The sequence below is a fragment of the Podarcis bocagei genome, assembly GCF_964188305.1.
Source record: "Podarcis bocagei genome assembly, chromosome: 13".
NCBI classification, from domain to species: domain Eukaryota; kingdom Metazoa; phylum Chordata; class Lepidosauria; order Squamata; family Lacertidae; genus Podarcis; species Podarcis bocagei.
The window spans coordinates 52,442,257-52,583,569 of NC_138138.1; the positions used below are offsets into that span (position 1 = coordinate 52,442,257).

The 141,313-nt window shown below is 47.5% G+C and overlaps 6 protein-coding genes and 2 pseudogenes across 18 annotated transcripts in view; 2 read left to right on the forward strand and 6 right to left on the reverse strand.

The window, feature by feature from the left end:
- Positions 1–25,599: 25,599 nt before the first annotated feature.
- Positions 25,600–29,932, reverse strand: LOC308572279 (histone H4; the record flags this gene model as incomplete). Of its 3 annotated transcripts, none has more annotated exons than XM_081168278.1 (2): positions 25,600–27,518; positions 29,506–29,932. In XM_081168278.1, the coding sequence occupies one exon, from the start codon at positions 29,930–29,932 to the stop codon at positions 29,621–29,623; it is 312 nt and encodes a 103-aa protein (XP_081024404.1). In that variant the 3' UTR covers positions 25,600–27,518; positions 29,506–29,620. The 3 variants fall into 3 exon arrangements, with proteins under 3 accessions (XP_081024404.1, XP_081024403.1, XP_081024402.1); XM_081168277.1 differs by having other exon boundaries at positions 25,600–27,106; positions 29,016–29,932; XM_081168276.1 differs by having other exon boundaries at positions 28,573–29,932.
- Positions 29,933–30,602: 670 nt separating this feature from the next.
- Positions 30,603–32,009, forward strand: LOC308572278 (histone H2A pseudogene; annotated as a pseudogene). The gene has a single exon. The product of its transcript is annotated as a histone H2A pseudogene (transcript).
- A 112-nt stretch (positions 32,010–32,121) lies between these two features.
- LOC308572280 (histone H4) lies at positions 32,122–104,144 on the reverse strand. The gene is made up of 2 exons (XM_081168279.1): positions 104,140–104,144; positions 32,122–32,538 (listed from the first exon to the last, which is right to left on the reverse strand). Exon 2 carries the CDS (start codon positions 32,522–32,524, stop codon positions 32,213–32,215), a length of 312 nt encoding a protein of 103 aa, XP_081024405.1. The 5' UTR covers positions 32,525–32,538; positions 104,140–104,144; the 3' UTR covers positions 32,122–32,212.
- On the forward strand, positions 32,901–33,433 carry LOC308572264 (histone H3.2). Its single transcript, XM_081168262.1, has one exon. It carries the CDS (start codon positions 32,925–32,927, stop codon positions 33,333–33,335), a length of 411 nt encoding a protein of 136 aa, XP_081024388.1. The 5' UTR covers positions 32,901–32,924; the 3' UTR covers positions 33,336–33,433.
- LOC308571614 (histone H1.2 pseudogene) lies at positions 33,773–35,572 on the reverse strand (annotated as a pseudogene). The gene has a single exon. The product of its transcript is annotated as a histone H1.2 pseudogene (transcript).
- On the reverse strand, positions 40,336–76,607 carry PER1 (period circadian regulator 1). Of its 5 annotated transcripts, none has more exons than XM_081167702.1 (24): positions 76,498–76,559; positions 65,127–65,318; positions 60,839–61,308; positions 60,582–60,680; positions 59,985–60,139; positions 59,264–59,385; positions 58,482–58,683; positions 58,089–58,140; positions 56,353–56,495; positions 55,370–55,448; positions 54,871–54,977; positions 54,530–54,683; positions 54,015–54,123; positions 53,756–53,887; positions 53,066–53,174; positions 52,610–52,766; positions 51,695–51,822; positions 51,000–51,203; positions 48,212–48,463; positions 47,357–48,093; positions 46,134–46,311; positions 45,025–45,217; positions 44,439–44,589; positions 40,336–44,093 (listed from the first exon to the last, which is right to left on the reverse strand). In XM_081167702.1, exons 3-24 carry the CDS (start codon positions 61,102–61,104, stop codon positions 43,827–43,829), a joined length of 3,996 nt encoding a protein of 1,331 aa, XP_081023828.1. In that variant the 5' UTR covers positions 61,105–61,308; positions 65,127–65,318; positions 76,498–76,559; the 3' UTR covers positions 40,336–43,826. The 5 variants fall into 5 exon arrangements, with proteins under 5 accessions (XP_081023828.1, XP_081023829.1, XP_081023830.1 ...); XM_081167703.1 differs by lacking the exon at positions 76,498–76,559 and adding an exon at positions 70,117–70,253; XM_081167704.1 differs by lacking the exon at positions 65,127–65,318 and having other exon boundaries at positions 76,498–76,607.
- On the reverse strand, positions 86,168–121,271 carry VAMP2 (vesicle associated membrane protein 2). Of its 2 annotated transcripts, XM_081168267.1 has the most exons (5): positions 121,102–121,271; positions 97,981–98,101; positions 92,612–92,770; positions 90,138–90,189; positions 86,168–88,953 (listed from the first exon to the last, which is right to left on the reverse strand). In XM_081168267.1, coding segments are annotated over exons 1-5 (351 nt in total). In that variant the 5' UTR covers positions 121,104–121,271; the 3' UTR covers positions 86,168–88,936. The 2 variants fall into 2 exon arrangements, with proteins under 2 accessions (XP_081024393.1, XP_081024392.1); XM_081168266.1 differs by lacking the exon at positions 121,102–121,271 and having other exon boundaries at positions 97,981–98,166.
- A 7,310-nt stretch (positions 121,272–128,581) lies between these two features.
- The window catches only part of AURKB (aurora kinase B), a 14,577-nt gene continuing 1,845 nt past the window's right edge, over positions 128,582–141,313 (reverse strand). For 2 of the 4 annotated variants that reach the window (XM_081168056.1, XM_081168057.1), the window contains exons 2-10: positions 141,046–141,086; positions 139,260–139,447; positions 138,122–138,275; positions 137,875–137,938; positions 136,609–136,800; positions 135,835–135,973; positions 133,698–133,846; positions 133,397–133,571; positions 128,582–129,179 (exon numbers count right to left, since the gene is read on the reverse strand). In XM_081168056.1, coding sequence (XP_081024182.1) covers positions 129,003–129,179; positions 133,397–133,571; positions 133,698–133,846; positions 135,835–135,973; positions 136,609–136,800; positions 137,875–137,938; positions 138,122–138,275; positions 139,260–139,304 — 1,095 coding nt within the window. In that variant the 5' untranslated portion in view covers positions 139,305–139,447; positions 141,046–141,086 and the 3' untranslated portion in view covers positions 128,582–129,002. Of the gene's footprint in view, positions 129,180–133,396; positions 133,572–133,697; positions 133,847–135,834; positions 135,974–136,608; positions 136,801–137,874; positions 137,939–138,121; positions 138,361–139,259; positions 139,448–141,045; positions 141,087–141,313 lie in introns of all 4 variants that reach the window. The other 2 variants (XM_081168059.1, XM_081168058.1) reach the window with 2 other exon arrangements.

Sequence of the window (141,313 nt, forward strand, 5' to 3'; positions counted from 1 at the left end):
GCTCTTGGTCTAATTTTGTTTAGTTTCTAGGTTGCTGGCTTTTTCCACACACCCCCCACCTACCCCCCGCAGTACCATCTCAGTTGCCTCCTCCTGCAGTTTTGCATCTTGCCCAAACACCCCGGCTGCCGCCTCTTTCGTTCGGATTACGGCAAAGCGGCCTCAGTGACGTCAGTCGCACCCAGCGGGCCTGGTGCCCAGTGGCGTAGCGTGGGTTGTCAGCACCCGGGGCAAGGCAAGTAATTTGCGCCCCCTAATCCATGGATTTGCGCCCCTAACCCGTGGATTTGCGCCCCCTAACCCTAACCCCCAGATGTTGCGCCCGGTGCGGCCGGCCCCCCCTGCACCCCCCACGCTACGCCACTGCTGGTGCCTGAAGTCAGCTCCCCGTAGAGCCACGTCCTTGGGTGGGATCCTGCCCTCTTCCGTTCTGTGGACCTCACCGAGCCAGCGCAGAAGTCTCCGAAACAGGAATGTGAACATGCTTAGGAGAGCACATCTTTCCTTGCCCTCCCATGTGACGCCCCAAGTCCTCCTGGCAGGCTGCATGCACACCAAACCTATAAAATAATAATAATAATAATAATAATAATAATAATAATAATAATAATAATAATAATAATTTATTTATACCCCGCCCATCTGGCTGGGTTTCCCCAACCACTCTGGGCAGCTTCCAACAGAATATTAAAATACAATAATCTATTAAACATTAAGAGCTTCCCTGAACAGGGCTGCCTTCAGATGTCTTCTAAAAGTCTGGTGGTTGTTTTTCTCTTTGACTTCTGGTGGGAGGGTGTTCCACAGGGTGGGCGCCACCACCCAGAAGGCCCTCTGCCTGGTTCCCTGTAACTTGTTTTCACACAGCAAGGGAACCAGCCAGAAGGCCCTCAGCACTGGACCTCAGTGTCCGGGCAGAACTCTTTAAGGTACATGACACCCCCCCCAGAGGATCCTGGGAACTCTCCTTTACCCCTTCCCCAGAACTACAATTCCCAGTGTCATTGGCATATCACCATTCCCAGGATTCTTGGGCAGGAAAACACTGGGCTTTAAACATGTGGCAGCCCCCAAAAAAGGCCCTCATAGCTGCTCTTGGTCTAATTTTGTTTAGTTTCTCGGGTGCTGGCTTTTTCCACCCACCCACCTACCCCCCGCAGTACCATCTCAGTTGCCTCCTTCTGCTGTTTTACATCTTGCCCAAACACCCCGGCTGCCGCCTCTTTCGTTCGGCTTACGGCAAAGCGGCCACAGTGACGTCTGCCGCACCCTGTCTGGTTTCCTTTCTTTAAAAATAAAAATAAGAGCGTCGGCATCCTATGCGCGGCAAGGGGTGATGGAGCCACGTGAGCCTGTTCAGGGGATTTTCTGTGCAAAAGGGTTAGGAGGAGAATGACTCATACGCTCCATCAAGAAAATTGGCACTTTTGTCAGAGTCAGGCCACGCAACTTTTGCATGCTGTGGGGGTGGGGGAAGTTTGCTCAGGCAACCTTTGAACACTGGCAAACGGTACACAAGTTGGAGAGAAAAACCCGAAAGGAGGGGGCTTTGTATTTGTTACGGCTAAAATCTGGGTGCGGGGTTACTCTGCCACCCAGCTCATCGGACTAAGTCCGTGGGTCCCTGCGGAAGAAAATGAGCTCAGCCGGACGCAGGAGCAAACTGCAGAAGATCCAAGTTTATTGCGCAACAGGTTCAAGGCGAGATTGAACCCAGAGAAAGGGGTGACATGAACTTTTGAAATTTCCCTCCATATCCCAGAATACAGTGCATGAAACGTCACGAATACATTATGGGAAGGTTGGGTTTCACAAGTTACATCATGAATATACTTTACACGTCATGAATACATTATGAAAAGGTGGGATTACATTAATTAGCATTTTCGGATGAGGGAGGGGGAATATGCGGAGCGGGAAATATACATAGATACACATTTATTGAGTACCGGTGGTGGCAAGACAATGGGTCAGAGATATGCATTGTCTGCCACCTAATATTGCCTAGAGGGAAGGTTTGGCAAATTAAGAAGTTCCTGCGTACGTGACCTGCCGCTTCGGGGATTATGGAAGTAGGGATAGCATCATGGAGTCCACGGGGAACTGAGTTGAATGACACTGAGAGCGAAGAAATTGGAGTTACGGTTGATTTTATATCAATTTCTAAAGATTTCAATGATTTCAAACCCATTCTGTACTATAGGGCAAAAGCAGAAGCAGAATGGATACATTGTAACAGGAGGTCCCTGGTTTCGGATCCATTGTTCTCGCCGTGGGGGGCCGTCAGCAGCTTGCCAGGGGTGAAATGAGGCGTGCAGGAGCTCCCTGAGCTAGCTTCTGCAGGACGAATGCATGGCTGTGATTGGCTAAAGCGGGGCCATAGGAATAAGCGGGGCCTCAGATGTTCCTAGAAGGAAGGGGGAAAGGAGCCCCCCCCTTCCGTTCCGTATCAGTCCCCCATTCGGAGATAGATTTGCATTAAAGTTCTGTAAGAACTTGCAAATCTTTTCTCCGCATCCTAAATCTCGGTGAATGGGATGTGTGGCTTTATGCAAACCTGAAAGGGACTTGCAAGCCATGCCTCTAACGGTCATTTGCAAGTATAGCAGTGCAGGTAGCTGCATATAGGGTATTATATAAAGAACACCTCTTGTATTTTGTTGCTAAATTACTTGTGGCATTCTCAATAGTGTTTTATGCTTTACACCTAGCAGGAAGGTCCACTAATGACTGAAAAATGCAGTTGGTGTTTTGTCCTTCGCCATTTTTGTGTATTTCTCAGGTGTCAAGCTAGCTCTTCTGTGGTCTCACACTGACATAGTGCTACAGCAACACATCCTGTCTGCTGAATCCCCTCGGGGCTTTCATTTAACCATGTTGCCTGGCATTCACCATAGCTGGCACAGGCTGGACATCTCGTGAGGGAGATGCCTTGGCCTTGGCCTTCCTATGGGATTCTATCATAGGCTGTGGTTTTGCACGCATGGGGGTTGCTCACTTGCACTTAAAGGACCAAAAGGCTAATTGCAGCCTGGATACACTTGCCCAATTCAAACTGAGTCCAATTTGAATTTATCTTGCCCCATGGTTCTCAACTCTTCAAACCAATCTGTTAAAAGAAAACCATTCTTAACAAGGGCAGTTGTCCAAATAAGTCAATTTAACTCTATAAGGGATCATTCCTGCTAAACCAAAGCATATGCACCTTCATGTACCTGGTGTTTTATGGATCCAGAAGCTTGTCCTTGGCAAAACGAGGTTTAACACATTTTAAAATGGATAGGGAAAGTTGGCGGTGGAACAATTAAATGTGGTTACAAGTTGATCTAAACATTGGACTACACAATAGTGTGAGCTATTAGAAAGTATAAAATGCATGAGAATTCTCCATTGGTGTGTAAGCAATAAGACATTAAACATAAAAACAATTACACACAAAAATTGCCCCCCTTTGTGGAAATCACACTGTCAGACACATTTCAACATTCTTACATAATAACACATAATACAAAACAAACTAATTAAATATCAGTTACATATCTTGACACAATTGTGATCTTTTATGCATGTATCTTTTGAATCCTGGAGCACAGTCTTAAGGTTCAAAAGTGAGAAAATGTCCTTGCAATTCAACTCCTCCCCTTAGCCATGAGGGGTTGTTGCTGCTTTTCATCATTGCATCTGTAGAAGTGATATCCTGTAAGGGGCAGGGTTTTGGGGCTTAAAGACAGTTAGAAAAGGGAGGGGGCAAAAGGCGAAAAGGATGTGATGTCCTTCGGTTTCTGTTGGAAGTTGCAAATAATAAAATCTTAGCGAATTAAGCGTTTCATTCATTCCAATATTATTATCACATTTTCCTATAACTACTGTTATTATCTGCTAAGTTTGTTTGCTTTTCTTTACTTAGTTTTTGTTGTTGTTGTTCTTTTCATATTATAAAATAAAAAATTACTCCACATGTATAGAAAGAGAACTGTAAAAAATACAAAGGTTAAAAAATAAAAGGAAGCAAAAAAATTAGATTACCAGTTAGATGAAAATGGACTTGACACAAAGACATCAGATTCAGAAAATAACTATTATTAAATAGTACAAAGATATTATCAAAACCACACATATTACTACTGGACTGAAAAAAAAGGGAAAACAATGGGGAAAACTTAAAATTCACCATGTGCTATCCAATAAAAGAACTTCATGAGACTGACTTTCAACATGTGATGAACATGTCCCCAAAGTAAAACACAAACACACAAAATGAGCTATGAGGAACCAAAAATAAATAAATGCTAAGACACACAATTAATAATGAATGGCAATTTAAAGTTGTGTAAGTACCTTGCACTAGCCAAAATGACAGAATTAATAAGAGATGCTCAGGCCGAAGGTAAACAAGTACCATTCCACAAACAATGTTTGGTTGTGCTTCGATTAACTTCATAGACATCATGGAGAAACGTATTAAATAAATGAAAACAGATTATTTGTAACTTGAAAAAAGTGTCAAAGCCACAAAGAGATGGAAGTCACTAATATAGCAGGGATTCAGACGTGTTTCACAAAACAGAAAGAAAGTTGCTGTGGGAGGAAAAAGGGACAAACACTTTGTTATCGGGGTTCACATATCCTGTTAAAAGGGAAAATTATTTCATGTGAGAAGCCTGTCAGGAAATGCTGTTCCTAAAATTCCCATTGAGGGGGGAATGCTTTGATATTTACCTGTGAAAAGAATTTGGCATGTTAAGATTTGGAACCTGGAAAACTCTTGACTTTTGATGGGCTAGTTTTTTTGTTGTTGTTTTTTTAGCCTTTTGTCTTAAGTAGCCCCTGGAGCAAAGACAGATTAAGGGTGATTTCCTTCAATGGTTCCGACTTTTCTTTTACATTTGGAAGAAACCTCCTCTCCCTCCTTACAGTCCCCCCCCCCCGTCCTCTCTCTCTCTCTCTCTCTTCTTTAGCTGATCTAGCCTCTGTGCATGTGCAGAGTTCATGTCTCAGCAAACCTTTTGTACTATTGAAAATGTTGCATCCTTTGGCTAAATTAACATTTGAATAAGGGAAGGGAAGGGTATGGAGTAGATTTTGAGAACAGGGTTTGATTCTTTTAAAAAACAAAGAGCCAACCTGGGCTGAATTTCAACTCATCAGCCACAAATTGGGAAAGTTGAAAGGGACCTGGGGTCATCTAGTCCAACCCTAAAATACAGGGTTCGTAGCAAGATTTGTACTACCAGAAACACACACATACCTATAGAAATTATCTTTAAAGGAAGATTGAACTTAACATTTTTCCTAAGATAGGGAGAGGATCTTTTATAAAGCAAAGTTAATTCAATTGATATAACCACTCACAAATAATTACAACAGCCATAGATTTGACATTTTTGTTGAACTTGCAGAGCAATAGTAAGCCTAATCTATGCCCCCCCCTTGCAGTTTCCTTTAAAGGAAGCTTACTCAGGAGTAAATTTACCTGGCACAGAATAAGAAGGAGAAGGGAAAAAAACCCTGAAAGAGACAGAATGAAACAAGGGGGGGCATTTTCTAAGAAAAGAGGCCAGGAAGTCTTATAGAGACTGATATCAGGAGCCTTACAATAACTCTTCTGTCGAACCAAATCAAAGTTAAACCTGGACTCAGATATTTTCTTAGAAGGAACACCATACTTTCATAGGCATATGCTTAATGAAATACATACACTGCATTTTAGCTTGAGAGCAGTTGGCTCAACTAGGCTTTTGCAGCAGAAACATTAGGTTATCAGCACCTTCCAAAATAAGACTGTAGACTCACAATCTCAAAAGTTGGGGCAAAGCAAGAGGTGGGGTAAACATTTGCACACTTCATTCTCATTTTCTCTTATTTAGGACTGCTAAGATCCAGCATGGCTTCCTTAGATTTAAATTTTGAAGCAAGCTTGCAGTTTAAACTATGCACACTTAAGAAAGGCAGTCTGCCAGAGACAGAAGGAACAGACAACACACATAACGGACAACATGTAAACATACATATTCTCATATATGTATTAACAGACAACACACATAACAGACAACATGTAAACATATATATTCTCATCCTTTAGTTGGTTATTGCAAGGAGATGGGCCACTACCTTTGGCTTCATTAAGTGAAATTAGTAGGAAGGTCCCACATGGTTTTATGAGCCTCCTTGCCTCTTCAAACACACCACCAGGTAATCAGACTGGTAGGGCTCACAACGCTTGGTTGACTGGGTACCCCTTTATAGATGCATGCGTTGCTGTTGTTGCTCTTTTGCTTTTTCCTTTTTTTGGGGGGGGGGTCTGGGATAGAGAAGGGGAAAAAGAGGGGTTGATTAGGATTGGTATGTCTAGGGGTTTGGTATGCTTAGTACAGGGACGTATAGTAAAGAGGAGAAGGGGCTTCTAGTTGCCTGGCAACTTCCTTAGTGGGTTTTAGAGAGCTCTAGCTATCCGGTTCCTTGCGTTCCCTTTCCTATTTCCTATTTCCTTATTTCCTTATTTCCTATTTCCTTATTTCCTATAACCTGGGGTCTCTTTCCACTCTGCCGGTCCTGCCCAATTCCTCATGGGCTATCCCTCCTGGCAACCTCCTACCTATCGTCACATCTCAGGAAAAGGGGCCCTACTGGACGCCCGCGCCATGCGGTGCCAGATCGGGTGGTCCCTGGATAGAATTTCGAACTGAAAATCCCCCTTGCTTTTGGAAGCGGGCTCACGCACGGTTACGTGGCACCGACCAGTGCGGCTGGGATTGGGATAGAAAGCAAGACCACTTCCCGCCCCCTTGCCGGGCGCTAGAGAAGTTCGGAAAGAGAGCTCCAACCCCTTGCTTTCAACTGGGATGCCCGTTGCGGAAAGTCGGCTGTCTTTCCAAGCCGGGTCTCACCGTCTTACTTTCGGACTCCCAATTGGTGCGGCTGGCTGGAGATTTTAAGGAAAAGAGATAGAGCTCAGAACCCCCCTTTCGGGTTGAGCAGCGGTCCACGGTCTCTCTCACTAACCGGACCAAGAGAAAGGCGAGAAGGAGCGATAGAGAGGAGGGCAGAGAATTCAGTTGCCAGGAGATTCCACCCCCTTCCCACCAGTGCACTGGATTTTCCTTTTTCCTTATACTCACGCGTCTTCTATGATGATCCCGGGATCGATGAATAATAAGCCGGCTGGATCCCTCTTTTGCTCCCCGGCTGAACTCCTAGGGCTTTCGATTACCGCCCGGAAGATGGCTGGGGGTCCAAAAGGATCTTCCCAGGCAAAATGGCCCGGAGCCGGCTGAAGATTTCGGGGCCCCCAGTCAGCAGCTCGGGAGAACCACAAGCCCCACGTTGGGCAGCCAACTGTTACGGCTAAAATCTGGGTGCGGGGTTACTCTGCCACCCAGCTCATCGGACTAAGTCCGTGGGTCCCTGCGGAAGAAAATGAGCTCAGCCGGACGCAGGAGCAAACTGCAGAAGATCCAAGTTTATTGCGCAACAGGTTCAAGGCGAGATTGAACCCAGAGAAAGGGGTGACATGAACTTTTGAAATTTCCCTCCATATCCCAGAATACAGTGCATGAAACGTCACGAATACATTATGGGAAGGTTGGGTTTCACAAGTTACATCATGAATATACTTTACACGTCATGAATACATTATGAAAAGGTGGGATTACATTAATTAGCATTTTCGGATGAGGGAGGGGGAATATGCGGAGCGGGAAATATACATAGATACACATTTATTGAGTACCGGTGGTGGCAAGACAATGGGTCAGAGATATGCATTGTCTGCCACCTAATATTGCCTAGAGGGAAGGTTTGGCAAATTAAGAAGTTCCTGCGTACGTGACCTGCCGCTTCGGGGATTATGGAAGTAGGGATAGCATCATGGAGTCCACGGGGAACTGAGTTGAATGACACTGAGAGCGAAGAAATTGGAGTTACGGTTGATTTTATATCAATTTCTAAAGATTTCAATGATTTCAAACCCATTCTGTACTATAGGGCAAAAGCAGAAGCAGAATGGATACATTGTAACAGGAGGTCCCTGGTTTCGGATCCATTGTTCTCGCCGTGGGGGGCCGTCAGCAGCTTGCCAGGGGTGAAATGAGGCGTGCAGGAGCTCCCTGAGCTAGCTTCTGCAGGACGAATGCATGGCTGTGATTGGCTAAAGCGGGGCCATAGGAATAAGCGGGGCCTCAGATGTTCCTAGAAGGAAGGGGGAAAGGAGCCCCCCCCCTTCCGTTCCGTATCAGTATTCAACTTATTCTTCTTATTAATGCACGCCACCCCAATATCCGAGCAAGGAGAGAATCCAGGGGTTCCCGTTTCCCATCTCTGTCAGCGGAGACGGTGGTGTCATTTAGGACGTAGGTAAAGGTAAAAATCAAGGCTTTATTTACACATGCGTACAACCTGAGCGTAAAATGGATAGGCTCACAACATTGGTAAAGGTAAAGGGACCCCTGACCATTAGGTCCAGTCGTGACCAACTCTGGGGTTGCGGCGCTCATCTCGCTTTACTGGCCGAGGGAGCCAGCATACAGCTTCCGGGTCATGTGGCCGGCATGACTAAGCCGCTTCTGGCGAACCAGAGCAGCGCACGGAAACGCCGTTTACCTTCCCGCCGGAGCGGTACCTATTTATCTACTTGCACTTTGACGTACTTTCGAACTGCTAGGTTGGCAGGAGCTGGGACTGAGCAACGGGAGCTCACCCCGTCGCGGGCATTCGAACCGCTGACCTTCCGATTGGCAAGTCCTAGGCTCTATGGTTTAACCCACTGACCCACAGTGTTCTCGAAGCTACCAGCATGAGTTTGACCAAACTGCGGGAGGCAGTGGAAGACAGGAGTGCCTGGCGTGCTCTGGTCCAGGGGGTCACGAAGAGGCGGACACGACTAAACGACTAAACAACAACATGAGCCAGACCTCAAGGCATGTTTAGGGAAGCTTTTAATATATGAAGGACTATTGTATTATAATATTTTGTTGGAACCCGCCCAGAGTGGCTGGGGAAACCCAACCAGATGGGTGGGGTATAAATTATTATTATTATTATTATTATTATTATTATTAATCTTTCACAAATCTATGTATGGTGTTCATGGCTTCAGGACAGATATTCTTCAGTATTTTGTAGAGGAATCAAACTTCCAACCCCTTCCTTGGTCAGGGGCACAGTTACCTGGTTCAGACATCCTCAAAGGGCCAACAAGATCTTTATTTAAATTTATTTTTATTTAAATTTGTACACCGCCCTTCATCCAAAGATGCGAGGGTGGTTCACAGTATAAAAATACAAAATAGAAACACACAATACATAATAAAAACAAGGTAAAAAAACCCCAAACCCTTAACCCCCCCCTCCCACAAACACATTTCACCGGCCAAATAATGTTGATCAGACATTAGAAATGATTAGAAATGCTTAAGATTGTGGTTTGTTTGTTAGTTTGTTTCATTTCTACCTCACCTTTTTCTCCTAAGTGTTCCAGGTGTGGTGTACGTGGTTTCCCCTATTCTTGTTTAATCACCACAATAACCTTGTGAGGTAGGGCTAGGCTGAGAGAGGCAGGGACCGATGTCAAAGGTCAAATCCAGGGAGCTTCATGACTGAGTGAGAGATTCGAACCCTGATCTCTGGTCCAGTGCTCTAACCACTGCACCACCGCTGCCTGCACTAACACAAACAGCCACAAAACACACATTCAGATGACAGCAATGTCAGGTAGAGAATATATGACGTGCAGAGTGCAAAACAAGCCAGCGCTTTTGTGAGAGATATATATGTTAGCAGTGGCTGAATTAAGTCATCTTCGCCACGGGGGCCATGATTTTTCAGCAGCGAACATCCTGCCTTTTAACCTGAAAGGGTTTTTGGGAGGCGGCAAAAAGTTATCATTCAGAGAAGATGGACCAAACTGGCAACACAGCCTGAAGCAGCTGTCGCAAGCGGCAGGCTGGCTGAGAGGGGGCGAAATTCCTGCCAATCTAAAAAACCCTAAGGAAATAAAGAATTGTTGCGCCAAAGACTTCATTCCATGTCATGACATGACTCTCTTTCCGGATTGGTCGTTGAGCTCCGTCAATATATACATGTCATTCTAGTTAAACTGTGGAACTCCATGCCTAGATGACTTTTGATTTTTATGTGTGTGTTTTTTGGGAGATTTTACTCATCTCCCAAAAATAAAATAAAATAAAATAAAATAAAATAAAATAACAACAATGCATAAAGACAACAACAATGTATATATATTAAAAAACCATGAACACATTTTTAAACCACAATTTTAGTTGACTTCCCTCCACTCCCCCTCTTTGGTTTCATCATTTAGTACTTATTCATGCTTGTCCATAAAACCTTATATTCTTTTAAAGGTTATACCAATGTAGAAATCTATACGCAAAGCTTCAAAAAAAATGCATTCAATAATTGTCCTCTTTTTTTTTAGGTTTCAAGTTATCTAATATGTCCTGCATAGTTCATTGATTTGTTTTGCCAGTCTTCTTTAATCTTCTTTGGCGATGGCTTCTTGCTTCTATAGAGATGGGCGGAACCTGGCCTGGGATTCATTCTCAAATACTGGAATCAAGTCTTTCTCTTGATAAGTCCATCAAATCCTGTACATCTCAGTATCATAACTTCAGGGGTTTTTTTTAACAACAGCCATTTCCCACATTTTCTTCAAATCTTTATATGTCTTTTCCCAGGCCTTTTTAAACTATTTTACATTGCCACCACATATGGTAGCCTCTTATACTCATTGCCCTCCCTTCCTGCTAACCGAGATGGCTTTAAAATAAGACTGGACAAATTATAGAGACTATTGATGGCTCCTAGCCGTAATATCTATGTTCAGTTGCTGAAAAACACAGGCACTTGGATATTGGGGGTTGGATCCTGCCTGCAGGTTTCTTAGAGGTCAGCCATAGCCAACGCTGTGGTCTCCAGAAATGGTTGGAGTACATCTCCCATCGTGCCTGATCATTGACTGTTTTGGCTCAGAATGATGGGAGCTGGGAGTCTAACAACACTTGGAGCTACTAACCCACAGGACAGCTCTCCTTAAATCCTTTGAAGACAGAGGTCCTTTGGCTGGGTCGGGACACTATGGGATTGGGGGGGCCAACTCCCGTCTCTTTCCGGGGCGCAATTAGTGCCAGCGCCGTACGTTAAGAGTTTGGGTGTAATCTCCGACACCTCCCTTTCTATGGAGGCGCAGGTTGCAGCCATAACAGAGGCAGGGCTGTCTTTTCCATTGGGCTTATGGGAGCGTTGCGCCAGGGCACCGGCCTCTCAGGGTCGCCCCCAGCGAGTGGGGGAGCTGTGCGCGCCCGCCAGCTGCGCCCCGTCAAACATATGGCTGGTGGGATTGCAGCTTCCTTCCCAAGCCTTCACAGGAGGAGAGCAATCCCAGTAGAGGTTTGGGGAAAGGTCAACAACGCTGGGAAAGGGGGTTCTTTGCACATGGCGCCGGATATGCTTAAGATGAACAAAGGCGACATTTTTTCACATCCGCCAAGCTAAGCAGTTGGCTCCTTATCTCTCTCGCCCTGACCTAGCCACTGTGATCCACGAAACGGTCACCTCCAGACTGGATTATTGTAACTCGCTCTACGTGGGGCTGCCCTTGAGACTGAGCCAGAAACTCCAGCGGGTGCAGAATGTCGCGGCGAGACTCCTTATGGGGTCCTCACATTCACCCGGTGCTATACCAGCTGCACTGGCTCCAGGTGGAGTACAAGATCAGGTTTAAGGTGCTGGTTTTGACCTTTAAAGCCCTTCACGGCCTAGGACCCTCGTACCTACGGGACCGCCTCTCCTGGTAAGTCTCACAGACGACCTTACGGTCTTCAAATAAAAACATCTTGGAGATCCCGGGCCACAGGGAGGTTAGGCTGGCCTCGACCAGAGCCAGGGCTTTTTCGGTCGTGGCCCCAATCTGGTGGAACACTCTGTCACAAGAGACTAGGCCCTGCGGGACCTGACATCTTTCCGCAGGGCCTGCAAGACAGAGCTGTTCCACCAGGCCTTTGGCCAGGGCACAGTCTGACCCCCTCCTTCTGTAATCCTCATAGAACTGTAGCCCAATGGTTGCCATTAATTTGATTCTGAATTGATTTTAGAATGTATTTTAGTTAATTGACTGTGTGATTTTATGTACACTGTGCTATTTTTACTTGTTGTTAGCCGCTCTGAGCCCAGCTTTGGCCGGAGAGGTCAGGATATAAATAAAAATTTATTATCATCATTATTATTATTATTCCACGGCGGCTAAATTTAGTTGGCCACAAGGGACTTTGTCAGAAACATTTTGGAACATGAACTATATACACAGTATCCACCAGGTCCATCTTTATCAGCATGTCTATTGGCACTCCCATTAAAAAAAAAATCCAGAAGTTTGGCGAGGCAAGATTCCCCTTTACAGAATCCTTCCTCAGCAAGACTTGTTCTTGTGTATGCTTACTCCCTGTGGGCTTTATTCAATTTAGCTTTTTCTGCAAGGAGACCCAACAAAACCAATGGACCGAAGTTAGACGTGGCCATTGATTTCAATGGGTCCGAGTCAAAATGAATGGAATGCAGCCCTTTTACTCCCCCCCCCAACCCTTTCCACCAATTCACTCCTGGGACCGCAATTGTCCAGTTCCCACCCACCCACAGTTACAGACCAGGAGAAGCACGCAGACACCTGCATGGACATTGGGTGGAAACTGACTGAAAGACAATTGTTCTCCAGCTCTGAGCTTTGGTGAGGTCGAGAGAGTTTGTCTGCACAGTGTCTGAGGTTAAGAGTCCGGCGTCAGCTTGCAAGAGAACGGCAGGGGCTTTGGCCTTGTGCCTGAGCCACACGAGGCCTAATTCCACCCAGGGTAGCTTGGGTAGCTCTTGCAGATGAGGTCCTTCAGAATACCTTCCAGGCTGCTCCTATTCTCAGCTGAGAACTGCTGCCTCATGCCATCTATCTGTATTTGAACGCCAATCACATGCCTTTCATTGCAGAACCACTGGAGTTGAATGGATCTGTTGAGGTGCCAAGTGGCATGGGCAGCCTGGTGCCAGGGGCTGACGCCTCCGCCAAGCCTCAAATAGCCTCTGGAGGACCTGTTGAGATAGCGGGCCAACGCTTTGCCAGAGGGACTTGCACGCAAGTTCTGCTCCTCCGCAACAGTGTTGGCAAAGGAGCCTTGCGCCACCGATCTCATGGTGGGGTCCGGGTTGGTCAGCAGAAGGAAGACATGGGTGATGGCTGCAACATCAGCCAGGTGTCCCATTTCCAGAATCCCATGTCCTCCACACTGCCTGGGGGCCCGGAGGGTGTTATGGGCCACCCCGAGCCACCTGTTCGCCATGTTGACGACGACGGCGTCAGCTTCCTCAAGGCATTTCCTGGCGGCCGGTGGTCCTTTCAGGAAGGACGAGAATTTGGGCAGCAGGACAGTCTTGAGAGCATCCATCTTTTGCCCGGGGGTCAACAGCGAACCGTCGATCTCTCCCAGTTCTTCAAGCCACTCTTTGTAGAAGGTTTTGGAGGACGGCTGTTCGGGGAAGCTCAGGAGAACCCCCAAATACTTGAATGTTTCTCCTCTCTGAAGGCGGGTCATCGCTTCTCCCTGGATGGTGAACTCGGTTGGCAGGACCTGGCATTGTCGGACGTGGAGAGACGCACACTTGGCGGTGTTGAAGCGCAAACCCACCCGGCGGGTGGCCTCAGTGGCGGCGTCCAGCGCGTCCTGCAACCCTTTCCTGCTGCTGGCCACAAGCACCAGATCATCAACGTAAGCCAGGATGTCGATCTTCCGGCCGTGCAGAACGAATCCAGTGGATCGAGCGGCGATGTATCGGACAACCGGCTCCATTGCCAGCTTGAACATGGTGTAGCTCAGAGGGCACCCTTGCTTCAGCCCCTTCTGGATTGGGATATCCGGGCAACCCAGCCTGGACAGGGTGGTGGTGCACCCATTATACAGATCGCGGACCACGCTGAGGAAGCCTTCGGGCATGCCCAGCTCCGACAGCACGTTGAAGACGTGCTGGTGAGGGACGGAGCTGAAGGAACTGGAGAGGTCCAACTTGGCGAGGGCAAACTCCTGCCCCGAACGCCGGCACTCGTCCAACAAAGCCTGCAAGATGAAGACGCACCCCGTGCTGTATTTCTGTTGCGGGCAGATGGCGCCACCCTCAATGACCCAGGTGTTGATGCGGCGGTTCAGACACCGGGCGTACATCTTGTAAAGGGTGTCGCACAGGGCGATGGGCCTCCAGCTCTTCAGCTCCTTGGCGTCGCCGCCTTTGAAGATGAGGATGGTCTCTGATCTTTTCCACTCAGAGGGGATGCGACGCAGCCGCTTGCACCGGTTGAAAACGGCGGTCAGCACTAGGCACCCGGGGTCTTGCTGGCTCAGAAAGGCGGGCGTCAGCTTATCCTTCCCCACGTTCTTCTTCTTGATGTGGTGGAGCATCTCCTTAACCTCTCTGGGGGCGAAGTCTCTCTCCAGGCCGGCGGAGCCTCTCATGGCGGGAAGGCGAGGCCAGCCATGCGGACGCGGGAAAAGGCCCCAGCCCTCGCTAGCGAACGCTTCGGAGAAGTGTTTGTGGATCTCCGACGCGGGGATCTCGCAAGGAGGAGGGGGAGGCTCAAGGATCTTTCTCAGAGCTTCGGCCTTGTTGACTTCGTACAAGTACTGGATGTTCCTCGTGGCCGTGGCGCTGTGGTACTGCAGGGGGCCTCTCCATCTGCCCTGGGCTGCCCTCCTGCCTCTTGTGGAGAGGTCCTTTGTGAGCTCTTGGATGGCTTCCTCAAAATCAGAGGCCCGCTGGAGCTCAGCAAGCCATTTTTCTTGCCACTGAGTGGTCAGCCTCGGGTATGATACCATCTCCAGCTGAGATCTCAGGTGCCAAGGTTGATGTCAATGTGTTCCTTTCTCTCTCTCTCCCTGCCACCCCCTTCTTGGCCTGGGCTTCCTTGAAGGCGACGTTGGCCGGTCTTCAAGTCAGTCTGATGTGGGGTGAGGAGGAGGGCTTCTGGGTCAAGGTCACCTCTTGAAATGAGTCCTGCAGGGATGCTCTCTCTCTTTCTTGTGCAGAAAGCTCTTCAGCAGTAGAAATCCCCACACACAGCCCTCACTCTGTGCCGAGATCTCAGCCTCGGCGGAAGTGGAGGCAGGCCACAAAGGCAGGCAGCCCCGTCTGGCCCGGGCCCCTTGGTTTCTGAGGAAGTGGGTTTTCTTCTCTCTTCCAAGAATCCTCGTCTCCTGCAGAAGATCAGAAAAGCAGGCAGGCCGTTAAACCTTCTAACCAAAGCAGCTGGGAGTTCCGCAGAGACCTCACACAAAATCATAACAAGAATTAAACAAAGGTTTCCATAGAAAGAAAGAAAAAGTTCAGCTGAACACAGTTGCAGCCGAGACCAGCCTCCAGGAGACAGAGGGATTTGAATAATAATAATAATAATAATAATAATAATAATAATAATAATAATAATAATAATAATATAATAATAATAATAATAATAATAATAATAATAATAATAATAATAATAATAATAATAATAATAATTTATTATTTATACCCCGCCCATCTGCCTGGGTCCCCCCAGCCACTCTGGGCGGCTTCCAACAAAACACTAAAATACAATAACCTATTAAACGTTAAAAGCTTCCCTAAACAGGGCTGCCTTCAGATGTCTTCTAATAGTCTGGTAGTTATTTTTCTCTTTGACATCTGGTGGGAGGGCGTTCCACAGGGCGGGTGCCACCACCGAGAAGGCCCTCTGCCTAGTTCCCTGTAATTTCACTTCTCGCAGTGAGAGAACCACCAGAAGGCCCTCGGTGCTGGACCTCAGTGTCCAGGCAGAATGATGGAGGTGGAGACGCTCCTTCAGGTATACTGGACCGAGGCCGATTTGAACGATTGGTATCAATAATTGCATTATAAATTGGCGTTGTTATCATGAGGCTATTATTGGATTTTAATTGAAAACTAATAAAAAATATTATTAAAAAAAGGAGACAGAGGGATGAACCTTCACAATAGGAGGATGTTCCAAAGAATCAGAGGGGCAGAATCCCGCTGGGTGGAAAGGCAGCGAGGAGCAGTGGTTAGAGCACTGGTTTCCCAAATTGGGTGTTGGTTTCCTAGGGGGTGCAAGTGGGTGGTGGTGTGTGTGTGTGCTAGAGGGGCACTTGGTTTTTAGGCTTTGGAAAGCTCACCAGTTTGTCGAATTGGTTCAACTAATGGTTTCAACTGAATTTTGAATAAAATGTGCAGTCAGTTGCTACTCTTTTTTTTAATTTTACTGTGCTTTTATCTTCCTTAGTGGGTTGTGCAAATCTGAATCGTGCTTCTAATGGGGTCGGGTCAGGGAGATGAGTTTATGGAGCTGGTAAAAGGGGTGGACTAGGCTGAAAAGGTTTGGAAACTGCTGGTTTGGGGGGGGGCAATAGTCCCTTGCCTGAAATCGAAAGTGGAATTTTACAGTTGCAATCAGAAGAGTTGAGAACAAAGAGAGAACCGTCTCCAGGGTAACTTCAAGCCGTAAGCCACACAGGGATCAGGAATAACTAATATGGGCATAATATTTGATAAAGAATTAAAGGAACAAATTAAAACCTCACACAGGAAGAAGAAAGGAGAACTTCGCTTGTGAATTTGCAAATTATTATATGTGTTTATGCGAAGTGAAGTTAATTACTGTCGCTGCAGTATAAGGGATTTTATCAAGAGTGGATTGTATTTGGTTTGAGCAAAAGTCTGGAGGCAGAACTGAAGGGAATCGGGCCTTGGAAGTACAGCACGTGGGAGGCCAAACAAAATTTATAATTGCCTATGCAGTTGATTTGTATTTGAATTGGCATTGCTGTTTGGTGTTAATAGAATATGGCGCGTATTGGATTTTTGTAACCGAAAATTAATAAGAATTATTCAACCACAAAAAAAGAAAGTTTGGGGCAAAGCCTGGCAGAGACCAAGGTTCAAATCCCCTCCCCGAGTCAGTCATTTTTTTATTTGTTTGTTTTATTTATTTCGTAACAGTTATACACTGCTTGGTTGTATGATTGTGAAAAAACAAACAAACCTAAGAGGCTTACAAAATAATAAAAATAATAAAATAATACGTTAAAGCATACCAAAAAGCCAGAAAGTTCCCACAGAAAGATCCCTCAGGGGCTCCCAGCCCTAACATACCGCACAGGAATGGAGAGAAGGGAGGGGAAGTATGTACACTGAGGGGGGGGGGAGTATTTGATCCCCTGCTAAATTTGCCCCGTTTGCCCTCTGACAAAGAAATGACCAGTCCATAATTTTCATAGTAGGTTTACTGTAGCCTTGAGAGACGGAATAACAACAGGAAAACCCCCGGAAACCACCTTCAAGATCGAATCCTAGGGGTCCCAAGGGTCATCCAGCCCACCCCATGGAATCCGGGAATCTTTTGCCCAATGTGGGGCTGGAACCCACAACCCTGAGATAAAATAATAATAATAATAATAATAATAATAATAATAATAATAATAATAATAATAATAATAATTTATTATTTGTACCCCGCCCATCTGGCTGGGTTTCCCCAGCCACTCTGGGCGGCTTCCAACAAAGATGAAAAACACACTAAGATGTCACACATTAAAAACTTCCCTGAACAGGGCTGCCTTCAGATGTCTTCTGAATGTCAGGTAGTTGTTTATCGCTTTGACATCTGATGGGAGGGCGTTCCACAGGGCGGGTGCCACTACCGAGAAGGCCCTCTGCCTGGTTCCCTGTAACTTGGCTTCTCACAGCGAGGGAACCGCCAGAAGACCCTCGGCGCTGGACCTCAGTGTCCGGGCAGAACAATGGGGGTGGAGATGCTCCTTCAGGGATACTGGGCCTTTGAGGCCGTTTAGGGCTTTCAAGGTCAGCACCAACACTTTGAATTGTGCTCGGAAACGTACTGGGAGCCAATGTAGGTCTTTCAAGATTAAGAGTCTCATGCTCTACTGACTGAGCTATTCCTCAAGAGCTTTGATTTCCTTGGCAGAGAAGGTGGCCTAGAAATGCAATTAAATAGATATATAACCTTAAGAGGTGCAGCCTCCCTGAACCTGGTGCTCTCCAGAGATTTTTGGACCTGGGCTGCAGTCAGAAACATTTGGGGAGGGCAGGATGTTGGGGCAGCAGGCTGCCTCGGGGTATAGAAAGCTTTTCCGCACTAAAGGGCAAGTCCTGGTTCCAGTGGGCACCGTATTTTTCGCTCCATAAGACGCATCAGACCACAAGACGCACCTAGTTTTTGGAGGAGGAAAACAAGGAAAAAAATATTCTGAATCTCAGAAGCCAGAACAGCAAGAGGGATCGCTGCACAGCGAAAGCAGCAATCCCTCTTGCTGTTCTGGCTTCTGGGATAGCTGCGCAGCCTGCATTCGCTCCATAAGATGCACACACATTTCCCCTTACTTTTTAGGAGGGAAAAAGTGAGTCTTATAGAGCAAAAAATACGGTATTTTTTTTTCTCCCCTGCTCCCCACCCGCACCTATCAACGGGGACGGGGGCCGCAAAAGTGGGACCTGCCCATAGAAAAGGCAGGAGGGAGCCAGGATTTTAGCATAATTATGGCTTGGAAGCACCAGCGCCCTTATACCCAAGCACAAAAAGGTGTTGGCAAACGAAAATGCGGGCAGCATTAAGACAAATTCAGCCGTGTAAATAAGTTTTGATGGATGCAGCAATGAAATACAGAATGGTATAGTTTTTGTATAGTTTTACTTTCTTGGGCTCCCTGGTCACTGCAGATGGTGACAGCAGTCACGAAATTAAAAGACGCCTGCTTCTTGGGAGAAAAGCAATGACAAACCTAGACAGCATCTTAAAAAGCAGAGACATCACCTTGCCAACAAAGGTCCGTATAGTGAAAGCCATGGTTTTCCCAGTAGTGATGTATGGAAGTGAGAGCTGGACCATAAAGAAGGCTGATCGCCGAAAAATGGATGCTTTTGAATTCTAGTGGTCCAGGAATCAGTGTGTTTTTACATGAGTAGAATGAGTCCTTGTATTTAAAATGCATCTCTGGGTTTTTTGTGGGGCATAGGAATTCGCTCATTATAATTTTTTCAAAATACAGTCCGCCCCCCCCCACAAGGTTTGAGGGACAGTGGACCGGCCCCCTGCTGAAAAAGTTTGCTGACCCCTGCTTTAAGGAATTTGAGTCACTGGACAAAACTCTAGCTGCTTTGGCTAACTTCGGAGATGGCCTGCAGAAACGAAAATGAAAACAGCTACAGAGAGTCTAACAGGAACTCAAACGGAATTGGCTGGAGGTGACGGGACTCAAAAAGAGTTTAAAAACCCATGTCTGAGATCAGACAGGCAGAAACCGTAGGGTGAATTGAATACCTACCCCTTCAGCCTTCGCTAACCTTAATATTATACTGGCCATTGTGATGATTTTATTCAAGGTTGGATTTACGTTTGCTGAGGCCCTAAGCTACTGAAGGTAATGGGGCCTTTTATCTTTCCAGCTGTCCTTTGTCAACAACAATTTGTCGCTGCTTTTTGTGTTGAATATATGCTATGTGGTAATTTATGGACCTAACAAGTATCTAAAGCCATTTGCACATAACAAAATACTTATTTTATCAAAGTAATTGTCAAACTGAAACACAATTAAGAAGAAGTATATTAATAGTGAAATAAATATTAAGCTCAACTTTAAAATGATTTTTTTATTCATAACAAACTTAATCATGCAAACACATTGGCATTTGGCAATAACAAAGGTTCCTTTAGAAACACATTTTACAAAGATTTATAATCTAGTCTCTAGAAACTTGCTATAACATGAAATAATAATAGCAAACCAGTGATGTTTTAGGGAGCAGGCTAGCAAGCGGGGCCCATGACTTACATCACAGGAGCGTACACAACACCAAACACTGTTGCTGAATGTCAGTTTTATTTTATTTATTTTTTTTATCTTATATTTTGGAAATGTACATCCAGGGTTTTTTTCCCTTTAATTTTTTGGGGGTCCCCAAGAGAGTGGGGCCCTAAGCTGTAGCTTGTTTAGTTTATATGTAAATCCAGCATTGGGTAAAAATCAGGGGAAAGGAGATGGGAGGCAATGGCGGAGAGCAAAATGCCCATATTGACAGCGGGATGCTATGGATTTTGGCGACACAGAGATCCGGGGGGGGGGGGCATGATAACTGAGGAGGAAGAGAGCATCCCCTCCCCAAGAAAGAAGGACCGGGCTCGGCAGAAAAACGACAATGGGGGAAGAAGCTTTCTGCCAGCACCTTGGATTGAGAAAGAGTTTAATACAGCAAACTTTTCCTCAGACCTTGTGGTGGGCCGGACTGTATTGGGGGGGGGGGGAATGAACGAATTCCTATGCCCCACAAATAACCCAGAGATGCATTTTAAATAAAAGCACACATTCTACTCATGTAAAAACGCCAGGCAGGCCCCACAAATAACCCAGAGATGCATTTTAAATAAAAGCACACATTCTACTCATGTAAAAACACGCTGATTCCTGGACCATCTGCAGGCAGGATTTAGAAGGCAATTTGGCCAGATCCGGCCTTAGTTTGCCAACCCATGGCTTAATACCTTTCCTTTCTTGGGGGTTTGCTGGGCTGGAGACATGGGGGCCTTTTCAGCAACAATGGGGATAGGGAGTACCAAGATATGGGGGGGGGGGGGCAAAATCAGCATGCAAGTCCCTGGGCAGAGAAGGGGATTTCTTGGACATCTAAAGTAAGCTAAGCTAAGGTAGAGCTTGAAAATTCACCGCCAAAGAACAAAGACTTGCAAAACATTGCCTTCCCTGGCTGCGGATGAGTGCTGAAAGTTTTTAGTGCCAGCCAGGAAGAGTTTATGTCTACAGAACAGCTTCTAAGAAATCCATCTTATTTGAACTAGCCTTATATTTTGGGGAGACTCCAAACCACCGGAATGTGGTGAGTCACTGTGAACAGGAGAGACGGTTGGTTCCCTTTGGATCAGCTCCTTCAGATTTCTCCCGGGAGAGGAGTCACCAAGATTTACGCATCAATATATCAAGTCCCAGTAGCCCACTTGATTGCCGAAGGAAGAGACACAGAATCATCAACACATATCAGAATAAAATAAGACCGTAGCTGCATCTGACAGCAAACATTCATCTTTTTTTGTCAGAGGACAGTATGGGAAGAGACCCAAGACAGACTACAGACCCAAACTTTTGAGACCCAAGCAATATTCAACCTCAGCAACTTTTCAATTTTCTGACTTAGATTTAATGCCATGCAAAGGGAGTCTGCCTTTCATTCCGGCTCCGAAACATCGCTCCTTTCGCACCATAGCAACCCGAATAGCAAAATCAGGAAAATTAGATTGAAAATTTGATTTACCTGAAAAGGCAGGTCTCGGGTGAAAATCTGCTCTTAATCCCTCTTCCAGCAACCCATCAATGAGGGGGCTTACAGGATCAAGTCACCCAAGCAGAGGCAGCAACTGTACAATGATAAGCCACGCCTGTTTGCCTTAACTTGAACCTCTGAGGGAAATTTGACCTTGCAGAAGCTGAAAAATAGGGAGGATGTTCTTAGCAAGCCATCAGATAAAGGGGAACTGCTTAGTTCTCCGGGAGAGGAAGGGATGGGTTCAGGAAGCATCTAGACAACAAGGCCAGGTGGCCTGCAGTGTATTCCTTGCGAAAATATCCCCAGCTGTACAGTTTATAAAGACGTAGCGTGTTTAATGGGCGAAGCATTTGTCCAGGGGCGTATCTCAAAACCCAAACGTGAAGGGCTCTTTTTCGTAAAAACTGACACGGAAGAGAGAATTCTCTGGTTTTAGTTACTTAGAGTCAACTTGGAAGGGACCCCCCAAGATCATCCAGTCCCACCTTCTGCAATGTATGAATCTCGGCAAAAGATGACCAGCACCAATAAGGTTCATTTTGTTGTTGTTTAGTTGTTTAGTCGTGTCCGACTCTTTGTAACCCCCTGGACCAGAGCACACCAGGCACTCCTGTCTTCCACTGCCTGCTGCAATTTGGTCAAACTCATGTTAGGTAAAGGGACCCCTGACCATTAGGTCCAGTCGTGGCTGACTCTGGGGTTGCGGCGCTCATCTCGCTTTACTGGCCGAGGGAGCCGGCGTACAGCTTCCGGGTCATGTAGCCAGCATGACCGAGTCACTTCTGGAGAACCAAAGCAGCGCATGGAAATGCCGTTGACCTTCCTGCCGGAGCGGTACCTATTGATCTACTTGCACTTTGACGTGCTTTCAAACTGCTAGGTTGGCAGGAGCAGGGACCGAGCAACAGGAGCTCACCCCGTCGCAGGATTCGGACTGCCAACCTTCTGATCTGTAAGTCCTAAACTTTGTGGTTTAACCCACAGCGCCACAACTTGGATTACTGTGATGTTAAAAGGTCTGGCTTGGATTCGTATCAAGATCATTCTATCATTTTTGAGATTGCATCCCAGTACAGCTTTCGCCACTCTTTTGTTGACTATGAGGGCTACTCCATTTCTTCTATGGGATTCTTGCCCACAGTAGTAGATATGATGGTCATCTGAACTGAATTCGCCCATTCCCGTCCATTTTAGTTCACTGATGCCCAGGATGTCAATATTTATTCTTGCCATCTCATTTTTGACCACATCCAACTTACCAAGGTTCATGGTTCTTACATTCCAGGTTCCTATGCAATATTTTTCTTTACAGCATTGGACTTTCCTTTCGCTTCCAGGCATATCCGCAACTCAGCGTCCTTTCGGCTTTGGCCCAGCCGCTTCATCAGCTCTGAATCTACTTGTACTTGTCCTCTGCTCTTCCTCAGTAGTATGTTGGACGCCTGCAACCTGAGGGGCTCATCTTCCAGCGTCATAACTTTTATATGCCTGTTGTCTTTGTCCAAAGAGTTTTCTTGGCAGGGATACTGGAGTGGCTGCCGGTTCCTGCTCCAGGTGGATCACGTTTGGTCAAAACTCTCCCCTATGACCTGTCCATCTTGGGTGGCCCTGCACGGCATGGCTCATAGCTTCTCTGAGTTAATCAAGCCCCTTCGCCACAAAAAGACAGTGATCTATGAAAGAGTCAACTAATATCCGGCTTTTAACTTGGGGCTTTAAAAGCCAACATTCTGTGCGATGACGGAGGATATTTTAACCAAAATGAAAGCATTACACACACCAGCTTCATTTGTGCTTTAGCTGAACTAGCACTAAAGAAATGAGCAAACTCAGTTTCAGGAAAGATTGCTATTGCAAATTTCTGATAAAGTCACAGGCTGCAGATTTGCATTTGACTTAGACTATCTTTATATAGGCAAATTTGAATGAACATTCCTATTGAATGGGAAAGAAATTGCATGGGGTGGTATATCGCTACAGAATAAATGTCTGGACGATCTATTTATTATATGCCTGGGGACTGAGGACAGACTCCCAAGAATTAGGAAGATTTGTTAACAATGTACATCCCAGTAATAAATTTGTTCTGATGTATCACAATCAACAGGTTCATGTTCTGTGTATGTTGTTGTTGTTTAGTCGTTTAGTCGTGTCCGACTCTTCGTGACCCCCTGGACCAGAGCACGCCAGGCACTCCTGTCTTCCACTGCCTCCCGCAGTTTGGTCAAACTCATGCTGGTAGCTTCGAGAACACTGTCCCACCATCTCGTCCTCCGTCGTCCCCTTCTCCTTGTGCCCTCCATCTTTCCCAACATCAGGGTCTTTTCCAGGGAGTCTTCTCTTCTCATGAGGGGGCCAAAGTCTTGGAGCCTCAGCTTCAGGATCTGTCCTTCCAGTGAGCACTCAGGGCTGATTTCCTTCAGAATGGAGAGGTTGGATCTTCTTGCAGTCCATGGGACTCTCAAGAGTTCTGTGTATACAAATTATTATTTTTTTAAAGTAATCTGAAGGCCGCTCCCTACAGAAAACTTGCTGATGTGTTGCTATTGTTGTTTTGGTACAATATGACAGTTATCATGCTGGGTATTTAAGAAGAAACTATACATGCAAACAAACGCTCAGAAATGGTGTTACAGTCTGTGTCACCAACCCACTAGTGTGTGCAAGCACTCGTGCATTCATACACACGCCGCTAAGAAGTTTTTGATATTTTACTGGAGTTAAGACATGTGCTTTTTATGAATATGTGTGTTTAGCCTTAACCTTTGCCCACAATAAGTTCTCACATCAAAGGAATAAAGAAAGCTGGGCTTCTTGTATGCAACAAAAGTAACAGGGGGAAAATCACAGAAGCAAAATTCCAATTATCAGACAGCAAAATCATACAAAGCAAGCAGACAACAACCCACTCAATATGTACACATCTTGATCTAAGGCATGGGTAGGCAAACTAAGGCCCGGGGGCTGGATCCGGCCCAATCGCCTTCTCAATCCGGCCCTCAGACGGTCCAGGAATCAGTGTGTTTTTACATGAGTAGAATGTGTCCTTTTATTGAAAATGCATCTCTGTGTTATTTGTGGGGCATAGGAATTCGTTCATTTTTTTTTCTTTTCAAAATATATTCCAGCCCCCCACAAGGTCTGAGGGACAGTGGACCGGCCCCCTGCTGAAAAAGTTTGCTGACTCCTGATCTAAGAAGTAAAAGAAATACCTGACCATTTTCAAACGGGGAGCTTGGCCATTTTGCCACAAAAACCCACACTAAACAGCAAGGCGGAAATGGAAAAGGAAGAATATACCTTTCCTTGAGAGAGCTAGAGAAGTTCTGTTGAGGCATCTGCCTGCTGGGAATCTGGGTTTTCTAAATAAATATTTAGCTAATGCCTCCTAATAGGGAAAGGGGGGACTTTGAAACAAGCAGGTCTCAAGAGCATTTCTCACTTTGCCCATCCTAGTGAGGAAATGACTAAAATCTCGCCATCCTGAGAGTGTTTTGGGCCACCACAGCCATAAGATTTTGTGTAAATAGACTTATTATAAAGCTAATTGAATCTTCTTGCTCTGGACTTTTTAAATTTTACATTGTTGCTTAATTAGTCGGGGATCATTTCCCCCTCTTTTAGTTTGAGACATGTAGGTAATCATAATATATTTGGCTGAGCACTTATCGAAGGAGTCTGGTGCCTTTTTGCCTTTGCTTTCAATTTAAAAAGAAGGAATGTCAGGCGTTTACAGTGGGAGGCAGACAGTAAATATTCTAGGTGCTGTTGGAACAGCTCCTTGGAAAAATATTCTCCTGGCTTCACTGCAGTCTCTAGCGGCCTCTAGAGGCCAAAAGCAAACCTACCTTCTCAGCTAATGTAGCAAAATCTGAATTTTCTTGTGTCTCTTAACTGTGCATATCTGTTTTAAACTTAAGGTAGACGACATTGTTGGGCTGTTGCAGTCGCTTCTGTTTCAGCCAAACCTTCCACAATATTTTGGGGTGGGAGTGGGGGTGTTGTGGCTAAAACACAGGGAGGCTACAACAGCTGCTACTTTTTCTGAACAAGGGACAGACTTCTTTCGAATTACACCTAATTTAAATACAGGATTCATGCAACGCCTGCAGCTCAGACAGGGGTGGAAGGAAGAAGAAGTCCCGACAATAACAGATTGGCATAACAAGCTACAAGAATTTGCTGAAATGGCGCAGTTGACAAATACACCTGAGAAGCAATTCAAAACAAAAAATTATGGAAAAGTGGGATAGATATGAGATATATGTTCAAAAATACAGTAAAGGTTCGCTATCTATGCTAGCATTCGATTGACGTTGGAGAGAGACTGAGTTGAGAAATAAGACCATGAGTACATATTGGTATAGGAATGTATTAGATAAAATGGAAAGAAATATACAATAATAAGAGTACATTCATTTGTTAAAAAAGGAATATACAACGGGATAGACAGGAAATCCAAAGTGTTGGTACATACAGTGGTACCTCGGGTTACATATGCTTCAGGTTACAGACTCCACTAACCCAGAAATAGTGCTTCAGGTTAAGAACTTTGCTTCAGGATGAGAACAGAAATTGTGCTCCAGTGGCGTCGCAGCAGCAGGAGGCCCCATTAGCTAAAGTGGTGCTTCAGGTTAAGAACAGTTTCAGGTTAAGTACGGACCTCCGGAACGAATTAAGTACTTAACCTGAGGTACCACTGTATATGATTTTGAAATAGATTTTTGTCCTTGTTTCTTTTCTTTAGGTATATAAAGGTAAAGGTAAAGGGACCCCTGACCATCAGGTCCAGTCGTGACCGACTCTGGGGTTGCGCGCTCATCTTGCTCTATAGGCCGGGAACCGGCGTTTGTCCGCAGACAGCTTCCGGGTCATGTGGCCAGCAGGACTAAGCCGCTTCTGGCGAACCAGAGCAGCGTACGGAAACGCCGTTTACCTTCCCGCCGGGGAGCAGTCCCTATTTATCTACTTGCACTTTGCGGTGCTTTCGAACTGCTAGTTTGACAGGAGCTGGGACCAAACAACAGGTATATAAACTTTGTATATAAACTTTGTATACATGCTGAAAATTATATTATAATAAGCCTTGTGATGTAATATGACAATGTTTACCGATGTAACATAAGAACGTTAATAAATAAATAAAACTATTTTAAAAATACAGGATTCAACACCATCCCCTGTAGGCTATGGGCAGCTGTTGCTTATGGCCCTGGGGTGGGGGTAGCTTGGGGGTGGAGGGGTTGGCAAAAATGGAATTAAAAATAAACGCAAGGATTTGAAATGGGTCATCTTTATTTGTTTACTTATTTAGAGCATTTGTCCCCTGCTCTTCAGCCAAAAAAGGCTCCCAGACTGGCTTATATGAATCAAAACAAGACATTTGCTACCAGCATGCTTACATTCTAATAAATAAGCAAACAGACCCATTTTTTAAAAAAATCACACAACACACAAGAAAAAAGGAACAAGGAGGGAAGAGGAGAATAAACTCAGGCACCAATTTCTAGATAGTTGTTCCCATATTGGCCTGTTGCTGGCATCCGTCTATCTTGGGAGACGATGGAGGAGAGCACTATTGCTGGTGAAATCGAACTGTTTGAAGGTTGCAGTGCCTGCTGTGGCTGTAGGGACAATAGGGGAGAGACATGTTTTGTTGCTGCTGGGGCAGATGAAGGAATCCAGTTTTGCTGCTGCTGATGTGCAATGGCATTTCTTCTCTCTGCAGTCATTCCTAATAATAATAATAATAATAATAATAATAATAATAATAATTTATTATTTATACCCCGCCCATCTGGCTGGGTTTCCCCAGCCACTCTGGGCGGCTTCCAACAAAACACTAAAATACAATAACCTATTAAACATTAAAAGCATCGCTAAACATTCCTTCTGTGGTCACTGCTATGGATGCACAACAAGACTATCTCCAGACCCAGCGGTTGTCTGCAAGGGATTCCCACACGGTGGGGTTGATATCGCCAAACTTCATGTCAACCTTGCAGACATCTTTGTAACGCAGAGTTGGTCTGCCAATGGACTTGGTGCCTGAAGCCAGCTCCCCACAGAGCACGTTCTTGGGGATCCTGCACTCTTCAGTTCTGTGGACATCACCAAGCCAGCATAGAAGTCGCCGAGACATTAAACTAAAAATAAAATAAATAAAAGTCGCTGAGACAGGAGTGCGAACATGCTGGGATTGTGGGCTTGGGAGACCATATATTTGAGACTCTCTTCTCCCATGCAATGGCCAAAATCCTCCTGACCAGCAGGCAAAGTTCAGAGGCAATAGCTGGGGCCTTAGGCTAAGTGGATGTAATGATCTCTGCTTCCTATCTCTGCCACTGAGGTAAAGGGGGTAAAGGGGACCCCTGACCATTGGGTCCAGTCGTGGCCGACTCTGGGGTGTGGCGCTCATCTCGCTTTATTGGCCGAGGGAGCCGGCGTACAGCTTCCAGGTCATGTGGCCAGCATGAATAAGCTGCTTCTGGTGAACCAGAGCAGCGCACGGAAACGCCGTTTACCTTCCCGCTGGAGCGGTACCTATTTATCTACTTGTACTTTGACGTGCTTTCGAACTGCTAGGTGGGCAGGAGCAGGGACCGAGCAACGGGAGCTCACCCCGTCGCGGGGATTTGAACCGCCGACCTTCTGATCATCAAGTCCTAGGCTGTGGTTTAACCCTTAATGACATTTGAGGGAGAGGAGGCCTGATGCAGCTGGCCTGTCGCTGCAGAGCCATTCAAGTGAGCTCTGCTCCTCCGTTTCCCCAGTGCTGGAATGGCAGCCTTCATTATTCCGTTTCCAGGAGCTAAGCTAGCCATTTCACAGAATCACAGAATTGTAGATTTGGAAGAAATAAATAATAATAATAATAATAATAATAATAATAATAATAATAATAATAATAATTTATTATTTATACCCCGCCAATCTGGCTGGGTTTCCCCGGCTGCTCTGGGCGGCTTCCAACAGAATATTAAAATTCAATAATCTATTAAACATTAAAACTTCCCTAAACAGGGCTGCCTTCAGATGTTTCTAAAAGTCTGGTAGTTCTTTTTCTCTTTGACATCTGGAACCCTCGAGGGTCATCTAGTCTGACCCCCTGCAATGCTGGAATCTCAGCTAGATCATTCCTGACATATGGTCATCCAACCTCTGCTTAAAAACCTCCATAGAGGTTTTTTTAGGGGGAACCTTATTGGTTATTTCCGGAATCAGCATTCTGATTGGCTAGGGCGATAAAGCCACGTCTTCATTCGTGAGCGAGTTCCATTCTCATCCAATCAGCGCCGGCTCTCGGAAGCTAAAGGTGAGTACAGTATATAGAAAGCAACATTTGGCTGCAAGCATCTCGTTTTCCTTTGAGCAGCGAAACCCCCCCGCCCCTCCGCAGGCTCTTTTATGAATCACCAATTTCCCGAAAGAGTTTGCTGCGCTTCCAAGGCTGCCTTTAAGAAATGCACGTTCTTGCACCCGAAACGGGTAGTAAGGCAAGGGGTTTCTTTTCACCAGCAACGTTGCGGAGTAAAGCTCTGGAAACAGGAGCTGGCTGCCGCAGTGCAGCTTTGGAGCGGGGTGGGGTGTTAATAGCAGAGGAAGCTAAACCCCGGGCAATAAATTGCATGGAGATTGCTCACCCCAAAAAGCTGATCCCGGAATAGTGGAGCCGGCAGCTACGTAGGTCGGAAAGTGTAGAAATCACCTGTTTCCCCATCCTTCATCCCTAGCAACACTTTGTATCTTTTAGACACGCTATTGGCTTCTAAAGTTTGGGGAAAGAGACTGAAAGTTGTTAATATCAATATAAAGGCAAGGCAGTCAGTCTTGTAGTCTCGGTATTTTTGCTGCCCTCCTAGCCCGTTTTTAGGTTAGCGCTCTCTCCCAGAACACCATTTTTCTACATTTCCAGTGTCTACCTATCAGTATCGCTGCTGCTATTAATGACAATTATCCTTCGTTGCTTCCACTGCATATACCAAAATGCGTTTTTTACACGACTTCCCAGCATTTATTTAAATCGCCTCACTTCATTACTGGGCACGTCTGGTACAATCCCACGCGTTTAGATGTGATATTGCGCTTTCCAAAGCGGCTCATATATACATTATTTCAGATAACCAAGGTTACCTAAGCAAAAAACGCTTTTAGCAACCCAAACTGTGTCAGCTCTTTTCATGAAAAGGTGGGCGGCCCTTAAAAGGGCCTTTGAGTTCGTTTGTAATATACAGCCTTGATATCCTGATTAGCCGCCGAAGCCGTACAGAGTGCGGCCCTGGCGCTTCAGAGCGTACACGACATCCATGGCGGTCACAGTCTTTCTCTTGGCATGCTCAGTGTAAGTCACGGCATCTCGGATTACATTTTCCAGAAAGACCTTCAGGACGCCGCGGGTCTCCTCGTAGATCAAGCCCGAGATACGCTTGACTCCGCCACGGCGAGCCAGGCGGCGGATTGCAGGCTTCGTGATGCCCTGGATGTTATCACGAAGCACCTTACGATGCCTCTTGGCGCCTCCCTTGCCCAAACCTTTCCCGCCTTTTCCACGACCAGACATGGTAACGAAGACAACACTTTGTGCTCTTCAAGAAAGAAGTAAGTGAAGAGTAGCGCAGCTGCTTCTTTTATACAGCAAGATCCGACCAGAGGGAAGACTGAAGAGGGACGTTAGCCTTTGACTGAGCCACGCCCTCTTTCCAAACTCCATCACGCTATAGGCTATACTTTCACCAATCAGCTTCTGGTCATTTTAAAATCTCCAATCAAAAGCGAACTATCTCCTCAAACAGATATGTGCCTTTGATTTGGAGAGGATAGTGCAGCCGGGAGAGTTATAGACACGTTTCATAATTTACAAAATTATGATTCTGTCCGGTGATACTAAGTACTGGTACAGTACTGTAATCTGGAAATGGTGCAGAACAGAATGGAAAAACAAAATAGTAGCGTAGAGGCGGGGAAAAGAGTAAAACAGAACCTGAAAACTCTTATCCTAACATTTGCAAAATTGTGAGGAGCAGGAATTAGAAAAGCATACTGTAAATTTCAGAGGTTTATGTCGCATTAGAATTATAAAATTGTAGAGTTGGAAGGGATCCCAATAGTTATCTGATCCATCTGGCGTCTTTCATTGCATGGTTCTTGTAAACCACTCCCTTGGCCCACAATTAAATGAGGATAACGATCAGCCTGAGTCTATACATTAAAAAAAAATAACAATATGGCATTTGGTGTTGCCTCGATGAAGGACGTTCTGGTCTCCTTTTACGCTACTAGCTTTCGCTTCCGTGGCAGAAGTACAAGAACACATACCTTTCGCAATACATTACTTACACGCGTGCAGAGACAAAAGAGAATGTAGTTTGCTTGTTTGACTTTAATTTTATATTGTGCTCTGAATGTAAGTACTGGTCATAGTTTGCCACGTTAAGAAAAAAACACCAATCAAAGGTATTCCTTTTCGTTTTTTAACACGATCTAATATGGTCACCATCGTTTATTTCTCAGACGAAAGAGCAATGACGTAACACCCCTTTTTTTTAAAGCAGAACATGCAAATATAAACTCGCCCCATGTGACATTTCTATTGGCTCGCGCGAGCAATACGTAATTTAAATGTAACTTTCTGGTTGGTTGCAAGAAGACACATTCTCATTGGGTGCCAAGCACGTCCTATGTCTCTTTCATCCAATCAGATTTGACAGAATGAATCCATCAGGAGTAAATAAATAGGCGGCTTGCAAAATTGTGTTTCTCATTCTGCTCTTCGTTGTTGTAGTTCCTGGTGGATTTAGCTGTACGATGTCTGACCGTGGAAAGCAGGGCGGCAAAGCCAAGGGCAAGGCGAAGTCTCGCTCGTCCAGGGCGGGCTTGCAGTTCCCTGTGGGTCGAGTGCACCGCCTGCTTCGCAAAGGGCACTACGCGAAGCGCGTGGGAGCCGGAGCCCCTGTCTACACGGCGGCGGTGCTGGAGTACCTGACTGCCGAGATCCTGGAGCTGGCCGGCAACGCGGCGCGGGACAACATGAAGGCGCGTATCATCCCTCGGCACCTGCAGCTGGCCATCCGCAACGACGAGGAGCTGAACAAGCTGCTGGCCAAAGGCACCGTCCCCCAGGGCGGCGTCCTGCCCAAGATCACAAAGTGAAGGCCCAGTAAAAATCAGACCGCGGCGTCTGGTGTTCACAAAGGCTCTTTTCAGAGCCGTCCACCCTGTCATAAGAGAGCTGAGCTTATATTGCTGAAAGTTTCAGACTGGACTTCTGAGAACGCTATATTGTGAATTTATAAGCACTGCACTCGCTGCTGCCATTTTAAAAGCCAGCACGCCCCCAAAACAAAAATTCTGGCAAAGCCCATGCGCTCGGTCTGCCTTTCTTCCTGTTCCCATTCATTCTACCAAGGATCTGAAGGTTGGCGTCTCCACCCTTCGCCCAAATAACACATACATGTACGTGCCTATGTTTAAATACAGGCGCTTTTGTAAGGCAGTGGTTCTCAAATGGTGTACTAGTATGGCTAGAGATTGGGAACGTAGCGGGAAGATCGAAGAAACGAACCTTTATAAATATTTCAGCGTAGTATAGTATACCACACAGAAAAAATGTTTCTGGAATATGTAATTTCCTACCAAAATTTTTCTTTATTATTTTTAAACAAAAAGTAAATATTCTGAAAGTGTGGCCCAGATTACCGGTAGTTTCAAAAACCACTGTCTAAAGTTTTGGATTAAGTATATCAATAAAGAAAATAAGGGAAAGTATATAACTCTTTTCATGAAAAGGTGGGCGGCCCTTAAAAGGGCCTTTGGCTTTAAGCTGCAGCCTTGATATCTAGAATTAGCCACCAAAGCCGTACAGAGTACGACCCTGGCGTTTCAGAGCGTACACGACATCCATGGCGGTTACAGTCTTCCTCTTTGCATGCTCGGTGTAAGTCACGGCGTCGCGGATGACATTTTCCAGAAAGACCTTCAGGACGCCACGGGTCTCCTCGTAGATCAAGCCCGAGATACGCTTGACTCCGCCACGGCGAGCCAGGCGGCGGATTGCAGGCTTCGTGATGCCCTGGATGTTGTCACGAAGCACCTTGCGATGCCTCTTGGCGCCTCCCTTGCCCAAACCTTTCCCGCCTTTCCCACGACCAGACATGCTTGCTGAATAACCTTCAAACAGCGACAGAAGAAACAAAATACAGCGAAAAGGAGGGCTCCCTCTCCTTATATAGAGAAAAGTCCGACCAGAATGAAAACCTAGACATACTTTTGTGCGTTGCAGAACTCTGTCTCAATTTCGTCCAATCAAATGCACTCCTTTTGCAGCTGCTCAATGAGAGTCCTGGCGGGAAAAAAACACCAGGCTGTGGCCCCGCCCCACTTAGTCTTCTTGCGTGATCTTGTCTAACCAATTGCTGTTCAGCCCAGGAAATTCAAACTTTCCAACTGACAATGCTCAGTCTTCAGCCAATCAAGACTGCGAGAGGGGTCTATAAATAACCAGCAAGCGGGCTTTTTGTCTCATTTGCCGAAGAGAGTCCTTTGCTCCGTTTGTCATGGCTCGTACTAAGCAGACCGCTCGCAAGTCCACCGGCGGGAAGGCGCCTCGGAAGCAGCTGGCGACCAAAGCCGCCCGGAAGAGCGCCCCGGCCACCGGGGGCGTGAAGAAGCCTCACCGCTACCGCCCTGGGACTGTCGCCCTGCGAGAGATCCGTCGCTACCAGAAGTCGACGGAGCTGCTGATTCGCAAGCTGCCCTTCCAGCGTCTGGTGCGAGAGATCGCGCAAGATTTCAAGACTGACCTGCGCTTCCAGAGCTCTGCGGTGATGGCCCTTCAGGAGGCGAGCGAGGCTTACCTGGTGGGCCTTTTCGAAGATACCAACCTGTGCGCCATCCACGCCAAGCGGGTCACTATCATGCCCAAAGACATCCAGCTGGCTCGCCGCATCCGCGGAGAAAGGGCTTAAGATACTCGTTGTCAAAGTAGGGGCCTCCTACGTTCAAAAACCCAAAGGCTCTTTTAAGAGCCACCACATAATCTTAAAAAGCTGTTAATTACTGCAATATTTTGCATTAAGCACCAGTTGCTGGGAATGTTAAAGTGGACACGGCGGTGTGGTACTTCAGTGCAGTTTACAGGCGTCTCACATGGATCTTGCCCCTTCGACTTGTATCTTCCTTCAGCGACATTTCCCCCGTTTTGCAGGCCCTGGGGTAGCTAGCATTCTTTCGGTAAGGGAAAGCAAATCCAATTTTACCCTCCCCCTCCAGGCTAAAAACAGTATCATGGAAGGAGCCACTTGCTTTCTCCACGCCCACCCCATTTGCCACGTGGTGTCTCCCCCTCCCCCCCCCAAAAAAAGTTGCAGAAACTAATGTCAAGTGACTTGGCACAGACAAAAGCCGGCGGGGGGAAATGAGCAACAGGCTACCCGATTAAAAGGAAAGCCTAGAATTGCAGCAATAACCTTACTACTAGCACACAATTGCTCAGCGGGGTCTGGTATGGTTTCGAATTAGGAGGGGAGGGACTGTGCAAGGGATTGGACCCACTACGATTCTACCAACTGCGGCACTTGCATCACATGATCGAAACACCTCACATGGCAAGGGAAATTCAGCACTTTCTTTGAATTTGTGGGTGGCTCTTAAAAGAGCCTTTGGGGTTAACGAGGAGCGCTGCTGCCTCTCGCGGAAGCCGAGCGGGTCCTTCCTACTTCTTTTTCGGCGCCGCCTTCTTGGGCTTGGCGACTTTCGCCTTGGGGGTCTTGGGCTTCGCTTTGGGCTTGGCTGCCTTCGCCTTGGCGGGGCTCTTGGCAGCCTTCTTGCTTTTGGCCGCCGCCTTGGGCTTCTTGGGGCTCTTGGCGGCCTTCCGGGCGCCTGCCGCGGGCTTCTTGGCCGGCTTCTTGACGGCCTTCTTGGTGGCGGCTGCCTTCTTCACCTTCTTGGCGGCGCTGGCGGGCTTCTTGGCCGCGGGCTTTTTACTTTTCGCGGCCGCCGCCGCCGGCTTCTTCTTGGGCGCCTTGTCCTTGCTGTCCGCCTGCTTCTTGTTGAGCTTAAAGGAGCCCGAGGCGCCCGTGCCTTTGGTCTGCAGCAGGATCCCCCGGGTCACCAAGCTCTTCAGGCCCAGCTTGATGCGGCTGTTGTTCCGCTCCACGTCGTAGCCGGCGGCCGCCAGCGACTTCTTCAGCGCGGCCAGGGAGACGCCGCCGCGCTCCTTGGACGCCGTCACCGCCTGGGTCAGCAGCTCCGTCACGCTGGGGCCCGAGGCCTTGCGGGACTTCGGGGCGGCGGCCGCCGCCTTCTTGGCCTTCTTCGCGGGAGCCTTGACAGCCGGCAGCGCGGCGACGGGCGCGGCGGGAACCTCTTCAGTCATCCTGATCCGAAACTATACCGCCCCGAGCACACCGTCGAGTCACCAAAGCAGAAGCTGAATGGACGCGGCGGCGGCGCTGCCTCCTATTTATAGGGGAGGAGCTGCGCGCTGATTGGTGCGTTCCGAGCACGGCGCTTTGACAGCCAGACCTGGGCTCCTGGTCCGGGCAACTTTTGTGTTTCTTAACCCGCACAAAAGAGTCGATTACTCCGAGTCCCGTCCGCGGATCCCTCCCGTTCCAGGCTGGATCGATGGAGAGGATGCGGGCTTTCGATCACCTGGTTTTCACGCTCCGGGGTGGCAGGGCTCCTCCGGAAAAGAGCGGGGAACTCAGCCTCTGCTTGCTCTCCCGGCCTGAAAATTTGCAAACTTTTGCTTTTCGACGAAAATAGCAAATGCTGCTTTTAAGAAGCGGGCGCGGGAGGTCCGGCATAAGGTAGCCCGGGGGGTCTGCACCCGGGCGGTGAAGAAAGGAAGGCTTTTCGGCCGGGAACTTGGCGGCAACCGCTTCTTTCATCGAGTCAAGTAACACATCTGACAACGAGCTTCGGGTTAAATTGCTATAAGGCATGATTGCAATGCCAGCCCCAGAAAATGAGCGACAGAGTGATGGGAAGGAATTGGGATTATTCGAAGAGGGCCGGTTTGGACGGATGAGTAAAAAAAAAAATGCACTTGGGTTTTTAAAAAATGAGGCTTTATTTAACACCTTTCTGAAAGTCATCCGCATTTGACTCTCCTAGGCAAAGAGATCGGGGGATGTCAGCCTATGGAGCTTATCATTTCTGTCTTCAAATTAATTTCAGCAAATAAATCTAGATGTCGCCGAAAGTTCAACACGGGGGTCTCTTTTGGGGAATAGGCGAGGGGTAGAGTACCATTGGGAGTTGGTTGTAGTTAAGCTCTGCTTGTGTGTTTACCAGTAATGCAACTCTCTATTGGCTATACAAAGCAGAGTCTTCTAGCAACTTGAAAACTTAACCGATTTGTGCTGTGACATAATTCTTAGCAGATCTGTTCACGCAAATATTGTAATCGGGCCATGGAGTGCAAGTAGTGCCTGTGTGTGATACTTCTGTGCCAAGTTCAGAAGTGTGCAAGTTCAGAGCAGCTGCGGCAGCCCAGGACTGCAGTAATTTACCAAGTAACTGAAAGAAGAGATTAGCTTCACGCAACCGATGAAGAAGACTGCGGCAGGTGCCACAATGAATCTATCAGTTGTTGAAGGTGCCACAGGAATGGATGCATTTGTGTGTTTGCTGTCACAGGAAGTTCACACACAAAAATCCCCGTGGAATATGTTGCCTAACTGGCGTGTGAGGAAAAGCCACCACTCATACGTGTATACTCAGTAGTGAATCTTAATCAGAATTGGGACTTCCAAGTAAATCCGTATAAGATTTCCTTCTCAGTCAGTTTTGTTTGCTTAAAAAACACACCAAAAAAACAAAGATAATAGCAAAAAAGGGGGGGGAACCGGGTTAGGATTTCACAAACAAACTCCAGATTCATAATACGTACAAATGAATTTTGGGGTTTTCTTGTTTTTAAAAGATTTTAACAGGATGCCTCTAGAGTCTATTCAGAGTGGTGGACTTAGCAAGGTCGCTTGCTCTCTTTTTTTCCCAGCAAAGAAAGCTGTCTTACAGATCATGTATTTTATCAGTATTTTATCTGCTAGCAAATCAATAATCCTGACAGGATCTGTTATTCCAGAGAGATTTCTAAGTAGTACTATCATAAATAAATCTCTTTTAGGGTCCTTATTTAACGGGCAGTATAAGAAGAATGCCCATTATAATCCACAGAGTTTTGCTTGCGTACATTGTTGATTTATTTGATGTTCCTAATCTACCTTCTGCAGGGTTTGGGAACTGGGTTTAGTAAATTACCTTCTCAGAGGAGCAAAGGTAAGTTAATCAAAATACACCTGGGACTCTAGGATGCTTTTTATTAACACAATATTGTGATGGAACAGAAGTCTGCTGGATGATTCACCTATTCTTCTCTTAGTGCCTCTCAAATCAGCCTCTGATTTCTTGGTAGCCTCAAATTCTTCAGCAACAAAAGGTTGTTGTTATTATTATTATTTCTAGTGAACGTTCACAGGCATGAAGGCAAACCACTCCATATCGCAACTGTGTCCAAACTGGTTGTCTGGCAACTCTTCTTAAAATAGCTGTTATGTGAAACACTTTGGACCTGATTAAATGTAGCCTCACTTCAGCACATAGCATAGTGCTTGATGACGTGGTAAAACGTTGGGTCAAAAAGGATTCAGGATTATTCCCAGATCTTCAAATATCTACGCTTCGGAGACATACATTTTGCCAGCATGATGTTTCTTTTTTTATTCATCAGACCAGGACCATGGATGATGGGCAGTTTCAAATCTCAGCCTTGAAGTTCCCTGCATGACCTTAGGCCAGGGGTCAGCAAACGTTTTCAGCAGGGGCCGGTCCACTGTCCCTCAGACCTTGTGGGGGGCCGGACTACATTTTTTTTGGGGAGGGAATGAACGAATTCCTATGCCCCACAAATAACCCAGAGGTGCATTTTAAATAAAAGGACACATTGTACTCATGTGAAAACACGCTGATTCCCAGACCATCTGTGGACTGGATTTAGAAGGCAATTGGGCTGGATCTGGCCCCCGGGGCCTTAGTTTGCCTACCCATGCCTTAGGCCAATCACTCTCTGGCCCATTTTACAGGGCTGGTATAAGGATAAATGGGGGGGGGGAGAGAATGATGGACGAGAGATCATTTATGCTACACTGGGATGGTTTAAAAAGGTAGTAAAAAGGAATAATATAGGGCATTTTAAGTTGGAACTTCCAAAGTCCCTTCCTTGCCCCAGACAAGTTTTAAGATCAGATGTGCTGATCTTGAAGCTGTTGTGGAACAATATACTAAGAAATCAATCAAAAACTTTTCACTTGTTCTACGGCAAAGCCATCCATGGCAACACAGGCGGCATTAAGGACTCGACAAACAGGCGCACCTGAAGCTTCAAGGTGTGGGGTTCCCTTTGCGCATGAAGTCCCAGGTTGTTTCTTCAGTCTATGACTCTGAGCCACATGTGTGAGAAAAGCATGCAGCTAATACTATCGGCATATATCAGTTTTGTTATCTTCAAGAGAAGATGGGAGGGCAGGAATGAAAGCCCTTTTTGATTATGTGATTTGTGTGGAGACAGAAAAGGCATTCCTACCTCCTCCAAGCTCTTCAGATTTTGTTAGTCAGTTCCCAACTGCATGCACATGCACACAGGTACACCTCTTACTCTGGAGCTTTCTGACCTGTGTGTTGCGACATGTTAGTGCATGGGTAGGCAAACTAAGGCCCGGGGGCCAGATCCGACCCAATCGCCTTCTAAATCCGGCCCGCGGACGGTTCAGGAATCAGCGTGTTTTTCCATGAGTAGAATATGTCCTTTTATTTAAAATGCATCTCTACGTTATTTGTGGGGCATAGGAATTTGTTCATTTCCCCCCAAAAAATATAGTCCGGCCCCCCCACAAGGTCTGTGGGACAGTGGACTGGCCCCCTGCTGGAAAAGTTTGCTGACCCCTGCGTTAGTGTGTCGGCTGCAGTTTGTAGATGTGTCAGAAGAACGCTCTCTGCATTCCATCAGGGGCTGGAAAGGAGTTACGGTTTTGAATTCTGGTGCTGGAGGAGACTCTTGAGAGTCCCATGGACTACAAGAAGATCAAACCTCTCCATTCTGAAGGAAATCAGCCCTGAGTGCTCACTGGAAGGACAGATCCTGAGGCTGAGGCTCCAAGACTTTGGCCACCTCATGAGAAGAGAAGACTCCCTGGAAAAGACCCTGATGTTGGGATGGATGGAGGGCACAAGGAGAAGGGGACGACGGAGGACGAGATGGTGGGACAGTGTTCTGGAAGCTACCAGGATGAGTCTGACCAAACTGCAGGAGGCAGTGGAAGACAGGAGTGCCTGGCGTGCTCTGGTCCAGGGGGCCACGAAGAGTCGGACAAGACTAAACGACTAAACAACCACCACAACCTCTGGATTGCTAGTAAAACTGAATTACTGTGTTGCGAAATGATGCACGTCTGAAAAGTGTGTCACCAGCATGAAAAGTTTGGAAAGCTCTGCCCTACTCTTTCAGCAGCCTTTACCAAACAGTTTTGGACTACAAGTCCCATCAGCCCCAGCCAGTGGGACCATATGATGGGATGGGAGCTGTAGTCCAACACATCAGGAGGATTAGACAAATTCCTGGAGGCACAAGGGCTATTGATGGCTGCTAGTCAAAATGGCTATGCTGTGCCTTCTATGTTTCTGAATACCAGTTGCTGGAAACTACAGGACAGGAGAGGGCTCTTGGGGTCAAATCCTGCTTGCAGGTTTCCCGTAGGCATCTGGTTGGGTGCTGGACTCGCTGGGCCACTGGCCTGATCCAGTAGGCCCTTCTCATCTTCTTCAGGAAAGGAACAGGTTGGTTTCTGCTCTACGGGAAAACAATACAGTGGTGCCCTGCAAGACAAATGCCTCGCAAGACGAAAAACCCGCTAGACGAAAGAGTTTTCCGTTTTTGAGCTGCTTCGCAAGACGAATTTCCCTATGGGCTTGCTTCGCAAGACGAAAACGTCTTGCGAGTCTTGAGATTTTTTTCGCTTTCCCCCCCTTTTTCTAAGCCGCTAAGCTGCTAATAGCCTTTAAGCCACTAAGCCTTTAATAGCCGCTAAACAGCTAATAGCGCTAAGCCGCTAATAGGGTTGCTTCGCAAGACGAAAAAACCGCTAGACAAAGAGACTCGCAGAACGGATTATTTTCGTCTTGCGAGGCACCACTGTAGTTTGAGACCACCTAGGAGCTGGTCTCATGTCTAAGTTGGATACTGACAGAGCATGTGCAAGTGTATTGCAAAGGAAGACCCTGTTCACTAGGCCAAAAGCAGAGCTCAGGTTGATTGATACGCATAGTTTTCTTGTCCTTGGCAAACCAGCTTGTTCATTATAATAATAATAATAATATACCTCACCCATCTGGCTGGGTTTCCCCAGCCACTCTGGGTGGCTCCCAGCAGAATATTAAAAATGCGATAAAACATCAAACCTTAAAGACCTCCCTAAACAGGGCTGCCTTCAGATATCTTCTAAAAGTCAGATAGTTGTTTATTTCCTTGACATCTGATGGGAGGGCATTCCAAAGGGCGGGCGCCACCACCGAGAAGGCCCTCTGCCTGGTTCCCTGTAGCTTCACTTCTCTCAGGGAGGGAACTGCCAGAAGGCCCTCGGAGCTGGACCTCAGTGTCCAGGCTGAACAATGGGGGTGGAGATTTTTGTTACGTTTTAAGGTATTGCAAAACTATGTCCCCAAATTCCCAATCCTATTCTCTCAGTATTACGGTGGTAAGAGACACAGCAATATGAAACGTGGAATGCTAGTATTAACATTCACAGGCCAACAGCTGAGAAGGGATAATTCTCCAGATGTCAGGAGAGGCACTCCTTGTGAGTAAATAATCTTATCACAGTGATACACAATCCACCGACCCAGTCTACACCACCACTCAGTTAGGCAAACATTCCCTTCTCCAAAACATGCCTGGGACACTCTGCGTGAAAAAACAAAAGTGCCTTTATTTGGGTACAGACTCAAGATTCACAGATATTGCACCACAAACCAATGGTAGAGATACGCCGTTGTTCTTTGGGGGTCACAGTAGGGGACAGAGGAGCTGATACTTTTATGTCCCCGTCCCCACCCGTGTCACAGCTTTGTGCAAAATGCCCTTCCCCTTGATAATGTACAGTTCATAGTGTTCAAAGCCAGAATCTCCCTGGGGTAGAATTCTCCCAGTTCTCCAGAGAGTAGGAAATATTAATATGGAGGTCCCATTCCAAAAGAGAAAGCTTTAAAAACAATATTCTCTTAGCAGCATGCTCCAATATACCCCTTCCCCACAAAAGGTGGTAAATATTAAAGCTTACGAGTCCCCAGATTTAGGAGGGTTTTCCATTGACCATGCAACGAAGAAACGCATTGAGCAAAAGAGGTTTCTTCTCTGGGCAGTCGTGGGGGAAATAGTTAATTCTAAGCAAGGAAAGTTGGAGACTTTGAGGCTCCGGCCTTTTGGCTTGGTCAGAGGGAGATTTGCAGAAGGGAAAATGGGATATAAGCGGTGAATAAGTGTTCGTCATTCAAGTAAATGTCTGCAACCTCGAAAAAGCGATGTGATTAAAATACTTCCATAATCGGTGCACTTCCAACCAGTTCTGTATTTTGAAGAGCTTTAAAGGGAGAAGTTCACATCTCAAGGGATGAAATGTCCAAAGGCCAATGCAGTCGGGAGTCACAGGCCCACTCCCAGCCCTTTGCAAGGCACTAACTGGTATCCGCCTGGTCTTACCAAGTTATTCACACTGAAGAGATTTTGTGGAAAGCAAAAGGACACGTTCTGCTGACCTCTGAAAGCTCAGCAACACCAGAAAATGCTAGTTTTCTACAATAGCCACTTTTGGTTGTGTGTGTTGCATTTATAGATATTGGCTCTCTGGAAATGCAATTTTCTCTTGCAGTAAGAAAAGGCTGCAAAATGGCTCATAGCATTCATTCACCCATCACGAACCACACAAATTGCTTTCGGGTGTCCAAAGATGATCAGAGCCAGGAGGATTTTACAACTAGAGATATTGAAAGTGGATTCAGGCAAGCTGTTCTGACTCGGGGTCACAGGTGACTCGTAAAGGGTTACCCCCGTCTCTGGAAATCCAGCACACAGGTCACCTCCAGAGATTCACACAGCCCAGAAGCTGCAAAGCCAACGCTTGTTGGGCAAATAGCAGAAAGGGGTGATGTGGTTTGTTCTTCAAAGCCAACAAAGGAGCATTATTGTTGGTCCCTTTGGGGCAAAGATAATCACTTTTCCAGTTCCACCCTGAGTGATCCTAAAACACACAGTAACATTCATTAAGGTCGAGGTGGGAGAGAGAATAATTGTCTTTTTAGAGGATTTCTGAAAGGACTGCTGGTGTGGAATACTTGCTGGTACAATAGCTTAGTTTACAGCACACGTCTACTGAGAAATAAACCCCAATGAGCTCAGTAGGATTAAATCCTACATATGTAAATAGAGGATTGCAACTTAAAAGTCACTCTGGCTACCCTAACAAGAATCCAATTACCGTATTTTCCCCTCTTTAAGACACCCCCATGTATAAGACGCCCCCTATTTTGGGGGACTCCGATTTAAGAAAATGGGAGATGTATCCATGTATAAGACGCCCCCAAATTTTTGACATTATTTTTTAGGGGGGAAACCTAGTCTTATACATGGAAAAATACAGTAAGTTTCCTGGACTGGGGCATGGGAGGGGGGTGCGGTTGAAGACAGAGACTCTCTTTTCATGCAGCAATTAAAATCAAATGACGATGCCCACCCATTTGTGGGATTGTCAAGGAGAGGCACAACCCAAAACTCTTGCTTGTTAAGGCTGGCTTGGCTTGCTGCCCTCCAATTAATAAAAAGGGTAGGATGTTTTTGTCACCAGGCACTAAGTTTAGGGGCGAGACCCTTCCTCTCTTTGGAAACCTGGAAACCTTAGCAAGGCTTTGCCATATGCACAATTCATTCTAAGTCATTGGCTGGTTCAAAAAGGCAGACAAGGAAACTGAAAATTGCTTCATTTTTTTTTTTTTTTTTTTTTGCTTCAGACATGGATGCGGGCAAAGAGCAGCAGCATGGAATCGTGTGCTAAAGGTGGAACTTCTCTGCTCTGTAAGGGCTCTCGCCCTGCCTCTGAAACGCAACACGGCCGCTGAAGCACATTAGGAGCTGAAAACAAGAAAACGAATGGTAGGGAGGGGAGAATCAAGTGTTGTCCCCGCGCTCCAAAAAACCCCCACAAAAACCCCCAAAGAGGCCGGTTTTCCATCCAGAGGCACAACCCAAAATGGCTTGCTAGTTCACTCCAATTTCCATGGGACAGTCCACAGAAAATCCCCGGACTTTTCCTGTTTTACTCTGGAAACAGGAGCAGGATATATAAGTAGTTCAATAAATAGGATGTGGAGAAGGAAGGGGAGGCAGGAAGGGGACTCTCTGCACAGGTAGATCCAGGCTGTCTTTGGAAACACAAGAAGGGGTGTGCTCTTTATGTAGCTGAAATAACACGTCCCCCTCACTCACTCACAGGCCGCTGGGTGGCAAGGCTGCCAAAGATCAGTCAAAAGGGGGGGGGGTATATGTGTAGCACAACGCTCTTTGGCCAATTAATTTCTTCCAGTTGACAAAACTGAGCTGTGCGAATGTGGGAGATGACCTTGGCAAAGAGGCACCAGCAGGAGAGGAGCGTTGGCAGTTCGGCGGCGGCAGTGGGTAGATGGTGGTGACATTTTAGGGCCCTCTCTCTTGCTTCCACCCTGGGCTTTTGCTGAGGGGAGCTCTTGAAGGATATTCAGAAGAAACCTCCACTTTCTGGCCAGATCCCAACAAGGAGGCAACTGAATGTGGGGCACAGGGTGTGCATCAACGATAATTCTCCCCAGGCCACCAACCTCTTTCTCTTTCCTTTTCTCGTTTTTTTTATTATTATCATTGGTACTGCACGAAGGCCCATTCAAGAGCACAGCAGCAGATCAGTAAAAAAAGAAACACTGAACAACACCAACAGACAATTCTGCAAAAATAAATACATAAAAACCCGGTCCCTCCCAGGCCCAACGTTGTGGGCTGTCTGTGTCCAAATCCTTAGTAAGGCAGCAAGGATTGGGGGCGGCTGGTCCGGCGGATAAAGGTCCAGAGGAATGTCTCATATCCCTGGAAGCAGGCCAGGCCAGGCGGCGCTTCCACACCTGAAGCAGCTGGTGCCTGGGCTCACAGTCCTGCAGCGTCTTCTCCTGTGGGCCACGCAGCCGTCCCACGGTCCCGGAAACACCCACAATGTGAGCTTCCTCTCCCTGTTGCCAGGGAGGTGGGGCTGCAGCGGCAGATCCTACAGGGACCTGCGGCCAGCACCTGCCTCTGAGCCCTGCTGTCCAGCAGCACTCTGCTCAGGGCAAGTACGAGCGGCTCCCGATTTGGGGGAGAAAGGAGTCTGCGGCTTGCCAGCTTAGCCTGAGTCCTGCACCACTTCCACGGCTGGAGTTGGCAGCTGCTGTTGTTGTTGTTGTTGCTGCTGCTGCTGCTGTCCTCTCTCTGCCCCAGCCTCCTCTTCGTCCATGGCCATTTCGGGGGGCAAGGAGGGCAGGCACATCTGTCCTGCGCTGCTGCCCTCCTCCATGGGCTCCAACATGCCGTTCAAGTCCATGTCTTGAATCTCGACGTCGTAAAGAGGGGCCACTTTGGAGGAAGGGTTGCTCCCGCAGTCCATGCAAGCCTGGGGTTCAAAGGGAGGGAGAAGAAAGACAGTGAGCAGCTGGCCCACACTCGATGATCTGGGAGAGCCCCCCTCATCTCACACGCAAAGTCTAGAGACTTGTTCTCACTGCCCAGCAGACATTCCCTTAAGGGTTGCCGAGGCTGTCAACCGCTATGGACACAATTATGAGGAATCTAGGCTGCTGTAGGAACAGAACCACTCCATCTCATCATTAGATGCACACACAAAGTTTGAGAACTCTCCTGCCGTCAGAAAAGCACCCATGCTCGCTAAACGGCACACAGACACCGTTCTGGTTTCTGCGCTGTTCACTCCAAACACACCGCCTGTCACACTCCTTACCGTGATGTTGATAGCCTTGGGCAAGTTCCCCTTCTGGACCCAGGAGTGAACTTCGGCCAGCTCCTTCTTCTGCTCCTCGGTGAACCGCGGCTGCCGCTTCTGCATCTGTTTCAACTTTTCCCTGTCCTCCTTCAGAACAGTTTCCAGGTCCCTGGCAAAGGGCAAGCGGACAAATGGGTCAGGAAAGAGGCGCATTGGGCAGCGAGAGGGAGGGAAATGGAGCCCAAATCCTCCTGGATATGAGGCCAGAATGAATGGAAGTGGCCCCAGCGACTTTTTTTTTTTTAAAAGAGACAGAGCAAGCTAAAATCTTCCCCTTAAAGCTTTAAGTCTCTTCTCCCACTGCTTCGGGTATTAAACTACCCATGAAAACAAAACACAAAAGCCAGCTCTCTTTCATTGGCACTCGCAACAACCCTGCCCCACTGAGTACCCTCCTCTGCTGGGGTGAAGGGATTCTGGGTCAAGAGACAACCAGCAGCACAAGGCCTGGAAGGGAAGTGCCCACTATCGGCAGTGGCAGCCTGGCAACCTCCATGGCGAGACGGGAAAGGGGATCTGCCTGGGAGCAGCTCAGCCTCCTCACCTGGCAGGGAGCTGGTAGGTCATCATGACCTTGTCGTCGGTGTTGGCCATCAGCAGCCAGATGGGGTCCTGCAGGACGTACTTGATGAAGTGCTCGTTGTCTTCCACCTCCGCCCGCTTCTTGCCCCGCAGGTCGTTCTCGGAGGAGTCAATGCTTCCAAAGTACTTGCTGGTGCTGCTGCTCTTGCTGCACGCTGGGAGAGAAGAAAAGCCGGTCAAGACACAATCAGGAACCCCAAAAGGAGCGTCAACACCTGTGACCAATTGGGCCGCCATGCCACTCGGGAGCTCTCAAACCCTCACATTGGGGACGTGCTAAGAATATCGCCATGCAAGGTGGAGGAGGCACCATTTTCTCCTTCGAGGACAAGTGTAGGGACCCAGAGAACCTTCTGCCTTCATGCTCAGCTCAACAGCCCTGCTCCTCCCATCCACCAGCACTGAAGGGCTGGCGCTCAGTGTCTGCTCTACTTGCAAGATGTCCCAAGTTCAAGCCCTGGCATCTCCAGGGCTGGGAGAGACTCCCTGCCTGAAACCCTGGACAGCCAATGGTCAGGGGAAGCAGCAGTCAGCTAGACAGACCAATGGCCAGACATGGTATAAGGCAAGTTCCTGTGCTGAGGACTTCCCAATAGCATATAACTGGCCTGGGTAAACAGGGATGTTCTTTGATTCCTCCTGGAAGTTGGTAGTGAGAGAGGACGAACTACCATAATCAGAGGCAAGTGTGCCTCCAAATACCAGTCTCTGCGGATCACAAGTGTGAGAAGGCCACTGTGCTCATCCTGCTCAGTGGCAGAGCTTGTGCCTGGTGCGCAGGGGATCCTGGGTTAAATGGTATCGCCAGGTAATACCCCACCCGAAACCCCACAGAGCCACCCACCGCCGTCAGGTGTTGTGTAGACCGTTTCCCAAGCCAGCTGTTTAGGACTACAATCCTCACCATCCCTAACCACTGGGTCCTACTAGCTAGGGATGATGGGAAGTATAGTCTAACAACAGCAGGAGACCCCAATTTGGGAAATCTTGGTGGAGACAATACTGAGCCAGTTCACAGAGAAAGCCTCACTCCATCACACCCACACCACACGCCGGAGGAGTGAGACTTACTGGTGCCGCTGGCGGAGGTGCTGCCTCTGTTGGAGCCGGATCCCATGGAGCCGGAGGCCGAGCCACTTCCGGAGGCAGCCGACCCCGTGCCGGAGCGGGAGTCCTCCTGCAGGAGCAGGTCCAGGAGGTCGCTGGAGCTGGAGAGCGCATCGTTGTTGGAGGAGTCGTGCGCTTCTGCCTGCAAGGGGCGGAAGAGGCAGGGGAGCAGGAGAGTTAGGTCAGAGGCCCAAAGCAGGAAGGTCCTTGCCTCAACAGCTCTCACACCCTTTCCAACCTCACTATTCCATTAGCCACCACAGGAGAGAGAGCGTGCACAGCACAGCCAGATAAGACTTTTAGAGGCCCAAAGCACTTAAAACATATCTAATTCAAAATGTAAGCAATGGGGTGGAAAGAAAGGAGGCTGCCTGATCCAATCAGCCCATTCATCCATTTAACTCAGTACTGACTACACTGACCAGCAGCCGCTCTCCAGGGCTTCAGGCAGGAAATGTTCCCAACCTGAGCTGGAGATGCTGCTGGGGGTTGAACCCGGGTCCTTCTGCTTGGAGATTCCCAAGAGGAACCAAGCTGCCCCTCTGATCCTCCAGTTTGTGTGAAGCCCCTGGTGGGTAGTGAAGAAGAGGTGAGGTTGCGAGGAATGAGCCCCGCAGCCATGGGGGAAAGGGCAGGAGAGATCCAGGAATTTGTGGCGTCGTTCTCTGACCTCAGTTGCAAGGAGAAAGTTTGTTGTTCTTATTGAACGCATTCCAGGGCTCCCAGATTTCAATGCTTTGTGGGAGAGGAACCTCTGCTCCTTCATCTGAAGACCCCCCCTCTGACTTTCTCTCTCAAAAAAATCCCAACCCCAGCAGTTTCCTCAGTTCTCTCAAGTGGAAAGATGATGAACACCTGGATTTTGCGGTGTGGAGAGCCAGCGTGGCGCAGTGTCGGAATAAGACCTGGGAGACCAGGGTCCAAACCCCCACTTGTCCAATAAAGGTCACTGGGTGACCTTGGGAGTCAGTGCCACTGCCTCCAAGCCTAGCCTGCCTCACAGGGTAATTGTGAAGATGAAAGGGGGAGAATTATGGGAGTCACACCTTGAGCTCCTTAGAGGAAAGGTGGGATGTAAGTGAAATAACATAAATTAAAAATCAATAAATGTTGGGTCGTTTGCCCTTCCCAAAGGGCCCGACAGTGCCCCAGGGGAGAAAGCCAGCCCCCAGTCCCTTGGGACTCACCATGCACGCTTCTTTCTGAGTGCTGAGTTCCTTCGCCAGGCTCTGCCCGCCCGTCACCACAGCCCAGTCGGTGGTGGCCCCAGCTGGCCCTGTTTGGTTTCCACCAGCGGCCTCCTGACGGTCGCAGAGCTTGGGCATCTCCTCCATCTGAAGCAAGTTGAGCTGCAGCGGGGAGCTGCAGCGCGACTCAAAGAGAGGCGACTCAGGCCGCTCGGGCTGACTCAGTGAGTGTGGGGTGGAGGAGCGTGACGGGGCCTGCGTGCCCGTCTCAGGGACGACGACGGGCATGCTCCCTGGCTGAGGGGCGAAGGGGAACACAGGGGGTGCGGCGAAGTAGGGCTGCGGGGGCATGGGGCCGTGCATCTGGGGGAAGACGTAGTTGGGCAGCACGAGCGCCATCATGGGGGTGACCAGCGGGGCGGGAAACTGGGGGGCAGCCAGGGTGCTCTGGGAGGGCTCAGTGACTGGGGGCGCGGCCGGCCGCGGGGGGAAGACGGGGATGGGGTAGGTGGGCATGACAGCTGGGTACGGCATGGCGGAAAGGCTGGCTTGGGAGTTGCCAGAGGGGGGCCAGGAGGAGGAGCTGGGGGCGCAGGGCAGCTGGGGAGGGGAGATGGAGCTCTGCGGGGAGCTGGTACTTTCCGCCAGCCTGTTCTGCTTGACACGCTTGGCTTTCGACTTCCGGCTCCGACCGCGGCAGCCTGGGCCTCGGGACGCCTGGCGGGGACCTTTGTGCCCTGCGGAACAAGGAAAAGGCAGGGTGAGGACAAGGGGACACCATTTCTCTTTCTTTCCCCCCCTTTTCTACCGCTTCCTCCTCCACCTCCTCCTCCCAGTCCTGCCCACCAGGCTTACCTCGCTCGTTGGCATGGGGTCCCGCCTGGCGCAGCTCCTGCCAGCTCAGCCCCGAGTGCGAGTTGAAGACGTGCAGCTGGCTGAGGTCCTTGAAGTGGGTGAGGAAGGCCTGCTCCTCCTTCTGGGTGTGGATGGACAGGACTTCTTTAGTCAGCCCCACTTTGCGGTACTGCGCCTCCCGGTCAGGGGTGACGCTGGGCACGGGGGCAGGGGGGGTCGCGCTGGGCGCTGCCTCCTCCATCATCACGATATCTGCAAGAGGAGAACAAAAAAAAAGGGGGGGGGAGAACCAGGTTAGCCCATCACAACTGCCTTCTCCCCGTGTGAGGTTTTTCTTTTCCCCAGCACATATCTGTATTTATGTGTTCTCATTATTCCTATCTCCCATTTCTTTAGACCAACCCCTCCAAACACACACACACTAACAGACACAAGTCATCTTTTTCTACCATCACCTCAGGGCATGCTGGGAATAAGTCCCTCTGCTTTTGCATTTTAATCTGCAACAAAAAGCTTGGGTCCTAATTTTACCCTGCCCAGCCCCAGCTGAGCTCTAGGTCACAGGGGCTGCTGCATTATTACTAAGCTTTCATATGAATTTGCCACATATTAAGGAAATAAATTGTGGGGAAAGGAGGTTAGAATCTTCTTTGATGTAAGAGGGCTATAAATCCAGCTGCCAGCCACTCTCTGTGGCTTCTAAACAGGTTAAGCGGGGGGAGAAAAGCTGCAACTTTTGCGTTGGTTTTTTGGGGAGGCAGGGCGACTAATTTCTATAGAGAATTTGACAAGTTGGAGAAAAGTGCATCAAAGGAGGAGAAAGGATGGTTAAGACACTGTCCCTACTTAAACCTTCCTTGGTTTAAACACTATAAAGGTTTGCCAGCTGAACACCAGCTGGAGTGGGCAACATCTACCTAGATATCTATCCACACAGAAGCACATGTTGAATCATGCACAGAATTATTACTATAATATACACACACATACACACACTGTCTGAACATTTATGCCTGCAGGAGAGTCCTGTATAACCTGGAAGCTTGGATGCACTGAAGACAAGATGGCCTCAGAAACAGGGTTCTGCCTGACAGCCCTGCATTTCCTATTCCAAGATTCTTGTGTGGTTTCCAGGAATGAATTGCCGCCTTGCTGTTTAGGAGGTGAAAGCATTTGCCTCTGAAATGCTCATCCAGGGACAGTTTCTAGAGATCCCATGAAAGGATCCCTGCAAGACATGCTCCTCCTGGGGATTATGTCAGAAAGCCCAGATGTTGATTGAATTAGTAGAATCCTGAGTTGGAAGGGGCCACAAGGTTCTGGAGCACCCTTCTTGCAATGCAGGAATCTTTTTGTCCAATGTGGGGCTTGAACCCACGACCATGAGATCAAGGATCTCGTGCTCCACCGACTGAGCTGTCCCAGCTAGTGAAAAGGAATCAACTGGCCTCAGAAGGAGGGGTGCACCGTCATGGGTAATGTGCCCCCCCTTCCACAGGGGAGTGAAACCTGAGGTCTCATGGAGTGGCCCCTTCCTGCCTGACCCTAAAGCCTCACCTGTCGTGCAAGGTAAAAAAGCAGACTGGACCACTACAATGATGTGAGGTGACTGGTGGGTCAGATGTGAGCAAAAGGCGGGGAGGGATCTGTGCAATGACAATGCCAAGCACAAGTCCTATCCACATGCTGCAAATTTTGCAGGAAAGCTGGCAAGGAAACTGCCTGAACCCTACTAGAAAGAGACATGTTTGGAGGGTGGGGAGGGAATGCTCTCCCTTCCTGAGGCTAGCTTAGATGAAACTTGCAAAGGCCTTGCCTGCCTCTCTCGTCTCTTCAGCTGCCCCCCAAGCGCAAAGAACAAGCCATCTTGCGCAAGACTGACAGGAGAGCCAGCAGTGGGGTGTGAGGTGCCTGACAAGATGGACACCAAACTACGGAAGTGAAAGGAGCCTGGGATTTCTCCAGAGGTTGTCTTGCCAAATGGTGGCTGCTTGCAAGAGCAGAAATCTAAATGTAGGAGCGTTAAGAGGCTGCCTTCTACTGAGTCAGACTACTGGGTCCAGCTAGCTTTGTACTGTCCACGCTGACTGGAAGTGCTCTTTCTCAACTCTACTTGGATAATCCACTGGAGAGTGAACCTGGGGCCTTGGGCTTCCGAGGCAGATGGCCCTTTGGGGGTCACCCAGATAAAGCCTTTCTGCTGCTCTCCTGGTAATGTTGCAGGCTCCTGCGCAAGCAAAAATGAAGGCTGGCTGCAGAAAAAGAAGAAAGAGCAGCCGACTAAAGCAGAGGAAGGCAAGAACCAGCACCAGCACCATCAAGTTTGTGGCCAGCAAAAGTCAGCAGAAGGCGGCACTCGTTGCTTGATTTTGCAATCCAGCTGCCGACTCTCTAGCTCTAAATGGAAGGTTAGCCTTCCTGTCTCGAATCTGCACCAGGCCAGCTAATCAAGCCCTCTCATCGTTGCTGCCGACTGGCCAGAAGCTCCCAAGCAGGGGGAGAAGAAGAGGAAGAAGCGGGGACGTGGTCCTGCTTTTTTTAACACATGGGGTCTAGGCTGGCCTTCTTTTACACAGCTGCATTTGCAAAACGGCTGCCGGAGGGACCCCAATAGCCTACTACGCACCATGTGAAGACAACCCTCCTTCGAACCTGCTTGCCAGCCCCGCGGAAGCAGAGTCAAGCTGTAAGCAAAGGAACAGCACACCTCCAGTTCCAGCCCCCCGCCCCCCAGCAACCCTCCACCGCCGCCCCCCCCCAAGAAAAACACGGTGTCCACCTCCCATACCCGACTCGGGGGGCTTCTTGTCTCCCACGTGGACGATGGTACTGCTGAAGCTACACTGACTGGTCACAGAGACCACGCTCTCGGCTTTGCTAGGCAAGGCCAGCGGAGTGAGTGGGCCTCCCACCACAGCAGCTGCTGCCGTCCCAGGTTCCTCTAGGCTCTTGGACTGGCTCTCCGGGGTCGGCAGTATTTCCTCCGGCGCATCTGTTCAAAGAGACAACGGTGGGTTAGCATGGTGGTGGGGCGGCAGCATGGAGTGAGGGGGCAGGGAGGGGGCAGGGAGGGGGCCGGGGGGTCCAAGACTGCCGACCGGCATGACCACAAGAGGACGTCAAGATGCCGAAGGGCTCATCAGCCCGGCTGGGGTCTCGCCACGAACGGAGAGAGGGGGGGAAAAAGAGATCACGAGGGATCTGGAACGCCAAGGCCAGCATCCAACAAGGGGGGTGGGAAGTTTCAAGCTTCCTGGAGGACAGACCTGCAGACCCTGCAATTGCTACACACACACACAGACACACACACACCCCTCCACCCCCTGTACCTCACACAGTATCCATGATTCCATACAAACATGAACTTGGTACAGGAAGAGGAGGAGGGGCATCAACCTGTACACTTGGCAAGCAGGGTGGAAACTGATACCTCAGGAAAACAGGGGAGGGGGAAGTAGAGGAAAGAAAGGAGGGGAGAATCACCTTTGCTTAGAGAGGCCAGCTCCTTGCCTGCCTTCTGCTTGTCGTCATCGGAATTTGAGGATGTGGTGTAAGAGGAAGAGCCGCATTTTCGCTTCACGCGGCTTGGAATGTTGCAACTCTCCAGATACCTGTTGAGGGAGAAGAGAAAGGCAGGAAACTAAGATTAACAGAGATGAAAAACCCATTATCATTATTGTAATTATTACTAGGGGGGTAAGGAAGAGAAAACTCGGGAAAGGACTCCACACCACTAGGAGTGGCGATCTGAAAACACAGTGCTTTGTTGGTCTCAAACTACAGGAGGAGACACAAAGTAAGGAGCTTCAGAGAACACTTAAACAGATAGCACTTAAAAAATGAATCTGTGACGAGTTCTATGAAATCTATGAAAGGTTGCATGAGCACCAATGAGGGGAGAAATCCGTAACATCATTTCACCTACTCTGCATCTCAACCTAATGCAGTGCAATCTTCCTAGTCATGTCTATTCAGAAGTAAGACCCGCTACATTCAACGGGGCTTACTCTCAGGTAAGTGGTAGTTGAGGCTGCAGTCTAAGAAGCAGTGTTGCCCTTTCTTAAATAACCAAAGAGCAAAATACTCCTCCCAGGAAACACATTCCCGTTCTGGTGGTGAACTGACTCTGAAGGGCTCAGCTATTTCCATTTCATTTGCTTTTTAGGATTTTTTAAGCAAGTTATCCTGCTCTTCAGCCACTAAGGTGCCCCAAGCACCCTACAGATCCCTGTTCTCAGGCTCACAATCTAAAAAATAAATGTACACACACAAAAGGAAAATAAACAGAGAGGGAGGAGGAAATAAGCAAACTCATGTAAAAGTCCTTTGTTCTGGGAACATTCGCTGCCTTGTACATTGCTCTTTCATGGTTGTGGCTCCCCAGCAGACCTCGCTCACCTTATGATGCCATCCAGGCAGTTGATCTGCTGGTATGAATAGTTGGAAGGCTCCTTCCTGACTGATTCCTCAGAGGTGGCTGCCTTTGCTGGCCTCCTCTCCAAGTCCCTCAGGGTCTCCAGAGGCTGCCTGCTGCAGCTGACTGGTGCTTTGAGAGCTAGAAAGGGGTGGAGGAGAGACACAGAGCAGGTTACAACCCACAGAAGGAGAGCAAACTTTGTTCCCAAGCCACACCAGAACATGCTTGTCCCAGCGCGGAGAGGCCCTGCCAATGGAAACTGCCCCTCCCTCAATTCACACCCCCTCCCCGCTAGAAATGGGCCAAGACAGAGGGAAGAAACCTCAAAAGTCCTTTGGCCAAATCCACAACAATGAGGCCAGGTGAGTGAGGTCAGCAGGCCTCCAGGTGGGAACGATGAGCAGGAAGAAGGGGCAGGGGCCAGTCAACCATCTCACCTGGCCGGGAATGCTTGGCAGGCTGGGGCTTGACTCGGGATTCAATGAAGACCTGCTGGCCCTGGTTCTTCACCATATGCACATCCTTGCAGATCTCCTGGAAGGTCATCTGGGATCAAGAGGGAAGCAGAGTCAGCCCCAAAGCTCTCCTCTCCAAGGGAGAAGCCTCTACAGAACCCTTCCTAGAGCAGCTTTCTCCAACCTGATGCCCTCCAAGTGTTTTGGATGCTAACTCTCATCAGCCCCAGCTGAAGCCCAAAGTACCAGGAGGGCACGAGGCTACGGAAGTCTGACCTAGGGCAGTGTTTCTCAGCAGCCAGAGGCGCATGCCCAAACCGCAACCTCACCCAGTAAAAAAGCCAAAGGATTTCAATCCAGTTGAAAGAGAGCCAGGTTTGAAGGGGTGTGTGGGATCTCTACATTAGCTAAAAGGCAGCGTGGGTTTTTAAAGGCTGAGAAACACTGGCCTAAAGAGTAGATTTCTCTCTCTGTGAGACTTTCAAACTCTCTGAGAGGGTATGTAAAAATCTGCCACCAGGTAAGCCATTATGAAGATGCCCATTTTACAGGTGGGAGCAGAGAGGGAGATTTGCCAGGTGGACGTGGAAATGGAAGCATTGCATGAATTTTAAGACAACCTCCATCAGTGGACACTCCCCCCCCCTAAAAAAAATGCATTTCTAAACTCACCGGCCGAGCAGCTTGCGCCTCCTCATTGGGGATGCCGTTGCTGTCGCTGGAGGAGGCGATGCTCAGGAACTGCTCGTGGGAAGCGTTGCTGCCCATGCTGCAGAGGCCCATGGAGCCATTGCTATGGACGGGCTGCAGAGCGGAGGAAAGAGAGGAGGGTTGGAATATGAGAGGAAGAGGAGGCAGAGTTCACAAGGAAGGTAGGAAGGAAGGAAGGAAGGAGGGGGGGCAAGTGGGGTGAGAAGAGGGAGCTCTTTACCTGCAGCAGGAGTCGGTGGATCTGCTCTGAGAGCTCCTGGATGTCTAGCTCCACAGGCTTCGCCTTCTGAGCTTTGGGGGCTGTGAAGACGTCCTCGTTGAGGGGGCCCCTGGAGAGAGCATGGGAGGCGAGAACAGAGTTAGTGAGATGTATGCTTCCCTCAAGAGGTGGGAGCTTCCAGGCCATTTCCCTCCTCCCCAGAATCCGCCTCTTTTCCTGTCTTATCCTCTGATTACGAGCCATCGCCTCTTCCAGACCCATCACTCTGCTTCCCACTCCTCCCCACTGGAGGTTCTCCTGCGGTGCCTTCTGCCTTCGCCCCCTTTCCCCCCGTGTTCCTGTGGCCAGCGGAGTCTCCCCCATTTCGGTCAACTGCACCCCACTCCTCCTGCTCCTCTCATTTCTCCTGGAATGATTAAGCCTCTGCTATTTTTATTTTATTTTATGAAAATGAACAGAGAAATAAGCAAACAGACCCTGCCCATCCATACAGGCTGAGAGCTCTGGCTACTTACGTCCGCACTTTATGCCTGCCCATGATGAAAGAGACTTTGCGGCTCCAGGGGTTGACGAAGCTGGACCAGCTGGTGTCGATGGTGACGTACTCCCCATTGCGGGTGCAGAAGCGTATGGGTGAGTGGTCAAAGGGCTGGCCGCCATACTGGAGAACTGGGAAGGAAGGAGGGGAGGATGAGAGGCGGGAGAGCAACCACAGCCCCCTATAGGCTAGCAAGACACTACGCACACAGGCTTTTAATTGGATCTGAAAGCTTCAATTGGCTTGAAACTTCCAATCAGGTTTTTTTAAAAAAGAAAAACCTCCCCCTGCCATTCTCTCCTTTATTTTGGTACTCACTCTTCTTGTGTATCGCCAGCATAAGAGGCCGGTCCTCTGGGTGCAGGTAGAAGAGGACAGGGGACCCAATGAGGTCCTGGGGGAGGTAGCCTAGAAGAGGGGCAGCTCTGAAAACAAAGAAAGCAAGGAGGGGTCACGAGGGGTCAGTGGGAAAAGGCTGAACATTGCAGAGGTTATAGGCATCATCCAACTCTGAAGAACTGGTACTGTTCTTGTAACCCCAGAGAAAAATAAAACCAAAGGTGCAGAGTGCATAGCTAAGCTGACGAGATGGACGGCCAAGTCAAATCCTCCTCCTCCTGGCCTGTGAAGGCGCCACCCACACAGATGATGGAAGTTTTGGGTCCATGCTCAGCACTGCAGGCACATGCTCACAGAGGACAAGTCTCACTCACAGGAGGGAAGGCCTGGCACCTCTTTCCAGGGACTCGTCTTCCTCCCCACACACCCCTCCGCAAAATACCACCCCATCTCCATTTTTTAAATCCCAGTTCCTTACCGCTCATCCACATCCTGAAATAAGCAGCTGGGGGTATGTCTAGTAGTGAAGATTCTCTTATCAGGAGGGATTCTGGGAGCTTGAAGAGAAAAGCATAGGATAATTCAGATGAGCTTTTTGGAAGATGAGTGGCATTCCCTGTCCTATGGGTACGCAAAACCTGCCTCTTTTAAATTCCAAAATGAAATTCTCCACTTTGCATTTCCATACTCCATGGAAAATGTGCTGCTTGGGTATCCTGGCTTTTCTAAACAATTTAAGTGGCTTCAGGGGGGAAACTGACATGCAACCTTCTAGGTCACGGGCAGGTTAACGACAGCTTGGCATTTTGCACGCACAACACAATTGCTTTTCTCCCGCTGTCCTGGTATTGGTGATAACAGGAGCATATGCACTGTTTGAGAAGAGGAGGAAACTGGACCTGTATGCTCATGCAATCCTAGGAAGAGGCTTGTTTGGCATTTTCTATGTTTCACATAGAACAGAGCAGCTAGGCCATTCGCACAGCTACATGCCCTATTTTACTCTCCAACCCACTTCTTCACACAGCTGAGGAAGATCTGGATTTAAGCACACAGTTCTGCTGCCCAAACTGGGAGGAGCAGAATTTAAAGCTTGCATGCATACAAAACTTGTGTGCCATGATATGCACCTCTCTTCAAACAGGTTTTCAAAGGGGGTAAACTAAATTTTGCTCAGGATGCTGAGAGTTTAAGCAGCAGGCGAGAGATGCTCATTCCCAGCGTGGAGGAAAAGCACAAGGAAGGCCCATGTGACTAGATGCTAAGAGGGTCCCTGCTTCCCAAGCACCTTCAGCCCAACCTCTGTTGCCATCGTGTGGCCAGACACGGTAGCGCATGGTGCAATTTAATTTGTGGGATGGATTCCTAACACCACCAGCAAAATGGGGCACAGAGACATGGCATGGGCGCTGCAGAGGCTGCCTGCAGGCCCTGCTCTCTCCCGCCTGGACACCCCCTTACCTTCGTAGCCCGAGTGGATGCGCTCGGCAATGAGCAGGCAGCAGGGCTGTCCCTCGGCGCTGTCCGAGTCCTGCACTTTGGTCAAGTAAGGCGTGAGCCGGAAGGGGTAGTAGTGCAGCCCGCGACCACTCTCGTAGCCTCCGCTGAGAAACAAATGCCTGCAATAAGACCAGAGGCCAGAGGAGACCAGGACGACCAGGAGGGAGCAGAACAGCGGCAGCCGTGACGGGGCCAGAGGTGGGGAACCTTGCAGGTGCCACCATGTCCCTCCTGCCCACCTGTCACCCATGTCACACCTGGGGGAGGGGGGTCCCCCCTTCTCTCACCAGCTGACTAGAGGAGGGATTTTTTCCCTCTCTCCTCAGGTGGGGCATATTCTTTCTGCACTTTATTTTCTAAATCGATTTTTTTCCCCCTGGAAAAGTTTAAGCATCCAGTAAAATCCATAGCCCCGTAGCCACCTTGCGGTGGAAGTGGCAAAGCCATTTCACAGATGGGAAAACACAGGCAGGGAAAAGGACTTGCCCAAGGCTGCCCTGCAAAGCCCATATGCAGCTGAAAACTGACCAGCACTGTTTAAATTTCTAGGTTGCCCCAAGTGATGCTCAAGATGGCTTAGCAAGTAATAAAGTAGTGCAATCAAGAGGAAAGGGTTTAAAAAGATATAGTGAACTGGCCACCCTAGAATCCTGCTTGGCACTCCGGTCCCAGAATGCACTGAACCCAGCACAACACACAGCTAGCCATCCAGACATTTTAAAAGGTGTTGCTGTCAAAACATATTGGCATATACATACAAATAAATACAAACAGTGACACAGGCTTTCCTGCTGCACAACACACTCCTTGCTTGTGGCTCACTGGTTTGGGTCTAACTCTGAAAGCGTGTGCGGAGCAAGGGACTGGAGTGGGTAGATGCAAAATTCTCTCCCCCCCCCCACCCATCCAAAGCAAACTGCATCCTTCTCCCTTTGAAAGGGGGATATAGGCCAGCCCACGAGCACATTAAATGAGTTGAAACCTGCCAAGGAACACAGTCATTCTTCAGGCTAAGCAAGGAGACACAGACATGTGAGGCCAACCACGTGATTCACACACGTCAAATTGTAGGGAGAACACCACTTGGGGTGGAGGGTAAAAACACAGACACACATAGAGGATGAAATGGGAGCCCTGAGCCTTGCTCCACATGGCTGAAAAGGGCACTGTTCTCTTGCTCTCCTATTTGGTGAGATTTTAAAAAGCCACCCTTTCTGTCCCCTCAGCCCTCAGGAAAGCCTGGGGATTAAAATGATTGGGGGGGGGCAGTGTTCTCTCTCCAACTTTGAAAAATTCAAATGCTGCGATCTTCAAAACACAAGAGGCACAGGTCCTGGTTCTTTTGGGCACACCTGAAGGTTGGTTTGTTGCCACATCAGATTTGTGCCACTAGTACAAGCAACCTCTGCCAATTTAAATACACCTCAGGACCCAGATTGCCTACACTTTCAAGGGGGACTATAAGAAGGCAACACTGCTCAAACTAGAAACTGTTTACCCTGGGGAAAAGACAGCAAGGACTTTGGTCTACAGGGGTCAGGCAGGATCATTTCAGTATGGAGCCTCCTGCTAAACAGCCCATACAGAAGCCAGGAACCCTCATTTAGGAGCCACTTCCCGGAATCGGTCTCCACCATTCCTTCCACTTAGCCCAGCTCCCTTCCCCTCCCTCAAAATCTGATGAAGACAAAACTCACCTGATACGACAAAAGACCGATTTCTCTTTGGTGTAATCCATGGCAGCTGCAGCTGCAAAGAGGGAAGGAGGGAGAAAGGGGCAGATGAAGGATTAGCTAAGAACTGCAGCAAGCTGGAATCTGGCCCTTTGCTCAGTTCCTTACATGAGCCAAGTTCTTAGCTTCAGAAACCGGCAAGCTTCTTTTTAAAACCTGAGGCGAGATGCAAGAGGATTTCTCAGCCACCCCAAAGGGCGTAAAGGTACCATTTGGGGGGTGGGAGGAACTATAAAAAACGAACACCCCTGCTACTTCGGATTAGCCCAATTCTCTAAAGATGCCTGTGCCAATCAGGGGCCCTCTGGGTGTTCTGGACTACAAATCCCATCAGCCCCAGACAGCCAGAACACTTACTGGCAGAGGTGCAGGCGCTCCAGGAGGGCAAGTGGTATGGCGCTGTGGACCCATAGAAGATGCTGACATCTTGCGGCGCCAGGAACTCTGCAAACTTGGCCCCCTTGAAGACATCCTTCTTGCAGCGCAGGATGAAGGCTGCCTGATCTGAGATGTAGACGATCTTCCCCGTGGTGAAAGAGACGGCCACTGAGAATGTGTCCTTTGAGAGCAAAAGCAGCAGGGTTAAGGTTGGGGAATGGCAGCTGTTATGGGTGTGGTTTCCCCACTCAAGGAGGAGGTGAAGGCATTGTTGGTATCCGTCAAAGGCACAATAGCTGGGGAGAAGGGAGAGCTTGTTCTCAAGGTGGGTTCTAGTCTTGACAGCTGCTTTCAAAAGGGTTAGGCCAATAGGGAGTGGGCCAGGCCTACAAGAGGCTGCCAGCCATGGCAGCTCAAAGGCTGCTGATCTGGAATTACCAAATGCTGCGAACACAGAACAGGGAGAGGCTACTGCCTTTGCGCCCTGCTCAAGAGGTGCCTGGAAGCTTTAGGCTGGCCTCTGCTAAGGAAGACAGGGTGCTGGGTTCAGCTTGGTCCTTAAATACGCATGGAGATACTGAAGCTAGCAGCACCCAGCTGGATTGCAGTGTCCATGCTGAAAGCACTAGGGAAGCAGGTGTGCACACTGGAAAGCCAGTCAAGAGCACTTCTTTAACGAGAGGCAAGATTTCTCTGGCAGCGGCAAAATGAACAGCGAGAAGGAAAGGCCTGGGATGTGACGAACAAGGCAGAATACTCACTGGGTTCTTGAGAGTGTATTCTGAGGTGATGCTTTCCAGCTCCTCAATAGTGTAGGTGGACATGTCCAGATTGCAGGGCTGGTTGTCATCAATGGTCCACTGCTGGTAGTAATCCTGGCTGGCTGGAAAGGGGGAAGGAAGAGGAGGAGCATGTTAATGAGAGATCTACCATCAATTTGATTTAATTAATTTTTATAATGAAATATTTTTAGATTGTGTGATTATTTGACTGATTATTTGATTGTTGTTAGCCGCCCTGAGCCCGGCTTTGGCTGGGGAGGGCGGGATATAAATAAAATTTATCATTATTATTATTATTATTATTACAGAGCTCTGGAAGGCAAAAGGCCCTCGCTTTACGTGTGACCAGCTGGGCGCTTTTATTCTACAGGATCGCACCTGGACCCACACTTTTGTGGGAGAGAAAAACAGGTGCATCACCCTTACACAAAAGCCCACAGGCACTGTGCAAACCACATGGAAATTACTGTGCTCATCATGCCAAAAAGGACACATAAAAGAAGCGCCTGCCCACGGCCCTTTGTGCCTCAATAACCCGACTCCTGGCAGGGGTTTCTGGCTCAAATAAGGGGAAGAATTTGAGGGGATGGGTGAGAATGGGACCTTTATTGAGGCAGCTGGCAAATATGTCTGTGCTGCTGTGGTTTACAGCAAAGTCAGGAAAACATAAACACACACACACACAGGTCACAGAACGTACCTTGCACCTGTTTCACACAGGACAGTGCATACTGCAGGGTGGCCAGAGTCCCTGACTTCCCCTTGCTGCGCTTCTCGGAGGGCAGCCGGATCTTCATCTCCTTCAGGGCCTTCATGAGCTCCTTCTGCGTCTTCACACGGGCAGACTGTTCACTGCTGCAGTGGCACAAGGAACACACAAAGAGGGGTCAAGTCAGCTGCAAAAAGCAATCAGAGCTCCTTTGGGGAGGGAGTTGCACTGAATGGTTGAACTGACTGCGCATCTTTTTCCAAGTGCCCAGTGGAAATGGAACCAACTCAAAATAACTTGGCCAGTTGTTGTATTTTTAAAGGAAGTAAAATATATCGATTCTGACTAAAAGCCACATACAAAATGGCTCCCCCCCCCCTTTCCCCAACTGATTTTATGGCTCTTGTGTGACAGAATTCCCACTCTTCATTATGTGTTATCCCAGGAAAGAGCTCTCAGAAACGGCCATGGGTTTTCAGAAAAAGTGGGGTTTTCTTCAGTCACCTCCCCACCCATTCAGCTTTTTACTGGACTTTTGTTCCCCACGTGCCAACCCAAGTATGTTCCTCCTGCCCAGTCCTTGCTTACCTGCAGCCGCTGGTCGATGGATTGTCTTGCTCAGAGCTTGCGCTGAGAAGGCTGTAGGCCACAGAGCTGCTGGGAGGAGATGGGCTTTGGGAGTTGGAGCTGCAAAGAGATGCAGAGCACAGATGAGTTTAGCTTGCTTGGGCAGCAAACAAAAACATTCTATGAAATTCAAAAGTTTGCATCAGAATGGACGAGCCCAAGTCGGTCCCACAAGAGACGACTTTACCACACCTTTGCAACCCTAATCCCTTCCTTACCTCTTGTTGCTTTCGGTGGTTTCCAGGAGGGCTGAGTCTTTGCCGTTGCCACTGCTGTGGGAGCTACTGTGGGAGTCACCATGCGACTCATTGCCACTGGAGCCATTGCTGTTGACATCCATGTCATCGCTGGTCTGGCCCTGGGCTTCGCTCCCACGCTGGGCTCGGGCTCTCCGTGGGGCTCCAGCCCCACCACCTCCGCTGCCACCGCCACTACTACCACCACCCTCAAAAGGGCTCTGCCCTGGCTCACAGCCAGCACTCATTACTGATTCTGGGACATGGACACCTCCTTGGGAAACTGGGGGCAGCGGTGAGAAAAAGGTTGGGACTTCCACAGCTGCTAAGGCAACAACAAAGCTTTTGTTTTTCTTCAAAAGAAAGGAGAAGCACTGGTCAAAGAGGATTCCTCTATGGCCTGTGTCTTGCTGGATGGATCTGATCAGAGTTGAAAGAGTCTTAGGGGACACCTATTGGAGGGGGGGGAGAGAGAGAAAATAAAGTGTTATAAAAACTGATTCAACAAGAAATCTGGATTCAGAGCTATGTCAAATATAAAGCAACCCTCTAAGGCCTATGTTAGGGAAAGTGAGTGGGATCACTTCTCTATATTATTAATTAATTTTTATAATGAATGATTTTAGAATGTTGTTTATGTTGTACTTTTGTACTGTTTTATTGTTGTTAGCCGCCCTGAGCCCGGCTTCGGCTGGGGAGGGCGGGATATAAATAAAATTTATTATTATTATTATACTGAACCAAATATACTAGACTGCCCTTGGAAAAGCTACACATGGATTGCCTCCTCTGCCACGTAGATTCCCCCTCTTTGCCATGATACTGAGTAAGTGTCAAATGGCAGCTGTTTGAGCCTGAAACCAAAACACAGTATTAAGTAATAGGGCTTACATCAGATTATCTGGTTCAGTATCAGAAGCCCTCCTCTGCTTTTATATAAACTAGGCAGCTCTGCCTCTCGGGTGCTTGGATACGTGAACATCTGGTGGCTGAATGAGCACCATGGTCCTTCTTGTAGGGGGGGCGGGAGGAAGGTGTTCTAGAGCATTACAGACCCCTTATTCAGGTTACGTGCTCCTGGATAATTAAGAAATGGCAAGGAGTTCCTCAAAGCGCTTTCATTCACCCTTCTTAGTTCTGACCCCTCTCTCTTCAATCTGGAAATCCCAAGCCTTGTGTGTTCTGCACAGCCCCAACCCATTGCTGTGGTCTCATCAATCACAAAGTTCACGATATCCAAACGCGGGAGTGGGGTGGCTTTCCAGGCTTCCAGGGAAATTAAGGCTTATGTGACCTTGTGCCAACATTGCTGCCTTCGGGAAATAAAGTTTAGAGGAGAAAGGAAAAGAAGAAAATGCAGTCAAGACGAAAGCCCAGGCCGAAAGGGAAGCGCAGCCAAGGCCCAGAACACCCTTCCTTCCCTACAGAATCAAGAGTGGCAAGCCTCTACCAAGCATAAAATGCCAAGGATTAGTTTTCAGGCATTTAAAATATAATAATTCATACAAGAGGCTTTGAAGGGCTACTGGGAAGTAGTACTCATGGGCAGGGAAGAAGCTGGGACTGGTTCTAAGTGGAGATACAAGTTCTAAATCCTTCCTCATTCATGAAGCTCACTGAGTGGCCTCAGAGAAAGCATCACTAGATGTAAAGCTCTTTGGGGCAGGGACTGCTTCGCTTTTACATATTTGTTGGTTTTGCTTCTGTTCCCTGTAAGACATGAATATACATCAATGGTGCTACATCACCATCAACCACAGTGGTAGGGGATAATGAATGTGTACAAGGGTTCGTCTGCCTTAACCAATTTTGGTTACAGTGGCATTTTGTTTAAGCTTAGTGGCAAAGGAGAAAGGATGCTTTAACTGTTTTGTAAAATTATTCCAGAATCAAATGTTTCCCCTTTATCTGGGAATGGAAACCATAAACAGAGTCTGGAAACTGTATCCTCTGTTTGACTCCCACCTTCACCAGTCCTTGCCTCCCAAAAAGGGAGCAGCATGGTGGGGACGGGGACTGAGAAGAATTATGAACACTGACATGCAACACCCAGATAATTTTTTAAAAGAATACTACAGACAATGATCACACAGTGGCTCAGACTGCCTCAGTTCTATGGGGTTAGCTAACCTTTAATCATATTATCAGCACAATTTAGGCCCCTCTGACCATGCTACAATCCTGGACACAACTGGAAGCATTCAAAAGGGGTTGGCATAGCAACAGCTGTAGCTCCCTTCGCCCAGCAGCAAAGTAAGATTTTTAGTCAACTAAGCAGCAGCAGATATTTCATTGCACCTAAGCTCTTTTGTGCATATTTAAGTCAGAGGTCTATTTCTTTTTTAAGAATGTCCTCCGTTCCCCCCCCCCCGGGCTTCTATCACTCAGGAAGGTCCATTTACCAGGCTGGCTAATGTCCTTTAGCCAAACTATATTTAGCTCTTCTAATTCTGGATGCTTGCTATCTTTAGTCTTAATTACAAAGGGGAGATTCACATCCCACTTTCCCTAAAGTCGGCAAAACCAAGCGAAAGCTCCTGTTTTAAAGACCAGCTCTAATCAGCATTTTCCCACCATCTCTGCTATCAGAGGTTTTAGTCAGCGATCCTGGATTGAGAAAGCATCTTTCAACAGGTGGCGGACATGCAGAAATCAGCAGGGAAAGCTTGCTATAATAGCAAAGAGATAACCGTCACTGCCTGATCATGACGCAGAACAAGTTGTTCTTAAAAAGGTATAAGGAGGAGGGCCTTGTGAAACAATTAGCAACTAGGCAGCCAGGAAAGGCCTGCCCAAAAAATGCACAGGACTGGAGAAGTTGGGGGAAGAAACCTTTAGTTCGTTTTCTATCACATGTGTCCTAAGAGTAACAAGGAAGCCTTTACATAGCCATTTTCCTGGTTGCTTGTGGCAATACTCAGGTGGCCAGGAAATAAAGTTTTGTAAAGCTGGAAGGGTTTTTACTTTAGGCCTCCAAAGTGATAGCAAATAAATAAAATAATGTGATATTTTTTATTTTGCAAAGGAGAGGGAGAAAGTGTATCTAAGCATGTGGCCATTGTGGGATCAGCTCTGGTGCCATGCCAATAAAAGATTTGCACAGTGTGGTCCATGCCAAAACAATGCTGCAAACACCTGCGGTTTGCTGTTATATCCAATTTCCCAAACGAAATAAAAATAGACTGCTGCAAGCAGCAGTAAGGTTGACTGAGCAATTTTTAAAAAAGGGTTTATGGTTCGAATCACGAAGTTTCAAAACAAGAGCGATTGCATATCAAAGCAAGCTACGCTGATGTCAGAGGCCAGGAAAGTGGCAGTGTACAAGCCACACACCCTTAGAGACTGCCTATCCCACAAAGCCACTCCCAAGCTAAGCAGCCATCAGGACTTTGCAGAACTCCTGCAAGGGTTTCAAGACTGTGGTAGCAGTGAAAACCATAAGCAAGCACCAATGCAGAGACAGTCCCATTTGAGATATCATGGTCCCCACACACACCCTTTCCCCCTTGTATTAAGTGACCCAAATACCCATTTTCTCCTCCCAACTTCCCACAAACCCCTCTCTCTCTCTTTCCTCCCTGCTCCCCAACCATGCAAAAAAAAAGGAAGAAATCAGAAATTGCTGGCTTACAGGTTGGCCCCTTGCTTTCAAGTGGGGGTTTCCATCAGCTGGAAAAACAGCAGACAGGCACACACACACACCCAAGAGGCATGCAGAAAAGCCGTTCCTTCCAATACCCCCACCCTACCCTCCTCATCTGCAGTCTAGAAATCTGCCCAAGCTCACACCCTTCGCTGTGGCACACAAAGAACAGGAGAGAGGCGATTGCAGAGCCACCAGCCGCCTAGAAAGACTGTCCTACTGCAGCCTCCCGCAAAGTTGCCCAGAAATTCCGTCTTGCAGAGAGAAAGAGAAAGGAAGACACTCCCCCTTCCGCCTCAAGCACATGCCAAAGCGTGTGCAGCCCGTGTTCCTCTTCCCTTCCCCGCCCCCACTCCCAGCCACATTACGAAGAAAACACAGAGAGAACATTCCGTTCCCAAAGAGCCCCACGTGATGCAGCCGTGGGAGCAGCCGCTGCCGTCATCACACTGGAGCTGCCAGGGCAGTGCCTAGACTTTGCCAAGCAGTGCAGGGAAAGAGTAGAAGGAAACCCCTTTGAGAAGGCGGTTTAAAGTGTGGGGGGGGAGCATGCCCGGTATCGCTAATAGTAATAATAATAACAAATAACAACTCATTATGTATATGCCACCCTTTTAAGTTACTCACCAGTGGTGCAAGTTAGAAGGTCCTGCTTCTTTGGAGCTATTAGCCGACACAAGCCTGGGTCGGGGAAAACTGCTCTCCTGTTACCCTTGACCAGCCCCTGGCGACTCCGCTGCTGACCCAACACATCCTACGGCTGACCCTCCTCCAGAGAGCAGAGCGGGGAGCACAGCTAAGTTGTGGCAGCACAGCACACTGTGGGTAACAGAGCCTGGTTAGCCTTCCCTTCTCAGCAGAGTCTGTAGCAGCCCACTGTGTAACCAGGCAGGCAGGCAGGCGGAGTAGCTGTGGCAGGAGCCCAGTGATGTCAGCAACCCAGTTAAACACTCCGCACGTGTACCGAGGTGCTGCTACCAGCAGGGCCTGGGAGGATGCCATTGGCTGGCTGGCAGAGCCAATGGGGCCGCAGAATCCTGACTGCATAATCACCAGCAAGGGTTTGTCATTCATCCAGGGACTGTGCTTGGGGAAAGGGGTGGGGAGATTAGAGCGCAAATAAATGCCAGTAAGGGCCGGAAGGCGGATGCTCAGCCCCAGCGTGAAGAGTCTATTTGAAGGCGCTGAGCTACCATGCGGGTCGGTTGCTATTTAGAGCCATGCACACAAATTAAAGCACTCAATAGCACTTCCTGAATCAGCTCTTCGTCGTCATGCTGGCACCAAGCTCCCGGGCCTATTCTGTGCCTGCCTGCTTTTCCATTGCTGTTCCCCTTTTTGTTTTGGAGCCCCCATGGCGGGCGGAGCCACAGGCAAAAAAAAAAAAAGCATGAGAAAATGAAGTGTGGCTCTCGCACCTTTTGTGCAGCAGGCTACGTTGCAGCCACACAAAGTTTGTTGTGCACAATCATGCACATAACTTTCCACCCACCCAAGGGAAAGACTCAAAGATCGTTTCAGCCAAGCCAAAGCATTCAAGGAGGGTGCTGAGGAGAGGTGTGGCCAGAGGTGCGGCGGGGGTGGGGGGTACTGGGCCCCACATCTCTCCTGGGTGTGATGCAATGGCTCGGGCACCTCCAGGCTCCACGCAGCTGAAAAAAGCAACTTGGGCCTGCAGGGCGCCAGAGTGGAACGGGGCTCGGGCACTGGGATTCTGGCATGCCCTGCCTCGTCCTGCAGCACCTCGCCCTGCCCCTGCAGGTGTCTCATCCCCCCATGTGCAGCACGCATGTGCAGGGCGCATGTGCCGCCCCAAGCCGCTAGCTATGGTATCACTGAGTATGGCCAGAAAGATAGGGCTAAGGGCCAGATGGACCCAGCCCTGAGGCCTCTCCCTTCACTTACAGAGTGCTGAGTGGGTAACATTACATTTCCGTGCCCAGCTGATGCTCAGTGCCAAGTTGTTTCACCTGGACTTTCAATATTCAAAGGGTGTTCCAATTTTTGTGGAATCGGAAGGAAACTCAAAACTCACATGAAGGGGCAGAAGGTTTACACTCACAATTCAAACAGCAAATATTCCTTTTCTAAATTTTATTTTATTTATAACCCTCTTTTCCCTTTCCCATTTGTTAAATGTGCAAACAAAACATTTTTTTAAAAAAACTCAAATAAGAAAGAAAATAAAACATAACATCATAGTTCATCACAACAAATATTATTGCCTTTCAGTTTAGTAGCACAGAAAATTCGGTAAGTACCACTGAACATTCAACCAATGTTACTAGATTTACTAGCCTGCTCAACCACAAATAAGCCTGCTTATTTACAGCTGTTACGAACAAAAAAATAAAAGAACACAATCTGCCATACCTAGTCACCTGGAGCAGATTCTTCTGCACCACGAGCAAGCAAGGAGAGCAGCTATATCCAAGCTTGACATAACTCTGCCCCTTGCTGCCCTGAAAACTCTCGTGAAACAATCTCACATCCTTTTTGCCAACAATGGAAAGCAACTAGCGTAATAATTTCTGTGTCTAAATAGTTGCTTTAAAAAAAACCTTTATGTTTTTTTTTCTGTTCTCAAATATTTCTGGACAGGGTGTCTCCTGCTCATGTTCCTGTACTGTATACTGATGCCTTGATTTATATGTTATGTAATAGTTTATTTTGCGTAATTGTTATGCCACCCGGGAGAATGTGCCTGAATGTGCTTGTATTAGTGCTGCGCCTACAAGGTTTGGGTATTAAAAGGGCGCTGCAAGAGGACGTTGGCAGGCAGAAACAAGTTGCAGTGGGAGGACTCAAGGGGTGCAAAGAATTATTGCAGAATGCCCAGAAAATAAATGCAGGTAGCCTAATCAATAAATATATTATTGCAAAAAAAGTAAAAATGGGGACTTGGTACTTTCTCAGTTGTCCCTGCAGCTTTTGCATTCACTGGCCAGGAAGGTGGAGGCAGTTTAAGTGCTTAATGAACTTTTTGCCAGAATCATCCCTGCAGTAAAGTTGCTAAAGGCTATTCAAAACTGAAAGCTAAAATTCAGAGAGGGACCTGAACTATTCATGGGCTGGGGGGAAGGTCACCCCCCACCCCCAGCCTATATAAGTTATTTCCTTGGGTTGAGATATGGGGAGAAGCATAAATCAGAATGCTTTTGTCTCTTAACTACATGCAACACAGTTGCCAGCTAAAGCCCTAAAATGTTGCTATTGAATGAAAACGGTAAGTTTGTTTTTGAAGTTTGTGTTCCGTTTGTGCAGGTGTGGAACTCCCCCTACCCCACACTGGAAACAACAGGGGCAACCTGTAGACACATAGGCTCAACATGTGCCGTTCGTACACGGAGCTCTGGCCCAGTGCAGTGCTACTGGATCACTGACAGCTGTTTTATTGCCCCAGGGAAGCCTTTGCCAAAGAGGGTGCCAGGTTGGCAAAGCCTGCCCTAGAGAGACTCAGTGCCTGGGCTCTCTTCCATACGGAAAACTGGTGGACATGAACACATGGAACACCAGTGGGTGTGACATCAGCATACACAATGTTGGCCATTCAATAAGAGCTTTTTTACACGTCATACATGTCTGTTCCGACTAGCACTCTAAAGAGGTCTCTTAAATTTTTCCAGCGTCTTTAGCCTGAAAGCTTCAACCCAGGCACCGTAAAACACACACCATCACCCCGCAGGTCTCCAGCTGCGGCCAGGGAGATAAAGGCTCAGCGGATGTAATTTTCCACTCGCCTTTGTTTAGCCTGAATTATCCATTCTTGCGTCGACACATGGTCAGGAAGGGAGCAAAGCAGACCTCTGGTGGCCCGTTTCCCCCTCCGGATACAAAGGCACAGACACACACAAGCATCAGCGTTATGCTCTCCGAACAAAGGAGCTCTGCCTGCCATTGTCGCCACCTTTTGTAATCCTGAACAGTGGGACCCCCTAATGGCTCCCTCTCTCTATTCTCTCATTCCTTACGCCCGAAGCCACAAAGCGCCAGCGGTAATTGCACTCTCCATTGGTCCTCTAATGCGCACCCACGAGTGCCCTGGGCCTCTCGCTGACCTCTTTCTTACTGGGTGGATGGAGAGCCCTCCTGCGTAGCCACTCATTCAAAGGAAGGCATTGCCAACTGCTGAAGAGGGGAACTAGACTGACCAGAGGAAACGTACTCTGCAAAATCTGCCAAGGTGGGGATTTTAAAGATGATTTTAATGCTTTACTGTTTTATCGCTTGTTGTTTGCCAGCCTGGGCCCCTTTGGGAGGAAGGGCAGGATATAAATTTAATAATAAATATTTCTTTATCCCTAGGGCTATTCTGGGGGAAATTACATTTCTGATCCATAATAAATCCACTGATTCTTGAAATCATTTAGGAGAAAATGTACTTCCAAATAAAAAGTTTTAAAAGGTAGACATTTCTGTCCCTTGTTGCAGTGTTTCAGATTTTACAGAACTCTTCATCAGGTAGAGAGAGACACCCAGCATTGAAAAAAAACATAAATGGAGATAAAACCACTGCTCAGTTTCACAGCGCTCACATGCTCTATATGTCAAAGAGGATGGAAAACATGGGTAATAAAATAAGCTTCCAACAGACTGGTGGGGAGCCAGAGAGGATGAAGAGAAGTCAGACTTCTGACTTTTTGCTCTATTGCATGCCCCAAATATCCAAGAGAGTTGGCTGGGGTAAAAAAAAAAACACCCACCGGGACGTATAAGAAAAAGGCTGTGCTCAGCTGCAATCAGGGGAAAGCTATTCAGAATCAGGAAGCCCTTTAATGCAGCTGCCTGTAAGAGGGACAAGAGAGACTGATTCAGCAAACCACTGAACAGAACAGGGAGGAAATGATTGCTGTATAATGATTACCACACATGAGCCCACTTGAAACAAAATTGCAAGCCAGGGGTTCAGCTGGGGGGACGGGGACAGACCCTGCAGTGTAGGGACAGAATGGCTTGGCTCCTGAATGAGTCAAAAGAGGGTCACATGAAGGCTGAGGTGGAGAGTGGAAGGGATAGTGGACTTTTCTTCCCTTTACAGATACAGGTAAACAGGAGTCTGCTTAAAGGTAACCAGGGATTCAGGCTTGCAAAGAACCAGTCTACTGTGGGAAATATGAAGTCCTTCTGGGAGCCCAAGTAAGGAAAGTGCCTTTCACCCCATTTCAGCACACAAAATTACTCACACAGGGATGTTTTGAGGTGGGCTAACAGAAAATTGTGTTGGCTAGTAACTTGTGTTGACCTATTTGAAAGGCTGCCTTGACTAATTATGCAGATATGTCTTTGTTTTGCAGTGTCAATGATATAGCCATTGAGTTCCCTACAAAATATGCATTGGCACAAATTGAGCAACTTTGAAGTGTACTGGAATGCATGTTGTGGTTAATCATTTAACTGCCACTAGAGGGAACTATTGCATACGTGCTGCTATAACGCTTAAACAGGACAGCAGATACAGTAACCCATCCTGCTTAAAGTAACCTTCCTCAAGCTCGTGCCCCTTACCCCAGGATTTTCCCACACTTGCCCCTTCCCCTCTTCCTTGTCTCAGGAACATGTGGCCAAAGGACCACAAGTCCTGGTCCTGAGCTCCCCAAAACATCAGCTATAAGGCTACCTGAACAAAGGAATCTTTACTCCTGGTCGACATATTTAAGTCAAACTTCCCCTCAAGAGTGAAGCATGGGAGGTAGAAACTGCAGCTTGCAGATCTTCAACTAAAAACACAGCATGCTGAGAGGTCCTGGGGCTACTGCAAAGGGAAGGTCAGCTGGTCCCTTCTCACATCCAAGGCTGCAATTCTGCTTTGCTCCCTCTCACAGCTCTCTCTGTCTCTGCCCTTTGCCGCCTCAGCCTGGAAGGCTGTCAGCTGTAATAAGAGCAAGCGGAACTCCCTTCCAGCAAGTGTGGGCCAAATTCTTTCCATAACCAGGTCATCTGATCCAGCCTGATGGTCGGCCATCATGTCGCTCCTCTCTCATTCACAGCTCTTATGTAACACTCCCCAGCCAAACTCACATGGCAGCTGGAAAGAGCAGCTGCTGCGAGGGGGAGGAGCCATCTCACAGAAGCTCCTCCCCCTTGCCGCATAGCCGAGGGTTATTTCCACACAGCAAATTTCCAGAGCAGAGGAGGCAGCCTATAAAAGGCAGAAGGGAACATTGTGTTCTTTTGACTCACTCCACAAGTTCAAGGAACTGACAGCTCCTCCCTGCCGCTGCCTGCAGCAACATGTTACCTTAATTTCGTCTCCAAACAAAGAGGAGTGATATAATGAAAGCAGTGACGGTGCAAGGAGCAAAACATTTCCTATGAGTCACAGAAGCCAAGGAAACTGGCAGGGGCTTTGCCTGCACAGATGGGCACCCCAGAATTAATTGCACCCTGTCTGGATAGATTTGGGGGGAACAGAATAACATCTCTTCACCCACTCCAATTTCCAAAGGGGTATCTGTATCTACAATGCATCACTGAGCAGCAGACAGAGGAACTTCACTCCGTGGGGCAATCAATCCAAACACCACATTAAATTCCGGACATTTCTCAAACTTTGGTCTCCAGCTTTTGTTGGACTGCAACTCCCATCATCCCTAACTAGCAGGACCAGCAGTCATGGATTATGGAAGCTGTAGTCCAATAACAACCGGAGACCAAATTTTGAGAAACGATTAAAGGGTAAAAAGCACAGGGTTGTATCTAATATTAGTCATCCTCAAAAGCATATGACATGACTAACTTAGATCCATTTATTTCACTGGGTCTATTCTAAGGAGAACTCAGCTGGACACAATCTATTATGTTACATTGCAGGAACAACCAGTCTTATGATCACCCTCCTCTTTTTATACCACTGGGCTTCCAACAGTTTCCAAAACACCCAATTTGTTGTGCTTCTGGTTTCTCCAGTTTTGGGAATATGCCGCCCCCTGCTGGATGCACCCAGCCTCTCCAAAGCCCGTGTGCCAGCAGCAGACAGCCTGTTTCTACATGAGAGCCTCGCCCAAATGTACAGAGTCTGACTGAGACAGTGTCCCAGAACAGCTCAGCAAAACTGGGGCAGAGCTTCAGCCGGGGAAGTGAGAGATGCTGGGAAATCACAGCCTGCACGTGGATCAACACTCAGAGATTGGAAGCCCCGCCCAATAACTCGCGCCCAGGAGCAGTCTTTGCTGCTCCACACCCAACCTTCCCAATAGCCTTTCCCCTACTGTACACCCGCTGCTGAAGTGGGGGGAGACGAGGGAGGGGTTTTCTGTGATTCTACCAGCTCCAACTACAAACCTCTGAAGTCAGCAGGAATATATGTAATCCCACCCACCCAAAGTACCGCCTGTTTCTCTGATGCTGTTTCTGGCCACCAGCAGAGCTTTTTTCACCACACAGGACTCTTTGACTGGCTCAACGATAGCTGTCCCAAATGAAGTCTGAAGTCTGTAGCGGCAAAAGCAGAGCAAGTTTGGCTTTTGCTACCAGCTATTTAACTTTGTCAATGGATATTCTGTCCTCCGCGCCCAGCTCCTGGCGTTCATACTTGTTTTGGATGGCTTATGAAGATGCCCTTTGGAGTTTCACTCACTGGGCAGTCTCATCTGGATGAAGTCCCTTCCAGATCCCTGCTCCAGCCTAACTTTTAAACAGTACTGAGAGAATCAAGCAACTCCAACTGGGTCAACCTCTTGGAAGGAACCATTGCCTGCAGGAACCTGTGAAGCTAGCAAAGCTGTTTTCAGGCCAGGATGTTTGCCGTTCCTTCTTTCGGAACACAGATGACGTTTAAATCTGGGGTTAGTGGCTGCTGATTATAATCGTTTCTGCAAAAGGGACTTTGACCTGCTGGGATGCCTGGCACTCGGATGTTCTCACAGTAATCCGGCCGCTGCGCTTTGCTCTCTGGAGCCCGCTCCCCTCCGTCAAGAGTTAAGCTCCACTTCAGCTGTTCCCTTTTGGTGGCACATTTTGCCTGCCCAGCAGCACGCCACATAAAGCAGCACTTGCCAGACCTCACCACACCATCTGACTCATTTTCTGGGTCATCTGATGATGAAGGAATCTCATATTCCTGCGTATTCTCTTTGGGGGGGCAGTTATTTGAGAGATAAATACAGCTTTTAGTGTGGAAGCAGCAAGAAGCTCAGGACACTTTCAGAATAATGATGGGATGTATGCGTGTGTTTTCTTAATCAACTTCGTTTTAAAAAGGTGTTTAAAAAGATGAAAGGGGGGGACTCACTGCAAAAGGGCATGTCAGAAAGGAAGAAAACATCAGCCTCAAACAATCATCCTTTTAAGCAAAATGTAGAGGGGAATAGAGGGGAAGCAGAAATAGCATTCAGAGACACCATCCTGCTCTGCCAGAAAGCACTTCCCACCAGCTCTTTGGAGGAGGGATTTAAATCCTCTGCCTTCTTCCACTGAAGTGCCTTGACTGCTTCAGAGGAGAAAGAAGCAGCAGAACATCAACAATAAAGCCTCTGCCACGCAGCAGGAGAAAGGGACGCAGCAGGAGAAAGGGACGGAAGGAGCCCTGCAGTTCAGCAGTCTCTTCTAAAGGATTTATGGACGGGGGTTATTCTCTCTTTTGCTGGATGATTTGTTATTTTTCGACCTCAAAGTCAAATCATAAAACCCCAATGCTCTGCTAGTGAATGGCAATATCTCAATACTTCAAAGAAACCTACTAATAAAACATGGAAGGGGAGGAAATCCACAGTGAAGAATGTTCTGAGGGTAGCTGGAAGTTCAGACATCTCCTCTCCTCAAACTGGCTGAAGGTTTCATCAAGCAAGAGCCACAAACCAGCTCCTGCCCAATTTTCATTTCCAGAAGATCTGAGCATGAGGAATATTCCCAGAAGACAGTCTCCGCTCTTATTTGCTCACCACCTACAGCTCTCTCTGAACTGCAGAGCAAGAAAAAGCACTGAGGACTTGGGGCTCACTGAAAGATCTGGGAGAATCAGAGATGGCAGCCATGCTGGAGGCTAAGCAGGTATGGACCTGATCAGTTCTTGGGAGGACCCCACGTGAAAGTGGGATGTAAGGAGAATACATAAATATCCAGCAATATAAAGCAAAGCATGGGTCTCTAACTGCTGGATTTGGCCAAGTAGTAAAGATCTTAAAATTTAGTTAAATCTAAAGATCTCTCACTGGTGGGCTTTTGGCTACCAAACAGTTACATCTGCCTTGCTCCTTACTTCCTCTCTTATCAGGCTGAGCGGTGCTTCCCCCCTGTAGACCTCTGTGCTCTGAATTTTATTTTTGCCAAGAATATTGTTTATTTAATTTTACATGCAAATGCGTACTAGTTACGTCTGCTAAACAGGAAAACTACTGTATTTAATAGAACTGGTAGCTCATTGCATGTGCATGTGACAAACTTTTCACTACATATTCAGTCACCTCCTGCACCCCAGGGATCGTTTCAGTTGGACAACCTTAGTACTGTACAGCAAAACAGGTGAAGCTTGATGATATAATGATTCACCCTCCCAAGGAATATTACATGAACACAAAACCCCAAGCAGCCTGCAGCTCTCTGCAAGGTGTGCCTTCATCTCAGCACTTATTACATAACTGCTGCCGAGGAACTGTATCGTACTGGGTATTGGTTGGCGCTGGCAGAGTTATCTAATCACAGAGTTCTTACAAAAGACGCATGCAGGCACGTCTGCCTGCCCACTTCCAGATAATGCTATTTTTCAGGGTATTCAGAAGAAAAATTGACTACAACAGACCACTCGCTCAAAGGAAAGGCAGTTAGGATTACAATATCTGGCATGTCAGCAGCTCAGAGCTCTTTCAACATTTTGGAGAGACGGAAGAGGGACTTCTCGAGACTTCTGTGCTAAGCCAAACACAGTGGCCAAGGTGGAAAAGCTACTGGTGCTCCTATGAGATCTCACAAAGCAGCAGAAACGTCATCACAAAGGCTGCTTCAGTTTTTACACACGCCTCATAGGACTTCATGTCCTTTCACCAATACAGGAAAGCCCAAGCGCCGTGTATTCACAACCGGACTGTGATACACCTAAGTGCTCTGGCATAACTATGTTCCCATCTCAGTGCCATGTTCCTGCGCAACTTGGCATCTTCCTGTTCCACCCTTATTTCATTGCATCACCTCAAGCTTCATGGCAAGCCATTCCTAGCCAAAGACTTCTTCCTAACTTTTGTTCTGTAAAACCCCACCCATTTCCCATCCTGAGAGTCTCCCACTCTCTACTTCAGACCCATCTCCCAGTACCCGATAGTGTTCCTCTCATCATCTCGCAAACGGCAAGCTTCCAACAACTACTACCCCTGACACTCTATTCACATATGCCTATTCATCTTGCCATTGAACTCTCTTGCCAAATACTTCCTTGTTGCTTTATTTCAGTGCTGAACACCTTTTTATGGCTCCCACTGAGTGTTTTGCTGGAGTCAACAGTTTCCTCAAACCAATACCCTCCCCACAATTCAATCTCTTTCTCTCTCTCATATAAGTCATCAGAAGTGTAAAACAAAGTAAACGAGGAATTTATTGATATATTTATTGAACACAAGTTAATAAAATAAAACAAATTTGTTCAGGCTGAAATAACAGAGAATCACTTCACGGACACTGGCTCAAGAAGTACACATTTACAACCGGGCATTAGCTTTAATTAGTCACTAAATCTGTTGAAGCCAGAGTTATATAAAAAAAAACACATTTCATATTCCTGCACCGCAGTGGGCTGGACTAGATGATCCTCAGGGTCCCTTCCAGCTCTACAATTCTATGACTACTAGCCCTCCCCACAAAGATTTGTTCAGTACACGCCCACAATCACCTCTTTCCCAACTCTTTCTATGCCAGCCTTCCCGAACTCAGTGTCCTCTAGATGTTTTGGACTACGGTTCCCATCAGCCCAGCCATATGACGCTGGGGCTGATGGTACTTGTAGTCCACAACATCTAGCTAGTGTCAGGTTAGAGAAGTTTCTTCTTTGCTCTCAAGCAGTGTTTCTCAAACTTGGGTCCCCAGCTGTCTCTCAACATCAGTGGTCAAGTTGCTGACCCACATAAATCCCCCCTTTAAATCCCTGCCCAGGCCCCATGCTATACTGTAATTGGAGCCTCTGTTTCAAATCACCCTTCTGTTTTTTTATTCACACTCGTTTTATTTGCTTTCCCTTTTCTTTTGCTAATCATGTCCCATCCCCAACTTCTTCCCCTGTCCCTCCCTGTTCCCCTTCCCACCCCCCTTCTTCTCCCTCTCCCCATACCCCATAATCCTAAACCTCCTGCTTCCCTCCCACCTCCTTTCTGCTCCTCCCTCTGCCACTCTAGCCTTCCCCAACTCCCTATGTGGCATTGCTTCCCCAAAGCTTTTCCCCCACCCACCCACCCTCGCCCCTCCATTCCTACATCCCACTCCTTCAACAACCCGATCCACCTTCAACCCTAACCCCCTCCAGTATCCCTCCCTCCTGCCTTTTCATCCTCTTCACCCCTCCCCTCTCGATACCTAAAACCCTCTCCTCGAAACCCCACCCACCCAAAAAAAACCCCTCAACCTCGTAATATTGATTCACAGGAGTTTTTAACCAGGGCGACAAACCCCCGCTCTCGAAATCCCCTCAAAGACCCCTCCCCTTATTTCCCAGCCCTCTCTGCTTTCCCCCTCCTTCCATTAACCATCCCGCTGGACACCCCTCGCCTTATCAGCCCCTCACCCCGAGGCTGAATTTTGTATTTTTTAAAAAATATACGTTAAGTTTAGTCAGTCCCTTATCTCACTCAGTGTAACCCAGAGGGACTCACAGCCAGCCAGCCGAATTCCTTTCCCCCTCAGCCCTCCACAACCGCCCCTTTCCCCCACCCGCTCCCCTTCTCTGCCCGCTTGGGAGCCACCTGCCCCCAACACCCACCACCAACATTATAATTTTTACTGCCATTATTGTTATTATTACAATATTATTTCCCACACAGGCGCGGGCTGAGAATGCGCCCCCCGCCCCTCATTCACTCACCTCAAGCGCACAGAACCACCGTCCCGTCTAAAGGCTTCTGCCAACTGAGCCTTGCCAAGGGCGCGCGTCCCTCAGCACCATGCACCGGTCCGCGTGAGCCTGCCGCCGGCCTGCCACGCCCCCCCACCCGCTCCTGCCCGTCGCGTCCAATGGCCGCCGCCGCCGCCGCTCTCCCCGCCCACCGCCCGCCCCGCATTGGCCTCTCCTCCCCGGCCCCGCCGCTGCGCGCGGCGCCTCATTGGCCAGACGGCGCCGCAGCATGCACAGGCCCGCGTGACACCGGGGCCGTGACGCGCCTCCCCCGGCCTCGCCGCTCCTCGCCTCCCCGCCCCCTTCCGCCTCTGATTGGTTCGCTCGGCGGCAGCATGCAAGCGTCCGCGTGCTGTGGACGCGCCCCGGGCGCGATCCCATTGGCTGCGCTGGCGGGACGCGCTCCCTATTGGGTCTCCGGCAGCCAGCCTTCCGCGACAGAGGGTACACGTGCAGAGGAGGCTCACGCGGACGCCGCTGCTGTGCTTGTTTACAATGTGCAAGGGACGAAGGGCGGGGAAAGGGGCGGGGCTTCAGGTGGAAAGCCGTTGGCGGGAAGGGGGCGGGTCAGAAAACGCTGAGGTGGCTTTGCCAGTTTTATGAGGAGATTTAGAACGCCCTTTTCTTATATCTTTTAAACTACGTATGTGTGTGTATATATATTGAAGGTAGCCATATTGGACTATAATAAAAACTTCTCAAGCCAAAGGTTATTAGGACCTGTTGTCTATGTCCTTATTATTATCTATATTATTGGTATTCCAATAGTAAAAAAAAAAAATGTGCTGATTCTTGCTGGCAGCTACATGCTTACCATGCATTTAAAGTATTATTCCCCCCCCCCAAATAATAATAAAAAAAGAATCCTGCACTTTGCCCCCACGCATGGCTACAATTTTCCCCCAGCAACCTTAACAAACTAGTTTCCAGAATTCTTGGGAGGGGTTTTTTTTCTTTTAAATGCTACTCTGCTCAAGAGTCTTTTGCGACAGCGCTACACATTTAAAGCAATTTCTTTTTTTAAAAAACATAATTTTTATTAATTTACACCAACACAAAACAAACATACAATTCTACATCTTATTTTCACAAATTACTTTCTTTTGGACTTCCTCCAGCTTCTCCACAAATCTTCTGTAGTCATTTATTTATATTACGCATTTCATAATTTATATTGACATTATTTATCTTCTTACTTCCATTTCTCTTTAGACAATACTCCTACATTTTCACAGTGCTCTTTTGAACCCCACTAGCGTTATCTGTCCTTCACTTATGTTTTCCAGATATTCCATAAATTTCCCCCAGTCCTCAATGAACCTCTGGTCTCTTTAAATATCTAATTTTTCCCATCAGTTTATCCAACTCCGCGTAATCTATTTAAAGCAATTTCATGGCTTAGCAACCCTGAGAACTGTAGTTTGCTAAGGGTGCTGAGGGTTGTTAGGAGACGTCTCTGCGCCCCTTCCCAGAGCTATAGTTCCCAGAGTCCCCTGGGAAGAGGGATTGATTTATTAAACCACTGTAGGAATAGGGGTCTACTAATAACTCTCAGCACCTGCAATGAACTACGTTTCCCAGGGTTCTTTGGAGGAAGCCATTTAAAACAGGGTGATGTTGCATTAAATCACTGCAGGATCACATTCACCCAGTGCTATGCCAGCTGCACTGGCTCCCGGTGGAGTACAGGATCAGGTTGAAGGTGCTGGTTTTAACCTTTAAAGCCCTATATGGCCTAGGACCCTCGTACCTACGGGACCGCCTCTCCTGGTATGCCCCACAGAGGACCTTATCGTCTTCAAACAAAAACATCTTGGAGGTCCCGGGCCACAGGGAGGTTAGGCTGGCCTCAACCACAGCCAGGGCTTTTTCAGCTGTGGCCCCAATCTGGTGGAACGCTCTGTCCCAAGAGACTAGGGCCATGCGGGACTTGACATCTTTCCGCAGGGCCTGCAAGACAGAGCTGTTCCACCAGGCCTTTGGCCAGGGCACAGCCAGACTCCCTCCTTTGGCAATCCCCACAGAACTCTAGCCCAATGGTTGCCATTAATCTGATTTGAACTGATTTTATAATGAAATGATTTTAGAATGTTGCATCATTTTACTGTTGTTAGCCGCTCTGAGCCCGGCTTCGGCTGGGGAGGGCGGGATATAAATAAAAATGTATTATTATTTTTTATTATTGTATTGCAGACGGGGCCTTAATTCCAGCTCTTCCAGTGCAATCCTATACAGGTTTACACAGAAGTGAGCTCCACTGAGTTCAGCAGCAGCAGGTTCCTGGCAGAAGACGCCACATGCATAGCAAAAGAAACATTACGCTCCGTTCCTTCCAAGCTGCACATCAGCACCCATTTTCACATTGCCCTGGAGCCTGTGCAAAGGGCAGGTCTTAGAAAGCCTGACGGGTTGAAGGGTCTTCATACAATTGGGATTTAGCCCCATTCAGAGGAGTTTGCATCTGAAGAAACCTGCTGTGTGGAGGATTGTCACTGTTTTTGAGATCCCTGTGCTTCTAGCGGCTGCATTTCAAGCAGAAATTCAGAAGATGCTCCAGGAGATGTGTGACTAGGTCATGGGTCAGAAAACTAAGGTCCATGGGCTGGATCAGGCCCAATTGCCTTCTAGATCCGGCCCACGGACGGTCCGGGAATTCAGGCAGCTGGCATAGCGTGCGTGTGCCATGGTTTTTGCGACTCAGCCAGGCTTGGGGGTCAAAAGTGAGGCGGGCGGCTGCTTGAGACAAGCCCCTTCTCTATCCCTTGCGCATGCGCGCAGCAATCTTTTCTTCCAAGGTGGGGAAGAGGGGAAAGGAGACACAGTTCGCATTTCCACCATGGAGCTGCTGGCAACTGACCTCAGGAAGGGCAGCTGTGGCGGCAGGGACGCCTGCTGGTGTCTGTGCTCCCCGCCATAGGAAGCGGGGAGCGCCTGGGCGGCTGCACTCTGTTAAGTTGTGGGTGAACATATCAGACGACACAGCGATTCTTCAAATAGCTCTTGTTTATTCAGAGGCCAGAACAGAACTGAACTGAAGGGTTCGGCCAGCCTTCTTATATAGAGCTCCAGTACAACGTAACAGTAACAACTTTTTGTAACTATCCAATCACTGAACGTCACTTTAGATCCTTTATTTGCATATGTGGACCTGAACTATCTACAGTAACCCCCTGTTGGCCCAGGGTGAGAACTTCAGTACATAATACACCCCAAAAGCAGTTATGCGCTCTGCTAGGGAGACCGCTTGTTAGCTACATGGTGTGAGCCATGGAAAGGTAAATAGCTGCCATCTCCGCCTCATCTTCCCTCACGCGGGGGGGGGGGGGCGTTTTTGCTTGAGCTTGAGCATGACCAACGGCTTTTCCCTTCACCCACACATGCAGCCACACTTTCCAGGGCTGACGGGAATGGCGCGCTCACCTCGGCCCCCCACCCCGCCTTGAGAGAAATAATAACTGTCAACGCATAAAACGCTAAGGAAGCAGCGTGGGTGTATGAGGGAACACCCCCCCCCCCAAAAAAAAATCATATTTGGGCAGCGTTGGGGTTGGTCCTAGTAAGGGTTTTTGCCAAAAATGCAGGTCATAATCATGGCAACATATAGTCCAGCCCCCCACAAGGTCTGAGGGACAGTGGACCGGCCCCCTGCTGAAAAAGTTTGCTGACCCCTGGGCTGGGTGATGCTTCCATTTCGGGGCTTGATTTGCAAGGTTGTAAACCAGCCATTGGCAACAGGTTTTGGTTAGTTATAATTTACTAGGTTTAAATTTACTTAAATTTATTTAATTTAAATATATTAAATTTAAATTTATTTAAATAGGTTTAAATTTACTGGATTAAATAGGCTTGCATTTTGATGCCCGAAGTGCAGACACTTAGAAAGAAGCCTGCATGTGTGAAGAGTACCGACTCCACAATAAACATTCTCTTGGAAGCATCCACTACCTCTCTGAGATACATCTGTGAAACGGGCAGGTGTAGGATAGGCAGATAGCAATCCTAAATGTTCAGCCCAGGACAAATGTGGAGCAGAACACATCTTCGTTTCCAGAAATGTCACTGCACAATTTTTCTTAAGGTGTCAAAGTGAAGGCTTAATTAAAAATAAAGTAGAAATCTGTCCCTCACCCCATTTCTTCATTAACTCATAAACTCACAGTCCAGTACACTGGTGGTGCATCATATTAGGGTTTGCTCGAGAATATGCACAGGAGTGGACGTGCATGTGTACCCAAGCAAATGTTTGCCCAGCCTGGAGATGTGTGCAACTCTCCCATTTTACATGTTTAAGTGTAAGAGAAGTTCCTAACCCTTATGGCTGTGTAGTGGCATTTGAACAATTCTAACGATGCACCAAAGACCCTGAAACGATGGCTGATAATGGAGATTACTGTAAATTCATTTGCGGGTGGGGAAGACAGCACCAAGACCCAAATGATCTTTTTTTGTTTTAAACTGTGGGTCCTTCCTCCAGAGGTGCTGTTGGGTAATTCTAAAGGTGGTCCCTTTAGAACAGATATCCCCAAACTCAGCCCTCCAGATGTTTTGGGACTACAATTCCCATCATTCCTGACCACTGGTCCTGTTAGCTAGGGGTGATGGGAGTTGTAGTCCCAAAACATCTGGAGGTCTGAGCTTGGGGGTGCCTGATTTAGAAGGTAATGGAAATGCCATTTACCTTCCTGCCGGAGCGGTACCTATTTGTCTACTTGCACTTTGACGTGCTTTCAAACTGCTAGGTTGGCAGGAGCTGGGACTGAACGACAGGAGCTCACCCCGTCGCGGGGATTTGAACCGCCGACCTTCTGATCGGCAAGTCCTAGGCTCTGTGGTTTAACCCACAGCGCCACCCGCGTCCCCTCCAGATCTAGACACCTGTCCTAATGCTCTGTCTGGATGATACCACTTCCCTGCGGTTCAGTTCCTTATCCAACCAGTCCCTCGGCTCCTTCAAAAAGCACGTTGAACTCCTCCCCGGCCCCACAGCCTGGCACCTAGCTGTTTTTGCTCACCTTGGCGGATAACATGCCACATATCCAGTTTAGGGACCGGCTTACGGCTGCAGTTGGCAACTTCTCCCTGCCCGGGCGAATCACAGCACAGGAAGATGGGTCAGGAGGCAAGGACATTTTGTTCCCGTCAGACTGGAATGTATTAATAGCTGAGCTCCGGGGCCTAGATGTCCTCATCCTCCCACACCAGCTGCAAAAGCAGTTCGGAAGATGCCTCAGCGACACTTTTTTGCAGCTCACACCCACGTCGTAAAAAGAGACAAAGACCCACATCCATGCACCAAGGAGACCGATATACCCCCCCCCATCTCTAATTTATTTTTCTTCTCCCTGTTGCCTCTTACCCACCATGGCCTGAATACAGACAGTGGTTTCCTGCCCAACACAAGGTGTTAATTAATTCCACAATCAAGGATTATCGTGTTATCACCAATTACTATCGTCACGAAGCTATTGCGCACCAGCAATTATTAGTTTATTTATCCAACCCTTTGCTGTAAGGTAACAGGGAAGAATGCATAGGTCAAAATCTGCTCTGCCGCAGGAACTGTCAAACCAGATTGGACCAAAGATCTTCGAACTAAACTAAAGGTTTAGAATGCTTAGAGATGTAATCTTGATTCAAAATGCCCCCCACATGGGATCCAAGTCTCCCCCCTCTGCCTCGTGACTGTAAAGCAGTGGTGTCCAAACTTTTTTTCAAAGAGGGCCAGATTTGATGAAGTGAAACCGACCGAAGGGCCAACCAAAGTCCAGGGAGAAGAGTCGGTGGAAGAAGATTGGAAAAAGTTCAAAGATTATTTACAGAAACACTGTAAAATTAATGAATGTTAGAATGATGTTGGATAGAAACTAAGTGGTCTTTTGCTGTAATGCTATAAGGGAATATGAGAAAATGGTTATTAATAGGTAAAAAAAAATTAATGGTATAATATTTAAAAATTGAAGATTAAGATGAACGAAGAGGGGAGGGATTTGCTGAATTAACAATGGGAACTGGAATACAGAAAAGGAAGGCGTGAGGATTTCCGGGAAATAAGCAAATGAAAAATATGTGATAGAAAGATTGAACTGTTTTTTAACTATTTTTATATTGTATTTTTCTTTTTTCTTTTTATTCTGTAATTTTTTGAAAATCTTAATAAATATCTTATAAAAAAAATGAAGTTGTTGAGCTTTTTTGATTTTTACCTCAGGAAATAAACTGCCACAGGGACCGAATTAGGCCCCCAAAACAGACTTTGGACATGCCTGATATATGGGGTGGGGTTAAAAACCCAGAATTAAAAATTAGCCCCCCCCCCCGGCAGGGTCACAGGTTCAAGTTCCCACCTTGAGCAAAAGGTCCCTGCGTGGTAGGTTGGAGTAGATCAGGGGTAGGCAACCTAAGGCCCGGGGGCCGGTTGTGGCCAAATTGCCTTCTTAATTCGGCCCGCAGACGGTCTGGGAATCAGCGTGTTTTAAATGAGTAGAATGTGTCCTTTTGGTTAAAATGCATCTCTGGGTTATTTGTGGGGTATAGGAATTCGTTCATTATTTTTTTTCAAAATATAGTCCGGCCCCCCACATGGTCTGAGGGACAGTGGACAGGCCCCCTGCTGAAAAAGGTTGCTGACCCCAGAACTAGATGACCCTTGTGGTCTCTTCCAAGAACTCTGATTCTATGAAATTACTGAGCACCATTTAGAAATTGAAGGGCTTTCTGGTTTCAGAATTCCCAATCAACACTGGGAACTTTCAGTGTATGTTAGTGCAGAAAATAGTCTGAAGAACCCCTTTGAACACATTTTGATAGCTGCATGCTTTAAAACTCCCAAGAACTCCTTTGCTTGGTGAACTCCAGAAAAAAGGTCATATAATACGGATGCAAAAACTAACAGCAGTTCCGAAGCCGCAACCGGGACCAAGATAATGTGTCGCTGTCAAACAGGCACCGAGGAAACGTGTTTTACTGCAATAGTAGAAATTAAATATTAAAAGTATTTGTTAAATTGTAATGTTTATAATGGCTGCACGAAATTTTGTTACAGGTTTTCTTTTTCCTATGCCAGGTCCTTAATATCATAATTGATTTTATTTATTCACTATCTTCTTAAAGGGGTGGGTGCATCTATTAAGGAAATGCTTTGTAAACTCAAGTAAATCAATACTTAACTGAGGTTCTGCCCCCCTAACATGAAGCCTGCCACCCCCAACATAAATCCTTGCCACACCCATGCAAAAAGGCAAGCCACATGGTTCAGGGGAAAATGCCAAAGTGTTTCTTCCTTATCAGGCACCTCCCCTCCCAGAAAGTGCTGCAAAACACACCACAGATGTCCCACTGGCAGATATTTGCTTGCGGCAAGTTGAATCTGTGCCACAATTTTTCAGTGTTCCTCCAGATACCTTTTGGTGTTCTGCTCTAGAGTTGTGTTTTCATCCAAGCAAAGATGGGGACACCAAACCATAATGTAAAGGGAAAGGGAAAGGGGTCCCCTGACCATTACGTCCAGTCGTGACCGACTCTGGGGTTGCGGCACTCATCTCGCTTTATTGGCCGAGGGAGGCAGCGTACAGCTTCCAGGTCATGTGGCCAGCATGACTAAGCCGCTTCTGGCGAACCAGAGCAGCGCACAGAAACGCCGTTTACCTTCCCGCCGTAGCAGTACCTATTTATCTACTTGCACTTTGACGTGCTTTTGAACTGCTAGGTGGGCAGGAGCTGGGACTGAGCAACGGGAGCTCACCCCGTCGCAGGGATTCGAACCGCCGACCTTCTGATCGGCAAGTCCTAGGCTCTGTGGTTTAACCCACAGCGCCACCCACGTCCCTAAATGTGCCTTATCCCCAATTTGATAACGAGCGCCTACTTCAATGGGAGACTAACATAAATCTAATGCTTCAGTGAAAATCAAAAGGTGGGCCTTGTTCAGACCATCACGTGTCACGCTGGCTTTCCCCCCATAATCGATTAGCACAAACTTCATGACTGGCAGCAAATGTATATAAACCAGGGGTAGGCAACCTAAGGCCCATGGGCCACAAGTGGCCCACAGGGGTCGTTTAACTGGCCCATGAGCCAGCCCCAAGCCAAGCCACCCTCTCGGCGAGCCCCCACGCGTTGCGCTGAACCGGCGCAGGGTGGGGACTCGCTTCCGCAGCACCAGAAATAGCATCTGCGCAGACGCCCGCGCAATCTAGCCCATGGAGGGATCTCCGCTGGAGTGAACCGGCCCAGGCGAGGTAAATCTTTCCGCCCCTGGTATAAACCCTCATGTTGGAGGGTGGGTTTTTTGTATTCTTTCTCCTGCTTCTGGATTAGCCTGGCGGCAGAGTCTCATTGCCAAGCCCAAATCATTTAACAAAACGTCCTTTTGTTTACTAGATTCCTGTTTCAAACTGTATTCCCCTTCTCCCGTATTTTACAGCAGGCAAAATCAAAAACTTGCCATAGGGTGGAATCCAATTACTGCTGCTTCATCAGGGCCGTCCACTAACAGAAAAAAAGAGGGTGGTTTTTGCTGGTTTCTACTGGAGTACATAAGGGACGCGGGCGGCGCTGTGGGTTAAACCACAGAGCCTAGGACTTGCAGATCAGAAAGTCGGCGGTTCGAATCCCCGCAATGGGGTGAGCTCCCGTTGCTCGGTCCCTGCTCCTGCCAACCTAGTAGTTCGAAAGCACGTCAAAGTGCAAGTAGATAAATAGGTACCGCTCCGGCAGGAAGGTAAACGGCGTTTCTGTGTGCTGCTCTGGTTCGCCAGAAGCGGCTTAGTCATGCTGGCCACATGACCCGGAAGCTGGACGCCGGCTCCCTTGGCCAGTAAAGCAAGATGAGCACCGCAACCGCAGAGTCGGCCACGACTGGACCTAACGGTCAGGGGTCCCTTTACCTTAATAGAGTACATAGAGGTAACCTTTTCTTAAAAATAAAACATAACAAAACAAAACAAAAACCACACCCCTCAAATATATCCAAAGTCTTTGCACACAACAAAGGGGCAACAGCGGGATACGAAACCTTTATGCTTCCAACAGCTTGATGCTATGTCGCCAGCCCACCCATGAGGCAAGGTAAGGAAACTGCCTCGGGCGGCAGGATCCACAAGGGCAGCAGATTGGCTTTCAAGGAATGCATTGGCCACGGCTGCTGCCATGATAGCAGTGAATAGGAGGCACTGCTGCTGTTTTCCTTCCACCCCTAGAGAGCAAATGGTGAGGGTTCACCTCTAGGATATCCTGGGCTCTGCACAGAGGGCCCCTTCTCCCACACAACAGACTTTGATTCCCATGCAAACCATTGTATAAGGCTGATTTTACTCTCGCTCGCCACTGTAGATCTTGACTTACCCCTTCTTCCCTGGTGGGGGGGGGGGGGAGATAGGCCTATTGAGATTTTCACCCAGTGCCAAAATGTCTCGAGACGGCCCTGGCTAACTGGACGAGCAAAGGTTGACACACATTTACACGCCATTTTCATGCTCTTGAAAAGCACGGAAAGGATTGCGTATACTTCTGGTTTTTTTAATGTGCGGTTACCGGTACTTATTACTGATTTTCTTCCAGCCAAGTTATGAGATTCCTTCCCCTGCCCCAGCGAGTGCAGAGGCCAGCCCTTTTTCAAGACAAGCAAGACAAAGAATAATAATTGGGCGTTCTCCACAGGACATTTATTGTACTATTTTTTCCCCCTTCCAAATTTCAGGTATTTTTCACAGCATAGTCATTCCCGGTCATGTCTGTAACGAGTCCAACCCCTTTCCCGCATAACCCAGGCCTGCTGAGGAAGAGGGAAGAGGAGGGGGAGTGGGCAGCAAAGCAAAGGACCTTTCCTCACCCCCCTTGTGCCCTGATCTACCCTACCCCTTAAAATACCCCTTTTCTACCTTTAAATCGTCCCCTTTCCCCACCAGAAGTTTTTTCCAACCAAGAGGGCTGCATCCAGGGAGCTGGAGAGCAGCAGTGACACCTGCTGTCCAGCTGGAGAATTGCAGCCCCTTCTCTCTCCATCTCCACCCAGGCTGCAAATCGTACCCTAAACACACCCTTTTCCACAGTATATATGGAAGACAGATGTGTCCAGGACCTCTGCTGCTGTCTGTTGTTCAAAGAGCAACCTCAAAAGCTTCACCCTCCTCCAAGTGATAGCGGCCCTCTTCCCCACCACCGTGGGCTCTCCCTCTTCCCCAGCAGTTCACAATATCCACGCATCCCCCTAAGAGAATTGCCAGGAACAGGGGAGAAGGCGCCAGTCATCTAACCTCCTAGCTCCCTTCGTTTCCCTCCGTTGTCGGGAGCTAGGATGTTAATCAGGCTTCTAAGCCTCCTCCCCACACACGGTGCAAGTTCTGCCCCAACATCTCCCTAGCAAGATGCCCCTTGCCAAGTTTTCCCTCCGAACTGGCAGGGGGCACCCGACTCGCCAAGCCGCGATGGTGATTCCGTGAAACGCCAGCTCCTCTCCTAGTTCCCTCTTGAAATTCCTTGGCCTCAAGAGAGCGATCCGGAACACAGAAGTGGATAAGGGATAATCTTTTAAAACATTTGCCCCCCCCCCCACTCTACTTGGGAGAAAGAGGAGGGGGGAAGAGGAGAGGGGAGGGGGAAGATGTACCAAAAAAAAATAAAAAAAGAGAGAGTCACACATCGCCGACATTATAAACAGGCCAAGAAATATGGCAGTTTGTGCTAAACAGGAATTTGGGGTGGGGGAGGAGAGTTCACTCGTCACAATATCACAATTACAACATTTGCAAAGCGAAACTGGCTGATCTCGGGTGAGGATGGGGAAGTGGGGGCAGAGAGGAGGCGTTTCCCTCCCCACCCCCCACAAAAAAACAGCCTGTATTCAAGCCAGCCTCCTCCCTACTCAAATCTCTCCATCCACACACACACACACACACACAAATACACACAACACACACCCCTCCCTTGCTAGTAGTTCCATTCAGAAGTTGAGAGAGTAGACACAGAAAAACTATTTTGCTATAGCGCAAAACTGGCCCAAATAGAATTTCCCAAGCATGGGGGGGGGGAGGTATTTTCTTGCTCTGAGGATTATTAAACAGCAACACTCCCCGCAATCCCCGTATCACTTGACGTCAAATCTGCTAGTTATCTGTGCTTTCAACACAACACATAAACACACTTCTGAAAGGAACCAAAGGCAGAACCCTAGCTTGCTTGTTACCCAGACACGAATGAAGATACCCCAATTCCCGGCAAATAGGCAGTGATTGCAAGAAGAGGAGGACTGGGGAGTCATATTTTGGGGTGTGGGCAGCCTATCCTGCTTCCCCTATTTAGATAACCTCGGCTCCTTTACCGGGCAGGTCTGGAATGTACACGTTATATTACCTTGTATACTCGTATTTTTATTATTATTATCATTATCAAAAAAAGAGAGAGGCAGTTTTCATTTAGGACACCTATGGCAGGAAAATCGTCCGCCTCTCCCGTAAGTGGCGGGAGGAGGCGAGGAGAGGGCTGTTGCAGGATTCCCAAAACAGAGCTGTTCCCTGCACTGGAGGGGGGGGCGGGCGGGAATTATAAGGTATAGTGTTGGTTACTTCGAAGACACAGCACACAGCACAACTCCAGGAATGTTACAGAAGATCACGAAGGGTAGAGGTTCTTCCCCGCCGCAGAAGGGGCTGGGATCAAAAGAGAGAGCAGGCAAAGAAATTCCCGACACCCTAACACACCGCAATCTAGTCCAATGTTACAGCGGTTGCAAGAGGTAAAGGGTCGGATCCAGACCAAGCTGGGCACTCATGGCATCCCACTTCCGACGAGGTGCCTTGAAATCTTAGGCCGTAAAAGATTGCAGGCAGGGCAGGAAAATCCACAGCCCAAGACTATTCCAACATTAGTATCCGGATGACATATTTTCTTTTATTTTTTGCATGGGGAGGAAGTGCGGTGGGCAGAGTGCCTTAGGAGTTTCTGAGCCCAGCTAAGTCGGGAGAAGGGTTAAGGATCACGGGGAGCTATTGGTCCTTGAAGATTTTAGTTAAAAACCAAGACACTGAAAAAACACTGTCAGAGAGAGAGAGAGAGAGAGAGAGAAGTCGGGGGGTTGGCAGGAGAAGAGGAAGGGGGGAAAGATTCCATGACACATGGAAAGTCTAGTAATAAATCTACAAACAGACAAAATATATTATATTATATATATATATATATGTATAAATAACAAATCAGGCTATTTACAAGACACCCACACGCAATGCACACCCACACATACACACCGGAGGGGAGGAGGGGGTTGGGAGGGTGTAAGGGGCGTATGGAGGGAGGGGAGGCGGGTGGGGGGGGGCGGCTGGAAGATATGGCTGAGATCTAGAGGAGGGGGGATGCTTTGCCCCTCACGCTGCTCCCGGCCGTTGCTCCTGGATGAGAAATGGCTCCATAAATTCCATTAAGTGCTGAAGTAAACTGCAAAAGGAGGAAGAGGAGAGGGTATGGGGGGGGGGGAGAAAGGACCATTAATAACCTCAAGAGATTCTGCCGCACCAACAACTCAGCTTTTATCCCAAAAAAGTGGGTCCAAGCAGCCCGGATGCGGTTGCTAAGGTAACCCACCTCCCAGAACACACATACAGAGGGATGGATGCTACCGCCTTCCGAAAGTGGTCCTTGAACTTCCCACCGCCATTCAAGTCTCCTCACCTCTCCCCATCCCCTGCTGACATTTGTTTAACCCTTTCAAAGAGAGCGCCACATGCAACTCCTTGTTGCAGCTCTTTTCACAACCACCCTGTAAGGTAGGTCGCTGTCTTGACTGTACCAGCTAAAGAGGTACCTTGCTGCTTCAGAGCAAAGGCCTGACTGGACGGGTTCTTGGGATTCCTGCAGCAGCCAACCAAGTTACTCCGAGAAGCCTTCCAGCAGGATACGGACCTCACGCCCAAAGGCCCTAAACAATATCCACACCGCTCCAGAGCCCTTCTAGAGACCCCAGCAGATGTCAAGGCAATAAGCAACTATTTTACTTTCAAAAGACAACTGAAGGCGGCCCTGTTTAGGGAAGTTTTTAATGTTTGATGCTGTACTGATTTTAATATTCGGTTGGAAGCCGCCCAGAGCGGCTGGGGAAAGCCAGCCAGATGGGCGGGGTATAAATAATAAATTATTATTAACACCGTAGCGTCCAGATTTATGAGCCACCCACGTGGCGGCAAACGAGAGGCCCTTACAATTCAGGGGCCACGGAGAAAGGCAAAGTGTTGCCTTAAAGAAAATGACGGGAGTCAGCAGTCTGCCTGAAAAGCAAACTCCCTCAGCTCAACTTCTGCACTTGCCTCTGCACTCTGCACATGCTCTTTTCTTTTCTGACTGCTTTACTTGCTCCAGCACTGAGTGCTGGCATGGGGAAAACAGGCACAAGGCTCGCTCTGGTGGAAGAGCTTTTTCTGTAGAGAACAGACCGGCAGCCCTGAGCCTTTTCTCAAAAGCAGAAATGCTTTTTAAAAAAACAGAATCTTTTCCCCCTGCGGCTGTGCAATCCTATCCGCCAGAGGTGGGGACCTGGACCGAGAACGAGCCCAACTGACTATAAAGACAAGACAACCCGTCCCACCCCAAAAATATGGCCTTCGCTACGAGAAGGGGAAACTCACCGATGATAACGATCAAGATAATGGTGCATATCACCCCCAGGATTATCATCATCTACAATTGGGAGAGAAGAGGGAGGGGGAAGCGAGAGCATGAGCTGGGAAAAGGTGCAAGGAGACGCAACTGGTCTCTGGGAACAAGCAAGGGCAGGAGCAGCTGAACCCCACTCCCTGCCTGTGGGGGCCTTGCAAGTTGCTGCAGGAGAAGGACCCAGAGCAATATTGTGAGGGGGGCGTTTTCCAGGACCATGGGAAAACTGTCAAGCTCCCTTCTTATTTTTGCTGTTGTTTATGTGATCTTCTTGTATTTACAGTACTAAAATGTTGATATATACTGTATTTATACCGTCTTTTGCACTCTATAGGACGCACTTCCCCCCTCTAAAAATTAAGGGGAAATGTGTGTGCGTCCTATAGAGCGAATGCAGGCTGCGCGGCTAAGCCCAAAGCCAGAACAGGGAGACGGAGCGCTGAGCAGCGCTCTGTCTCACTGTTCTAGCTTGGGGATGGCTGTGCAAAGCCTCCGCAGGGCAGTGGGGTGAAGGCACCCCGCTGCCCTGCGGAGGCTTCAAAGGCTGCGCTCCGGGGGCTTCAGGCAGCTATCCGCAAGCCTTCGGAGCGCAGCAGGAGTTCCCGCTGCGCTCTGAAGGCTTGCGGACAGCCGCCTGAAGCCTGGAGAGCGAGAGGGGTCGGTGCACTCCGATCCCTCTTGCTCTCCAGGCTTCGCTTCGCTGGAGAGGCGCTGCACAGTTTTCCCTCTCTGCGCAGCGCTCCTTCAGCCAAGCAGGAGGAGAAATGGAAGGGGCTCCATTTCTCCTGCAGCTTCGCTGAAGGGGCGCTGAGCAGAGAGGGGGAGAATTTTTTTTCCCCTGTTCTCCCCCTCCTATGGTCTGGTGCATCCTATAGAGCGAAAAATACAGTATATTGTACGTTACCGTAATTTCTATCGTCTTGCTGCGCTATGTTATCTATCATGAAAATTGCTTTTGCACTGTTGGGTTTCCCAAATGCCTGTTTTGTCGTCGGCCTCTTTGAGCACTTTTTTTTTTTCTTGCGGAAAACCAGCATACAAATAAAACGAACGAATGAATCAATGAAGTGAGTGAACAGGAGGAAGCCCTTCCGGGGACAGATCCTGCAGCTTAGCCCACTCAGAAGCGACACACTGCACCACTCACTTCCCTTTCTCCAGTTTAGAAGATCCATCCAGGGGGAATCTGCACATATACCGTATTTTTCACTCTGTAAGACGCACCAGACCACAAGACGCACCTAGTTTTTGGAGGAGGAAAACGAGAGAAAAAATATTCTGAATCCCAGAAGCCAGAACAGCAAGAGGGATTGCTGTGCAGTGAAAGCAGCAATCCCTCTTGCTGTTCTGGCTTCTGGGATAGCTGCACAGCCTGCAGTCACTCCATAAGACGTACACACATTTCCCTTTACTTTCTAAGAGGGGGGAGTGCGTCTTATAGAGCGAAAAATACGGTGCTCAGAGGGCCAGCGCTTTACTCTTAAGTTTTACAAGTCTGAAGTCTGAAACATGGATTCTTGGATTAAGATTAAGGCTTTCTGGGAAATGATATATAATGAACTGAAAAAGGTATTTAAATATACCTTCCTGAAGAAACCAGAGGCCTTTCTCCTGGGCATTGTCGGCCAATTGGTGCCAAAGAAGGATAGAACTTTTTTTATGTATGCTACAACAGCAGCAAGAATACTCATTGCAAAGTATTGGAAGACACAAGATCTACCCACCCTGGAAGAATGGCAGATGAAGGTGATAGAGTACATGGAATTGGCAGAAATGACTGGCAGAATCCGAGACCAGGGAGAAGAGTCGGTGGAAGAAGATTGGAAAAAATTTAAAGACTATCTACAGAAATACTGTAAAATTAATGAATGTTAAAGGGATGTTGGATTGAAAACAAGCGGTGTTGGTAAAAAGATTAATAAGAATATGTAAATATGGATTGATAATGGTGGAAAATATATATTTACTATAGGTTAAGATGCTGAGTAAGGTTAAATGATAGAGGGTAAGGATTTGCTGAACTAAATATCTGAATTGGAATACAAAAAGGGAGGTGTGAGGAGGTCAAGAAACTAGTGAATGAAATATAAGATATGAAAATACTAATCTTTTTTCTGTTTTGCTTATTGGCGTTTTTTATCCTTTTTTCTTCTATTTTGTTAACTGTTTCTTATTGTGTACTTTTTATGTGTTTTGTTTTGTATTTTTTTATTTTTGTAGTTTTTCTTGGCTTTTGTATTCTATGTCTAAATGTTGAAGCCTTTGATTGTTTATGGAACTTCAATAAATATTACTATTAAAAAAAAAAGAAGAGACATGGATTCTTGGGGGCTGGGCAATACTGAGGCTTCTGATTCGCAGTTAAGACCTGCACGGCCGTTTCAGCAAGGAAGGGCTTTTGGCATTCAAAGGGCGCCCCATGTGCCTGCTGCTCTTTTCAGGTTACCTTTAGATTCTTCCACCAGTACTTGCGCTTCAGCTTGGCTGCACTGGTTTCGAACTGGGAGGCCCCCGCCTGCAGAGCGTCAGCGCGGTCGTCCAGCTCCGAGAGCTTCTGATCCCTCTCGAGAACCTTGTCCACATTCACTCGCATGATGTCCACCACCTGTAGCAGGAAAGGGAAGAGAAGCAGGAGAAAGGCTATTATTATTATTATTCATTTATTTGGGTTTATATGCTGTTTTCCCCTCCAAGATGTGCAAGGTTCAGCACGTAGTTCCCCTCACAACGACCCTGCGATGTTGTGACTGGCCCAGAGTCCCCTCTCCCTGAGTAAGGCCATGTCATGGCTGCCTGGGGGTGCAAACCCTGCTCTCTCCCAGGTCGCACTCTGAACCATTACGCCCAGGGCCGGATTTAGGTTTGATGAGGCCCTAAGCTACTGAAGGTAATGGGGCCCTTTATATGTCCAGATGTCCTTCGTCAACAACAAATTGTTGCTGTTTTTTGTGTTGAATAATAAATAATAATAATAATAATAATAATAATAATAATAATAATAATAATAATAATTTACTATTTAAACCCTGCCCATCTGGCTGGGTTTCCCCAGCCACTCTGGGTGGCTTCCAACAGAACACTAAAATACAATAACCTATTAAACATTAAAAGCTTCCCTAAACAGGGCTGCCTTCAGATGTCTTCTAAAAGTTTGGTAGTTATTTTTCTCTTTGACATCTGGTGGGAGGGAGTTCCACAGGGCGGGTGCCACCACTGAGAAGGCCCTCTGCCTGGTTCCCTGTAACTTGGCTTCTCAGAGGGAGGGAACCACCAGAAGGCCCTCGGCGCTGGGCCTCAGTGTCCAGGCAGAACAATGGAGGTGGAGATGCTTCACCTATATATGCTATATGGTAAAAAAAAAAAAAAGAATTGGGGGGGGGGCCAAGAGAGTGGGGACCTAAGCTGTAGCTTGTTTAGCTTATACGTAAATCCGGCACTGATTACGCCACACAGCTGCCAGTACAGCTTCACACTTCCTCCTGGAGACCGCTGTAAAGACGAGAGGCCCGCAAGCTTCTGTCGACCACAGGGAACTCTGTAGGGGGACAGAGAATGGGCCAGTCCAATCTGCCCCACCCCAAGATCTCTCACACAAGCACATGGGCTGAAAAGCCGAGAGAGGGAGAGAGAAAATAGATGCAAGACAAACCCGTGGGCTGTCTCTGGATTCCCCCTCAACTCTCACCTTGTGGCAGCCATGCCATCGGGCTATCTGAAGTCTTCCCTTTCCCAGCTCACCACTGCAAGGAAATGTTAGTAAAGGTAAAGGGACCCCTGACCATTAGGTCCAGTCGTGGCCGGCACAGGGGTTGCAGTGCTCATCTCGCTTTATTGGCCAAGGGAGCCGGCGTATAGCTTCCGGGTCATGTGGCCAGCATGACTAAGCCGCTTCTGGCGAACCAGAGCAGAGCACGGAAACGCCGTTCATCTTCCCGCCAAAGTGGTACCTATTTATCTACTTGCACTTTGACGTGCTTTCGAACTGCTAGGTGGGCAGGAGCTGGGACCGAGCTACGGGAGCTCACCCCGTTGCGGGGATTCGAACCACTGACCTTCTGATCGGCAAGTCTTAGGCCAGGGGTCAGCAACCCGCGGCTCCGGAGCCGCATGTGGCTCTTTTACACCTTTGCTGTGGCTCCGGGGCGGATACTAGCGAGGGGAGGAGGCGCACTGTGCACCCCGACACACCCCACTGTGGCGGGCGCTGTACTGGCTGTGACGTCGCATGGGGGCGGTGCGTGCGTTAGTCACACACCGTCCTGACGTCACCTTCCCACCCACCCGCTACATTGTAAGGGGCATGTACGCTGGTCACTGCATTGAAAGGGGGCATGTACGCTGGTCACTGTTTTGAAGGGGAGTGAAGAACACACACACACACACACAAAGGTAACTTGTTAATTTAACGTTTATTTCTATGAGGAGGAGTAATTCTGAGGGGTCAAACAAAGAAATAATTAAAAAAGTGACAAAAAAGTTATTTTTATGATGACGAGCTTTTGCGGCTCCCAGGTTTTTTTTCCTTCGGAAACGGGTCCAAGTGGCTCTTTTTGTCTTAAAGGTTGCAGACCCCTGACCTAGGCTCTATGGTTTAACCCACAGCGCCACCCGCGCCCCGTAAGGAAATGGTACATGAATCTAAGACCCTCCATTTGTCAGACTCCGACTCCCATCAGCTAGGGCAGGGAGGACAGGAGTTGCAAACCAAACCAGAATCATCTGGAGATTTGCAGGTTCCTGGCCCCTGCTTGTAAGAACCTGCTTTCTTCCTCTTCCCTCCCCATCACATTTCCTTTCTGAGGGTAGAGAAGCAGCTGCACTTTTATTGAACTTTATAAGCTGCCTTGGGAGCCTTTTCCGCTTCAGAGTGGGGTGAAAATTGCTTTGGATAAACAGAATTATTCCCCTGGGATTCTGCTTAAGCAACACCACGACTTTTTGCAGAATTCTGCTGCTGGCCAAGGCCACTGCTGATCTCAGTCTTAAGCCTCACGACTGTTTCATACTCTCCTGTTGTAAGCAGCCTTGAGTACAAGTATTGGGAAAGCCAGGGTGGAAGTATTTTAAATATTCTCAACAGGCGCAAATGATATCTCTAAAGCGCATGAAAAGTGAGACACCTATTCTCACAAGTTTCCAGAGGGGGTGAGAGAGGAGACTGCTGGCGGCTGCTAATAAGGCCTGGCTGATGAACACAGCCAAAATTTGCAACACAGGGTTGTATTTTATTTACAGAAATATTTCTGCACCACCATACCGTTAAATAGCACGATGGCGTATATTGCTAAAACGGTAAGATGCTATTAAAAAAACAAAAATGCAGATAATTGTTAAGGAGAATGGCTGATCAAAATAAAAATTGAAGTACTGCAAAGGCCTGTCAGCGTTATTTAGTTATTGTTTATCAACTGAATTATGTCCCACCCTTTTTTTTGGTGGCGTACGTGGTACTCCCCCTCCTCAATCGCCACAGCAACCCTGTGAGGTAGGGTTAGGCCGAGAGACTAGGACTGCCCCAAGGTCACCCAGTAAGTCCCATGGCCAAGTGGGGATTCGAATCCGGGTCTCCAAGGTCCAACACGTAAACCAGTACACCACAGCGCCTCTCAACATGAACAAGTCATTCAAGAGAAAGCCAAAAGTTGCCTTAGTTTTGTTTAACCACTTTGAGGTTGAAATGAATTTAAGCGATTAAAATAAAATAAAGCAGTATACAGTGGTGCCTCGCAAGACGAAAAGAATCCGTTCTGTGATTCTCTTCGTCTAGCGGTTTTTTCGTCTTGCGAAGCAAGCCCATTGACGGATTAGCGGATTAGCGCTATTAGCGGCTTTTATCGGCTTATCGGATCAGCTGATAAGCGGCTTAGCAGCTTAGAAAAAGGGGGGGGAGGAAAAAAACCCCGCAGGAACTCGCAAGACATTTTCGTCTTGCGAAGCAAGCCCATAGGAGATTCGTTTTGCAAAGCACCTCCAAAACGGAAAAGTCCTTCGTCTAGCGAGTTTTCCGTCTTGCGAGGCATTCGTCTTGTGGGGCACCACTGTATAAATTTTAGTTAATAAACAAACAAAAACCGAGCATGCCTGCTGAATCTCTGCCAGGAGTGTGTTGCACAGCATAAGACCACTGGCACTAACTCCCCAAATTCTTGTTAAGGCTGACTAGGCCTCTGAAATATGGGGAACATCTTAACAGCAGCCCATTCGGATGACCTCAGTGATTAACCTAGGCGCAGGCGTCAGCAAACTTTGACAGCAGGAGGCCGGTCCACTGTCCCTCAGACCTTGTGGGGGGCCAGACTATTATTTTTTGGGGGGGGTGAACAAATTCCTATGCCCCACAAATAACCCAGAGATGCATTTTAAATAAAAGCACACATTCTACTCATGTAAAGACACCAGGCAGGCCCCACAAAGAACCCAGAGGTGCATTTTAAATAAAAGGACACATTCTACTCATGTAAAAACAAGCTGATACCCGAACCGTCTGCAGGCCGGATTTAGAAGGCAATTGGGCCGGATCTGGCCCCTAGTTTGCCTACGCATGACCTGGGGTGTTACGGGTTCAGGAGGTGGCTGCATTGCTTTATACTTGTCCCTTGATCATATCACAAAGTAGTTGCATTCTATGTTATAAATCAAGCACTGCTGGGAATTGTTTCTTTTTTGTTTTCCAATGTATCTTCTGTGTAAGTTTCCGGGCACAATTCAAAGTGTTGCTGCTGACCTTTAAAGCCCTAAACGGCCTTGACCCAGTATACTCTCCACCCGCATTGCTCAGCCTGGACACTGAGGTCCAGCTCCAAAGGTTTTCTGGTGGTTCCCTCACTGCGAGAAGTAAAGCTACAGGGAACCAAGCAGAGGGCCTTCTCGGTGGTGGCACCCGCCCTGTGGAATGCCCTCCCATCAGATGTCAAGGAGATAAACAACTATCTGGCTTTCCAATGACATCTGAAAGCAGTCCTGTATCCTTCAATGTCTAGTGTTTCACTGCTGGAAGCCGCCCAGAGTGCCTGGGGAAACCAAGGCAGATGGATGGGATAGAAGTCATAAAATGAGTAGTAGTAGCTTCAGCAGTGGTAGTATTTCCTTATCAATTAAAAAATGGGTGTGGCCATTTTTTTATTCTGAAAGTGTGGCCCAAAGAAAAAAGGGGTCTGCAATGACTACCAGTGGTTTTCTGGGGTTTGGGGCAGAAATCTCTCCCCGTCCTACTGAGGCTGAACTGGGGGGTTTCTCTGTGCATAAAAAGGTAAAGGGACCCCTGACCATTAGGTCCAGTCGTGGCCGACTCTGGTGTTGCGGTGCTCATTGGCTGAGGGATCCGGCGTACAGCTTCCGGGTCATGGGGCCAGCATGACTAAGCCGCTTCTGGCGAAACCAGAGCAGCGCACAGAAACGCCGTTTCCCTTCCCACTGCAGCGGTACCTATTTATCTACTTGTACTGGCGTGCTTTCAAACTGCTAGGTTGGCAGGAGCAAGGACCGAGCAACGGGGGCTCGCCCCGTCACGGGGATTCGAACCGCCGCCCTTCTGATTGGCAAGTCCTAGGCTCTGTGGTTTAACCCACAGCGCCACCTGCGTCCCTTTCTCTGTGCATAGCAAAGTCTTTATCACTGAGCTACACAGCCTGTGTGTTTGTGCTGTGTGTAGGTAGGACTTTTATTCCATGCTCTCCTCCCACCCTAAGCAATTATGCGGGAACAGTCACCTTGCAACCCCCCTCCCTCCCCAATCCAACAGAGGTGGCAAGGAGAAAGAGGCTACTCTCCCCCCAAATGCCCAGCCCCACACTCATCCTTGCCCACGCCACTGACCTCATCGACTTGAGCTTGAGTTTGCTGCAGCCTTCTGTTGCTGGTGAGGTTGGGGGGTGGGGGAGGAGGGCCACCCCCCTCTCCTCCGGCAGTGGGGGGCGCAGCGGCAGCGGGAGCCGACCTGCAGGCAAGAGAGAAAGCAAAAACGGTGGTCGTCATCATCATCATCATCTGCCCGCCCCGACTTCATCTCACATTAAAAAGTTATAGGTCCCAGCTGTCTTAGTAAGGACAGCTTACACCATAAAAACAAAACATGGAAGACACAGAAAGGCAACTGTCCTCAAAGAAAAGAGAAATGTAATTAATAGATTCAAGCCAAAAATATATACAGTGGTACTTTGGTTCTCAAACGCCTTAGAACTCAAACAACTTGGAACCCAAACCCGGAAGTAAGTGTTCCAGTTGCAAACTTTTTTTGGAAGCTGATTGTGCTCCATTTTGAGTGTTACGCTTCCAATTTGAGTGTTACGCTGAGGTCTGTCTGTTTTTGCTATTTAGTTTGCCTTTTAGTGGCTTTTTGATTTGTTTTTGTGACTGTGTAGAACCCAGTTCAGCTACTGATTGTGTGACTGCAGTACATTGTTTATTGCTTTCATTTTATGGATCAATGGTCTCATTAGATAGTAAAATTCATGTTAAATTCCTCTTTATGGGGTTGTTTTTAAAAATTTGGAACGGATTAATCCATTTGGCATTACTTTCTATGGGAAGGCATGCTTTGGTTTTGGAACGCTTTGGTTTTGGAACGGACTTCTGGAATGGATTAAGTTTGAGAACTAAGGTACAGTGGTGCCTCACAAGACGAAAAGAATCCGTTCTGTGATTCTCTGCGTCTAGCGGTTTTTTCGTCTTGCGAAGCAAGCCCATTGACGGATTAGCGGATTAGCGCTATTAGCGGCTTTTAGCAGCTTATCTGCTGATCGGATCAGCTGATAAGCGGCTTAGCGGCTTAGAAAAAGGGGGGGAAGGGGGAAAAACCCGCAGGAACTCGCAAGACATTGTCGTCTTGCGAAGCAAGCCCATAGGAGATTCGTTTTGCGAAGCACCTCCAAAACGGAAAACTCTTTTGTCTAGCAAGTTTTCCGTCTTGCGAGGCATTCGTCTTGCGGGGCACCACTGTACCACTGTATAAAAGAAAGACGTGCAATGAAGGACTGGCCTGGAAGCCACCGGCCTAAAGGTCAGATTCAGCTTTCACATTCGGCCCACCACAAATCCTGCCTCACACAGCCATAATTGGGCTTGCCACCTGAACTGCAACACATGGGGATATTTTAGAAGGGGGTGTCACAGTGAAGGGGGGTTAGCAGTCCCTGTAACACCATGCCACAATTAGGCTTGGGGGGGGGTGGAAAGCCTTGAGGTTTTGTGATGCCTTTTTTGAGAGGGGGCGCTCCCAAAAATGCCATATGTAGATCAGGTAATAAACATCCATTAAATGCCGATGGCAGAAAGTGAGGAGGAATTAAAGAACCTTTTAATGAGGGTGAGAAAGGAGAGCGCAAAATATGGTCTGAAGCTCAACATCAAAAAAACGAAGATCATGGCCACTGGGCCCATCACCTCCTGGCAAATAGAAGGGGAAGAAATGGAGGCAGTGAGAGATTTTACTTTCTTGGGCTCCATGATCACTGCAGATGGTGACAGCAGTCACGAAATTAAAAGACGCCTGCTCCTTGGGAGAAAGGCGATGACAAACCTAGACAGCATCTTAAAAAGCAGAGACATCAGCTTGCCAACAAAGGTCCGTATAGTTAAAGCCATGGTTTTCCCGGTAGTGATGTATGGAAGTGAGAGCTGGACCACAAAGAAGGCTGATCGCCGAAGAATGGATGCTTTTGAATTCTGGTGCTGGAGGAGACTCTTGAGAGTCCCCTGGACTGCAAGAAGATCCAACCTCTCCATTCTTAAGGAAATCAGCCCTGGGTGCTCACTGGAAGGACAGATCCTGAAGCTGAGGCTCCAAGACTTTGGCCCCCTCATGAGAAGAGAAGACTCCCTGGAAAATACTCTGATGCTGGGAAAGATGGAGGGCACAAGGAGAAGGGGACGACAGGGGATGAGATGGTTGGACAGTGTTCTCGCAGCTACCACCATGAGTTTGACCAAACTGCAGGGGGCAGTGGAAGACAGAAGTGCCTGGCTTGCTCTGGTCCAGGGGGTCACGAAGAGTCGGACACGACTAAACGACTAAACAACAACAACAACAAATGCCGATCACAGGTTATGAGCAAAGAGGTATTTCACCCTCACATGGAAAAGCCTCCTCAAAGGTAGTTCTGGGTCCAAAACCAGACAGTCAACCTCTAAAAACAAAAGAAAGCATTCTACCAAACAACCATTGTGGGTGAACAAATATTTAAGAAGCATGGCCTTCTTCGTGGTGGCTCTACAGCCCTGGGATATCCTCCTGGCGGATACGCATCTGTCTTGTAGACAGAAACTGAGAGCATCCTTTTGCAGATGCAGACACTGAAATCATAATATTTGCAACTTGCTTTCCTGTTTTTAATTTTAATCCGAGTGCTGCTTTTAGACTCTGCTGTTTATACTGTAATCCATATTATATATTGATTTTTATAGATACAAGTTTCTGGTAACCTTCATTGCATCATCCATTCTCAGTTCCCCACAAGCAAAAAGAACAAAACAAAATAACAATGCCACCAGCCTTGCATTTAAGTTCCCAAAAGTGATGACATAAAGAACTAGCAGCCATCAAAACATTTAGGAACCCGTCTTCCTACATAATTGTGTTGCGTCAGTTGTCATTACATTGATGGCCCAGAAAAAACTAAAAACAAAACAAACATTGTTGTGCTGTATTGTTTTTAACACTCGATTGGGAGCCGCCCAGAGTGGCTGGGGAAACTCAGCCAGATGGGCAGGGTATAAATAAATTTATTATTATTATTAAAAACTCATACTTGCTACAGGCAACTTGATATATACAGCGGTACCTTGGTTTACGAACTTAATCTGTTCCGGAAGCCCGTTCTTAAACCAAAGCGTTCTTAAACCAAGGCATGCTTTCCCATAGCAGCGGAGGATTTACAAATGGAACGCGCTCAACAAGAAGCGGAACATGTTCTTATTCCAAAGCAAAGTTCACAAACCGAAACACCTACTTGCGGGTTTGCAGCGTTCCTAATCCAAGTTGTTCATAAACTAAGCTGTTCTTAAAACAAGGTATCACTGTACAGGAATTACCCTCACCCCTCAATTGTTCAAAAGGGCTTTATCTCTCTATCTTCCGGGGGAGATTCATGACGATCTTTTCCAACGAATATGGCCAGCCCTATCAATAATGGCCACTCTGAGCAGCTTCGAGATTCTGCTTCTCTTGGTATGGAATTTGGTTGTCTGTGGCTACAGAGGTTTTTGAAAATCAGCCCCAGGGCTTGCAAGTCCTGACATCACACAGGCACCTACCTGGCTGAAGCACCTGACCAAATGGGAGACACACCTTGAGTCCCAGAGTGAGGAAAGGGCGAGATGCAAACGGAATAAACTAAAATAAACACCCACATCGTTGGCTTGCGTCAAAGACACTGTACAAACAGAGGGCAGGGAATTAACACAACACCTCTTAACTTCTGCCAGAATGATAATTTGTCAAAATGGGTGGGGTCAGGGGAGACAGAACACCATCCTTGAGCAAATGGATTACTAATAGTATACAATGGTACCTTGGTTCTCAAAGGCCCAAAACCCGGAAGTTAAGCATTCCAGATTTTTAACGTTTTTTGGAAGCTGGACGTCCAATGCAGCTGTCGGCTATTGTTTCCGGGGCGCCTGCACCAATCAGAAGCTGTGCCTTGGTTTTCTAACATGTTAGAAGTCAAACGGACTTCCAGATTGGATTAAGTGTGGCGCTTTTGTTTTTGCTATTTATTTTGTGTTTTTGAAGCTTTTTTGGTTAATTTTTTTTGTGACTGTGTGGAACCCAGTTCAGCTACTGATTGATTGATTGTGACTGTGGAAATGGACAAAAGCCAATCCAAACAATGACTGTCATCAGTGCAGGTATGAAATTTATTTTTTAAAAAATTATCATCTGCAATACTGTCTTATCTATTTTATATGACAGTACATTGATTAATGCTTTCATTTTATGGATCAATGGTCTTGTTAGATAATAAAACTCATGTTAAATTGCTGTTTTAGGGGTTTTTTTAAAGTCTGGAACAGATTAATCCATTTTGCATTACTTTCTATGGGAAAGTGTGCCTTGGTTTTGGAACGCACTTCCAGAATGGATTAAATTTGAGAACCAAGGTACTACTGTACATGGTTATGCTTACATATACGGTGAGAGAAACAGAGAGGGCAGGCAACAAGACAAAGTCTCTATCGAGAAATCTGAGTCTTTTTATAATGCACTCAAGTCACAAGGTAGAGGATAATGAAAACCCATCTGTGTTACTTGCAACCTTGTGATGTTAATTTATTATGTCCTGTTTCATTATGGAAATTTGTTCCTCTGGGTTTAGTTCCAGCTATCTCTTTCTAGTTTTATTTGGCCTCTGTTATTACACTTTGCTATAAGTAAATATATGTATACAATATATGAATAAATAAATATAAACCCCTATATAACCCCACCCATAGGTTCCCAAGTGCCCAGTTGGTGTAGTGGTTAAGAGCGGTAGTCTTGTAATCTGGGGAACCGGGTTCGATTCCCCGCTCCTCCACATGCAGCTGCTGGGTGACCTTGGGCCAGTCACACTTCTCTGAAGTCTCTCAGCCCCACTCACCTCACAGAGTGTTTGTTGTGGGGGAGGAAGGGAAAGGAGAATGTGAGCCGCTTTGAGACTCCTGAAGGGGAGTGAAAGGCGGGATATCAAATCCAAACTCTTCCCAAGCGCCCAGCACAAACCTACCTTCCCCATCAGCGGTTTTGTTTAAATGCCACAAAAAACTGAACAATCTAAAATAAAGACGGTAACTGCAATGCAACCCCCCCCCCCGCCAAAAAAGTCTACCCTTTTTAAAGCAAGAAAACAGCGCCCGGTCCCTGCCAGAAAAAAGAGGATCTGCTGGGCATTTGGGGGGGTGGGGTCTGCACTACAAAAACTCTGGTGGGTTTAAGATAACAGGCTATAATTAGAGGGGGATTAAGAGCAAGGACTCTATATTTAATCCCTGGAAAGGGAGACCTGGACAGCGTCATATCAAGCTTTTACAGGACACAAGGAAGCAGCTCTGGGTAGCCAAAAATCCTACAGGCCACAGGACCCTGATTTTCAAACGAAGAATGAAATCGTCTAATTCCCATGGAATACACCACATCAGAACAGCTCAGTTTAGGCAGAACACCTCAAATTCCTGAAACCCCCATGTTTTCTGGGTACCTTTTCCAGATTTGATTTGAATCCATAGAAACAAAGGCTTTTGGGGGGGGTTACCCCAGGTCTGGGCTCAGGAACCTTGGTTTGCACCAACTGAGTCTCGTTTTTGAAACAATTAAAATGAAAGAGGAAAATGTTGAGGAAAGGGACCTGCAATTCCCTGACAGACAGACATAGACACACACACACACATTCCCAAGTGCCTTCTATTTTCAGACAGTGACGCCACACCACTGAAACAATGGCAAGTAAAGGGCTGGGATCATCCATTGGGGGGGGGGGGAGACAAGGCTAGGGAAACAAAACCAGCAAGAGCTACAGAGAATGACACAGAACAAAAAATGAGTTACCAGATCTGATTTGGTTTCCCTCCCTTTCCTTTTTTTTACTCTTATAAAGATTTTTTATTGCGTTTCTTTTCATAGATTTACAAATTTGTTTACATGGCAACATACAAGAAACATTTTTTATATATATATATAAGAAAAAATAAAAACAAGAAAAAATGTTGTGAAACTTTCCTTAACATCTTTCAGCAATTCACTTTTGGACCTCCTCGCATCCTCTCAGCATTGCATTCATTGTTCTAGCCAGTTCAGCAATTTGTTATCTTATTTCCCATCTTATTATACCTTTAAATGTATTATGTTACCAATTTCAAAAAATTGTAATTTAGTTTTGACATTCTTAATAAACATAATAATTTGTTTCAAATATTTCTCGTTTTTTCTATCAATACTTACTTTATCATTTCTTAAAATAAATTGCGGAAACATAACATTTCTTAATCGTGCGCTATCTTAACATTCAAACAACTTATAATGTTTTTGCAAATAATCCTTAAATTTTTTCCAGTCCTCCTCCATAGTTTCTTCGCTCAGATCTCGGATTCTGCCAGTCATTTCTGCCAACTCCATGTAGTCCATCAACTGCGTCTGCCAGTCCTCCAGTGTGGGTAAATCTGGTGTCTTCCAGAACTTTGCGATGAGAATCCTAGCTGCTGTGGTTGCATACATAAACAAGGTTCTGTCCTTCTTTGGCACCTTCCGGTCCACCATGCCCAAGAGAAAGGCCTCTGGTTTCTTAGAGAAGGTATATCTAAATACCTTTTTCAGCTCATTATGTATGATTTCCCAGAAGGCCTTTACTTTCGGGCAGGTCCACCAGAGGTGAAAGAATGTCCCTTCTGCCTCCTTGCATTTCCAACACTTATTATCAGAAAGATGATATATTTTAGCCAACTTGACTGGAGTCATGTACCACCGGTATACCATTTTCATAATGTTCTCTTTCAAGGCACTACATGCCGTGAATTTCATACCGGTGTTCCATAACCTTTCCCAGTCTTCAGACATAATGTTGTGTCCCACATCCTGTGCCCATTTTATCATAGCAGATTTAACTGTCTCATCCTGTGTGTTCCATTTAAGCAGCAAGTCATACATCCTCGAAAGTACCTTAGTCTTTGGTTCTAGCAGCTCCGTCTCCAGTTTCGATTTCTCCAACTGGAAACCCACTTTTCTGTCCATTTTAAATACCTCTTGAATTTGAGCATAATGTAACCAATCTCGCACCTTACCTTTTAATTTGTCCTGGCTTTGGAGCTTCCAGTTATCTCCAACTCTTTCAATCAGTTCCCAATACTTTGGCCAGTAGGCCTCCATATTGGGCTTTTTTTTAGAAATCTTGGCTTCCACAGGTGATAGCCACCTCGGGGTCTTGCTTTCTAATAAATCCTTGTACTTCATCCAGACGGCAAAAATTGATTTTCTGACAATATGATTTTTAAACAATTTATGAACCTTCGCCTTGTCATACCACAAGTATGCATGCCAACCATACACATTATCAAACCCTTCCAGATCTAGGACATCGGTGTTTTCCAACAAAAACCAATCCTTCAACCAGCAGAAGGCTGCAGCTTCATAGTACAACCTTAGGTCCGGCAGGGCAAACCCCCCTCTTTCTTTTGAGTCGGTTAGTATTTTAAATTTTATTCGGGGCTTTTTGCCCTGCCAGACAAACTTAGAAATATCCTTCTGCCATTTTCCAAAACATTCCATTCTGTCCACGACCTGAAGGGTCTGAAATAAAAATAGCATTTTAGGCAAAACACACATCTTTATAGCTGCGATTCGGCCTGACAAGGTAAGTTTCAATCTTGACCAAATATCCAAGTCTTTTTTAATTTCCAACCAACATTTTTCATAGTTATCTTTAAAAAGGTTTAAATTTTTGGTGGACAAGTATACCCCCAGGTATTTCACTTTTTTAACCACACTTAGCTCTGTCTCTTTCTGATACTCCTCTGTCTCTGTAGGTGTCAGATTTTTGACCAAAACCTTAGTTTTTTGTTTGTTTAGCTTAAATCCCGCCACCCGACCAAACTCCAAAATAAGTTCCAAAACTCTTTTTGTACTAGATACTGGCTCCTGTACTGTCAAGACTAGGTCATCTGCAAAGGCTTTCAGTTTGTATTGTTTCGCTCCGACCTCTATGCCTTGCACCAGCTGGTCCTCCCTAATCATATTCAGCAAAACCTCCAGAACAGAAATAAATAGCAGAGGGGATAAAGGGCACCCCTGTCGTGTCCCTTTTTCAATTCGAAGTTCCTCCGATACCACATTGTTCACTATCAATTTAGCTTTTTGTTCTGAATAGATTGCTTCTAATCCATTTTCAAACCCCCGTCCCACTCCCATCCCTTTCAAGTTCTTCTTCATAAACATCCAAGAAATGTTGTCAAATGCTTTCTCCGCATCAATAAAGATTAAAGCAGCCCTTGTATTTTTAATTCGCAGCAGCTCCAAAATATCAATAATGTTCCTGGTATTGTCCGACATGTGTCTACCAGGGAGAAAGCCTGCTTGGTCCTTGTGAATTACTTCATTTAATACATTTTTAAGTCTACTTGCTAAAATGTCTGCAAAAATTTTATAATCCACATTCAGGAGTGAGATGGGACGGTAGTTCTTAAGCTGAGTCTTTTCCCTTTCTGACTTGGGAATCAATGTGATAAATGCTTCTTTCCACGTTTCCGGTGCCTTCCTCCCCTCCATGATCTGGTTACAAACCTCCAACAACGGTTGTATCAAGAAATCCTTCAAAGTTTTGTAATATTTGGAGGTGAGTCCATCCGGGCCTGGAGATTTGCCCAGCTGCATGTTTTGGATGGCACCTTCAATTTCCTGTTGAGTTATTTTGCTGTTAAGAATTGATCTTTTATCTTGACTTATTTTAGGTAGTCCATTTGTTTCCAAAAATTGGTCCATTTCCGATTCTTTCTGAGGCCCCTGTGCGTAGAGCTCTTTGAAATATCTGTGGAAGCACTTTCTTATTTCTTCTGGTTTCTGAACTATTTTTCCTTGAATCTCCAGATTTGTAACCGTGTTTAACTTTTGTCTTTTTTTCAGCTGCCAAGCCAGCAACTTTCCACATTTATTTGCTGATTCAAACGATCTCTGCTTCATTTGTTTGATTTTCCACTCAATCTCTTGATTGATCAGTTTCGAATATTGTGCTTGATGGAATTTGATCTCTCTTAGCACCTCTTTAGATTTCGGTTTGGTTCTCAATTTTTTCTCTCCTTCACTTATTTTCTCTAAAATTTTTTCTTTTTTTCCATTCCAATATTTTCTTTTTATCGAATTCTGTTGAATCAGAAACCCTCTCATTACAGCTTTACTTGCGTCCCAGATTGTTCTTTTCTCCACCGTAGTGTTCAAATTTATTTCAAAGTAGTCCTTTAGTGTTTTTTGGGCCTTCTTCACAATCTCTTGATCTCTTAACAAGGTGTCATTCATTCTCCATCTGAAGGATCCAGTTGGGAAAAGTCTCAGTTCCATTTTTATGGCATTGTGGTCGGAGCAGGTTTTTGGGCAGATTTCCACTTTTCTCGTTTTCGGAGCCAGCCCTCTAGATATCCAAATTTGGTCGATTCGTGTCCATGACAAATGGGCCTCAGAAAAGAAAGTTCCTTCTTTACCCAAGGGGTTCCTTGTCCTCCAAATGTCAATCAAGTCCATATTGTCTGTCATTTCAAAGAAAGTTTTAGGGAGTCTGCCGTCTGTTGTTAAGTTTTGATTTTGGGATTTGTCCATATTTGTAGACACCACCCCATTCATATCTCCCATCACAATAATATTAGCATAGTCCAAATAGTCCATCATTGTCTCATGCAGCTTCTTGTAGAATTCTGATTTTCCATCATTTGGCGCGTAGATTCCTAATATCAAAATCTTTTCCCCTTGTGTTTGGATTTCAATTGCGAGGATTCTTCCATGATCATCTTTAAATAAAAATTTTGGCGACAGGTTCTCCTTTGCATAAATTACAACACCTCTTTTTTTAACTTTGTCTGATGAGATAAATTCTTGGCCAAGTCTTTTATTGATTAATACTTTCCTGTGGAGCCTAGTCACATGTGTTTCTTGCAAGCATATTACATCCAATTGTTCTTTTTTTAGGATATGAAATATCCTTCTCCTTTTTTCCGGAGAATTCCCGCCATTTATGTTCCAGCTAAGTAGCTGCAGAGACATCCTGTTCTATTTAAGATGTTCTTAAGATGGGGTGTCTTCCTTTTGTTCAGATCCCGAAGGTATAGGCGTTGGCCCACTTCCGGGCGGTACTGGTGCTGGTAAAACTGGAAGCCAATCCGCTCCTTTTTGGAGATCTTCTCCGTGGTCGTGAAGGAACCTTTGGTTATCTTCAGGTGTTCTTATTTTAACCTTCCTTTCTTTGTAGGTGAAGGATAATCCCTGTGGAAACTCCCACCTATAGGGGATTGCGTTGTGTCTCAGCAATTTTGCTAATTCTGTATAGGTGGCTCTAAGGTCCAGCAGCTGCCTCGGGATATCTCTGTAAATTTCCACTCTTTTGTCTTGTATTTCAATTGCTTTTTTGAAGTGAAGGCCTAGGATCTTGTCTCTCTCTTCCTTTGTTCTTAAAATTATCAAGCAGTCTCTGGATCTGTCTTTCCTTACCAGTCTTCCCAATCTATATGCCGAGACAATCCTAAAATCCGTGTCTTCCTTTAAACCCCAGAACTTCGAGAATTCCTGTGTTAAGTATCCAATCAAGTCTCCTTGCTCGAGTTCTGGAATACCTCTCAATTTGATGTTGCTCTCACGATTTTTCAGTTCCACCATTGACAGATAGACTTGTTGTTCACCCACCTGTTTGTGCAGGGGCCTAACTTCTCCTTTTATTTCTTCCACCTCTTTTTGTAGGACTCCCACTTTCTGGATTGCTTCTCCAGCTAATTCTCGATTTTCCGCTGTTGCTCCTTGCAATTTCTCTATGGCTTGCGTGTGCTGGGAAACTTGGTCAGTCAGTTTTTGGATCGAGGAAGTTGCTTTATCTATCTTCACAGACTGATCGTCCACCTTCTGATTTAAACTTGATAGTTGCTCCAATATTTGTTTTAATAGTGTGTCTGACCCACCTGCTGCCATATCTTCCTCAGTGGACTTCTCAGTTATTTCCCCTTGTTCTCTATGAGACACCAGTACAGCTGGGACCGACGAACGGCGTCCTTGGGTCAATGTTGTTTGTACAAATTGTGCTGGTCTTCTTTCCTTTTCCTTTTCTTTTTCCTTAGCCTCTTTAGTTTCCTTTGCTTTAGACGCTCTTGTTCTCCCTGCACCACTCATTACACATCTGTCAATGTTCAAGGTCAAATTGTCTATTGTTCCATGGGAAAGACAAATTCAGGAGTAAACAGCCAGTGAGATGGAATTCAAAACAAAAGTCAGTTCCCAGGATTTTGTAATCCGAAAGCCCTGTAGGGGGAGTGCCACCCGATTTCAAAGACAAGGAAGGAAGTAATCCGCCATTAAAGTTCCAAATTATTTCAAAACAGTGAATTCGTTAATCCAAAAGTCCCTTCATAAATTCAAGATCTCCCAAAGCACCTTTTATAAATCGACAAAGTTTCACGAAAGGTGCTTGTAACAGTATCCCAATCAGTCTTTTCTGCTCAAATGTAACAATTACTTTCTAGCACAGTTTGCAACTGTTTCCGCAGTTTGATACAGTCTCTCTCTCTGGCAGCCCGACAATCTGGCTCTTTAAAAATACAGCCCAAAGAAGAAAAAAGATAGGAGGAAAGTCACCATCTGCTGCTTCTTTTAGTCAATGTCCATTTCCACCTTCAGCTCAATAAAATAAGCAAATTTTATGGCACGAAAAAGTTTAAGCTTCCCAAAGTCCCGTTTCAAATGCTTCCGTTTCTAAAAGCTTTGCTTTGATCTTGTCAGCAATGTCGGAAGACGGACTTCCCTTTTCTCGTCTCCCGCTTTCAGCCAAATTAACCGAATTTCTTTGCCAAATTTTAAACCCCTTTACACACGGGTATGTTGCTTGCAGTTTAGCGTTGATTTTAGGAAGAAGGATCAGCGCTCATCTGTAACAGCCGCGCGGCTTCGCTTCCGCGGAAAGAGCGATGAACTCACAGCACCGCTACCCCTCCTTCACTCCGGGTCTCCTTACGGGGTCCCTTCTGTGCTTTCGGAGCAGCTTCTGGTGCCCGCCGAGTCCCACGGCCACGGGCTCACTCTACCCGTGGTTTATCTTGATGGGTCGTCGCTATGCCGCAGCGAACGACCCTTTTCCGCGGAGCCCCTCTTCAGAGCCCGAAGAGGACCGCCATTACAGTTTCGCGCCGCCCCCGGAAGTCCCTCCCTCCCTTTCCTTTTTTTTTTAAAAGAGAGAGAGAAATCCCAGGCCATTGGAGACCATGTTGAAGACAGAAATCACTTATGTAAAAGGGTCTTGGGAGGGCGTGCGCCAGAAATTCAGCGTTCCCCACAAACCTTTGTCTTTATGGGTTTGCTAACCCACAGAGCTCCTGCCAACCTAGCAGCTCGAAAGCACGTCAAAGTGCAAGTAGATAAATAGGTACCACTCTGGCGGGAAGTTAAACAGCGTTTCCATGCACTGCTCTGGTTCGCCAGATGCGGCTTAGTCCTGCTGGCCACATGACCCAGAAGCTGTACGCCGGCTCCCTCGGCCAGTAAAGCGAGATGAGCGCCGCAACCCCAGAGTCGGTCACGACTGGACGTAATGGTCAGGGGACCCCTTTACCTTTACATTATGGTTTGGTGTCCCCATCTTTGCTTGGATGAAAACACAACTCTAGAGTCATGACTGGACCCTTTACCTTAACCCACAGAGCAAGTTGAGATGAGCTTCTAAGGCTGCATTCCCCAACTCGGCGCCCTCCAGATGCTGTAGACCAGTGATGGCCAAACTTGGCCCTCCAGCTGTTTTGGGACTACAATTCCCATCATCCCTGACCACTGGTCCTGTTAGCTAGGGATGATGGGAGTTGTAGTCCCAAAACAGCTGGAGGGACAAGTTTGGCCATCACTGCATAGACCTAGAGCTTGCCATCACCCCAGACACTGGCTGATGGGAGTTGTAATGCAAAACATCTGGAGAGCGCCCTTGAAGGCTTCGTTCTGATTAAGTGATGTAACTGGGACCTCTTACGTCGCAGAATGGCTCCTCCTTCCCTCAAAAAAAGGAAGAAAAATGCCCTGCACATAGAGATGTAGCACATCCCATAACCTTTTAAAATGTGGCTCTTTTTTAGGAGGGGTATTACTGGGTTATTGCTTTTATTTTTTATCTTATATACTGTGATCTTTTTATGTGAACCGCCCTGAGACCTCCGGGTATAGGGGGGTATATAAATTCAATAAATTAAAATTTTTAAATAAAATAAATAAAGGAAAGAAGAGGCTCACACTAGCACCCTTTCCACTTGCACATTACCTTTTCTATATGCAAGGGGCTTTCCCCGCAGGCAAGTCACGTGAAATCCTCCCGCCCCAACCCCGGACAGTCTGAAATGGTACAGCCCGGACGCAGGGCTGGCAAACTCTAAGCAGCTGTGGGGGAAGCTGCCAAGGAGCCTGGCATGACTGGCAGGAGAATGAATGATGCAAAATAAGCTAATGTTATGGCTTATATGTTAAGCACGTACACACAGCTCCAAGGGCTATGAGGCAGAGCGACAACGCTTTGTCGACACGGTTGGAGAAAATGAACTCTTCTGAATATCAGGAGGGGAGAAGGTTTCTGTACTCAGGTCTTGGCTGGACCATTCGCCTGATCCAGGAGAACTCTTATTATGTTCTTAGGCCAATTAAGAAATTTCTTCCTTTTGTTTCCCCCCCCCCCTTGCATTTTTAAGAACACCAGGCCCTGCTCGACGTGTCGAGGACAGAGATATACAGTGGTACCTCGGGTTACATACGCTTCAAGTTACATACGCTTCAGGTTACAGACTCCGCTAACCCAGAAATAGTACCTCGGGTTAAGAACTTTGCTTCAGGATGAGAACAGAAATCGGGCTCCGGCGGCAGCAGGGGGCCCCATTAGCTAAAGTGGTGCTTCAGGTTAAGAACAGTTTCAGGTTAAGAACGGACCTCCGGAACGAATTACATACTCAACCCGAGGTACCACTGTATGTGGAACTGGTTTTGTTTTGTTTCCCTCACTCGCGTGCTATTCTTATGTTTTCATTTAAAAAAGAAAGAAACACGTTAAGGCAAGATTGATGATAAATGCAGCAGATAATGGCTTTAACTACTCTCACGATAATGAGATCAGGGGTGGTCCATGGACAGAAGGGGAAGCAAATCAGTTATGTGCAGAAGATTTTGACCAAAATGCTAAGTAACCATCGAACCACCTCCAGCTCAGAGCAGCACACCTTGTTATTTCTGGAACCAGCACAAAAACCCCCACCAAGAACGAAAAATGAATGATGAGAGAGAGCACCACCCCTCTGACTTTTGAGGGAAGCACTGTCTAAAGGTAAAGGGACCCCTGACCATTAGGTCCAGTCGTGGCCAACTCTTGGGTTGCAGTGCTCATCTCTCTTTACTGGCCGAGGGAGCCGGCGTACAGCTTCCGGGTCATGTGGCCAGCAGGACTAAGCCGCTTCTGGCGAACCAGAGAAGCACACAGAAACACCATTTACCTTCCCGCCGGAGCAGTACCTATCTATCTACGGTACTTGCAGTTTGACGTGCTTTTGAACTCCTAGGTGGCATGAATGGTTCTCCCCTTCTTCATTTAATCCCCCCAGCGATCCTGCGGGGTAGGTTAGGCTGAATGGGGATTTGACGCCTGCTCGTCCAGATCCTAGGTCCAACACTAACCACTACACCACACTTGAGGCAGGCTGTAGGTGTCCAGCCCAGATAAAAGCTCAAAATCTGACCAACTGCTGCATAGGTTGCAAAAGTTATCACCTGCTAGTTCAAAGAGAGGGAGGTACCTTCGAGGTTGACATGTGAGTTTGACTTCACTTCTTTTCTTTTCTCCAGCTCAGCTAGCTGCGTGGCAATTTCTGTTGAACTGTGTTCAAGTTACCAGCCCTCAGGAAGGAAATGCAAGAAGCATTCGTTCCGAAAGGGATAAATCAACACCCTCCAGCACCTGCTTCTTCCAAAAAGCCATTAGACACTTCTTCAGCAAATGGACAGAGCAGTCTGCACATTCAGGTTTTGAATTTAATCAAGGAAACCCCAGGTTAAATCACAGAGCCTAGGGCTTGCCGATCAGAAGGTCGACGGTTCGAATCCCCACGATGGGGTGAGCTCCCGTTGCTCGGTCCCTGCTCCTGCCAACCTAGCAGTTCGAAAGCACGTCAAAGTGCAAGTAGATAAATAGGTACCACTCTGGCAGGAAGGTAAAGGGCGTTTCTGTGCGCTGCTCTGGTTCGCCGGAAGTGGCTTAGTCATGCTGGCCACATGACCCAGAAGCTGTACGCCCGGCTCCCTCGGCCAATAAAGCGAAATGAGCGCAGCAACCCCAGAGTCGTCCGCGACTGGACCTAATGGTCAGGGGTCCCTTTACCTTTATACATACATAGATAGATACCCTGCTGGTCTCTGCCCCCTTCCTCATCCCATTATTGTGCAAAAAATAAAATAAAATAAAATAAAATTCACTACCACCAGCTAGCTAGAATTCCAAGTGCAGATAGCATTGCACACCTAAATCAAATGTTGCACTGAGAAAAACAGGAGGCGGAAAATGCACTACTTTGGCCTTTGCAGCAACACAATGTGTGTGCATGAATGGGAAGGGGCACCAGAAGAGAACAGGTAGCAGGGCACAGATCCGGGGAAAGCTATATATATAGCTCAGTGGGTCTGAGCATGTGCTTTGCACGTGAAAAGTTCCAGGTTTAATCCCCAGAGGGATAACGCTATATGAAATCCTGGAGAGCTGCTGCAGACCAGTGTGGTCTATATGAAGCTAGGAGAACCACCTGTCTGACTCAGGATAAAGTGACTACTTGAGTTTCTGTCTTCCACCCAGGTAAAAGGCAAAGGGACCCCTGACCATTAGGTCCAGTCATGGCCGACTCTGGGGTTGTGGCGCTCATCTCGCTTTATTGGCCGAGGGAACCGACGTACAGCTTCCGGGTCATGTGGCCAGCATGACTAAGCCGCTTCTGGCGAACCAGAGCAATGCACGGAAACGCCATTTACCTTTCCGCCGGAGCGGTACCTATTTATCTACTTGCACTTTGCCGTGCTTTCGAACTGCTAGGTGGGCAGGAGCAGGGACCAAGCAACGGGAGCTCACCCCGTCGCGGGGATTTGAACCGCCGACCTTCTGATTGGCAAGTCCTAGGCTCTGTGATTTAACCCACAGCGCCACCCGCGTCCCCATCCACCCAGTTCTCCCCAATTCAAAGAATCGGGAAGAGAGAAGAACCTGGAGCTGGCTGCTGCCAGCCAGAGCGGACAGAACTGGGCTGGAAGAATGAAAGGCCTGAGGTCCATATGAGGCGGCAACTTCCCTAGGACACAGAGGGGATCTCAGCAGCCGGTTTGCCTCAGGAAACAGGAAACGTGCAGAACTGCAGAGATCCTCGAAAAATAAACCCTTTAGAAACCTACTTGGCGATAATAAACCAGCCGGGAATTCATCCTCCAATCAAGTGGCACGTACCAAGGTAATTTAAGTAATTTCTACATCTGATAAAGGGCAGGCTGATTGCATGGAAGCAAATGCACATCCAAAGTCCACCTTTGTTATGCCAAGTCATTTGGTAAAGACAAGGGTGAAGGTTCAAGGGTCAGGGTCCCAAAGGGGGCTTATAAATGGGCAGGGGGGGGGCATTGTTGTTGTTTAGTCGTGTCTGCCTCTTCGTGACCCCCTGGACCAGAGCACACCAGGCACTCCTGTCTTCCACTGCCTCCCGCAGTTTGGTCAAACTCATGCTGGTAGCTTCGAGAACACTGTCCCACCATCTCGTCCTCCATCGTCCCCTTCTCCTTGTGCCCTCCATCTTTCCCAGCATCAGGGTCTTTCCCAGGGAGTCTTCTCTTCTCATGAGGTGGCCAAAGTCTTGGAGCCTCAGCTTCAGGATCTGTCCTTCCAGTGAGCACTCAGGGCTGATTTCCTTCAGAACGGAGAGGTTTGATCTTCTTGCACTCCATGGGACTCTCAAGTCTCCTCCAGCATCAGAATTCAAAAGCAACCATTCTTCAGCGATCAGCCTTCTTTATGGTCCAGCTCTCACTTCCATACATCACTACTGGGAAAACCATAGCTTGAACTATACGGACCTTTGTTGGCAAGGTGATGTCTCTGCTTTGTAAGATGCTGTCTAGGTTTGTCATTGCTTTTCTCCCAAGAAGAAGGCGTCTTTTAATTTCGTGGCTGCTGTCACCATCTGCAGTGATCATGGAGCCCAAGAAAGTAAAATCTCTCACTGCCTCCATTTCTTCCCCTTCTAATATCCAGGTGATGGAACGGATGTGACTACCTTTGGAAACCCAGGGATTTACATCACAGAGTTGCCCCGCCTACTTCTGCCTCTGGCCCCACCCACCACTCGCAAGTGGCCCCCAGGAGGGAATGTGGCCCTTGAGCTGGGAGGAGGGGCCCCCCACAGCTGTGACAAAAGCTCTCATGGGAGAAGAGTTATCTCAGTGGGGTTGGTGGGTGTTATCTGCAAGGCCAAAACATGACTTCACAGCAGATAAGGAGGTGACTTGAATCATCTTCTGACTACCCCTTTGTTTTAAAGGCACAACGGATGTACTTGTTTTATCAGCTGCTCAGAACAAAAGGTTTTGTTTGTTCTATATTAGGCAATTCCTCTTTTCCCCCTTTTTTACTCCATTTCCCCCCCTCCGGTCAAGCCATCTGCTGAGGCTCCATGAGGCTAAAGGCACATCTTGACAGGCTGGGGAAAATCGATCGATTCATTTCCATATAATGTGACACAAATCAGCCACGGATGATCCTCACGATTTAGGCAAGCCCACACTCGCTCCCTGCCTCAGGCCAACAAAAGACAAGCACAGGCAAAGCCATAAAACATTCCTGTGGTCTAGTAACTTGGTCGGTCTTATTTTCCAAGGCTGCTGCTAAACATCAGGAGAGGGGAGGAAAGAAACGAAGGGCGCAAGATAGAGAACCACAGATCCACGCAAGGCATACCGAAAATTATTTGCACATCCCGGGACAGCCTCAGAGCGCGTACCCCTGTCTCCTTTACAAAACCCACCTTCCAAATTACGGACTGCCAGAAAAGGCAGTTTCAAGTAAAGCGGAGGGGGAGAAGAGATCAATTCATTGAAAGCGGGGGGGGGGGGAGATTGAAGGGCACAGTGAGGGAGGGTATTTGATCACAGGACTAGGCCTCTCCTCTCTTTGATTCAACCCAACCACTGTTGTAAATAAAAATATGCCCTTTTCCCTTATGGGGTATCCAAGAGCCCATATAGAGTCCTTACATAGGTTCCCTATTGGTAGGAGAAAATAACAGGGGCCAACCAGAGAATATTGAGAAGCAAAGCAGCTAGTAAGCTTGATCTTTATTAATCTGTTGCAACAGGGTGCTCCCCTCACACGCAGGAGAGGAAGAGGACCCCCCAAAATTGCTGTGCAAGGGCTTATAAAGACTTTTGAAATTGCCACCCTGTAGATCAAGACCACCCCCAGAAACATCATACATACATCACAGAAGGGGTGTAACCTAAGACCACCCCTCAGATACATCCCACCTACATCACAGAAATTTTAATGTTGTTTTTCTCCTGTCACAGTTTATCTCCTGTCTGGCAAGTTACTTGATTGGATTGCCTGGGGAGCCTGGCCATTCTTTTGTAGTGGTAAAATACTTATTTCCTGGGCCAGGCCACAGGCTCACACCTTATTCAAACAGACATATCCTTGAGACAGGATTTGTGAGGAAAGAGACAATGGGGAGGCTTTTCCAGGTTAACCTTGCAGAGAAAGGATTTGGTCAGTTTAGGAATCAAAATGGTTCCAGGTTGGTTTTCCTGTGCTGATCTATGTATGTGCAGTTATGAACATTACCATATATCTAAGACCATAAAATTCCTATCACACCACACACCCTCAAGAAGAGACCCAGGGGAATTTACAGACCACTCCTAGGATGGAAATGTGTTTCAGGTTCAGAATCACAGCATTGCAGAGCTGGAAGGGGCCACGAGGGTCATCTAGTCCTAGCCCCTGTAAATGAAGGAATCGTTTGCCCCATGTGGGGCTCGAACCCTCAACCCTGTCTTTAACGTGAACACTCACTTGGATCCATTCAGGGTTTTTGTCACTATCCGGAGGGGGTGTTCACCACAATTACTTCTGGTACAAGGATAAACTTTTTAAGTCCTCAGACCTTTCAGAGCAAGAACTGAGGGAATCCGTATCTCCATGTCTCTCTCTCTGCCCTTCTAAAAAGAGGGGAATTATTATCAAAGCAGAGGAAGCTTCCGAGACCAGGGAGAAGAGATGGTGAAAGAAGACTGGAAGAAATTTAAAAACTATTTACAGAAATATTGTAAAATTAATGAATGTTAGAAGGACGTTGGATAGAAACTAAGGGGTTTCCAGCTGTAATGCTTTAGGAGATACGGGGAAAAAAAAGGTTTACAAATGGGTAAAAGCTTAATGGTAAGGATTTGCTGAACTAACAAATTGAAGTGAAATACAAAGAAGGGAGGTATGAGGAGGTCTGGGGAAATAAGTGTAAGGAAGATATGTTATGGAAAATTATTTATTTTTTAACTGTTTTTATGTTGTATTTTGTTTCTTTTTATTTTTCATTTTCATTGTTATATTTTAAAAAACTAATAAATATCTTTTTTAAAAAAACAAAGCAGAGGAAGCTAAGAAAAGATTCAAAGGGTGGACAGAGAAGAATGTGTGCACAATTACATATGCCAGTTCATTGGAGGAGAGTATGCTAAATGGCATGATTTCGTAGTGTGTGTCCCCTCACCCAAATCCGTTATTTGATTTGGGTGCACAGATGCTGCTCAGGGTCCCTTTCCAACGCTACAATTCTATGATTCTATGACTACAACTCCCATCATCCCCTGACAGTTTAGTCAAGGATGATGGGAGTTGTGGTCCCACAACATCTGAGGGCACCACCCCTTCCCCAAAGTTTAAGAAGGTTGCTTTAAGGCGGGGGTTCCCAAACCTGCGTCTCCAGCTGTTTTTCCTCAGACTACAATTCCCATCATCCATGACAACTGGTCTTGCTAGCTAGGGATGATGGGAGTTGTAGTCCCAAAAAACAGCTGGAAACAGTTTGGGAAACACTGTATACAGAGCAGATGGAGGGAAGGGTGATAATGCTGCTGGCAATGAGTTACGTTCATTAAAGAGAGAGAGAGAAAATATGTTGTTGGACGAGTGTTATGAAGAACTGGCTAATTAGTTTCTCTTTCACATATAAACCTGCTAGTTTTGATACATTTTAAATTCACATGCTGGACACATGATGTTACTGAGTTATCATCTGATTAAGTACACAAGTCAGGTCGGTAGGCCCGTTTTAAACAAAACCACTGAAGACTGGAGTAAGCTCACATCAAAATCTGTGGCTCATCTGTGAGATATTGGTGGATTTTCGTGGATAAAATATAGCTGTAGGTCTACACAGCATAAGCTTTATTAATACTCAGGCAGAAAAAAGTACGCATGGTCAAACACAGCTGCGGGGGTGGGGTGGAAACGATGTAAGTTTATAATTTTTGCACCGGCTGATTTTTATTATTTTAAATCTCATTACAAAATCATCATCTGCTAATTTAGCAGCTGTTGTCTCTCTGTACTTGAGCTCACAATATTCCCACAAGGGGGCAGGGAGAAAAGGCACGGAAGCGCCACTTGGAACCTCAGAACGTTATTGCAATTATTATTATGTATTAAATATGTATACTGCCCTCCACCTGTAGATCCCAGGGCATCTCACAATGCAGAGAAGCGCGTTCCATCACAGGCCAGCAGTGCAAGCCAAGCCATTCCTTCAGGAGCAAAATCCCCAGATTTCACCACCAAAATGCCTGCCCCCCCCTCCTTTGAATTCTTCAGCCCCGAACGAATTCTAGACCATCTGTGTGCATGCAGAGTGCAGCTCCCTCGTCAGCCAAGCATGCCTCAAGCATTTCTGCAGCCGACTCAAAATCATCTTGCCCTCACATCACCCTCTATTTTTAAAGAAATTTGCCAGAAACATCTCCCAGTCTCGCTGAACATCTGTTCCTGCCTGCCATCCTGACACCCCCCTTCAACAGCCCTCGATTCTTGGGCACGCACACCACCGTAGCCCCTAAAATGTACCCACAACAAAAGCCATATTCCATATGTGTGTGTGTGTGTGTGTGTGTGTGTGTGTGTGTGTGTGTGTGTATTCTCATTCCTTTCCCCTCACCTTCCCCCAATCCCTACACACCTTGTTCTCTCTCCCTTGAACCTGCCTGTTTTTCTCAATTACGCACGTACATTTCCTGTCCATAACACACAGACCCGACTCTAAATCTTACCTCCCCAAATCCAGTCTTACCATCTCCTCCACAATGTCATCCCCCCTGTCCCCGTCCCCACCCCCTTTCAGAGCTTAGGAAGCGTTTTTTGGGAAAGAAAACACAAAATTCGTGAAGGATCTACATCCCCCCCCCCAGAAAGAAAAACAGAAAATTTTATATTGGGGGGTGGTCTCTACGACTCCTTTCTATGGTGCACAACGGGAGCCCACACCGCAAGGATGCCAATCACAGCAATGAAAGGAAGCTGAGGTTTTTGCAGAATAAAGGGGGGGGGGGCAATTCCACTCCCGCCCTCCTGCCACCACAAAAGAGGAACAAACAGCAAAGGTTGAATGAAAATCAAGGAAGTGACAACTGCCTGGGAATAAAGGGTATTTTTAGCGTCATCTGTCTGCCTGCTTGCGTTTGCAAAATCTAAAAATACTCAAAAGGGTGAATATGGGAGGGGTGGCAGGTCTTAAACGTGCCCCCCCACATCCCCATTATTTCAGACATGGTGAGGGGCCGTATCTAGTGCCTTACTGAAGAGGAAAAATGGAAAGTGGGGGCGCTGAACACATATATCTGGTCAGATGATGCTTTCAGAACACCCCCCTGTCGATTTCAACCATCAGAGCATTTGGCATCCACTGGCGTTTGTGGGGAGGGGGGTATCGCTAGGCACCCACCTCCACCATATACAGTACCTAACACCTGTAACCAAGGGGGGGGGGGTCTGTTAATTTTTTTTACACTGACACAGGAATCAGTTAATCGCCTCCAGGTATGCTAATGGAGGAGGAAAAGGGAGGAAGCAGGCACTCCCATTTAAAAGAACAACAGCAGAAACATTATATGCAGGCAGATTTTTTATAAAAAATGTATTTCATGCTAGCTTTTCCCTGCAAAATATATTTAAAAAGAGGGAAGAAGAGGCAATTCTCCATCAAAGCAGGCAGAGATTAAATGGATGGGGACAAGATTAAAGCGGAATGTCCGACTATTTATTAAAATCACCTTCCCTAGATCCTGGCTACATCAAGAAGATTTCGAGGGGGGGGGGAATAAAACAGGGCTCTCCTATACGTCCTCCCCCAAGGAGGGGAAGGATGATACACGATGACCTCATTTATTTCTCGCTATCTAAGGAGAAATGCAACACCGCATGTTGTTTATTTCTCTCCTTGCCTATTTTAGGGGGACTTTCTCCCCCCCCCCGACTCCACGATTGAGGTGGGGGGGATGAGATGAGAGATGCAACAATGCAACCAGTTGATCCCTTTGCCTGCGGAAAGATGCGAGGTTTGGAGAGGAGGGAAGGGGGAAAGCTTGGCGGTGGCGGGAGAGGCACCCCCCCGGCCATCTCTTTCAAGGTGGAGGAAGGCTCATTGCCCCCACCCCGCTCGATCTCTTGCAGCCGCCTCACGTCCTTGCCCTGATCCCCCCCCTCCTTCCCTAGATCGCCTTAGGCTGATGTGTGGGTGGGCGAAGAGAGACACAAAAGGATAACGCGCTTTGGCGTGGGGGATGGGGGGGCAGCGCAACGTTTCTACATGCATTTCTCACCATTGCGCTCCCTTCACCCAGCCCAACGCCCTGAAAACCGGGTTGTTGTTTTTGCAAAGGACGGCGGCCAAGCCCTTCGCCGCCGCTGCCTCCTCCCCCTCCCCAAAATGGGGGTCCTAACCTAATGCACAAACACTAATGCAAGCCGGGGGTGATTGCACGCCATCGATCTCGTTGCAATGACCCCCCCCCTTAAGCACCGATAAAGGAGGAAAAACCACCCGCGGGGGTCCACTGCGTGGGCGGCTCTGAGCCGCCTTCCCTCCCTCGCGCCGGCGAGCAAACGTCAAAACCCTCTCTTTTTTCACATGCACCCGCCTCTATGCACCCTGAAGAGCATTGCTCGCCCCGCGGCGCTTTGCAAATGGGGCGCTACTCACATCTCCGGGGGTGCTGGTCGAGGCGGTTGCGGGGCTCGGAACGGGGCTGGCGGTGGCCGCGGCGGCACCTGCTGCTGGGCTCGCGCTCACTGAATGGTGCGGGACCGCTTCGGCTGAGTCGGGAAGATGGCGGCCGAGCTGCTGGCATCCGGGCACTTCGGAGAAGGTAGCAGGACTGGGGGGGGGGGGAGGAGGAGGAGGATGAATGGCACTGGGAAAGGGAGGGGCGGGGCGCAGGGAGGGGGAGCACCTGCGCGGCCGCCATGTTGCCTTGCCTCGTTTCCCTCGCAGCAGGCCTTTGAATGTGGCTCGCTTACCCTCCTTCCCCACCATTGATGGCCAGGGAATGGAGGGGGGAGCGGGGGGGAGTGAAATAAAATGAAATAAAATAAAATAAAATTGTGTCCAGTACAAAATGAGGGATGTGTGTGTTGGGGAGAGAGAAAAAGCACAATGACAGGGCCACCTCACAATCTGAGGGAACAACTCTCTCCGCCCTGCCTTGCTGCTTTAAGCCTTAAGGTGTAATGAGTGTAAAGACCACCATAAATGCAAATGAGCCGCCTTCCTCCATTAATAAGCTCTTTAATACCTCTCTAAAGCCTTTGTACTGGACCATAAAGAAGGCTGATGGCCGAAGAATGGATGCTTTTGAATTATGGTGCTGGAGGAGACTCTTGAGAGTCCCATGGACTGCAAGAAGATCCAACCTCTCCATTCTGAAGGAAATCAGCCCTGAGTGCTCACTGGAAGGACAGATCCTGAAGCTGAGGCTCCAAGACTTTGGCCACCTCATGAGAAGAGAAGACTCCCTGGAAAAGACCCTGATGTTGGGAAAGATGGAGGGCCCAAGGAGAAGGGGACAACAGAGGACGAGATGGTGGGACAGTGTTCTCGAAGCTACCAGCATGAGTTTGACCAAACTGCGGGAGGCAGTGGAAGACAGGAGGGCCTGGCGTGCTCTGGTCCAGGGGGTCACAAAGAGTCGGACACGACTAAATGACTAAACAACAAAGCCTTTGTGGCTTTCATGAGGGGAGGGGGCTACACCCATCCCCACTTCTTTTGGCTTGAAGTGTGGTATTTATGGGAGGCGCTTTTAGGGAAAGCACAGCAAGGTAGGAAAGCATCAGAGCGCAACGCTCGCCATGAGCTTGGTAAAAGCGTCATGGCCTGTCAGCCAAGATGGAGTCGCCATGGGCCAAGGAAGCATGCCTCCTAAGTTCTTTGGGATACCTCACGGAAATAAGATTCATAAATGGAATGGCCCATCTATGGATACTGCAAGGCACACTGTGGAGAAGGAAGCTATAGGGAAGTAAGAGTGCCACTGTATTCTGCTCTGGTCAGACCTCACCTGGAGTACTGTGTCCAGTTCTGGGCACCACAGTTCAAGAAGGACACTGACCAACTGGAACGTGTCCAGAGGAGGGCAACCAAAATGGTCAAAGGCCTGGAAACGATGCCTTATGAGGAACGGCTAAGGGAGCTGGGCATGTTTAGCCTGGAGAAGAGGAGGTTAAGGGGTGATATGATAGCCATGTTCAAATATATAAAAGGATGTCACATAGAGGAGGGAGAAAGGTTGTTTTCTGCTGCTCCAGAGAAGCGGACACGGAGCAATGGATCCAAACTACAAGAAAGAAGATTCCACCTAAACATTAGGAAGCACTTCCTGACAGTAAGAGCTGTTCGACAGTGGAATTTGCTGCCAAGGAGTGTGGTGGAGTCTCCTACTTTGGAGGTCTTTAAGCAGAGGCTTGACAACCATATGTCAGGAGTGCTCTGATGGTGTTTCCTGCTTGGCAGGGGGTTGGACTCGATGGCCCTTGTGGTCTCTTCCAACTCTAGGATTCTATGATAAGCTTCCGGTTCTGCTTGAGAGTTTCCCAGAAGCCCCTAGCCGAATGCCATTTTTTGACAAGATGCTGTGGTCAAGACGGATGCTGGGTTAGACCCAGCAGAGCTTTTACAGCAACATGGCTTTGTCCTGGCTTTGAGGGAAAGAAGCCGCTAGGATTGGGCTGTAGACCCAATCCCGTATTTGTCCAGCTAAAATTCCCAAAGAGTCAGTGTAGCTTGTTGCAGGAATTTATGTATAGGTTGGGGGGGGGGTTGCCCCTCCAGCAGATATCATGCACATGCAGCCCACTACCAAAACCAGCACAATCGCTTTTGTGACTTTTGTGATTTGTCCCCACAAAACAAACACTTCATCGCAGTTTCTTCCTATCTATTCAAAGGGCCTCGGCTGCAGAACACCAAATGTAAGAATTCACTGATAAATGTATCTATGTACCGGCTCATTGGGAAAACTTCAGAAATTCATAGACATGTGAGCTCAGCTCCTCAGCAGCCCCTCTGTCTGAGTGATAATCCCTGGCATCCTGATACTTGAGTGCCAGACAGGTAGCCATTCCAGAAATAACAAACCCAGATGAAGACAAAAGGGTGGGATTCACTTGGCTGGGAAACAGGGAAATGTAAAGATCTTTTTTGTTACACTTGATGGGTGATTGGTGGAGGGCAAGGAGAACCATGGGGCAGGGTCCAGGATGCTCAGATTACTGCCACCAGACCTCCCCTTTCATGATGTAACCGTGATGTATTAGTGATGTAGTTGGGCGGGTGTAACATGGGTATTAGCAGCTAATAAAAGTTTGGGTTCTCTTTTGTTCGGGGCTTCCATCTTGTTCCACCTGGTGGCAGGTGGGAGTCCTGCCACGACAGTCTTCAATAAAGACCAAGCCTACTGGCTGCTGTTTTGCTCTGGTATTCCTGGCTGGTGTCCTTGTTTTTTGTCCAAGGGAGCCCTCAGATTTCTCCGTTAACAAGCTAAAGCAGGTGGATTGAGAAGTGAAGGCACGCGGTGGATTGTCAAACTATGGAACTTGTTCCCACAGGAGGCAGGGATGGCCAACTTGGTTTTAAAAGAGGATGAGACAAATTCACGGAGAGGGCTATCGATGGCTACACTCTTGTCTCCACAGTCAGAGGCATCAATGTTTCTGAATACCAGTTGCTGGAAACCACAGGAGAGAAGGCTCCTGTGTTCGAATCCTGCTTGCCCGTTTCCCACAGGCCTCTGGTTGGCCACTGTGAAAACAGGATGCTGGACCATGTTATAAGAATTTTAAGGTTTTATATATATAAAATATATGTTTCATAAACGTACCAAGCAAACACCTACAAATATGTAAAACCACATGTCTGGAACCCACAGAAAAGTCCTGAAACCATTTTCTCTCTCCCAAAATGACCTCAAATATTTCTCTGCAAGGTCGAAAGAAATGGGAAATATCCCCACCGTCTCTTTCACAAATCCTGTCTTAGGGGCACATTTAAGATATGAATAGGGTGTGAGCCTGTGACCTGGATTTAGGAATTGAGTAGCTATCATAACAAGAGTGGCCAGGATGCCCAGGTAATCCAATCAGGTAACCTGGCAGACAGGAAGAAACAACACACCCAGATTTCTGCCCCTTCTCTGATGTATTAAAGGGGTGGTCTTGGGCTACACCCCTTCTGTGATGTATGTACGATGTTTCTGGGGGTGGTCATGGACTCCCGGGCAGGCAATTTAAAATGTCTATATAAGGGCTTGCGCACATGGCTTGGGGTCCCTCCCCCACGGGGGGGAGCACCCTGTTGCAATAGCTTTAATAAAGATCAGGCTTACTAGCTGCTTTGCTTCTCAATATTCTCTGGTTGGCCTGTTATTTTCTCCTACCGATAGAGAACCTACAAAAGGACTCTATATGGGCTCTAAGGGGAAAGGAGCAGTTTTTTTCACATAACAACCAGGTAGGCCACTGGCCTGCACCTTGCAGGGCTTTCCTCATGTACTTGAAGCCACAGGATATAATGGGGAAAATAGGAATGTCAAGGAAAACACACACACACACCAGTAGCACCTTAGAGACCAACTAAGTTAGTTATATACAGTGGATGCTCAGGTTGTGAACATGATCCTTGCAGGAGGCACATTCGCAACCCGCAGTGCCACATCTGTGCATGTGCCAGTCACGATTTGGCGCTTCTGCGCATAGCACGCTTTAGCATTTCTGCGCATGCATGAGCGCCGCAACCCAGAAGTAACCCATTCTGGTACTTCTGGGTTTCGGTGCATCCGTAACCCAAAAACACGCAACCTGAAACATCTGTAACCCGAGGTATGACTGTATTCAGGTATCTGAAGAAGTGTGCATGCACACGAAAGCTCATACCAATAACTAACTTAGTTGGTCTCTAGGGTGCTACTGGAAGGATTTTTTTTATTTTACTTTGTTTCGACTACCAACACAGCTAGCTACCTACCTGTATGGAAAACACAGCTAGAGCAAAATTGTCTCCAGGAAACCACCCCAGGGGGCGTTGAGCCACAGATACTCAAGAGTCCAAGTGGCTGAAAAGTTTAAATAAAAGGATATTTGGGGAAAATTGGACACCTAAAAGCCAGTTAGTGGAGGTGGATGGTCTAAAAACGACCCGCTGTAGATCTCTACAGTGGTACATTGGTTCTCGAATGTCTCCATTTATTTATTTATTTATTTATTTATTTATATTTCTATACCGCTTTATATTTTTAATAAAAATCTCAAAGCGGTTTACAGCATAATAAATCAATAAAACACTAGCCGGGCGACATTCCTCCGGCCTCAGGAGGAGCCTCTTCAGTAGGGCTGGCTGGTGGGTCTGGGCCTCACCCCCCAGGCCAGGTGGAAAGGGCCTTGCAGGGAGCAGCCTTCACCCTCCCACCTGCCCCCTATGTCCCTCCGCTGGCTGGCCGCCCCCTGGTGTGTCTGGGGGGAGAGACAATATGGAGGGTGAACTGCCCCAGAAGAAAATCTGCCCCAGAAGAAAATAATTGGGAAAGCTTGCAAATACCAGATAGCCTTAGGATTTAAATACATAATGTGATGAATTAATATGTTTAATGCTGAATTGTAAAGAAAGATGTTAAGTGATTAAGTTAATTTTTTAAGAATATAGGTTTTGGAAAACTGTTAAAATGATATACACGGAAATTCAACCAGGGGGATACAAGGAAGTCACTTAACAACGATGAACATTTCGGCACTGAAAACCCAAAAGTAAATGTTTCCGTTTTCAAACATGCCTTGAAAGTCTAACTTCTTCCGCTGCGTGTTTTTCGGTTTTTTTCAACTGAATTTGTGAACAGCCCTTTGCGCCTTGGCTTCCGAACGTTTCAGAAGTCTTCCGGAACGGATTACGTTTGAGAATCGAGATACCAAGCAGCATGTTCTGAGAGTAAACGCACTAAAATGAATGGATATGACCGCGGTCTACTCATGTCAGGGAGCCTACTCAAAGAAGTCCCAATTTATTTCAGCCTCTCTCTTTCTCTCCCCAAGAATACGTGTGTAGTGTTGGACTTGGACAGAGCTTTCCAAACTGTGCGTCATGACACATCAGTGTGTCAGTTGCAGTGTGTAGGTGTGCAAACGCTCTCCACGCTCCTCCCGGGGTTAGTGTAACCTCTTCTTTGCTAGTAAAACTGAATTACTGCATCACGAAATGATGCGTGTTTGGAAAGGTCCAGACTAGGACCTGGGAGACCAGGGTTCAAATTCCAACCAGCCATGCTAGCCACTATCTCTCGGTCTAATGTACCTTCACAGGCTTGTTGCAAGAATAACACGAGGAGTCATAGAAACATAGTATTGTAGATTTGGAAGTACTCCAAGGGACATTTAGTCCACCGCCCTGCTGCTCGGAGGGAAGGTGTGGTACAAATATAATAAATAGGTAACAATTGCTAAACATCCATCTGAGCTGTGCTACTTCAAACTGCAAATGATGTACAGGAGAGCACTTTTTAAACCAAAAAACACACAAACCCATCTAATCTTTATCTTGCAGGAGACAAGTGTTCTTTTAATTTTGGGGCAGAGGAAATCTCACTTTTGTGCTTTGCTTTTGCAAAGTATATCATCTAAACTTGTTAGCTGCTCGTTACACAAAAAAGTTCTCCAAGCAGCTTACAACATATTTGAGTGCGTAAGCGTAGATATAATACACAATAAAAACACATGAAATTCATGTCATCTGCTTGGAATATAGCTTGCATCTTTCTCTCTTCTTTAAACTGATTTTGGCATTATTAGCCATCTCACATACCAATAATGGCAGAGGCCACTAAAAACCCCAAACTGAATGCTGAGAGCCTATATTTGTAAGCCTAAAGCTGTATTGCTCAGGTGCACCTAAGGTTATTGGCCTCCTTTGCCATTATTTCTAAACACCATGAAACTTTGAAGCTACGATTTGAAGGGGGTGTCTAGGAAAGACGTAACCCACTTGTCCCATGCATTTCCTCACTAGGATACCCTCAGAAACAGTAGGCAGGTTCACCCCCCCTCCCTTTTCCTGTACAAAGGAAAAAACTGTACTCTGGCAGCTAAATAAATCAGAGGGCTGCAATTTTAAACGTATCAGTGCCACAAGAGTGGAAACTTTAAGAAGCCTCTCTACCCTATTGCTTTTCTGCTTCCAACTACAGTGGTACCTCAGGTTAAGTACTTAATTCGTTCTGAAGGTCCGTACTTAACCTGAAACTGTTCTTAACCTGAAGCACCACTTTAGCTAATGGGGCCTCCCGCTGCTGCCGTGCCGCCGGAGCACGATTGCTGTTCTCATCCTGAAGCAAAGTTCTTCACCTGAAGCACTATTTCTGGGTTAGCGGAGTCTGTAACCTGAAGCATATGTACCCTGAAGCGTATGTAACCCGAGGTACGACTGTACAGTGGTACCTCGGGTTACATCCGCTTCAGGTTACACACTCCACTAACCTAGAAATAGTGCTTCAGGTTAAGAACTTTGCTTCAGGAAAAGAACAGAAATTGTGCAGCAGCGGTGCAGCGGCAGCAGGAGGCCCCATTAGCTAAAGTGGTGCTTCAGGTTAAGAACAGTTTCAGGTTAAGAACGGACCTCCGGAACGAATTAAGTACTTAACCCAAGGTACCACTGTACAGCCTCACTGGCTATTTTTATGTCTTATTTTAGAAGGCAGTTGGGGCACTACATGCAACTGTCGTGTTACCCCCCTCAGTGAGAATTAGCCCTTTCCATTGAATATTCCATTTATGCTTTTATTTCTTGAAATTCTCTCTTCCATCGTGGAGCTCCATGCAGCATACACGAAATCTCTGCTTTCCTGCACTGACCAACACAGGCCTGCAAGCGTAACCTCCATGCCTTGCTTTCTTCTGGCCAATTTACCCAAGCTATCTTTTGGAAAGTCCAAAGGAAGAGTTTATGGCAGGGCGGGGCATCTGGGCAGGAAAGTACATGTACACTCAGCCCGAGCCACCGCCCCCAGCATAACAATGAGTCCTCTGTGTCAAGCGCCAAGCCAAACCCCACCCATCTGTTTCTGCGCTTTGAGGAAATCGGAAATAACCATCAAAAGTTGCAGCTGGACGAAGGAAGAGGAGGCACAGCCAATCGAGTATATATAAAAAAATAATATTAGTTTTATTAAAGATGCAAACATCTCCGTAGGATAATGCCACAAGATCAATGTCTTAGAACGGTCTGGGTGACTGTGGGCCTATTAAAAAGAGCTTTTCGGAGAGTAAGGATTAAAGGCCTTCAGTTCCAACTGAAGCAAGACCCATTTTTCAATACGGACTCTGAAGCAATCGAAGCCAGCTCCCCCAGAAGCTTGGAGGGGCTAGTTTATCCCCCAGCAGGCAGAAATACACTATTTACCTGTCAGTTCTTCCAGCAAGGACCTCCAGGAGCAAAAAAATAAAAAAATAAAAAATTAAGACCCTACAATCATTTGAAAGAAAACCTTAAAACATAACCAAACCAAAATTCTTCCTGGGCCATCGCTCGGTTATGACCAGTCCCTCCTCATGTGTCCCTCCTCAGAGCTAGTTCACAGGCCCAGCGTTATAGACAGGAGGCAGGACCCGCCGCGAGTTGGCTTTCACCCAAGGGTGCTCCATCACACCCTGAAGTGGCAGTCGATCAGCCGGGTTGTGGCGCAGCAGCTTTGAAATCAAGTCCCGGGCGCCTTCTGTCACAAACGGGGGGAACTTAAGATCTACCTGTATTTGGGTACGGGAGAGAGAGAGAAAAGGGAGTCAAGACCAGGAACCAGAGAAAAGCAGGCATGGGAGGATTTAGCAAGGAACAGACGCTTCCTCGGCTTCTGAACGCATTTCTCTGACACACACACACTTGGAATGACATCTCTGGTACTTGCATTGCTAACATATTTAGGCAGGAAGCAAGCGAGCTCCCGTTGCTCGGTCCCTGCTCCTGCCAACCTAGCAATTTGAAAGCACGTCAAAGTGCAAGTAGATCAATAGGTACCACTCCGGCGGGAAGGTAAACGGCGTTTCCGTGCGCTGCTCTGGTTCGCCAGAAGGGGCTTGGTCATGCTGGCAACATGACCCGGAAGCAAGATGAGCACTGCAACCCCAGAGTCAGTCATGACTGGGCCTAATGGTCAGGGGTCCCTTTACCTTGAACCTTTTAAGAAGGCTCTGTACAATGATCTGCTAAATATTCAGCATCTTTAGAGGGTCCTCTTAAGAATCTCTCAAGAATTGTAGACTTTTATGGTACTTCCTCTGGCTTTCTATCCCAAAGAGTGTCAAGTTGTATTATTGCTGGCATCCGTCTCAATAGACAATGGAGTGCGCCTCCGGGGGTGGAGTCGAACGGCTGCAGTAGCAGCACCAAAGTGACCTTCCTGGGGCGCAAGCCCGGGCAGTGTGTCGTGGGCTCCTGGGCTGCCCTCTCGTCTTGGCTGATGTGGTCCAAAGGAAAGCAGAGCAAGCTGTTTGGCACCAGCCTGGCTGCCGGAGTTGCTGGAAGTACAAGGGCTACAAGGCCCCATCCAACCCTCTTAGGGACTCCACTCCAGATGTGTGTCTTGCTTACTCCTTAGCCATTTATTCTCCCAAAGATATCCCACAAGGCAGTGGAGGTTTAGCATTGTTATAAGAATTTAAAAATCTTTGATACACTGGTACTTCGGGTTACATACGCTTCAGGTTACAGACTCCGCTTACCCAGAAATAGTGCTTCAGGTTAAGAACTTTGTTTCAGGATGAGAACAGAAATTGTGCTCTGGCGGTGCGGCAGCAGGAGGCCCCATTAGCTAAAGTGGTGCTTCAGGTTAAGAACAGACCTCCGGAACGAATTAAGTACTTAACCCGAGGTACAACTGTATATAATAAATGTTCATAAATGTACCAAGCAAACACATACATAAATATATAAACCACATGTCTGGAGCAGCACAGGAAGACAGTCCTGAAACCATTTTGACTCCCAAGCTGACCAAATGTTTCTCTGCAAGCAGGGAGGAGGTGGGAAAAAAACCCTTCCTTGTTACAGGAATTTAGTAATCACCATTTCAAAGGAATGGGCAGACTACCAGGAAAGGCAATCAGATAAGGCATTATCAGATAACCTGGCAGACAGGAAAAACAACATTCAAATTTCTGTTGTAGACCACCTTTTCTGTGATGTAGGTATGATGTTTGTGGGGGGTGGTCTTGGGTTACACCCCTTCTGTGATGTATGTACGATGTATGGAGGGGTGGTCTGGAGCTCCAGGGCAGGGAATTTAAAATGTCTATATAAGGGCGGGCACACCTTTGTTCTGGGTCCTCCTCCTTTCCTGTGTGTGAAGGGGGCACCCTGTTGCAATAGCTTTAATAAAGATCAGGCTTACGAGCTGCTTTGCTTCTCAATATTCTCTGGTTGGCCTCTATTATTTTCTCCTACCAACAGGGAACCCATGTAAGGACTGTATACGGGCTCTTGGATACCCCATAAGGGAAGAAGGGCAGATTTTGTTTACAACAGCACCAAGCTTTCCTTCTCCAAGATGGGCTACTTTCACAGGTGGACGAGCCCCATCTGCCCCTCAATTCCCACTCCAGAACGTGCAGGAATCCCCTACCGTGCACAGAGAAGTACTGCAAGGAAGCTGTCATGCTTTCCAATAACCCTTCTTCCAAAATGGGGTAATGGAAGCACAGTCATACCCACTAAATCCAGTCTTTGCCAGCAAGCCTGTGCCATTCAACCCAAGTAGATCTTCCTGGAGGGAGGGCTGTGCCATATTACATCCTCCTCCATAGATCGCTGTACAGTGGTGCCCCGCAAGACGAATGCCTCGCAAGATGGAAAACTCGCTAGACGAAAGAGTTTTCCGTTTTGGAGGTGTTTCGCAAGACGACAATGTCTTGCGAGTTCCTGCTGGTTTTTCCCCTCCCCCCTTTTTCTAAGCCGCTAAGCCGCTTATCAGCTGATCCGATCAGCAGATAAGCCGCTAAAAGCCGCTAATAGCGCTAATCCGTCAATGGGCTTGCTTCGCAAGACGAAAAAACCGCTAGACGAAGAGAATCACAGAATGGATTCTTTTCGTCTTGCGAGGCACCACTGTACCCCTCTCCCCAGGTAGTTTTCCCTATTCTGAATTATCAGAAGACATGGTGGAAGGGAGATCTCATTTTTGCCTACTTTATTGCTAGACCACCTGTGCTCAGCCAGTTGGTATGTTGTATATGTATAAGGAACTTTTGCCCATGGTATGACTATTTTCCACCTTCCCATTTCGACTCTCTGGCACCCTACCTGCATAACCTAGCAATCCCAAAATATAGAGACACTTTTACCCTGGCAAGATTGAATGTACTGCCCTCGGCTGTACTTGAGGGACGATTCTAACAGATTCCACATGAAAAACACTTATGTCCCTGCAGAGATGGCAGTACTGAATCGGTGGCACACGCCCTTCTGGCTCGCACTCTTTATAAAGACTTGAGGAATGAGATTATCGCCCCTCTTTTATTGTCCATTCCGGGTCATCCAACCACTGCCACGGTACCCTTTCTCTTGGCAGATCAAGATGAGCAGATGAAAGCAAAGTCTGCAATATTTTTAGCTGGGGCAATCAGAATAAGATCCACTATTTGACTGCTGATTCAGGATCCTAAAGTGTGTTTTATATAATCGACTTTTTATTTCAGTTTTTTATATATTGCATTGTTGTATTGTTGCTATGGCCGATGGCTGACGCAAATAAACATTCATTCATTCATTCATTCATTCACTGTATGTGTCTCTTCCTCCAAAACACCTTGAAGGGTCTTCATGTGCACAAGGCTGCCCCCCCGTTCCCCAAACCCACACTCATCCTCACAACCACCCTCTGAGGAAAGCTAGATCTAGAGAGGTGGGCCCAAGGCCTGCTTGAAGGATGGGGGGGGGGGCTGGGTTTTCCCAGCTTTTAAAGTTCAACACTGTAGCCACATGGGCTGCAAGCCTCATGATTTCCCAGAAGTGTGCATTGCAGCGCCTCTAGGCTCTCGTGAAAGGGTTGTAGCCTATTCAGGATACGTGTCTACAGCCCTGAGGAAAGTGGCAGCCAGGCCCAGTGGTGGATTCTGCGTTGTGGGCAGCAAAGATCCAGTTAGGAAGCAACTGCAATTACCGTATTTTTCGCTCCATAGTTTTTCTCGTAGCTCCCTCGCTGCGAGAAGCCAAGTTACAGGGAACCAGGCAGAGGGCCTTCTTGGTAGTGGCACCCGCCCTGTGGAACGCCCTCCCATCAGATGTCAAAGAGAACAACAACTACCAAACTTTTAGAAGACATCTGAAGGCAGCCCTGTTTAGGGAAGCTTTTAAAGTTTGATATATTAGTGTATTTTAATATCTGGTTGGCAGCTGCCCAGAGTGGCTGGGGAAGCCCAGCCAGATTGGCGGGGTATAAATAATAAATTTATTATTATTATTAGGAGGAAAACACGAAAAAATATATACTGAATGAAGGGGAGCCGTGGCTCCCGTCCATCCCTCTTCCGCGGCTTGCTTTAAAGCAGCAAAGCGGACAGGAGCCGCTTACACGTCCCTCCTCCGTGCAGCAATCGCTTCATAAGACACACAGACATTTCCCCTTACTTTTTAGGAGGGGAAAAAGTGTGTCTTATTGAGCTAAAATACGGTATTCAATGTTGCCGACACCGGGTGGCCCACTCCATTCTGAAGCTGCAAGAACTGGCCCTATGCTTTTCACCAGTTCTTCTGCCACATAAGCACCCAGTCCTCGTGCTTTTGTCTCTTCCTCTCCCCCCTCCCTCTTTTGCACCACTTTTTGGGACAATCCCCTTTGGGGCTAGAGCCCCCCGGTGCTATGAGCTTGAAGCTAGCAGAACCCTCCTGGCGCAACCCAGTAGCTCTGCGTGGAAATGGCTGGCATGAATGACAATTGTGGGCCAACTGTGAAGCCGACTGCAAAGCTCACCGACACAATGCGGCGATACGTCTCCGGGGCGGAGGCGGTCTCGAAGGGCGGGTGCCCCACCAGGAACTCGTAACACAGGATCCCGATGCACCAGTGGTCCACCTTCTCGTTGTGGGGTTTGCCTTCAATCATCTCAGGGGGCAGGTAGTCCATAGTCCCACACATGGTCTTTCTCCTGAGGCAGAGCAGGAGGTCAAGGGCGGTTAAGAGCTGAAGGGATCTGGGGCAGCGCAGTGGGGAACTAGGGCCTCAGATATCCTGAGTCCACCAGGGCGAACCAAACCAAGGGCGCCCCCCTTACCTGAGCGAGGGGGCATGCACGGACCAGCCGAAATCAGCAATCTTCAGCTCCCCCTTCAGCCCCATAAGCAAGTTCTCCGGCTTGATGTCACGGTGAATGACCTTCTTGCTGTGACAGTAGAGGAGGGCATCAGCCAGCTCTTCCATGTACTGCAGAGGTGAAGCAAAGAAGGGTCCGTTGCGTACACCTTGGGACACCAGTGCCTTGCTATCCGAGAGAGACTTGAACCCACTACCCTGCTCCTTTGGTGCACTGGGTGACCTCAAACTGCACCCTTTGAATGACAGCCAAACAGATCAGCCCCGTACCTACGGGACCGCCTCTCCTGGTATGCCCTAGGACTTTAAGGTCCACAAATAACAACACTTTGGAGGTCATGAGCCTCAAGGTTAGATTGGTTTCAACTAGGGCCAGGGCCTTTTCAGCACTGGCCCCGACGTAGTGGAACGCTCTGTCACAAGAGACCAGGGCCTGTTCCGCATGGCCGTTGGTTTGGACTTGGTCTGACCCTTATGTTTCCCTCCCCTTATGGTCTTGATTTATTAGCTACTTTAAAATGAGGCTGCATTTTAACATGTATTTTAAATTTTTCTTTTCTTTTCTTTTCCTCCCCTCTCTTTTCCCCCTATTACAGTGGTACCCCGCAAGACGAACGCCTCGCGAGACAAAAAACTCGCAAAACGGGAACACCTTCTGAAGGCTGGCGGGGGGCAAAAGTCTTTGTCCCCCCTGCCTGCCTTCCCAGGGGCTTTTAAATCGCCCCGGACAGCGGAGAAGTCCTCCGCTGTCCCGGGGCGATTTTAAAATGCCGCCCGCCAGCATTTTAAGATTGCCCGGACAGCGGAGAAGTCCTCCGCTGTCCCGGGGTTTTTTAAAATGCTGGGGGTGGGAAGAAAAGCCCTTATCCCCCCCCCCCCCAGCCTTCAGAAGAGGTCTGGGGACAGACTGTCCCCGGACCTGGTCTGAAGGCGGTTTCATTAGGAACGCATTAATTGATTTTCAATGCATTCCTATGGGAAACCGTGCATCGCAAGACGAAAAACTCGCAAGACGAAGAGACTTGCGGAACGAATTAATTTCGTCTTGCGAGGCACCACTGTATGTTTTTACTGTGATTTCATTGGTGCTAGCCGCCCTGAGCCTGGCTCTAGCCGGGGAGGGCAGGGTATAAATAATTTTTAAGAAAACTATTATTATTTTGCCAGCTCCAGCTGGTGTGCCCACGATGACCGTTCTTGGACAGGGATAGCCTGGCCAGGATGATTCATGCACTGATAACCTCAAGATTTGATTAATGCGAACAAACTATTGCCAGCACCAATTCTTAAAAGCTTGCACTGGCTGCCCATATGTTACTGGACCCCGTTCAAGATTCTTGTATATAATTTGCTAGATTAGTCTTAAGGGCACTGTAAAGACCAGCTGATCTCTGCACGTTGACGGAGGTCTTCAGGGGAGGTTATTAGTGGTCCTCCATGGTTCAAATGCTCAGCTTATAACCACCAAAAACCCAACCCCGTGGTAGCCATTCCAGACTGAGATTAGGCTAGATCCCTCCCTGAGCTTCAGACCCTTGGCAAATCCTTTTCTATTTCAGCATGAGTGTTAAAAAGGCTTTGGTGACTGGGAGTGGCCGCCGGGACCACATAACACCGGTCCTCAGAGATCTGCATTGGCTCCCAGTACATTTCCGGGCACAATTCAAAGTGTTGGTGTTGACCGTGAAAGCCCTAAATGGCCTCAGTCCTGTATAACTGAAGGAGCGTCTCCATCCCCATCATTCAGCCCGGACACTGAGATCCAGCTCCGAGGGCCTTCTGGAGGTTCCCTCATTGCGAGAAGTGAGGTTACAGGGAACCAGACAGAGGGCCTTCTCGGTGGTGGCACCCTCCCTGTGGAACGCCCTCCCATCAGATGTCAAAGAGAAAAACAACTACCTGACATTCAGAAGACATCTTAAGGCAGCCCTGTTCAGGCAAGTTTTTAATGTGTGACATTTTAGGGTATTTTTGGTCTCTGTGGAAGCTGCCCAGAGTGGCTGGGGAAACCCAGCTGGATGGGCGGGGTACAAATAATAAATTATTATTATTATTTGCCAAGGGCCACTGAGCCCAGGCGCAGTGATGCGCAAGCTCACCGTGGCGCTCCTCTGCTCATCGAAACGCCGGTGTTTCTGCAGTTCCTTGTAGAGCTCCCCACGAGGGGCATACTCCAGGATCAGATATACACGCTTCCGGTCGTGGAAGTAGTTGTAAAGGCGCAGGATATTGGGGTGGCTGCAGAAAAGGGGAGGGGCGTTAGAATCGACGACCGGGGAGCGGCAGCAAAGGAAAGAGACATTAAAGCATGGGTAGGCAAACTAAGGCACAGGGGCCGGATCCAGCCCAATCGCCTTCTAAATCTGGCCCGCAGACAGTTCGGGAATCAGCATGTTTTTACAGCGCTTTTATTTAAAATGCATCTCTGGGTTATTTGTGGGACATAGGAATTCGTTCATCCCCCCCAAAAAAAAATATAGTCCAGCCCCCCACAAGGTCTGAGGAACAGTGGACCGGCCCCCTGTTGAAAAAGTTTGCTGACCCCTTCATTAAAGGGATGAAGATCTATGGGGCCACACAACTGCCAGCTGAGGGACCACTTTTAATTTAATAGCATTCTTTCACTGCTTTTTTTCTTTTTGTTTGCCGGCTCTTTGCGAGGGACAGAAATTTAACAAACAACACCACCTGTACAGCCGGAAACTGACAGGATTTTAGGGACAACAGCTTCTACACCCAACGAGATTCCATCTTTTCCAAAAACTTCCTTGGCCGTTTTTGTCCATGATGCTCACGGGGAGGGGGCAAAGCAGACCGACAGTGAAAACTATTGTGAACTTGGAGGCTCAGAGGCCTTTGGTCTTTTGCAGTACCTGAGGTGACACTGGATTTCAATCTCCCGCCGCAGCTGATGTTCCACGCACTCCTTCTCCATTTGGGATTTGAAGAGCACTTTGAGCGCCACAATGAACTTGGATTCTTTCTCCCGAGCCAGGTAGACGTTCCCAAACTTGCCTTTGCCCAGAGGACGCCCGATCTCAAAGTCATCAATGGTGAATAAGCGCCTAGGGAGTGGAGGATAAATAGATTAGCTGGCATGACACCCCAGAGGAATTTGTCACGTTGCAAGGAGGGGACAGGCACCTTGAAACCCTATTGCTCCCTGCAGGGAGAATCTCCTCACACCATCGCTACATACCTTTAGGTACCAGGCAAAAACATGCCTCTTCTCCCAGGCCTTTGACTCATTAAACAATCTATGGCCTTTCGAACTGGCAGGGTATTGTTTCAGTTTGATATTACAGCCGTACCTTGGAAGTCGAACGGAATCCGTTCTGGAAGTCCGTTCGACTTCCAAAACATTTGAAAGCCAAATCGTAACTTCTGATTGGCTGCAGGAAGCTCCCGTTGGGAAACTGTGTACGTGCAGCTACTCACACAGAGTCAATTAAGGTTTGGCAGACAGCCAGAAGGTCATGTGAAGGAGTAAGTCTTCCTGTGATAACAGAGGCATGGAGACAGCTCCCTTATTGGTCAAGCTCTCTGAAGGGAGTGATAATTCATGGCCTACTAACTGGAATGTGTTAGTTCTGGAGTTCAGTGTTCAGTGGAAGAGTTGTGTGAGAGAGAGCTAGCTAAAGATCTGTGTTCTGTTCCTGTAAATAGTCCACTGTATATAATAAACACCTAGCTACAAGTTCCTGGTTCCTGCTTCGTCTATCCTGTCTGCAGCCAAGTCGCCAATTGCTTCCGTTTCTTTCTGCGTGTACTCTGCTAGGTCTGGCTAAGGTCCTGCAACTAGTCAGAAAGTTGCGAAACACCACATAGGTTTTGCCAATCAGAAGCCGTGGAAGCCCTGTCGGGCGTTCGGGTTCCAAAAGAACGTTTGGAAACCAGAACAATCACTTCCGGGTTTGCGGCGTTCGGGGACCAAAACATCTGAGTTCCAGGGCGTTTGGGATCCAAGGTACGCCTGTATAAGTTTGTGTTTTTATATTTAAACTGCTCTGGGATCTTCGGATGAAGAGCGGGGTAGAAATTTAGTAAGTAAATAAACATGGCTAGCCCCAACCCATTCCCAAGTCCAGAAACAGATTTGCAACCGCCAGCTTTCTGAAACCAGTAACAAGGGAACTCACTCAGGGCCTTCCTTTGGCAGCTGACCCATGGAGCCAGACTCAATAGGAACCCTGCCTGCGACAGCTGTGGAAACAGAAAACAAAGTCATCCATAACACGGCAAGACCAACACAAGCCCCAGCATCCTTTACGACAAGCAGTCTGGGGAAAACCCCAAAGCAATGGGGTGCATCCGAGGCAATTTCAGCAGCACAGGAATCAGTGAGAGTCATTTCCAAAAATTTCCACAAAGCAGACCAGGTCTTACCCATATTCTGGGCACCCGAATCCTTCGGGCCTTTCTTTGTGCTGCTGGAAATAGCTCTGTGGGCCAAAAGCGTTCCAGAAGGGGTGATGGATGATGGAGTGTTGGTATCCTTACAGGCAACCCTCTGAGCACTTGTCATGTTGTTCACCCGGTACTGCAGGAAAGGGACAACGCAATCAAGAAATAGCCCCATTCAAGGTCACATTTCGTGGTTTTTAAATGAAGACGTACACACAGCCCTGTGTGCAAAGACAGAAAGTCAGTGTATTTGTTATCAGTAGGTTTTCTGAAACACTCCAGTGATCTGATTTAACTTGTTTATGTACTTGTACTTTTAATCTTTTGTTGGAAGCCGCCCAGAGTGTCTGGGGAAACCCAACCAGGTGGGCGGGGTATAAATAACATATTAATTATTATTATTATTATTATTATTATTACTACTACTACTATTATTACTTGTATTTTGTCAGCAGAGCAAATAACTTTGAAACTGCCAGGCTTGTCTAGTATTAATTGTCTTTACAACTGACATCCATCCACTGTTACCAATGAACTTATGAAATGAGAAAATTTCCATGGAAAAGTAAAATAATGGAGAATGCTCCCCCTCACATAATTGGTTATATACCTTCATTTGAAGCCCCATTAATAAATGTGATACTAGTAAAAGCCACAATTTAGAGCCCACAGGCTACCAGACACAGACACACACACACACACACACACACACACACACACACACACGCACGCGCGATAGGACTTTTGTCAAGAGCAGAAGATAAGGTCAAAGACTAGTCATCCAATTTTTGTCTGTTACACATACAGTGGTACCTCAAGTTATGAACTTAATTCATTCCAGAGGTCCGTTCTTAACCCGAAACCGTTCTTAACCTGAGGCGCGCTTTCCCTAATGGGGCCTCCCGCCACTACCGCGCGATTTCCGTTCTCATCCTGGGGCAAAGTTCTCAACCCGAGGTACTACTTCCGGATTAGCAGAGTTTGTAACCCGAGGTACCACTGTACTCAGTTTAACTCACCAACCCCAATAAAGATTCCTTCACCACCCATCACAACAGTTGACACATTCCCACCCCACATATAGTTTTCCCAGCAGTGGCAGATATAGGCAAAGACTTACTTTGGAAAGGCTATACATACTGCTCAGATTTTCCTTATTTGCCATCTTGGATCACAAGATGATCTGAAAGACCATCGGATCTCAGAATCCTCAGAGGGAGAGACAGCCCGGCTCTGGTGTCCAGCACCAAGTCAGAAAGATTGTGACCAAAATTACCGCAGCTCCAGTATTGAATCCCAAGAGTCACTCTGCAAAGGGTAAACAGATATCATGCTGTGGAACTGAACCAATCTAGGTGCCAAATGGCTCCTGGGACATGGGTTGTGGGCGCCAAATCAGACTATCTAGTCACCACTTTTTTATTAAAAAAAAGCAACACCTTTTATTTATTTTTCCAGAAAGCGTGAACTAATATGCAATTCAGGTACAGGTACTGTAATGAGCTGGGATTACAGGTATAACCTCTCCCTTACAGCTGGTGTTTCTAATCTCAGCTTGTTACATACAATGAAGATACCAGGTAGCCTGACATCTGGCTGATTGATAGAGGATCAAATACTTATTTCACTCATTATAATGCACATCAATCTCTGACTTTTGTCTTCTGGGTTTCTGGGGGTTTCCCTGTTGTTATTCTGTCCCTCACAGCTACAACAAACCTACCATTACAATTAGGGACTGGTCATTTCTTCGTCCGAGGGCAAACAGGCAAATTTAGCAGGGGATCAAATACTTTTCCGCCTCACTGTATCACACTTAACAGAAACTGTTGTTAATACATGTTTAATTTTGTGTTCACAATAAAAATAAAGTCATACCTCCGTTTACGTAACCAGAGGGTTAAGTAAACTTCGGGATGTGCGCATAGCAAACCCTGAAGTATTTTACTGGTTTTCAAAAGACTAGTCTTTATTGTTCAATCCTGGCCTTCTAATACGCCCTGTAGCAACATCCTCCCACAGCTATACAGTGGAACCTTGGTTTACAAACTTAATCTGTTCCGGAAGTCCGTTCTTAAACCAAAGTGTTCTTAAACCAAGGCGTGCTTTCCCATAGCAGCGGGGGACTCAGTTTACAAATGGAACACCCTCAACAGGAAGCGAAACATGTTCTGCTTCCAAGGCAAAGTTCACAAACCAAAACACCTACTTCCGGGTTTGCAGTGTTCTTAATCCTAGTTGTTCATAAACTAAGCTGTTCTTAAACCAAGGTACTGCTGTACTATACCGACTGATTTTTTTAAAGTAGTAAGGGAGCACCTTTGTATCCCTCCACCTGTTGTCAGTGTCACACTCTTTAAGCACATTCATATATTTACAACAGAAAGGCACTGGGAAGAAAGAAGAATATTGTTTACACCTTCTAAACATACAAATGGTTGTTTGCAGCACATGAAACTTTCAGGTTAAAAAATAAGGATGTATGCTGCCCCAGTTTACGCTCCATATTTGATCACACCATTATTAATGTGGGCACAGAACAACTGAATGCCTGAGTACGGGTACATGCATATGTCACAGCTTGCAATATAATTGCCTGAAGGGATGTTCCTGCAAGCTTTATTTTTGTGATAACTTGTTGACGTGCCTTGGGTGTGCTCTCGTTTGGGATAGGGGGATAGAGTCCACTGTGCATACAGTCATTAATTTTCAAGAAAAGGTTCTGACAAAGCCTGGCAAAAATATTATTTCACATCCTGAAATATTACTGTGAACAGATTTAGTGTGTGCTTAATGGCATGCCTTCCAGCTGCAGGAGAGTTCTCAATCACCTACACCTAACTATACATAAATATCCCTAAAAGTGGCATTAATGAATGCAACACCTAACAGTTAAATTCAATTACCTTAAGCATGTGTTGAAAAGCATTTCATACCCGGGGAAGTGCTACAGAAATTATAAGCAAAAAACATTCCTCCAAGTTAGTAGTATGATGGCAAAATAACCCCCCCCCCTCCCGTGATCTACTTTTTCCTTCTTGCTTTGAGGGTGGGGTGGGTTTGGGGTTGTTCTTGTTTTTTGGTACAATCCAGCAGTTTATAGACTTTATGAATCAAATATAAATGGGAGCAACCATATGATGCTACTTTCTGCACACTGTTCTGGAATAAACA

Excerpts from the sequence above, each read along its gene's own strand:
- LOC308572280 (XM_081168279.1), bottom strand. The coding sequence starts at position 32,524 with ATGTCTGGTCGTGGGAAAGGCGGGAAAGGTTTGGGCAAGGGAGGCGCC.
- LOC308572264 (XM_081168262.1), top strand. The coding sequence starts at position 32,925 with ATGGCTCGTACTAAGCAGACCGCTCGCAAGTCCACCGGCGGGAAGGCG.
- PER1 (XM_081167704.1), bottom strand. The coding sequence starts at position 61,104 with ATGAGTGCTGGCTGTGAGCCAGGGCAGAGCCCTTTTGAGGGTGGTGGT. Across the intron at positions 59,386-59,984 it reads CTGTGTGAAACAGGTGCAAG|CCAGCCAGGATTACTACCAG; the intron begins GTACGTTCTGTG and ends CCCCCTTTCCAG. Across the intron at positions 48,464-50,999 it reads CAAGAAGCCCCCCGAGTCGG|ATATCGTGATGATGGAGGAG; the intron begins GTATGGGAGGTG and ends CTCCTCTTGCAG.
- VAMP2 (XM_081168266.1), bottom strand. The coding sequence starts at position 98,151 with ATGATGATGATGATGACGACCACCGTTTTTGCTTTCTCTCTTGCCTGC. Across the intron at positions 92,771-97,980 it reads CTCAAGCTCAAGTCGATGAG|GTGGTGGACATCATGCGAGT; the intron begins GTCAGTGGCGTG and ends TTCCTGCTACAG. Across the intron at positions 90,190-92,611 it reads ACTGGTGGAAGAATCTAAAG|ATGATGATAATCCTGGGGGT; the intron begins GTAACCTGAAAA and ends TCCCAATTGTAG.